The sequence below is a fragment of the Microtus oregoni genome, unplaced genomic scaffold (genome assembly GCF_018167655.1).
Source record: "Microtus oregoni isolate MIOR12 unplaced genomic scaffold, Mior012 000004F_ref0000308, whole genome shotgun sequence".
Taxonomy (NCBI): Eukaryota; Metazoa; Chordata; class Mammalia; order Rodentia; family Cricetidae; genus Microtus; species Microtus oregoni.
This window is the reverse complement of record NW_024543063.1, coordinates 18,160,088-18,304,266: the sequence shown is the minus strand read 5'-3', so window position 1 is coordinate 18,304,266 and position 144,179 is coordinate 18,160,088. Positions and strand designations below refer to the sequence as shown.

At 43.2% G+C, this 144,179-nt stretch overlaps 2 protein-coding genes, 1 long non-coding RNA gene and 3 pseudogenes across 4 annotated transcripts; 2 read left to right on the top strand and 4 right to left on the bottom strand.

Moving 5' to 3' along the window:
• Positions 1–23,077: 23,077 nt before the first annotated feature.
• Positions 23,078–24,078, top strand: LOC121447493 (annotated as a pseudogene).
• Positions 24,079–41,909: 17,831 nt separating this feature from the next.
• Positions 41,910–89,059, bottom strand: Acsl3 (acyl-CoA synthetase long chain family member 3). Of its 2 annotated transcripts, none has more exons than XM_041649759.1 (15): positions 88,927–89,059; positions 69,366–69,783; positions 62,863–63,040; positions 60,744–60,853; positions 58,527–58,665; positions 56,259–56,409; positions 54,978–55,101; positions 54,616–54,687; positions 53,895–54,034; positions 51,734–51,906; positions 50,526–50,600; positions 48,425–48,616; positions 48,021–48,135; positions 45,910–46,067; positions 41,910–42,624 (listed from the first exon to the last, which is right to left on the bottom strand). In XM_041649759.1, exons 2-15 carry the CDS (start codon positions 69,741–69,743, stop codon positions 42,467–42,469), a joined length of 2,163 nt encoding a protein of 720 aa, XP_041505693.1. In that variant the 5' UTR covers positions 69,744–69,783; positions 88,927–89,059; the 3' UTR covers positions 41,910–42,466. The 2 variants fall into 2 exon arrangements, with proteins under 2 accessions (XP_041505693.1, XP_041505694.1); XM_041649760.1 differs by lacking the exon at positions 88,927–89,059 and adding an exon at positions 83,748–83,884.
• LOC121446868 (U3 small nucleolar RNA-associated protein 14 homolog B-like) lies at positions 78,386–83,881 on the bottom strand. The gene is made up of 2 exons (XM_041649757.1): positions 83,748–83,881; positions 78,386–82,502 (listed from the first exon to the last, which is right to left on the bottom strand). The coding sequence occupies exon 2, from the start codon at positions 82,439–82,441 to the stop codon at positions 80,072–80,074; it is 2,370 nt and encodes a 789-aa protein (XP_041505691.1). The 5' UTR covers positions 82,442–82,502; positions 83,748–83,881; the 3' UTR covers positions 78,386–80,071.
• Positions 89,060–90,043: 984 nt separating the features above from the next.
• Positions 90,044–91,437, bottom strand: LOC121446793. Its single transcript, XR_005974131.1, has 3 exons — positions 91,392–91,437; positions 90,281–90,374; positions 90,044–90,194 (listed from the first exon to the last, which is right to left on the bottom strand). It is a non-coding gene; the product is annotated as an uncharacterized LOC121446793 (long non-coding RNA).
• Positions 91,438–123,341: 31,904 nt separating this feature from the next.
• Positions 123,342–124,062, bottom strand: LOC121447413 (annotated as a pseudogene).
• A 16,563-nt stretch (positions 124,063–140,625) lies between these two features.
• LOC121447715 lies at positions 140,626–140,726 on the top strand (annotated as a pseudogene).
• Positions 140,727–144,179: the final 3,453 nt, after the last annotated feature.

Genomic DNA, 144,179 nt, shown 5'->3' with positions numbered 1-144,179 from the left:
AAGATAAATATTCAAAAGGACAGAAATGTTCATAGCAGCTTCATTCGGGACAACCCAAAGTCTACTCTCTGGTGAGGGAATGCATGCACAGATTATAGAAGATCCACACAACAGACTACTACCCGGCTATAGAAAGGGATGAGGCACAGATACAGAATATCCTGGGTAAGTACCAGAAACATCAAGGGAGGCAAAAGAAGCTGGAGGGAGAAAGGCACAAATTGAATAATTTCATTTGTCTTGGTCACTGTTCCATTGCTGTGAAGAGACACCATGACTAAGGCAACTCTTATACAAGAAAGCATTTAATTGGGGGCTGGCTTACAGTTTCAGAAGTTAGTCCATTATCATCATGGCAGGGAGCATGCTGGCACTCTAACAGACATGGTGCTGGAGAAGTAGTAAAGACTCCTGCATCTGTAGGCGGAAAGACAGAGACTGCTAAGCCTGGTGTGGGCATTTGACACCTCAAAGCCCACCCGCAGTGACACAGTTTCTCCAACACGCTCTCACTTCCTCCCAGTCCTCCTCATCTTTCTCCCAGTAACTATGCATTCAAATATATGAGCCTCTGCGGGTCGTTCTTATTCAAACCACCACACCGTTTACATCAATTAGCAGTGCGAGAAAACCTAATCTGTAATAACAGAAAGATCCACCAGTGTGTGGAGTTGAACTCCAGCAAACTGTGGCATGGGAAGGAACGTGAGAGAATTGGGTGGGGTGGTGAAAGTCACCTTGTCATACATAGCCCGTGTGGTGGTTACATGAGCAGATATGTGTCAAAGATGTGTGTCAACTCCGCACCGAGGATGAAAGTGTTTTACTTCCTTAAAAATATGCTTTAATGAAGCTGATTCAAAATTCTCTAAGGGAACCAGTTTTTCCTCTCTGGTTTATAATATTATATTAAAACAGGAAGCTAGAAAGGGGAAGACTCGGCTTCACCTTCTCAGTGACATAAGGACTTTGCAGTTGACTTGTCAGCTGCCCCAAAAATCGCAAAGGATGAGAGCCTGCTCCTCTGTTCACTCACGCCTCAGTTCTCTTCTTGGTCCACAAAGACTGTGTCCAAATAGTAGAGGGGGAGATCTTTGGTTAGTTTGCTTCTTGCTCTAAGACCTGAAACGCAATATTTTGTCTCAGAACTCCAGCTGTAGATAAACATTGATCCAGCTGAGACTGTTGTAGACTCTCCCATGTACCATCACAGTGCTCAGTAGAGTGGGAACTTGTGTGAACCAAATTAACACTGCGTGGCCAGAAAGAGAGGTAAGACAGAAGAGGTTTCGCCAGAATCATAAGCCCAGAATTGGGGAGATTAATATCCCAGCCAAGGTGTGTGTGCTTGCCATCCTAAACCATCACCTCTCCCAAGACAAACGACACTCACAGTACTTTGAAATTGGAATTTAAAAAAAAAAAAGTGGATGGGGCTAGAGAGATGGGTGTGCAGCCAAGGATGCTGGCAGCTCTTCCAGAGGACAAGGATTCAATTTCCAGCTCAAATGGCAGCTCGCAGCTATCACTTACTCCAGTCCCAGGGAATCTGACACTCTCTTCTGGCCTCAGTGGGCACCAGCCATGCACATGGTACACAAGCATACGTGTAGAAAAACACTCATACACATAAATAAAAGATTAATTAAATTTGCTTGCTTATTTGTCTGAAAAGATGGAAGTCTCAGATTACGTACAAAAAGCTCCTGCCCTACAGATATATAAGAGGAAACAGCTGGGGCCAAGATCTTTTTTGTTCCTCCAAGGTCTTAGTGATATTTTTGCTTTTTATACAAGAAAACAAAGATAAGTGGGGGAGGGGTATTTTTTCCTTCCTGACCACTGTAATTCTTTGGGGAGAAAAATACACAAATAGACGTGTGTAAACTGTCTTCGTTAAATATTATTATATTAGTGACTGGGCTCTCATTCCTTAGTGGATATTTTATTTTATTCCTGTGATTATTTCTTTGCAGCCTGACATTGTGGAAGTTTCTAGCCTGCTTTCCCCAGGGCCTCCATGTCAGAGAATATATGGAAAAGGAAATCCAAAGCCCTATTTCACTAGCTGACAGTAAAGAGGACGGCGAAGGGAACACAGTCTAAAGCTGGCAACCAGCCCTCTTTCTCCCAGAGGAAAATTACCAGAACTCTCTGTGAAGTGACTAAGGCCTGCCTGGTATTCTCATCTCAGAGGAGACTGAGCAGACAGCTCTGTAAACATGACAGAGGGAAGGCGGGATTCTGCCCTGAGGCAGAGCAGGCTGCCTCTGGCCAGGTGGTCTGAGCACCTTACTTGTGAACATTAGACAGACAAACTGGGATGCTCATGGGCAAAGGCCCCGCAGATGCTTCCTGGCCACTGACAAGTTCCGCAGAACATCCCTAATGACGAGGGGAGACAGCGGCTTCTGCGTGCCGTGACTGTGGAAGCAGAAGCTCCCTGTAGCCTGTTGGCTTACGCAGGTGTCTGGAGGGCATGAGTCAACACTGGCGCGCATCCTTGACAGTGCCTTCCCTGCTGCCATTCAAGACAGCTACGTTCTCAAAATCCACAAGATGGCAAAACAAAACATGAAGGGAAATCAGAAGCCAGTTCCAACGTATTGTGCACCGCCTGTTACTGTATTGTCATGAGCCTGTGGAGGCAGACATCTTCTGACTTGGTGCTGTATTCCAGCTCCCGTTGAGGAGCCGGGATGCTGGAAACAATGAATGAGTGAGACGCTGTCTGACTTTCCTCAAGAGTCACTGTCATCATGAGAAAGTTCACGAATGTGCTGTAGGGTGTGCCTGTCTTTCGCTGTGTGTTGTGTGTCAATCTGTGTGTGTGTATGCATGTGTGTATGTATGTATGTATGTATGTATGTGTTGGCATATGTGTTGTCTTTGTGTTAGGGCCTGTTGTTTGTGTGCATATATGTGTGTGTTGTGTATGTGTGTGCGCGCACTGGTGCGTGTCTGTGTGTATGCATGCATTGATGTATTGGTGTGTTTGTGACATTTATGTATCTGTAGGTCTGTGTTTATGTGTGTGTACATATTGGTGTGTGTAGTTCTATCTGTCTGTATGTATGTGTTGGAGTGTATATTCTTGTGAGTTTTGGTGTGCATGTGAGATCATGTGTGTGTGTGTGCATTAACTAATCCCAGTTTCTGAAGTGTTGATGTCCAAGAAAGTGTGATTTCTTTTCTTCTATTTTCAGCAAACTAGACAATGAAAGTAAAGTATTATCTTCTCAGAAAGCCCCACTACTAAGAGACTTCCAACCCCATTAACTAACTATACATTTGATTATTCTAATAATTAAAGTGTATCTCCCCTTAGTGAGAAGGAACTTAAGCCATTTCTAGGAAAAGTAAATCAGCACGATTCCACTAAGATCAACACTAGAGTGAAGTAGAGGCCTGAGGTACCAGTGGCAGGGCAAGCCCAAGACACAGCCACTGCCTACGCATGCCCAAACACGTCTAAAAATCCCGGATCTGTGAGCACCTCTCCAGGTCTCCTCAGGATCTTGGGTCACTGTGGCTTCCCAGTCGCTCCTCATCTTAGAAATGCTTTGCCCTACAAGTGGCATTTCTTCCAATTTAAGCCCTTACTCCTCTGCCCAAACTTCATCCGGACCACGGAAAACCAGTTTGTTCCCATATTCACCGAAGGGGGGATGAGAGCCCTTCTTCAGCTCTGCCTTTTGGGATTACCTGCCTGAAAAGAGAGCCACTGTTCTAAATATTCCAGACCAGAGAAGGAAGAAGAGGTGCCGCTCAAAGCCTTCGGCCGCTCTACATACAGACTCTCCTGGGAGCAAAGCAGCATCTGCTTTTAGAGCTGAATATTGAAGCCCAGTTTCCTTGGGAGGTAACTGTGGATGATGAGACCAGCCAGGCTCCATCAGCTCCTGCCTCCACCATGACCTTTCCTTCTCAGGGCTAGGGCATGACCCAGTGTGCCTGAGGGTGGAAGGGCACCACGCTGACTCTGGTTCCTGCGCTTATCCCCATTTGGAAAGGTAAACAGCACTGTGGCCCATCTGGCCACACGAATGGACACTGTGGTGTCTCAAGGAAGCCGTACAACCGGTTAGCCGGCTTTCAATGGAAAATGATCTAGTGCTTGAATCGGGACCAACAGAAGGCTGAGTGGGCCCCTGGAGGCCCCTTGAGCCGGACAGGAAGGTTCACAAGTGCTGGAGGGAGAGAGAAAAAGGAAATAAACAGAATGTAGGGACAGTTGGAGTGTGAGCCCGAGCTCCCTCTGAACTTTGTACGTGGAAACCTCACATGTTCTCTCCCTCGGAAGCAGGGACAGACAGATCCTGCCTGGCCACGTGGCCCGAATGGAACCCCAGCTTGCTGCCGAAAACCCACGGGGATTCTTCTCCCCCGTTCTGACCCTGAACGGCTATTACAGAGAGTGATACCTTGTGTCTGTCCCCTTTTATCTCGGTTGTCCCTCTCCGCACTCCAAACTCTTCTGATTTCCCCCGAGCTCATCTCTCCTTTCCAAGCTGCTGTCAGCCTAAGTCATCGGAAAGTCAGTTCTCAGGAGGGAAGAACAAGAATGCTTTCTTCATCGCAGAAGGAAACCAGCGTTTGTGTTTACGGACTGGCTCCGGCAGGGTGTGTCCTCGCCATTAGGAACTCCAGAGCATCAGCTCCGCACCAGCCTATGCGAAAGGTATCTCCGTTCAACTTCTGGAGTTGCGATAATTTGGGTGTTTTAAACTTTTCAGACAGATTGAAGAAAGGTATTGTGAAATACGGGGTTTTATTTGTTTCTTTTTGTTTGTTTGCTTGTTTGTTCCGGTTTCTCTATAGCTTTTGGTGCCTGTCCTAGAATGCACTTGGTAGACCAGGCTGGTCTCAAACGCACAGAGATCCTCCTGCCTTTGCCTCCCGAGTGCTGGATTTCAAGGCCTGCACCACCACCGCCAGACGAAGTAAGTTTTTAATTCTTTCTAAAGTCATTAAGAAAGGCTTCTTGACAATGGTGTTATTTGTTGGCTCTTAAAGGATAAATAGTATTTTTTTTTGACAATGGAAATAAAAAGGACCTTAAGAGATTAAACGAAAATCATCTGAAAATGTGAGACAATGGGGGCTGGATACAGCTCACTAGAGTGCTTACCTAGCATTCTGGAAGCCCTGGGTTTAATCCACAGAACAGCATCAAGAAAATGAGTATGAAGGACCCACTTATCTGTAATACAAACCATTAAGAGGTGGAGGGAGGAGGATAAGGAGCCCCAGTCACGCTCAGCTACATAGCAAGTTCAAGGCCAGTCTTAACTACAAGAGACCCTGACTGAACGGCGGTCAGTAAAGAGCTGGAGAGAGATGATTCAGCAGTTAAGAGTGCTCCCTGCTCTTCCAGAGTCCCAGAGTTTTGTCCCCAGTACCCACGGTGGGCAGCTCACAACCACCTGTAAATCCGGACCCAGAAAATATGACATCCTATTCTGGCCTCATCAATCACATGCAGATATGTGGCATATACACACATAGATAAACACATAAATAAAAATATATCTTTTATAAAAACTGAGAAGATGAACAGGCATAATAGCACACATCTCTATTCCTAGGACTTGGAAGAGGCAGGCAGATCTCTAAATATTCAAGGCCAGCCTGGTCTACATAGCTAGTTACAGGCCAACCAGGACTCTACAGTGAGACTGTATCTAAATAAAAAAAAATAAATAAGAAAATAAAAATAACATAAGCATTTGGGCAGCTATCAAAAATTTAAACCAACTACCAGGTATGAAGCAGAGGCAAGAGAATCTCTAAGTTCAAAGCCAGCCTGGTCTACATAGTGAGCTCCAAGACATTCAGAACTAGGAAGAGAGAACCTGTCTCAAGAGAGAGAGAAAGAGAAGAGAAGAAGAAGGAGGAGGAGGAGGAGGAAGAGGAGGAGGAGGAGGAGGAAGAAGAGGAGGAGGAAGAGGAAGAGGAAGAGGAGGAAGAAAGAAGAAGAAGAAGGAAGAAAGAAGAAGAAGAAAAGAGAAAATTAAACTACTGTTTACTCAGGAAAAAGGCCATGGAGGCCTGTGCTGCTCTGGATTTAGTGATTTGGGCATTGCCACATGAAAACTAGGGGCATGTAAGTTACTTAAGTTAGACATTACCTTGGTCACATTTTCATAGTAAGAATACAGCTCTGGCTACTGTGTCAGGGTGGCAGGGTAAGACCAGAAGCATGGAAGTTAGCGAGGAGGCTCCTGCAGAGTGGGAACACAAGATGGTGGGGTCTGAACTGTCCATACAGCATAGGTTTGGAGGAGACAGCCTAGGCTATCACTCTATCTGCAGAGCAGATCTTCTCCCTCCTGCCACCATCTCGTGGAATCAAACAAGGAAATAATGCCTGCATGCCAAGGCAAGGACTGTATGCTTCCTTGGCTTGCACTAATTGATAATGATCTTTCCTTGAGTTGTAAATCAGCTCTTCTACACAGAGTGACCTGACAGGGATAATGATAAGGACAATGGCATGCCCACCTATTTAGAATGCGAGAGTGGACTCCAGACTACCAGGAAGCGAGAGTTGCTCTCTTCTGGATGTTGATGCCTCTCCTTTAAGGTTAGAAGGCGGCATTTGGGGGCGGTGGCTAAATCATGTTGGCTCAGCCTTCAGGAATGGGATTAGTCATGTCATAAAAGAAACAACCTTGACTAAGAGGAACCAGTGACTTCTGGACACAAAGGGACACTTGCACTTGTCAATTCATAGCAGCTGGGGCATCACAAACCAGAATGACCTGTGCAAGGCCAAATCAGACAGAGATCTCACAGGGAAGAGCTGAGGTAGACAGAAGTCCCACCCCCAGCCAAGGAACTATCCGCAATTGGCAGCTGTCCAGAGAGTGAAGAGTCAGTTTTCTTAAAGGTGTGACTCCTGGTAGGTAGGCCATGCTCCAGTGCAAGGACACACACCCAGGAGTATATGAGCAACAACAACTGTACTTGACAATATTTTTTTTAAAGAACACAAAGTTGGATGGGTGGGGAAGTGAGGGGGGTATCTGGGAGGAGTAAGGGTGATTATGATCAAAATACATTGCATAAAATTCTTAAAGACCTAATAAGAAAATGAGGGGGGGGGGGAAAGCTTGAGAAAGGCTGTGTACCCATGCACCAACACAAAACACATTGAAAATTCTGCCTCTAACACGCCTTAATTGGGCACCAAATTCAGTGGCAGATGATGTATTGACTCCCTAGTCTTCAGAACAGAAAGCAGTACTTTTCTATTATTTGTCAATTTTCCTATCAAAGATATTTCATTACAGTACCCCAAAACAAAGGCAAAGTTGAATATCAATTATTTCTTCAAAAGACTTGTATTTTCAGAAATAAATCTTTTTCATTAGTAACAGAAGGTCTGACAGAACATCCTAAAGGGTGGTCTAAATTGTTTTCTCATTGCAGGGATAAAATATCCCAACAAGAGCAACCTGAGGAAGAAAGGGTTTGTTTTAGCTCTCAGTTCCCGAGGTGGGGCTCCATAACCACAGGAAAAGGAAATACACAGCAACAGGCAGGGAAGGCAGGGTAGCATAAGCAAATGGCTGGCAGCTCCCATGGCACCCACACACAGGAAACAGAGAGTAAACAGGAAGCAGCATTAGATTCTAACAGCTCAACCCCACCCCCAGTGACACACTTGCTCCAGCCACGCTCTATCTCCCCAAAAGGTTCGTTCTACAACCTTACTATATAGTGCCACCGGCTAGGGACCAAGTGTTCAAACATGTGAAACTTAGGAAACATAGTTAAACCACATAAAAAGAAGACTTACTTAGGCTTACAGAGAGTCTGCAGCCCATCGTTGTCAACCACACGCTTGAGCCCAACATCCAAGCAGCAAGAGTGTGTCATGGAGAAGATTCTCACGCCATGGCTGACGGAAGGCAGACAGGAGCAGCAACATGAAGAGCCCAAGGCAAGCTCTAACCTTCAAGAACACCCCTCATAACTTATTTTTTCCAACCAGACCCCACTTTCCACAGTCAACCACTTCCCAATAGTCTTCAAATTTTTCTTCTACTGAGGGATTAGTCTGTTCCTTAGGTGGGAGCCCTGGCTATCTAATCTAATCTCTCTGGAGCGTGGGGTAGAAGAAGGGACACAGCCTTTCTAAACCTATTTTTTCTTTTCATTTAGAAAACAAGAAGTTTTCTGTGATTTTTTTAGTTCTCTTTTCTAAACTTTATTTGTTCACTGGGAATTCTGTGCAGTATATTTTGATCATATTCACTCCATCTCCCGACTCCTCCCCAACATCCCCTCCTCGCTTTCCTCACAGACACACGCCATCACTATTAGGGCTGGAACGATGGCTCAGCAGGTAAAGTGCTTGGTTCACTGGCATAGAGACCTGGGCTCAGATCCTCAGCTCAGACATGTAAAGTTAGGTATGGCAGCATGCATCTGGAACCCCAGCGCTGGAGGCAGAGACAAACATTCACTAGCGAGAGACCCTGCCTCAAAAATACAATGGAGAGCAGTTAAGGAAGATACCTAGTGTTGACCTCTGGTCTTCATATATACATTAACCTCAGACCACACATACACAAAGATACATACGTAGGTAGATAGGTAGGTAGGTAGTAGGTAGGCAGGTAGGAAGGTAGGAACGTGATAGGTAGATAAGTAAACAGGTAGATAATGAGAAGGTTAAAAGGTGGTTGGTAGGTAGGTACGTAGGTAGGTAGGTAGGTAGGTAGGTAGGTAGAAGCTGCATTTGATCACAAATGGGAAGCTTTTGGATAATGCTTTATGCTCAAATCAAATGACATAATCATTTCTTAGAGACATATTTGGCCTGAAATTACTTATGTGGGCCTATACTTGCAAAGCGCATGCTTGGATCTCTTTTTTAGAGTCTTGTTCTCTTAAAAGAGAGATTCAAATCTTTAAATTTAAGTAAAGGCAGAACTCAAAATAAAGTGGTCTTGGCCACTGACTTTCCATATTGTGAGGCCTTTTCAGGAACTTCAACAAGAATGTCTCACTGCGTTTCCCATCAAGGGCCTCGCGGAAGCATGCCTGAAACCCTTATGAGCATACGCAGATGAGCTCCTGGGGATCTTTTTCACAGGACTCACCTGAAAGAGGATCTCTTTTTAGGCCCTAGCTACTCAAAATGTGGTCCCCAGAAGAGAAACAGCAGCAACAAATGTGGAACCAGGAGCTGGCGAGATGGCTCTGGAGAAAAGGTACTTACTGCCAAGACTTAATAACCCAAGTTTGGTCCCCAGAACACATATGCTGAAGGGAAAGAAACAACCCCCTCAAGTTGTCCTTTGACTTCACATGCGTCCCATAACGCCTCCATGCCCACACATGTAAACACACATAATAAATAAAAAATAAATAAGTAGATAAAGTCAAAGAAATGTAGGACCAGGAGTAGTGGCTTTCTCTAGAATCTCAGAACTCAGAGAGTATGGCAGAAGGATCAAGAGTTTGAGGCCAGCCTGAGTTACATAGGGGTATCTTGTCAGAGATAGAGAAAAGAGAAAAGTAGGGAGAGAGATTATCCCAGCCCTACCCATCAGACATAACTGAAACTAATCAATGCTTTTCTTGGCTTTCCAAGTAGTTCCTGTGCTTGTTAGCACTGGAGTTTTGAATACACCATCGGTCCTGGAGGAGAATGAAGGGATGCCGGCATTGACATCTCTGCATCACAGAAGGGTGATTTTCCTCCACAATGTTATGTCATTGATCAAGCAAGCCAAAAGAGATTTTTTTTTATTCCTGTTATGAGGAAATGGTGATTGTCTGGTGCTAGAAAATCTTCATATTCTGAGCTGCTCATGAAATGAAGGGTCAACATACCTCACACTGAACCCCCTAAAGATGAACAACCATGATACACATATTAAAAATATTAATAAATTGTAAGATGGCCATCCAAAAGGCAAGGACCCAAGTTTAAGCTTACAGAATGTCTGAGGCACACGTCCACTTTGAAAGGAAGCGTGTGCATACTAGGGACGGGGTCCACACAGAAATTGCTCCAGAGATACGGTTCAGGGTGGCCAGGTTCTAACAGGAGGCCCTTTCACACTCCAAGCCTTTCGCAGAGGGAAGAACGAAGCTGCTAATTGCTTGGATGAAGCACAGGGCCACAAACCCAAAGACAAACACCTCATGACAAGTGTCCTCCATCACTTCTCCTAGCCTCTTAGGAGGAGACTGGACAGGGTCAGGCAGGTGGTAGGCGCTGGCTAGTCGGTACAGGGAGCCCAGGGAAGGTTTGCTGGGCTGTCACAGGGACGGCAGTCAGGAAAGCCTCCAGAGGAAGTGGTTTTCCTTCAGGCTTACTAAGAGCAACAAAGATTCTGGGAAAACAGGATGCCGTGGGAAGGTGGGTGACCCGGAACTTGTAATGTATGCTTCTTGGGCTCAGAAAGTGACTACTCACAGTGACATCTTTTAGACTGGAGCCCCAACCCGTAAACAAGGCTCCTGAGTCTTGCAGTGTTCCAGCCTAATCCCCTTGAAGGTCATGTTGCCATGGTTTCAGACTCCTTCCCCATCCTGGACTGCAAAGCACAGAGGTCAGGTTTTAATAATCTGTCTGCTGCAGAGAACAAAAGGAAAAGGCAGGAACCGAGAGATGGAAAATCACAGTTGGTCAGGTGCATACGTGACATGTGTCTGTGCATGTTTGCTTGACTTCAGGGCTTGTAGGTCATGGAGTGATTATCACTGAAGTGCCATCCTCTGACCAAGCAGGTGGCCTCTGGATTTTTCCTTTGCCCCAGCATCACTGGCAGAAATAAGCTTTCAAGGAGAATGTGTCTCACAGGTTGTTCCTCTTGGGTCCTTAGTTCGGAGATACCCACAATAGCACCCATGAGAGAAGAGAGACGGGCCTACAATGTTGCCTCCTTAACCTGTGCTTTAACTTTATGTGGGAAATTCTCCATCTCACAGCAAAGGCCTTCGAGTTTTCTTTATTTTTAATTTCTTAAATGACCGTCAGAACAGAACCAGAAATTCTGTGTTCAGGACTTAACCTGGTGCTATGCGTTTTATCTTTATTTCCCCAACCCTCCAGCTCTGTCTAGGCAATTTTGTTTGATAATCTGTTTGGTAAAGACTAAAGTGTTCCGGTTCTACAAATAAAGCTGAGAGTAGGTTTCTTTCCTCACATGCCCACACCTAGCAGGCACAAAGGGAAAGAGAAAGGGGCCCTCTGGCCCTTCTCCACTCCTGTAGTCACACAGGCAGAAGTAGAAGACCCTGGGACACAGAGGTCCCTCTCATACCAACCTGCCAGCCACGGTCCAGGACACCCTTCATGACAGGCAGAACAGCTGGAGCTGGCTTGGGAATCAGCACAGAGGGCTTTGAAAACTGCAGAGACCTGAGGACAGCAGTGTCTCATGACCATGAGCAGGGAGGGCTTCCACGGGGCAAGCAAAGCTTTGGGATCTGGGGAGCACTTCCGCTGGATTGGACTGAGACAGAACACAGATAGAGAACCAGTCAAGTGCTCCTGTACTTATTGTCCCCTAGCTTTATTGGAGTCTAACTGATAAATAAAATGGTGCCTGTTTCAAGTGTCCATGAGGTGATAATATATGTTTATACTGAGAAATGACTGCCATAATCAAGTTGGCCAGCACATCTTTCATCTGAACTTATCACTGTGTCTGTGTATTCCCAGAAGGAAGAAAGGCAGAGACTTACGGAAATAGCCACACTCGACTGTCATTTGCAGAATTATTCCCTCAATACAGAGCTCATCGAGGCATCTATGAGATAGGTCCAAATAAAATGTGATATAAATATGTGCATGCACACACATGTGATGATTTTTATTCAGCGATGTAAAGGAAGGAAAACTCGCCACCTGTGAGAACACAGATAATCCCAGAGAGCATTGTGCTAAGTGAAAGAGTTCAGAAGGACAAGGATAATATGATCACTCTTCTAAGGGCAATCTTAAAGGTCAAATTCAAAGAAGCAGAGTAGGCTGGTGGTTGTCAGAAGCTGGGTGTGGGGGATGGGGAGATATGGATTAAAGGTTGCTCCCTTGAATGCATGAACTAAATACAGAGAAGACTAGAACAGTTATGGGTTAAGTTATAGTTGCCACTCTAGACCTGGGAGAATGGAGCCGAGAAATGAGATGAACTAAAGTCTCATGCGGCAGCCAACTTTATTCAGCGCATCCGACAATTTATACTCTGCGGATTAAGAAGAATCATGTGAGTGAAGTGTGAGTTCACTAGGATAACCACACGTGGCAGAAACGTGTTTTTTTTTCATAGAGATGTACGAACCAATAGCAATCGTTATTTGTGTTGAGTAACCTGAGTAAACTCACTCCTATCCGCTACAACTGGGAGAAGCATGGAAACACAGTCCGTGTTTTGAAGAAACAGAGGTCACAAGACTCCTGTTTCCTAGGAGTTTTCAGAATCCTCCTCACGCAGTTCTGTTCTTGGACGGTGCTCCTACAGCCTCGGAACAAGTAGCCCTGTCTAAGCTCTCTCATATCAAATCTCTAAAGAACAACAGAGCTGTTGTGTTGACAGTCAAGCTTTGCTCTTAAATTCTCATTTCTGCTCTCTGCCAAAATGACATTAGGCATGTTTTCGGTTTGAGTACTTGATCCTTCAGCAGTTAATGGGAGGAATCATGTCTAAGAGAGAAAGTTTAATTGTAGAGACCTATAAGTGAAAGGGAAGAGGGCTTTGGGAGATTGTCCGTATGGGGCCCGAGGGGGAGGCACTGAGCCCCTGGCATTAGGAGACCCAGCTTCTAGTGCTGCCTCCCCATTCGCTGCAAAGAGACTTCGGTCTCAGTGATTAATCACCCAGAACCTCTTCTCTTCACATGTCTCATAACAGCAGTTATATAAGCACAGGCTGAGATACAAAATGCCGATCTGGTCTCCAGGTATTTCTGGAATAAAGGCTCATGTCTTACCAGCAGATTTCCCAAACCACCCTACATGAGAGGGGTTCTCTTTCTTTGGCTCTAGAAGCTGTTCAAATGGCAGAAAGCTCAGAGATTCTTCTAATCCATCATATTTACTAGATAGAAGAGAATTTCTGCAAATCCCCAAAGAAGCTGCAAATGTGTTTAAAGCACAGCACCTGTGCAGTCTGAATGACTGACGCATCTCGACCCACCACCTCGTCCCAGGGATGGAAACATCTGGGGAGCGCAAGCTCACAGTCCATTTAAGTGTGACTATTCAGGAAACACCACCATGTCAGACCCAATATGGCCATCATTCTCTCCAGGGAGAACCATATACCCCAATTTAAAGCACCACCTGACCCCAAAGTTTCCACCTGACTGAAAACAAATCTGGTTGTGTTTTGACCTTTAAAGACCTGTCATGGCCAGAGAGGCAGAGGACCCTGTATGTTTCCCAGTATCCGTGATGTAAACACAGCAGCTCACAACCATTTGCAACTCCAGTTCCAGGGGATCTGACATCTTCTGGCTTCTTAAACACTAGGCACATACATAGTACATATACATACATATATACATATAGGCAAACACCCATACATATAAAATAAAAATAGATCTTTTTCTTAAATAAACAAGCCACTGATATACCTAACAGGTGAATCTCATAGACATAAGGTCCAACAGAAGAATCCCAAGAGACTATACACTGTATGATTCCATTCATACAGAGGTCAGAAATTTAAAAAAGGCAAACGTATGCTGAAAGGGGTCAGAACAAAGGGTCTTGGCCCAGAGGGTCACGCTGAAGCTCTTCTGCAAGATTTACCTGACAGGTGTGTTAATACACACCTAAGTGTAAACTGTCACATGTTGAGTTAAGGGATGTGCACTTTTATGCAAAGAAAAAGACAGAGATGATTCATAGAAACAACAGAGAAGCAGAGGGCCTCATGAGTCAGGTCTGGTGACCTTCGCATTTGAGAATAGATGAGCTAGGTGACAGCAAAGGAGACTGAGCAAAGAACACAGGGATGAGGAAAGGATTGATACAGGGAGTCATATGAAGTCACTTGATGGACTGAGTGGTGACATGGAAGGGTAGGGAGGTTGATGGAGGGAAAATGCAGTCTTGCATGCAGAAATGACATACAAGTGTGCGTGTGTGTGTGTGTGTGCACGTGCGCGCACATGTGTGCGTGTGTATGTTTGTGTGTGTGCGTGTGTTAGTTTATATAAAAGTTTGGTGAGGGTTTTAGTTTCTTTTTTCATTGCTATGAAAAGACACCCTGACAAAAATAAACTAAAGAAGGAAGAACTGAGCCAGTTGGTGTCAGTGCACACCTTAAACCCTGCCCTGGGGAGGCAGAGGCAGGCGTATCTCTGTGAGTTCAAGACCAGTCTGGTCTACAGGAGCTAGTTCCAGGACAGGCTCCAAAGCTATAGGGAAACCTTGTCTCAAAAAACCAAAAGAAAAAAAAGGAATAAAGGAAGGAAGGAAGGAAGGAAGGTTGGTTGGTTTGACTTCAAGGAGCCATTGGCCACGGCAGGGCAGTGAAAATGGCAGGGACTTGAAGCAGGTGGTCCTGTAGATGTAGTCAGGCAGCAGGGGGAGAGAATGAGTAATGGTGCTCAGTGTTCTCAGAGGTACACGGTCCAGACCCCACTGCTCAAGGAACCGTCCTGCCCACCATGAAGACAGTTCCCCCCACAGTGATTAATCTAACCAAGTGCGTCCAGACTCTGCCAACATGACAACACTGCCCACCACAATGGGCACTGCCCACCACAGTGAGCCCACCCCTCCGTGTGTGTTCATTTTGTGTACTTCTCTTCTTCCGTGTTTGATAGCAAGTGCCCCACGCACAGAAATTCAGTCTCCTCCAATCGATCTTGCTAGAATTGTCTGTATCCCCTTCCCAGCAACTGCACACAGTTGGAGCTCACCAAAGGTGGAATGCAGAGTGTGTGTGTGTGTGTGTGTGTGTGTGTGTGTGCGCGCGCGTGTGCGTGTCCAGGGGCTCAGGCTGAGATCAACTCCCTCGGTGAGGAAAGACTTTTGATTCGAGGTTCACTTGTCCCAAAATGCATCGCCGGGAGTCTGAGGCACACGGCGTTTGTGAGGGTGGTAAAAAATAAATTGCTTAAAATTCAAGAAGACATTTCAGAGAAACAGAGAGTAGATGAAGACAGCCCTGGTGGCAGTAAACAGCGGACGGCAGAGGATCCAGACAGTTCTGAAGGAGGAAGACAAGGTTGCCTTGCCCTCGGGTCTCATTAGATGAAATAACATGGGGAGATGACATCTTTAAAGACATTTAGAAGTTTCCTGAGCGATCACGAATTTGCTGGTGGCAGTATTAGATTTTTCAAAATACACAGAGTGAGCTACCGAGCTGCTCGGCTGGCAATTAGGGCAGCACAGGGCCACAAGCGGCTTCTGCCTTCTCCAACAATGAGTCACACGCTGCTAATTAAGAAATCAGTGGCATGTCAAAGGCTTGATAGAATCTAATGGTCTGTAGCCCTTGGTGATGGTGACTAAGAATATTGGTCGGTTCAAGGTTTCATCTTTAACTTGATTTCCCGGGGTGATAAGAGGATAAACAGAAAGAGGGTTACTTGATTCTCTGGTGGATCCTATATGTGGGGACATTTGTGATGCAGCAAAGCAAGGGGGCTTAAGAATTCCAGCCCTCTGCATTCTTCCTCCACACCAACCACACCAACAGCCACACTTATGTCGGCAGGCTTCTCATGCAGATGGGATTCTTAGTAAGACGTGCTGGAATCCACACTGGTCAAACCCCATGTAGACCCTCACATTCTCCCTGTGCAATGATCCCGTCAAAGTCTCATAGAGAAGACTGAGGGGTGGTTCAGTTGATGAAATGCCTACCACAAAATCATAAGGACCTGAGTTCAGATCCACAGCACCACAAAAGCTAACTGTGCACTGGAACCCTAACACTGAAAGGTGGAGACAGGAGGGTCCCCGTAACAACTAGCCAATCAGCAAGTTCTGGTTCCAGTGGGTGTGGTGGTTTGAGTGAAGACTGCCTCTGTAGGCTTATGTGCTTGAATGCTTGGTCCCCAGTGGGCTGGGGCTGTTGAGAAGGATTAGGAGGGTGGCTTTGTTAGAGGAAGTGTCACTAACAGGCTTTGAGGTTTCAAAAGCCTATTCTACTCCTAGTTCTCTCTCTCTCTCTCTCTCTCTCTCTCTCTCTCTCTCTCTGTGTGTGTGTGTGTGTGTGTGTGTGTGTGTGCCTTATGTTTGTGGGTCAGAAGTAAGCTCTCAGCCTACTGCTCCAGCACCATGCCCGCCTTCCTGCTGGCAAGTTCAGCTCTCCTGCTATTCCACCACCATCCTTCACCGCCATCCCATAGAACATCAGCCTTCCAGAGAGTGGCAGCTCAGTACCAGATTAGAACCACTGAGGCATCCAACTTCATGTCTGAGCAGCTGGCTTCCAGGTTCTCAGCCTCTTCTGCATGTGGACAGCCATTAATAGACTGCCCAGCCCCTGTGGGTAAGCCAAGCTAACAAATGCCCCTTATAATAAATGTTCATTGTAGCCATCCATGCCTCTAGAGTAGCGGTTCTCAACTTTTGGGTCATAACCCCTTTAGGGGTTAGACAGGGTTCACATATTAAACATCCTATAATCAGATATTTTCATTATCATTTATTACAGTAGAAAAATTATAGCTATGAAGTAGCAATGGGAATAATTTTGTGGTTTGGGGTCCCCACAACATGAGGAACTGCATTAAAGAGTCGTTGCATTAGGAAGGTTGAGAACCACTGCTCAAGAGAATTCCAATAAAATGTCTTATAACCGAGCTGTATTTCGTGACGTAGTTGGAACCATTTGCTATCACTGTTCCATCCATGGAGAGTGGGTGTCCCTGTTAATGGAGAGAAGCCATAAATGAGTTGGTCGTGTCTTCATGTTTAAGGCTCTTTGAAGAAAGCCAGTTATGACCTGACAGGGAGCCATTAAGTTCCCACAGAGGACACATTCTCCAAATCTCACACTTCACTGTCAGATCATGATTCTAAAGCTAGTCAAGACCTCTGAAACGAGGCCCTCCATTAGTCTTCATTGCTCCAGTGCTAGCAGAGAAGGCGCCTTTGAAATGGTGTTGGGATGTTGCCATAAAAATCAGGACTGCTCACAGGACAGCCAGTCTCCCGTGCTCTCAATTTCCATGGCACTCAATGAGAAAGAGATGGATCAGCTGCCATCATTCATCCATTAAGAAAACTTTGGTTTTTCCAGCGCCTGGGAAAACCTTGCCTTGTTTATTAGTGACACCATGGTGGGTAATCTCAATTGTTCAACTTGGTGAGATCTAGAATCACCTTGGCGGTGGGCCTCTGAGCATGCCTGTGATGCATTATCTTGGCCAGGTGAGCTGAAGGGGGGAAGACTCGTCCACTGTGGATGGCACCATTCTGTGGATGCATAAGAAGGAGAGTTAGCTGTGGGCAAACGTTCATCCATCTCCGCGTCTTGGCTGTAGGTGCTGTCCGGTCAGCTCCTTCGAACGTAGGCCACTGTGACTGCCCCACTGTGCTGAACTATTGCCTCCAACTGTGAGCCAAAACAGAGCCCTTCTCATTTAAGTTGCTTCTGTCAGGGTATTGTTACCATAGCAACAGGAAAATAGATTAAAATAAATAGTCCTTGGCTGTAGGTGCCAGCCGGCTGGCTCTTTTGAGTCTCGGCCCCTGTCCAGCAAGGACAATGTAAAAGGTGGGCATTTTTATAAGGCTGACAGATGTCAGCAGAGACCAAGCATGAAGTCACTGTCATGACCACGTGAATGACAGATGCATGTCAATATGCACAAACTCCTTCCATCAACAAAGTCATACTTACTAGCTCTAGCCTGAGCACCAGAGTCGTTGACCAGGGCATGGTGGACCACAAAAATAGTGTTTGATGACAGCATTTATTGCATAAGCAAAGCAGAATAGTAAAACAAATAAGGAAAGGATCGCCATGTATACAAGGGAAGTCTCAAAATGCCAAAACTCCATGTTCTCCCTTCTGTATCTTCTTGGGTCTTAATATCTTCATTTACATAAAAACTCACCTCTAAAAGAAAACAAAAGCTAGGGAGACAGTTGGGTTGGTAAAGCACCTTTCTTGTATAAAGCAAAGTGCTTTCCTCTGTCCCATCCCCAGGATCCATGTTTAAAGTAGAGAGAGAAAAAGCAAAACATGATGGCGTGGCTAGAACTTGTCTCAGCACTGGGGACGCAGAGACGGGTGGGCACCTGGTCTCAGTAACCGGTTATCTTAGTTTACTTGAAGAGAGCCGACTAATGAGAAACTATCTCAAGGTATGAGGGGTACCTGAGGAACAACACCCAGAGTTGTTTTCTGACTTCCACATGTACACACACACATGCACACATACACGTACGTACATCCACACACATGTGCACACACACACACGTGTTCAAACACACAAAACAAACAAACAAAACTGAGCATGGTAGCTCACATCTATTATCCCTGCACTCAGGAGACTGAGGCAGGAGAATTGCCCTGAGTTTGAGGCCAGCAGCAGAGGAAGGTCCTGTCTCAGAAACACAAGCAGAGTCGTCCTGTTTTCAGCAGACGAAGCAGCAGACCTCTTCCTCAGCATAGTCCTGAAACACCTGAGTTTCTATTAAACTGTGTGAAATCATTTCTGACTGCCAATATGGTATGTGGAGCTCGTCAGAATTTCACCAGCAACTCGTGTATTGGGCTGATCAGATGCGACTGACCCAGAAGCCCAGGTGTGGGGGTCATCTCATCACACTAGCATCTCTGATGATGGTGATGGACAAGCAGCTTTGGAGACCTCAGGAACAAGCCCTTCCCATGCTCAGAGGCAAGGCTCTCCACCTGAAGCCCTCTGTGTTGTTGGATGTTTCTCCTTATAGCAGCTACCCGGAAGCAGATCTAGCAAGAGTCAAGCAGAGAAAGAAAAGTGGGTAGCTATCCCTTCTGCTTACCTAAGGGTTTCCCTTTTCTCCTGCCTCAAACATCCCTTAAAAGCCTTATATTTTCTACTTCAGCCAGACTCTGAAGCTTAGCCCTCCCAAGGCTGAATTCATCAGAGCTCCTCCTGCCATAAAGATACACACAGAGAGAGACAGAGACAGACAGAGAGACAAAGACAGAGAGATCCTTAACACAGCATGAGTTTGTCCTCTGGAAATAATTGGAAGGTATCCAGGAAAAGAATTACTGAAGATAAGCACTTCAGCAAATGCTCCATGAAACCTGATGCTGGGTCTGTGGAGTTTCTGTTTAAAACAACAGCAACAAAAATATCTCAATCAAGTGTGTGTGTGTGGTGTGTGGTGTGTGTGTGTGTGTGTGTGTGTGTGTGGTGTGTGTGTGTGTGTGGTGTGTGTGTGTGTGTGTGTGGTGTGTGTGTGTGTGTGGTGTGTGTGTGTGTGGTGTGTGTGTGGTGTGTGTGTGTGGTGTGTGGTGTGTGTGTGGTGTGTGGTGTGTGTGTGTGTGTGTGCATGGGAGTGTGTGTGTGGTGTGTGTGTGCATGGGTGTGTGTGTGTGGTGTGTGTGTGCATGGGTGTGTGTGTGTGGTGTGTGTGTGCATGGGTGTGTGTGTGTGTGTGCATGGGTGTGTGGGTGTGTGTGTGTAAAATCAAATTTAACTAAGGCAATAAATTAATTTTTATATTCCAATGGTAGAAAAATAATCTGACCCCTATCTGGAAGCTAGGAGAAATACAAGTTTCTCATTTCTCATTTTGGGATGATGCCAGGGGGCAGTAGATGGGAGAGGGGAGGAGGCTAAAAGAGCAGTTTTTCTTTTTACTCTTGTTTTTTTTTAAATTGTATAACACATATTGTCATGCTTAGACCTCCCTAAAAAAATAAAACAAATCACTTAGCCTCTGGCTCCAGGCCTCCATCTGCTGTAAGACAGATGTCATGGAAACTGCGCCTAGGCCAAAAGCAGGGGATCGGGGAGCTGAGAAAATGGTTTCCATGGCTCCAGAAAGGGACCTTGGTCTCTACACAGAGACATTTGTCAAATGTCAGCTTGTTTCCCTGGCTGAGGAGCCTTCCCACTCCATTTCAGCTAATGCCTATTAATATCGTGCCCAACCTTCAAAGCCCGGCTTAGCTGTGCCACTGGCACCTAGTGGATGGAAACTGAACAGGCAGGAGACCCTATGCCTTCTCCTGTGCCCCGGCAAGCAGGAGTCCCTATGCCTTCTCCTGTGCCCTGAACAGGCAGGAGACCCTATGCCTTCTCCTGTGCCCTGAACAGGCAGGAGACTCTATGTCTTCTCCTGTGCCCCAGCAAGCAGGAGTCCCTATGCCTTCTCCTGTGCCCTGAACAGGCAGGAGACCCTATGCCTTCTCCTGTTCCCCGGCAAGCAGGAGTCCCTATGCCTTCTCCTGTGCCCTGAACAGGCAGGAGACCCTATGCCTTCTCCTGTGCCCCGGCAAGCAGGAGACCCTATGCCTTCTCCTGTGCCCTGAACAGGCAGGAGACCCTATGCCTTCTCCTGTGCCCCGGCAAGCAGGAGACCCTATGCCTTCTCCTGTGCCCTGAACAGGCAGGAGACCCTATGTCTTCTCCTGTGCCCTGGCAAGCAGGAGACCCTATGCCTTCTCCTGTGCCCTGAGCAGGCAGGAGATCCTATGCCTTCTCCTGTGCCCTGAACAGCAAAGAGTCCCAAGCATGGGCTGAGCAAACTCTGAAGAAGCCTGGCTGGGTGCTGGCCTGGCCTGGGTGCTGTTTTGTTAGGATGCTGGCCTGGCCTGGGTGCTGTTTTGGTAGGACGCTGGCCTGGCCTGGGTGCTGTTTTGGTAGGTACAGGTCATTAGCCTCTCTCTTACAAGGTTTAGTTTCATCATTCCAATTCAAAATTCCCATTTTCTCAAAAAAATGCATTCCTCTGTGGTGCAGCCACTGTAATAAATACCTTTAAATAACAGGAATAAACTCGCGATGTCCAATGGATAAAAATAAGAAGTGTGAAAGCTGAAGGTAATAAGGGGCTAATTAAGAAGAGGAAAATGACTATTGGGAGTTGGAGGGGACAGATAAGGGCAATAAAAGGCAAATAATACTGAAATATGTATTTGCAGAGAAGGGTATGATGGAACTCATTATAATATATACTTAATACATGCTATTAAAAAGCCATTTTTAAAATCCCCCTCTTTACCCGAGTCTCCCTCTGACTAATATCCTGTTCTCCAGCCTGACTCTGCCCAGCATCCAGCCTGGCCTCCTCGGTCCTGTCTCAGGGCTGCTACGTTACTGTGTCCCCTGCCAGGAAGTCTGTCCCCTAAACTTTTCAGGGCTTGCTCATCAAGCCTTCAGGTCTCAATGAGATGTCGTCTTTCCCAGGAGGTCTTCTGTACCGTGGATTTAAAGCTACATGCCTCCCCTCCCACCCGATATCCCCACAGTGTTCGCTGCCATCTGACACACCGGTTGTTTTTCTTATCTAAGCTGTTGTCAGCCTCCCAGTAGGATGCAAGCTCTCCAAAAACAGGAGCTGTTTTTACTGTCGCCACCGCACACACCTAAATGTTATTCATCGTGATCGTCCGATGTGATGTCTAAAGTCCTAAGTCTAAACCACTAGACTTCAAGCTGCCTTTGAACAGTTTATACTGCCTAACCCTCAAGCACAAACCCCTTCCCCCAATTATCAATTCCCTATCTGACACTGATCTCTTGTATACATCCCTGGGAACTTCCCTACATATTTCATTTAGTTTTATAGGAACTCAGCTTTCCATTGAATATTCAAGTGAAATGCTTTTAATGTCAGGTTTCTTGTGAAGACCTGAAAGGCGTTCTCAAACCAAATCATCTTCCAGACTTGTGATGCTGCACTGGAAAGACAGAGTTCCTCCGCCATCTTGTGGGAAATTCAGGAACTACAACTACAAAGAGACCGACTACTTCCTGCTTCTACGCATGCGTATAAGAAATGCGCTCTCACTGAAGTCCCTTCCCTATCCCAAAAAAGCACCCCGCCTTATTCCCTGACCAGGCCTCTGTTTTCAAACATTCCTTGGCTAGAAGTGTTTTAAGTTAGTAATTCTCGCTGTCATGGAAAACAAATTTCCTCTTGGCCCAGCAAGCATACCGCCATCCCCCCATCCACCCCCAAATCAGAAAGCCCTGTGAGGAAAAGACATGATTCCAGGAGCAATGTGGAAGCTTGGGGCCCTCCCAAATCAAAGTCTGTGGAGCCTGCTTGAGGCGTCCTATATGTCTTTTCTTCCGATGTCAGACCCCATGTTCTAGGTATAAACGCTCCTAGGAGACGAGACCACCAAGCTAGAGGTAAAGTGACTCTGGCTATCACGGACCACCAGCTAACACGCAGGTCCTTGTTTAGAAGGCAGAGGTGGAAGGTTACAGTTTGCCACTAGAAGGCAAACGGTAGAGGCAGATGAACATGAAGAGGCAGGTCTGTGACACAGGCCAGGGAGCTCCAAACTCGCTTTACCTGAACTACCTTCTGCTCCTCCTAGCTGTGTGTGACACACCTAGACCACACCACGTTCTGGGATCGGGGAGCAAAGAGGGCGGGGAGCAGTTGTGTCGCCTCAGCTGAGCCTGTCTTGACAACAGCCACCTAACGGTGCTGGGAAAGGGCTGTGGACCGAGTGAGCCAGCTTGTTGTAATGAGATGAATCACTTGAAAAGACCCCATTTGTGAGTTATGATGAGGTTCCAGAATCACATTAGCCAAGAGTATAGACTTTTCTCTTTTGCATTATCCATAGAAGAAATGCAAAAGATTACAAATTCTTAAAATTTCAATCTCAAGCCTGTGCGTCTGAATTACCCTCTAGAGGGGAGGGATAAAAACCCACAGTCATAGAGAGCTGTGGCAAGCACAACCCGGGCACCTGAACTAAATAGCTCTCTTCAGCAGCCAGCTATGTGATTTGGGACTCTCCGGTTCCCGTGTCCTACCCTGCGAAGTGGTAAACCAAAGCTGCAAAAAGCAAGTTTGCCGATGCCTCAAAAAGTTCAACACAGGGCTCCCTGCTCCTCCTGGCTCCAGAGACTGTCGCATCTTTGCACCCAATGCCAGCTTTGTCCCTGAGACACGATGGTGCAGGTTGGAATGAATGGATTTGGCAGTATTGGGAGCCTGGTTAACAGGGCTTCCTTCGTGTCTGGCAAAGTGGATATTGCTGCCATGGGTGACCCCTTCATTGACCTTGGTTATGTGATATTCATGTTCCAGGATGACTCCAGTGGGACTCTACCCATGGCAAGTACAATTGCACAGTCAAAGCTGAGAACAGGAAGCTTGCTGCCAATGGGAAGACCGTTACCATCTTCCAGGAGCAAGATCCAGCCAACAGCAAATGGGGTGATGCTGAGTATGTAGTGAAGTCTGCTGGTGTCTTCGCCACCATGGAGAAGGGACTAGGGCCCACTTGAAGGTTGGGACCAAAAGATCCATCATATTTGCCCCTTCTGCTGATGCCCCCATGTTGATGATATGAATCATAAGAAGTATGACAGCCCACTAGAGATTGTCAGCAAGGCTCCCTGCATCACTAACCGCTCAGCCCCCTTGACCAATGTCATCCATGACAACTTGGGCATTGTGGAAGGACTCATGACCATCGTTCACACCGTCACTGCCACCCAAGAAGCCTGGGGATGCCCCCCCACCCCGGGAAGCTGTGGTGTGATGGCTGTGAGGCCACCTGGAACATCATCCCTGCATCCACTGATACTACCAAGGCTGTGGGCAAGGTCATCCGGTACTAGATGAGAAGTTCACTGACATGGCCTTCCATGTTCCTACCCCCAATGTGTCTGTCATGGATCTGACCTGAAGAAAGCTGCCAAGTGTGATGACATCAAGAAAGTGGTGACATAGGCATCAAGGGCCCTCTAAAGGGATTCCTGGGCTAGACTAAGGACCAGGTTGTCACCTGTGACTTTAACAGTGGCATCTACTCTTCCACTGGTGATGCTGGGGCTGGCATTGCTCTCACTGACATCTCTGGAAAGGTCATTTCCTGGCATGGCAAGGAATATGGCTACAGCAACAGAGTTGTGGACCTCATGGCCTACATGGCCTCCAAAGAGTAAGAAGCTCTGACCACCCACCCCAGAAAGGACACAAGAGCAAGAGAGAGGCCCTCAACTGCTGAGGAAAGTACCTGTCCCAACTCGACCCTGGATGCTGAGCATCTACCTCACAGTGCCCATACTATAGTATCTATTCATTTCATTCATTCATTTACGGCCTGGCAATGCTTAAGCATGCAGGGCAGTCCATTTATGGTGGTTCTCCGGTTGTTCCTATCCTGGGCAGTCCTAGATGCTTATGTTATTGTCATAACCAAGGTTCCACAGTCTCGCTTTATGCTGTCTATCCAGTGTTTTTTTTTTAAATAGTATCTATAGTGCAGTTTAAAAGTAGGTTCATCCACAGTGTTCAAAAATTGAGTTCATCAAGAAATTGGTCATCAAAAGAACAAATAATCCAATTAAAAAATGAAGTACAGACCTAATCAGAGAACTCTCAACAGAGGAATCTAAAATGACTGAAAGACACTTAAGGAAATGCTCAACAGCCTTAGTCATCAGAGAAATGAACATCAAAACAACTCTGAGATTCCATCTTACACCTGTAAAAATGGCCAAGATTAAAAACATTGATAACAACTTATGCTGGAGAGGTTGTGGGGTAAAGGAACACTCCTGCATTGCTGGTGGGAGTGCAAGTCAGTGTGGCAATTTCTCAGAAAATTAGGAAACAACCTTCCTCAAAACCCAGCAATACCACTTTTGGGTATATATCCAAAGGATGCTCAATCATGCCACGAGGTCATGTGCTCAACTATGTTCATAGCAGCATTGTTTGTCATAGCCAGAACCCGGCAACAACCTAAATGCCCCTCAAGCAAAGGATGGATAAAAAAAAAAAATGTGGTACATTTATACAATGGAGTACCACACAGCAGAAAAAAAATAATGACATCTTGAAATTTGCAAGCAAATAGATGGAGCTAAAAAACATCTTTTTGAGTGACGTAAGTCAGACACAGAAAGACAATTATCACATATATTCACTCATAAGTGGTTTTTAAACATAAAGCAAAGAAAACCAGCCTACAAATCACAATCCCAGAGAACAGAGACAACAATGGGACCCTAAGAGAGACATACATGGATCTAATCTACATGGGAAGTAGAAAAAGACAAGATCTCCTGAGTAAATTGGGAGCATGGGGACCTTGAGAGAGGTTGAAGGGAAGGGGAGAGGCAGAGGGAGCAGAGAAAAATGTAGAGCCCCATAAAAATCAATAAAAAATTAAATAAATAAAAGTTAAATGAAAAAATTGATTTCAATAGACTTTGTGAGCTAATTGGTGCAACTCTGTTGATTAATGGAGCACAGAAAGGAAAAGAATAATAATGAATTGACAAAGGAAGGAGACTCATAGCTTTCCTTCTAAATCACCTCCACCTCCATCCTGACCAGTTACTCTCAATGGCAGCTTCTTTCTCTGGAGTTAAGAAATATAGTCTCTAAAATATACCCCCCCCCCCACACACACACACACATACACTCTCTCTCTCTCTCTCAGTGTAAAAGAATGACTGCTTTTTCTTCCCATTTTAATCAATGTGGACCATTCCAAATGCTCCAAAGCCAGGAAAAGCCATGTATCCAATGAATGAAGAAGCTGAACACCATGGGAATGACAATTAACAGGACACAGCCATTTGCCAAAAATATGACCTATGAGGCAGAGGACCATGTCATGATGCTCCGCTTGTGGTTTTTATTTGGCTGTGCTGGAACTGGCCACGTAGTTTTCTTTGAAGAAAAACATCCAGCTACTCTGGGTATGAGTGAGGGAAAGCGAAGGGGAAGAAGGCGCTGCCCACAAGGGCAGGAAGCGGGGAATTCCTTCAACTCAGAAAACTGGAAATTCTGAGCGGAAGTAACCTACTTGCCCCCAGCAAACCAAAACAAACAAAAACAAGAGATAACAGATAGTAAGACTCCCAAGCTCTGATTTTTCTAGAAGAGAGTCAAGAGGATTGTAACTTTAAAGGAGTTGGACCATGGGTGTCTACACACAGAGCCCTTGCTTCTGCAGATGTGCACATCTAGATCCTGCAGATGTGCATGATCCAGGATGAAAACACTAGGGCTATAGAGTAGAGATCAAAATGCCTCTCCAGATTAAGTCCTTCCTGTGAGAAGATGCATCTGTGAGGCCTGGACAAGAAGCATAAGGCACAGCAGTGATGCTCAATGTACAAACCGTCTCCGTTGGTGAACGTGTTAGAGCGCCTTCACACACAAGTCAATAAAAACAGAATGGGGTGTTCTCCATTGCAGACCATAGGACAGTTGGGCATCTTAAAGAACTGAATCTCAAACAGGGAACTGACTTGAGTCACTAAGTCAATAAGTAATGTAGAAAGCGGGAGCAGAGAGCAGTGGATAGAATTCTCACCAAGTATACAAGAGACCCTGGGGTGGATTCCCAGCACCGCAGAAACCAGACATGACAGCACATTTCTATAATGCCAGAAGACAAAGGGGCAGGAGAATCAGACTTTCGAGCTCTCCTTGGCTACAAGGCAAGCCAAAGGCCAGCCTGGTAAATATGAGACATCTTTTATGTATATATTTGGTTTTTTCAAGACATGGTTTCTCTGGATAACAGCCCAGAATAGCTCTGTAGACCAGGCTGGCCTCAAACTCACAGAGATCTGCCTGCTTCCACTTCCCAAGTACTGGGATTAAAGGTGTGTGCCCGTAAATGGGATGTCTTTTTAAAAATAAATAAATAAATAAATAGCTCCAAACAGAAGATTGGCTATGTGTGTCTAATTCCTCTTTCACCTGAGTTTTCAGTAAAATGACAGGAAGAAATGTTAATAAAGATACAAACCCTCTAAAAGAAAATAAGGATGGAGAGGCTATCACTTGTGAATCTTCAAAAATAACTAGAAGACAAGGTAGGGAGAGGATTAAAGGAAAGCAGGAAGTGGAAGAGGGGGAGGAGAAAGAGGAGGAGAAGGAAGAGAAGTCTCCGAAGAGGACATTCTAGTCTGGTGTCTCCATGAAAGGGGATACATTTCAGGACCAGTCTGCCAGCTCTGCAGTGAGATTCAGCTCTCAGGAGCAAGGTGGGTAGTGATGGCAAAGAAATGGAGCCCTGGGCATTTCCTGTTCTCCACCTGAATCTCTTCAGAACACCCACGAGCACTCATCCTCCTGCCTCAGTCTCCTCTGTGAGTGTTCTCCTCAAATCACATAGAGCAATTGGAAGCATCTCCACTTTCTGTCCTTCAGGATTCCCACACACATACAAGGTCACATAGCCAACAGACCGCATCCCTACACATGACCTCATCACCTCACACTTCCCATGTGCAAGGGCACACAATCATTTCAGGATAGATGGAGTCATTTTTTAGTGGCTCAGGCCAGTGTAAAAAAAAAAAACAGTTTTTTTAAACCTCTAATAATTGTGTCCATAAAACAAAAACAAGATGTGATATCAAGGGAGCATACAAAGAGGAGCCCCTCTGACATTAAACAGCTATCAGAAATGTTCAAAGACTACAAAGGGAAAATCATTTAAATAATTAAATTAAAATAGAATCCAGATCATTCAAAACATAGATGGAGGGGAGAAAGCTAAGAGACAGAAAGGACAGAGAGCTAGAAAACCATTCTGTAGACTCAAGAGGAGGCTGAGAACTTAGAACAGGAAGGCAAAGACGTGATTAACAACATGACACAAGACAGTGAGAATTCTGAGGTGCCTCAGGACCCCGAGGACTCAGGTCATGGGGAAGTTGGCACAAAAGGGAAAGTTTCCACCCAGCCTTGAAGAATGCACAAGGTTCTGATCAAGGGGAAGAGGCAAGACTATCGAGGTGCACAGCACAGCATCAAGGAGCACAGCACAGCATCAAGTCAAAGAGCTGGACCAGGAGACAGCATTGTTTGTTCTGTGGGAATGGCGTGGCGTCAGATTTAAACACCAGCTTTTCCAGCCATTAACTAGTCTGAGCTCCATCATACTCGCCACCGCCTCACAGTTCCCCTTTATGGACCAGGACCCTGAGCCTGGAGGAGAGGACTTACTGCTGTGTCACACAACCAGCAGGCCTAGAACAGAATTCATGGTATCTTCAGACTCTCTGTGCCCACGTACTCATCTGACTGGAACTGATGGTCCTCAGGAGGAAAAAAGAGGACTCTGATTAGACAGGTCAAAACATGTAACACGGTTACATGTTCAAAAGCTTCAAATACAGGATTAGAGAGATGGCTCGGAAGTTAAGGGCCCTTGCTACCCTTGCAGAGGACCCAGGTTCAGTTCCCAACACTAGCAACCAACAGTGCTCACAACCATTTGTAGCCCCAGTCCCAGGGCACCCAACCTTCTCTTCTGGGCTCTGAGGGTGCTTCATGCATGTGGTACACAGACACTCACACATAAGATGAAATCTTTTCTTTAGAGCCTCGACTATCATGTAATGGAGTTTTAGGCATGCCACTAAGGCAATGGGACGCTATGGGAGGTTTGTGAGAAGTGAAAGGCTTCTGTGGAAGGTTGAGCTGGCAGCAGTTGGGCAGTCTGGGGAAGAATAAAAGGCCTCTTCACGCTTCTGCATGAAGTCAGGTCTCCATGTGGTTGTGAACCCAAGCATATCTCAGTAGGGACTTGGGGGACTCATTTCATCCATTTTTGCACTTTAGTAATAATATACACCCCAGAGGTAGTAACTGCACTGCCCATGCTCTCCCCCGGGATCCATTTTTACCACTGGTATATAGCTGGCTTTGTTTGTGGGGCTTTGATTCTAATGAGAGCACTTGAGGCTTTTCTTCAGAGGCTGGGCCTCCTGTTCCCTGGGGTGGGCTTATTTCTAAAAGCAAGGTAAGGAAATTGAGGTTCTTTGAACTCCAACCCCATGAGAGATGGGAATAACAGTCCCCTCCACAGCCTGGAGTCAGGCATCTCTGCATCAGGGTTTACACTCCAGAGCATTTGCAGGCTTGAGCAGAAGCGCCCTTTTGTGGGCACTACCTAGTGTATGCTGCCACCGCCGCTGCTGGCTCTGTTTCTCCATATATCCTTTGCACCCACATCTTCAGGTCAGCATTCTTGTTTGAGGACTTGAGTGAAGGAAGAGAGGGAAGAGGTGGTCAAAGCAGGGTGTGATGCAATGCAAAGCACCTTCAGGTCACAGTCCTTTACCAACCCATGGGTATGGCCGTCTTCTCAGGGGGACACCCCGGTATTGCTGGCAGATGTCTAGGCTGGTTCCACATCTTGGATGTTGTTCTCTATCTTGGCTGCAGTGAACATGGATGTGCAGGCACTTCTGAAAGCTGACTTAGAACCCTTCTAATATATACTCAAGAATGGTATAGTTGGAACATATAGCATTTTTTTTTTTTGGTTTTTGAAAAATACACGCTGATTTCCACAGTGGGTGATCCACTCTATACTTTTGCTCCCTCTTTCCCCACATTCTCGCCAGCATTTTTTTTGGGGGGGGGGGGGGCATTGTCGTTCTTAATGATATCCAATCTGACTGGGGTGTGGTCTTGCTTAGTTGGGTTTTCAAAGTTCATCAGTGCTGTGGCATGTGTAAGTGTCTAATTTTCTTATTGGCTAAGTGATATCTCTTTGTATGGATATACTGCATTTTGTTTACCTATCAAAAAATAAATAAAATAGTCTGGACACTTGCTAGGCATTTGAACTGTTTTTACTCTGGGGCTATTTTGAATAATGCTGATGCAAACATTAACGTCCATATTTTTGTGTGAGGTACATTTTCATCTCTCAGAAGAATGACTCTATCACCCCATCCCAACTCCAAAGGCTCATATGCTGAAGTCTTGGTCCCTAGTGCAGGGTTCAGAGGTTGTGTTTTCAAGAAGTCATTAGATCATGAAGGTGCTGACCAACCTAATCGATGGATTAATTAAGTAATGATTTTATAATTGATCACTACAGGTTTTGATGGGAAGTGTGGAAGGTGGAGCCTGAATGGAGGAAGTGGGTCACTGGGATGTACTGTTGAGGGGTACATGCTTTTCTTCTTAAAAGATTATCATCGACTCACGGGCACTTGCTAAGTAGGCCAGGCAGGCACTGAACCCACAGAGCTCCACCTGCCTTTGCCTCCTGAGTGCTGGCATTAAAGGTGTGCCCCCTATGTCCAGCCTATTTTGTTTTGTTTTTTGAGGGACAGTCTTTGTCGGGCTCACACAGATTCCGTTGGCTTTGAGGATCTTTGTGAACTTCCTTTGTTTCCCCTCCTGTTTCTGGAGTCTCATGAGTGGCGGCTTCTTCTGGTAGTGTATGTCCTGTCCTCGGCCTCTTCCTCTCTGTACATCTCTGCGTGAGGTAAGCAGCCTCCCCCACCACATCCTTGGGCCACCGTGACAGGACTTGCCTCAGGCCAAAAGCAATGGGGCCAGGGGGGGACGACGGCTGAAACCTCTGTCAACATGAGCCCAAGCAGACCTTCAATCCTCTGAAGTTGCTTCCCTTGAGTATTTTGTCACATTTGATAAAAACAGTGCCTTGCGGTTATTTCAGTTAGAAGATGTCACAAATATGAATAACAAAATGGCATGTCTTTCCCAAAGACCACACCAGCAGCTGAGTGGAATTTTGCCGGTGGGAGCTGATTTTTCAACAGTGTATGGACTCATGAGGCTTATGGGAAAGTAAACTCGCCAGCTGTAAGAATTCTCTTTCCCACAGAGCAGAGAACTCCAGGATCTGCCGCTTAACCGGATTGCTCTCGTCTGCAGAGCCCGGTGCTTCCCACACAGCATCAGCAGCACAAGGCTGCATTGATACACCTCCATAGACTTCCTGTCTGGTCCCTGCATCTGCCTCAGAGGGCTCTAACTTAATTAGATCAAAATGTAAGCTGAGCCTTTCCTTTCCTCCCTTCAACTGAAATGAGAATTGAAGAAGAAGAAGAAGAAGAAGAAGAAGAAGAAGAAGAAGAAGAAGAAGAAGAAGAAGAAGAAGAAAAAAAAAAAAAAGAAAAGAAAAAGAAAAAGAAGCACCATCCTGACCCAAGCATGTTTTGGGAAACTCGAAGGAGACAAATGTAGCTCGCTGGGAGCAATTTTCTTGTTCTGCCCTGAACTTTGAAGCATCCTTCTAGCTTCGCAAATCATGGCACAGTAAACCCCTTCAAGGTAGAGTGGTTCTGAGCAGTTTTGCTACCAGCTTAGAGAAGTCACCAGGGAAGAGTGATGGGAGAGGACTGTCCCCAGATCTCTTGGCATTTCAAGAGCCATGGCATTTCAAGAACATCCTTTCTCAGATCTCAGTAGAAGGTGTACATCCTGTGGAGGCTGCTATACCATTCTTGGATATCTACCTGAAGGGTTCTTAGTCAGCTTTCAGAAGTGCCTGCACATCCATGCTCACTGCAGCCATGATTTAGAACAACATCCAAGATGTGGAACCAGCCTAGACATCTGCCAACAATACCGGGGTGTCTCCTGATAAGATGGCAATACCCATGAGTTGGTAAAGGGTGAGGAGATGAACCACTCTGGATGGTTTCGGGGAACAGCTTCTGCTTTATTGCATGTAAACAACTATTTACCTAGTGGAAGCCTATTGACTGTGATTGATTACCTTGGACTGCACAGCGTGTGCTAACACCACCAGGGTCTCTATGTGGAATAATGTTCTGGCTTCTGGGAATACTCGGGAGCACAGCATGCCGTGCTTCTTATTTCAAAGCCCAGTGTGCTAGATAGGCTGGCCACCAGGTCGTGCCTGCTTTTTCTCCTACAGACATTCACCAACAGATAAATGTGTTTGTGTGTGTGTACGTGTGTGTGTATGGGGGGGAGGGAGGGAGGGAGGAAAAGAGGGAGGAAGAGAGGGAGGGAGGGAGGGAGGGAGAGATAAAAGAAAAAGACCATGGTGGGTAGAAAGAGGCCTACAGGGAGAGGCGAACAAGGGAGAGTAGTGGAATGTATATATCATTAAAGTGGAGATGGGCATAATCTGGAGAGAACCAACTAGAGAGCGATATAGAGAGGGAGGTAGTTTGGGCATGACTAGGAACAATGCATATTGGAAAGAAGGGGCTGAGTGGGAACGAGAATGAGCTGAGAGAGCAATGGGGGTAAATATGATGTAAATACATTATGTACATGTGTGAAAATGCCATAATGAAACACATTATTATGTGAAATTGATATATACTGATAATATATTTTAAGTATATAATGATATATACATATGTTAAAGTATGAAGATGAAACCTAATATTTGTGTGCTAACCAAAAAGGAAAAACTAAAAATAAAGTTTGAAGATAAAGTCTATTTTCTAAACAGAAAGAAACAAAGAAGACTTGCTGGGCAGGCAAGGTAGCTCAGGGAGTAAAGCCAGCCTCCACATGGTGGGAGGAGAGAAGCTACCCTCAGGAGCTGCCTTGGAGCCTCTATGTTGCCAGAATGTGAATCTACGTGCACATGCACAGACATACAATGTTTGAAAACTCCTTTCAAGGAGGAAGCCAATCATAAATGATAATATTACATATGTGTATTAAATATCCGGAATAAGTAAATCCAGAAAAAGTAAATCAGGAGTCTCTAGGGATGAGGAAAGGGAGCAGGAAACGGTTGCTAATGAGTACGGGAAAATGTTAAAATTAGATGTCAGACTGTTTGCACACATCTCCTAATGTTAGGCATGAACTTTAAGCTGTAAGTGGGTGAATTATATCTCAGTGAGATTATTTTTTATAAGGCATAATTCAATTTATGTTTTTGGAAAGGTCACCCTGGCAGTAGTGTGGGAAAAAGTCTGAGAAGTATTTTTTAAAAAAACGAACACAGAAGGGCCAGTGTGAAGGCTACCCTAAAGGTCAAGGTATCTGTTGACAGACAAGACCAGAGAGGTGTGGAAGGAGGAAACTGTCTGAGGAAGGCCAAGGTGTCACACCCCGGTCTTGGTGCCTGGTTGGCTCCTGAGTACCGACCAGTACATCATGAAACCAGCAAAGCTCCTGACTGGACATGAGGCTTCATTCCTTATACTGAAGCAGAAAGCAAGGAGACCAAGCTTGTTTTGATGAAAGGACAGCTTGAGACTGAGGCTGAGATTCCAAGTTTTGATGGATGACCAGAGGAGGACAAGCAGCATGGGAACTGGTGGAGAAAAGCCAAGCCATGTTCAGAAGAAAGCAAGGGAGACCTCCCAAAGAAAAGCCGTGCTCGGGAGCAGAGCTGACTCAAGGGCACAGAGGCCATCTTCAAACCTTGGATCTGCTGACATAGTGTCCCTGGGGTCCCATCTGAGAGCTGCCTCCTTAGAGTGATGGGGCCAGAAGCCACCCACACTCTCATGAAGAATAAAGTCAAGAAACAGAGGTGAGTCCTTTGAGTCAGATTCCACAAACACACACAGAACACTTACATCTGGGATCCACAAGACTGGATCAGCAAAGTAAGTGGGGACTGCAACCAAGGAAATGCCTCATTCTACGAAAGGCCCTAGAATCAACTTGGATGCCACTGCATGCAAGCAAAACCACATTTCCTTAGTTGGCTTAAGAACAGATAAATTTGGGGGCCACTCAGTTGAGTAAAATGTGATCAGCCTCCCACTAGCTTGCTGAAGGTAACACTTTTGATGGGAGTTACGATAAATGTTGCCTAGGTTACCTGACAGAAACTTGTAGGCCACTTTTGCTAAGAGTTCCTCTCTAAAGCCAACACATATCTGATGGATGACTGGAATAGGGTCCAAGGCACGGCCTGTTAGCTTCCTTTTTTAAATTTATTAATTAAGTTTTTTCATTTATTTTTACATCCCGACCACAGCTTTCCCTCCCCCCTCACATATCCTCCCCCACTTCCCCTCTGACCTAGCTTCCCAATCCACCCTTCCTCCACCTCTGTTCAGAAAGGGGCTGATCTCCCATGGGTTCCAACAATGTATAGCCTATCAAATTGAGGTAGGACTAAGCTCCTCCCTTGTATTAAGGCTGGGCAAGAAGACCCAGTATGAGGAATAGGTTCCCAAAAGCTAGCCAAAACATTAGGGACTAAACCTGCTCCCACGGCTAAGGGTTTCACAAGTAGACCAAGCCACACAACCGTTACACATGCAAGAGCCTAGGCCTGTCCCATGCAGGCTTCCAAGCTATCGGTTCATAGTCTGTGGGCTCCCAGAAGCAGACCAGTTGCTTCTGTGGGTTCCATTATGGATGACCTTGACCCTGCTGACTCAAACAATCCTTTCCCCCTCTCAACAGGATTAACCAGGTTTGGATCAATGCTTAGCTGTGTATTCCATCAGTCAATGTGTTTCCATCAGTCAATGGACAAAGGCTCTCCAATGACAACTGGGATAGTTACCAATTTGATTATAGAAAATGGCCAGTTCAGGCTACCTACCCACTATTGCTAGGAGTCTTAGCTGAGATCATCCTTGTAGATTCATGGGACATTCCTTTGCTACCTGACCCTGAAATCACCCCCCCCCCCATCAAGACATCTTTTTCATTACTCTCCCCTTCCATTCACTCCTCAAATGGGACCCTCATGTTGCCATCCCCTCCTGCCCCCGGTCTACCCAGGAGAACTATTTCCCCTTCCCAGGGAAATCCATACATCCCTTTTGGGCCGTCCTCATTACCTAGTCTCTCTGGGATTGTAACATGGTTATCCTTTATGTTACAGCTAATATCCACTCATGAATAAGTACATACCATGTTTGTCTTTCGGGGTCTTCATTACCTCACTCAGGATACTTTTTCTAGTTCCATTCATTTGACTGCAAATTCCATGATGTCATTGCTTTTAACAGCTGAGTAATATTCCAATGTATCCATTCTTCAATTGAGGGGCATCTAGGTTGTTTTCAGGTTCTGGCTATTACAAATAATGCTGCTATGAACATAGCTGAGAAGGTGTACTTGTAGTATGATTGAACATGCTGTGGGTATACGCCCAAGATTGGTATAGCTGGGTGAAGCACAATTAATAAAAGCTGAGGGTCAAAAATTAGTGTTCAATCTGAAGATCTGAAAAGCAAAACAGTCATTGACTCTTACCTCAATCTCTGACCAAAATGGTGATCCTGCCTCCCAGAATCTCAGAATGAGACCGTGTCTGAGAGCTGTCTCACCCCGTTTTACATAACTCTCTAGGGCAGGGATTAAAGGCATGCAACACCCAATTTCTATGGCAATTAGTGTGGCTACTGGGATTAAAGGTGTGTGCTACCATAACCTGGTCTGTAAGACTGACCAGTGGGACTGTTTTACTCTCAGATCTTCAGGAAGCCTTTATTTATTAAAATACAATTGAAATGCCACTACATCTTGGTCTTGAGGTAGATTGAGATTTGATTCCCAATTTTCTGAGAAACCACCATATTGATTTTTTTTTACATTTATTTATTTATTTATTATGTATACAATATTCTGTCTGTGTGTATGTCTGCAGGCCAGAAGAGGGCATCAGACCTCATTCCAGATGGTTGTGAGCCACCATGTGGTTGCCGGGAATTGAACTCAGGACCTTTGGAAGAGCAGGCAATGCTCTTAACCACTGAGCCATCTCTCCAGCCCCCCACCATATTGATTTTTAAAGAGGTTTGTACTCTTTAAAAATTCTGAGAAATCACCAGCAGTAAAGGAGTGTTCCGTTTGCTCCACATCTTCTCCAGCATGAGCTGTCATTAAGTGTTTTTGATCTTAGCCATTCTGACTAGGTGTAAGATGGAATCTCAGAGTCATTTTAATTTGCATTTCCCTGATGGCTAAAGATGTTGAACAATTCTTTAAGTGTATCTCAGCCATTTGAGATTCTCTGTTTAAATCTATACCCCATTTTTTGTTTGGTTTTTTGATATCAAGTTTCTTGAGTTCCTTATATATTTTGGAGATAAACCTCTGTCAGATGTAAAGTTGGTGAAGATCTTTTCCCATTCTGTAGGCTACTGTTTTGTCTTATTGACAATATCCTTTGCCTTACGGAAGTGTTTCAGATTCATGAGGTCTCATTTATTGTCTATCTCGGTGCCTGTGCTACAGCCTTCACAATAGCCACAAATAATAGAGAATATCTTGTGGTAACTCTGTTTCTTTCATGTCTGTTCCCTTCCTCTTCCTGCTAACTTGGCTCATATTTTACTCAGCTTAGTATGTAGATATAGTGACCATCTTTTAAATAGTATTTCATGTAAGAATGTAATACAATGAACTTGGCCTAGAGTCCTTTGAAGCTGCCATGCTTCTTCCTATAATTGTGTTCTTTCCACTGTCCCTCCCTTACTCAGCAAGGATCAATACAAGCAACAAAACCCTAAAACCAAAAAATGTCGGGGAAAAAAGTAGAGAAACCTATGCCCTGTAACACATCGTCTGTGAACGGCAAGTCCAAACTGGAAAAGATGGCCAGTGTGGGGAGATCTTCCCTTTAGCTTCCCCTTTGCTGGATAGAAAAGAATTCATAGGAAGAAAAAACTGTGAAGTACTGTGGAAAGCTGTAACTGTGGGTTGTCCCCTTCCTGCTCAGGAAACTCTCCAGAAAGAAAATCTGTTCCTACACATTTGCAACACCCACAGAGTCATATTAGAGAGGAAGTTTCTATGAAGGGCATCCCTGAGGAAGTCTGCAAGCTGGGATCTTTTTATTTGATAACAAAACCCACATGGGAAGAAAACCCTTTCTTCACAAGAAACTGAAGACTGATAGGAAAAGGAATCACCAATGGGAGCTACTGCCTCTGAATGAGTCCTAAAGTCAGTATGATTCCCAAGGTGTCACTAGGTAAAAACACTAGATGGAGAAAGGCTAGCTGAAAATCTCACACAACACTGAATGAAGAGACGTATGCACTATATATGAACTCACTCACCAGCTCCATACACTGTCTCTGGAGGCCACACATCATGTTAAGGCACAGGTTTTACTGAGGTAATTCTGAATGGACAGGCCCTTGGTTTACATGTGGAAGGAAATAGTGAAGGGGGGCTGTGTTAGGAGGGGTGGAGAAGAGTAGAGGGTGAACATAATAAAAATCCATTGCATGAAATTCCTAAAGAATTATAAATATTTTAGAAAGTAATCTGAAATAGGATGTTTTTGTGACATATCAGAACGAAAACATCACTAAAACTAAGATACAGATACACAGATAGAGATTTAATATGGTGTGTCTTCATGCATCACTGTTTGGGTCTCAGATGTCCCTCATAGGATCATACTCCAGTTGATGGTACTACAGGAAGGTGGCAGAACTCTTCAGGACCTGGGGCTTAGTGGGAGAATGCAAGGCCTGCATTTACCTGATGGTGTGGGAAACCCTTTCCATGTTCCCTTCCTCATCACCACAGGGTAATTTCATGTACCCCACCACATCACAGGTACAAAGCCAACTGATCATGAGCTTCTGAAACCATGAGCCAAATTAAACTTTGCTTCAACTTAACTTTCAGAGGTATTTTGTCAGAGCAATGGAATGGAAAGCTAACATAAAATCGTGGTACAATATTAACTTATGTTAAAATCATATTGGCTTGGTAACAATAGTTTTTTAAATTTTTTTTTGAGGGCTGGAGAGATGGCTCAGTGGTTAAGAGCACTGCCTGTTCATCTAAAGGTCCCGAGTTCAATTCCCAGCAACCACATGGTGGCTTACACCATCTGTAATGAGATCTGGTGCCCTCTTCTGGCCTGCATGCATGTATGCAGACTACTGTACACACAAGAAATAAATAAATCTTTTAAAAAAATAAATAGACTATTTATTGAGCAAAAGATATTAAAGAATCATTGTACAACAATACTACCTTATGTTAAAATCATATACGAATCTGATGTGGTAGTAATCATATTTTAAATTAATGTTTTAAGCAGAGCTATTGAAAATGAAACACTAGTGTTTTGTTGATGTAAGTAACAAGTAAAACATACTGAAGCTTCCAGATACATGAAAATACTTTACTTGGGTTACTACAGGATAACAAAAGATGCTTTTATAAGAAGTGTAAAGTTGGGGCTGGAGAGATGGTTCTACTGTTAAGAGAGCTGGCTGCTCTTCCAGAGGACCTGGGTTCAATTCTCAACATCTTTACAGTGGCTCACAATCATCTACTAACTCCAGTTCCAGCATATCCAACGCCCTATGACCTGTGAGCGAGCACCGGACTCACCATATGGTCCACATACATGCATGCAGAAAAAGCACCTACACACATAAAAATTAAAAAAAAAAGTTAAAAGCATAAGTTACTATCAAATTACATTTACCCCATCTTATCAGAAACAAACATTACTAGTTAAGGTGGAATTAGCTTCTGAGATATTTGGCTTGATACATTCTTTCTATGCTAAGCATGAGATTAAAAGCTGGAGAAAAAGATAGACGTTCTTTTTATTCAACAAATTTTAATGGTAAATTTACAGTCCTTATCAGTACTTTAACTGTGCAGTCAAACCCAGAAGGCATGAAGGAGGAACGAAGGGTGGACTAGGGAGAAGTTAAGAGCACAAGAATGCTAGGGCATATTAAGAACACAATTTTGCTAGGCCATGGAGAGAAATTCTTCAAACTCCATTTTCAACCAACACTTTAGAAATGCCAAAGTTTGACTTTTATAAGGTTCTTCCTTCTTTAGGCAAAACATCACAGTGTACCAGAGACTCTTACAATCTCGTTATTCTTCAAGCTTCATGACATCCCAGAGAACCTGTTTAGGAAGCATCCTTTCTTGAGCAGCAATAACCAAGAACACACTGGAAATCAGCTCACAATAGACAAGCAGCAGATCCAGGCAGGACGCATTGCTGCCATTCAGCCCGGTACAGCATGCAGTGTTTAACAGCGGCTCCTCTTTAGAGCATTGCACACAGACACACTCTTCCTACAAAGGGAACTCACACAGAAGATATTTTTCTAATGGTCTTAAAAAAGTTGTATTCCGTCTCTGTCTCCTTTCATCGCCTGATGAAGGTTAATATTCAGGGGGATGCCTATATGTTTGTCTTTGGATTCACCTTCTTATTTAGCTTCTCTAGGATCGCGAATTATAAGCTCAATGTCCTTTATTTATGGCTAGAAACCAAATATGAGTGAGTACATCCCATGTTCCTCTTTTTGGGTCTGGCTTACCTCACTCAGGATAGCGTTTTCTATTTCCATCCATTTGTACGCAAAATTCAAAAAGAATGGCAATGGGTTTTTGATCCTACTGCACGTACTGGCTTTGGGGGAGCCTAGGCAGTTTGGATGCTCACCTTACTAAACCTGGATGGAGGTGGGCAGTCCTTGGACTTCCCACAGGTCAGGGAACCCTGATTGCTCTTCGAGCTGATGAGGGAGAGGGACTTGATCGGGGGAGGGAAATGGGAGGCGGTAGCGGGGAGGAGGCAGATATCCTTAATAAATAAATAAATTTTTTTAAAAAAAGTTGTATTCCATGAAATGTGCTTTAAGGCTGTAAAACACTTAGCATTTTACCAGCATGCTCTTCTGGATTCATCTATGTTTAAGCAATCGCGAAAAATTACGAACTTTATGGAACATTGCAGACATGGATGAGAGCTCACAAGCTCTCGGTTTTAGGCCATCAGGTGCCACTTTCAGCTCTGCTGTAGAGTCAGCAAAACCTAAGTGAGGCTGCACCACCACATACACAAACAATAAAACCACTCAGGCAGGTTGAGTTCCTGAGCATGAAGCAGAGGGGGTCACCAGGACATGTGCTAGAGACAGTTATTGATGTTCAATTATTCCACACTTAGCTTATTTCTAGAAAACAGTAAAGAATGGCTCAAGGAACCACACTGCTTACACATGCATATAATCAGAGCTTTCGTTGAAATTCCTTAGTTTTTGTCCTAGCTAAACGATAATTAATAACCCATGGGTTTCATTTGGTTAGTTTGGGTTTGGGGGACAGGGTCTCATGTCTTTTTTAAAGAACTGAAAGATTTCTTCTTGAAACAAAAAAATATTGATGGATTTTTTTTTCAGGTCACCTTGATTGGCTAGAGAAATGGGTCGTAATATCATGTTCTACTGTGGCATTTGAGTCTTGCCCTCTGGTATCTTAGAACTAAACATGATCCTAAACTTAAGTCACGCAAGGAAGGGAATGGAACTTGATCGACTAGACCATCTTTTTCGCCCTTCAAAGAAATCAGCCATTACTCTGACCTGATGAGACACCTCTTAATCTGACACTTCAAGTCATAATTATCAGGTCTTTCCAAAAGCACTGAAGCTCACATATCTATATTTTAAAAAATTCCTTGCCGGGCGGTGGTTGTGCACCACCCAGCACTTGGGAGGCAGAGGCAAGTGGATCGTTCGAGGACAAGCTCCAAAGCTACAGAGAGACCGTGTCTCGAAAAAAAAAAAACAAAAGTAAAAAAATTCCTTTGAACATGGGCTGGAGAGATGGCTCAGCATTAAGAGCAGAGGGCTGGAGAGTGGTTCCAATCGCCCACATCAGGCAGCTCACAAGAGCCTGTAACTGCAGCTTCAGAGGGCTACACGTCCCCTACTGCCCTCTTCAGTAGACTGCACTCACGCACATACCCCTCCACACATATACATATAAAGGCAAATCGCTTTTTAAATCACTTTAACACAATTATTCTGAAGGCAAGACATCGGAAACAAACGCTCCTCACCCACCACAGGATAATTACCAGCTCCCAACACTAATATTGAGAAGTTCCATTTACTTCTTCCCATGTTTTGTCTTCTTTGGGAAGTTGGGTCATTTTCTCAAAACTTCAACAAAGAAAAGGCATCCAAAACACAATATACAAAAACACTCAATCAGTTTATGATGTGAAGGGAACTCCAGGCCCTGGCTCCTCTCACCGCTGCACCCTACCCTACTGCTGACACACGTAAACCTCACCTATAAAGATCTGCATTCCCGTGCTTTTTGTTCTCGATATCCTTTTTTTTTAACTTTTGATGCCTTAAGTAACTGAGATCAAGAAAAATGTCTGGCTGGGTATGGTGATGTATACTACTTTAACCCCAGCACTTCTGAAGCAGAGGCAAGATGATTCCTGAGTGCCAAACCATCCTGTTCTACATGGCAAGCCCCTCTCAAGAAGTGGGGAGGGGAAGGGCGAGATGAAGGCATGAAAGACAGTCTGACAAGTACACCACCCTAGGGTGAGTGTGTCCTAACTGAAGCAATGGGGACTCTTCGCTAGAAATGACACAGGCAAGCAGTGCGCATGGACAGACAACCGCTGTGTTCTAGTAGGAGATGCTATGGTGCTTAGGAAAGGTGATCGTCAACAAGCTCTCACCACTGAAATATCCGTCTGCCTCACTCTCTGGAGGATGTGCACTAGTATTGAAACAATTCTAATGTTTAAAATGAGAACTATATGATGGTAAGAAGTAGGCGAGTTTGAACAGAATGATTTTCTATGACTGAGGCAAAGAAGTGCAAACACAGCAAAATAAATAGCCAATTTCTATCCTTTATTCTGGTCACTGTGTGACTGTGGCTGACCTGGAACACTCAGTGTAGACCAGGTTCCCCTCAAACAGACTTGCCTGCATCTGCCTCTAAGTGCTGGACTAAAGGTGTGTGCAGCCAGCGCCAGCACTCACAGCTCTACCCTTCATTTGTAAGATTGCACTGTGGTTCCGAGTGTGCCCATTCTTCTGTGATCTGAGGAGTGCTGTGACAAGCTCTGGGCATGCAGATGGCAGCGACTGAAGGACCAGCAGCCGCTATGCGTGCTGGGCCAGCTCTGCCCCAAGCTCCATCACTTTCTTGCTGCTTCTTTCCATGCAGTGCCAACCCTGCTGTTTCCCCAGGAGAAAAAAATCAGTGTATAAAACCAACGGTGTCAGGTGTGTATCCACAAAGTCTCAATTTCTTAAAACGTAAGTCTGAGTATATTTATTTCTCTCAAATGCATACAAGACAATAATTACACAGCAACAAATCTTTTGTTCAACAGTGACTTGATTCATAAGCATTTAAAATTTACATAATTTCACATTGATACCCTTTTATTTTTAAATACAATAAGTAAAAAAGCCCCCCAAATAACCAATTTTTATATTTCCTATTTATCCTTCTATACATCCAAACTTTAAAAAGTTACAAACTGAACAATTGTACAGAACATATAAATCGTGTTTAAAAACTTGAGGTTTTAAAATCACTGCTTCCCCAGTAAGATTCAGAAAAATTCTCCTATTGACACAGTCATAGATGCCAAAGCAAACTGGAGGAGAGGGAAGAAACAGACAGACACAAGTTTGCTGTCTTAATAGTTTACTAATCCTGTCAGTTAAAAATGGTGATGTGGTGAGAAATAACAGCTGGGGTTTAATATGAGGAATGGAGTTTGCCTCAGCCTGAGACATACATTTCAAGTATTTTCCTATTTGATCTGAGCTCGCTTTAGCAAACTGGTGCCAAAACTAATTATTTCCTCCCATACATCCGCTCAATGTCTGCCTGGTAATGTGTCTTAAGTTCTTTGCGTTTCAACTTGAAGGCATCCGTCACCAGACCAGTTTCAGGAGTCCATGGGTCAGGGCTCAAACGAATTTTTACTGGAATTTCAAATTTTTCCAGACTTGCTGAGATGATGAAAACAAAAGGAAACACAACAATAAGAACCCACACATATTAAGAATGCTGCCAAAGTTCTCAGCAGAAAGTACAGTTCTTCAAGGAATACCCACCAAAAACCCAAAACAACCCATCAATGCCAGTCTTACTTCTCAACCTCAAAGATACAAGTTTCTGAGACATGAGAACTACAACAGCAAAAACCATTTAACAAATTAACTTACCTATAGGAGAATAATTTAAATAAATGATATAGGTCTAAAATGGAAGGCAGTTCTGTCATTAAAACAATTGCCTCTTTGTGGGTATATACCCCATTACTGAGCTAGAAAAGTGTAGCATGGAGCATTAACTAGACAGACAAGAGTACAAACAGATTCACTGGACAGGGATATACATAACACTAGCTCGTGCACCTCCAGGGCTGGGACCAAGGAGGAAGGAAAATGGGGAATTTCACTACAAAAAGAATGAAATTATGACATTTGCAGGTAAATGGATAGAACTAGAGATTGTCATGTCAAACAAAATATGCTAGACTCAGAAAGGCAAGCATTACATGTTGCCTTCACATACATAACCTAATTTAAATGTGTGTGTGTGTGTGTGTGTGTGTGTGTGTGTGTGTGTAGAACAAGCAAGTGAGAAGGCGTCTGTGAGGGGAGAGAAAAAAAGCCTGAAGTTGAGAAAAAAAAAAAGATACAGGATATGCATGACATTAAAACTGAGGGGAAATTACTCGGAAGAACTGAGATCAGAAAAAAACAAGAGAGGGAGCAATGTACAGTGGAATGTATGTACAAATGTGTCACAATGGAACATTAATCTGGATTCTAAGTAGTAATAAAACTACATCTTCTGGCTAAACTACTCCTGGGAAAATATATACCTACATGATTATAACTCAGCATAGCACAGAGACACACGTCAGGTTTTCTGCTGCACTATTACAACAGTCCAGACGTGGGACCTGGCAGGTGTAGTGTTATGCACCTCTAATCCAGAGAGAAAAATATGAAATTGGCCTAGATATCCATCAACAGATCGGCTTACAAACTGAGTTCAAGGTCAGCATGGGCTACACTCTATCTCAAAAAATGAGAAGCAAATGTCCATGATGAACACTCAGATGCGGTCTATATCCATCCACACAATAAAACACTGTTTGATAGGCTACAACACAGGTGGACTTTGAAAACATGCTAAAACATCATCTACAAATCATGTATTATGAGTCCACTTATGAAAACATTCCCAAACTGGCAAGTCTGAAAAGACAGAATGTCTATTAGTGGTTTCTGAGGACAGGAAACCTCAAGGTTAAGGGACAGTGGCTGTTAATGGGTAAGGATTTTTTTCTAGGGGTAGAGGTGGGTGATGTAAATTGACTATGGTAATGGCTGTGCTAAGCTCTTGAATATAAAACCCATGCAATTATACATACTAAAAGTGCCAGTTGTATGGTATGTTCATTGCACTGCAGTGAACTTGTTACATGTAAAAGTAAGTAAACGGTATATGGCTATTTTTTTTTATTGGTGTGTGTCTGTATGTGAGTGCATGTAAGTACAAGTGTCTACACCAGAAAAGCATGTCAGGTGCCCTAGAGCTGTGAACCGACCACCATCCAGAGAGAGCAGCAAGCACCAACTGCTGAACCATCTCTCCAGACCACTATACAAGTCTTAATGTTTCCATATTCTACCTTACTTAATAATGGCATATGTTTTAATGACTATTAATAATAGCATTAGTATTGGATATATATATATATATATATATATAAAATCAATTTAGAATTAATCCAAAGTTTTAAGTTACTAAAAAATGTTACAAACTAATTTCAAGCCCATAAATTCCCAAACATAATCAAATTGAAATAATGGACCAAAATGGTCCAATAATGGACCTCATTTGGAAAATGCAAATTTAATTTTTTTTAAAAAATCATATTTAACAGATCCAGGTAAAAGTAAAATGTAATGCTTGTATTATATTTAGTGCCTGGTTCACTTAGACACAGATGTTTATTACTGAACAAACAATATTAGTCTTTAACAGAAAGAAAAGCAGAGGCCTCCAGGCAGCTGTGAACACTTGCCAGGAGCAGGAGCCACTCTCGAGTGGTGTGGCCACCAGTGCGATGCCCCGCTCCTTCAACAGCCCCTTGTCCAAGGTCCTGTACGTCGCCCAAATGCAAAGAAAGTAGAAGTGGAACTAGCTGGGAAGAGGAAGGGACTGAAGGACAACATAACAGGGGATAGTCAAAATCCATCATATGCAGGTGTGAAAATGTCATGAGACCTGTTACTACATATCATTAACATAAACTAGTCAAATATTTAAAATGCAAAAAGAGGTTACAGGACATCCCAGTATAACATACTGGGACCTTTCACCAAGGACTACTGCGCCCTGGAAACATCAGTGCCCTGAGGAACAGCAGAGAAAAGGCAAAGACAGGACACAAAGGCTAAAAAGATGAGAACAGCCAAGGGACTGTAAATTCCAGTTTGGCACTTCATGGTTCAGTGCTTAATACTGTCAACTTAGTAAGACCTAGAGCCACCTGGAAAACGGGAGAATGCCTATGTGAGATTATCATGATTAGGTTAACTCAAGTGAGAAGATTTGCCCACTGTGAGAGGTGCCATTCCCTACGCAGCATGAAAAGGATGAAAGCTAGTTGAAGACCAGCACTCACCTCTCTGCTTCCTGACCCTGACGCAATGTGCCTGGTTCCCTGGAGCTTTCTGCCACCATAACCTCCCCACCACAGTGGACTGTACCCTCAACTGGGAGCCAAACTAGACTTCCCTTCAGCGGCTTTTACCAGGACATTTTATTATAGCAACAGAAAAAGCAACTAAGATGCTGATAAATTTCATACTACATAGCCATATACACATTTTTACAAGAAATTACAAATTTTTTAATTTATTTTTTAAAAAATCAGTTTAGAGCCAGGCAGTGATGGTGTTTGCCTTTAATCCCAGCTCGGGAGGCAGAGGTAGGCAGATCTCTGTAAGTTCAAAGCCAGCCTAAACTACAGAGTGAATTCCAGAACAGCAAGGGCTACAGAGAAACCCCATCTTGAAAAAACCAAAAAGAAAAAAAAAAACAAAAACAGTTTTGTACAGCAAAAATTGAATGCCCTGCAGAATAGCCTGAATAATGGTATAAGGTTTCCAGGAAGAAAAGACTGCATTCTTGCCCTGATAATGTACAGGTTAAATAAATGCATGTATTTTTCCACATCTCAGTTCTAGGAATCAGCTTACCAGAACACTCACCTGAAGTAGCAGCTTCAGAAAGCACTTTAAGAACCTCATTTTCCATTTCACTGCTGTTACACAGCTCTTCCCAAGTCCCTTTAAATCCTTTCGTTCTAGCTAGCTCCGTGAGTTCCTTTTGATTTGGCACAACAAATCCAATTACATAAGAGTGGTAACTGAAACACACAGAAAGGGTAACTTAGAAAGGAACAAAACAGCATGCACTGTGCTTACTAATGAAACCAATTACCATGGCACTTTATAGCAAACTCTTCACTATTAGAAAAACTATGAACATACATAAAAACCACCATCATACCTACCTTATACAATGCCTCTTACCACTTAGCATATTTGAGAGCTCTGGCAGAGTTCACTGCAAACAAACCTCATAAATTCTGTGTGCCTAACATTAGAAATGGTAATGTAATATACACATTTTTAAAGGGAATTTACATTTTTTCTCAATTCTTTGAAATGATCAGTAAATTCTTAGAAACGAGATAAGAAAAGTAAAACCTGTAAATTATATTTCTGAAGAACTGCAGCAGCAAGACAAAATCTTGTGATGTGCTAGGTGTGGAGGCACAAGCCTTTATCCTAACATCGGGAGGAAGAAGCAGGCAGTTCTCTGAGTTTGAGGCCAGCCAGGTCTATAGAGTGAGTTCAGGACACCAAGGGCTATACAGAGAAACCCTGTCTTGTCAAAAGAAGAAAGAGAGGGAGGAGAGGAGAGGGGAGGGGAGGGGAGGGGAGGGGAGGGAATGGAAGGGAAGGGAACGGAAGGAAAGAAAGTGGAGGGGAGGGGAGGAAGGAAGTCCTGCAATGATACTCATTTTCTTCTGATGAAGAATTTGATTACCAAAGAAACTTAGTATGCACAAAGACAGGTACCGTTTGAGGAATACAAAACGGTATAAGGCATTATGCCTGCTGGGCAGAGAGGCGGTAGACCCCACACTAGAGAGGCCAGCCCGAACCTGAAGAAATAACAGCATCATGAAGAAAGGAACATCTGGAGTCATCCTTTTGTTGTTGTTGTTGTTGTTTGGTTTTTGGTTTCTTTGTTTAACAGCTCTGGCTATCCTGGAACTCAGAGATCTACCTGCCTCTGTCTCTCTAGTGTGCCACCACCAGCAGGTTTGGAGAGATTCTTAAATAAGTGAAAACAGCTCTGGAAAAATGCTGAAGAAAGCAAACAGCTGATTAAAGGGCAGAGTCACTGATGAGCCATGTACAGGGTGCTAACTAGTCAAATCTAGACAAATATTTTTAAAATCCACCATTTTGGGATGGATGTGTGGTGCATGCCTTTAATTCCAGCAGCACTTAGGAGGCAGAGGCAGGGGGATTAATGGTGGCTTGGACTACACAGTGAGTTCCAAGACTGTCAGAACTTGTAGAGAGACCCTGCCTCAAAACAAGAATCCACATCTCCAAAATCTAGAACATTTCTTTTCCCAATTATTTCAGAAGACAACTATTCCACCAGAAGCTCATCCCTAAGTCTACCTCTAAGGTGATTTTCCCATGAAGCCATAATTATGTCAACTGCTACAACAGGCTTCTCAACTTACTCATATATAAGCGACCATGATCACTGGAGAAGAATTGTCACTTCATTATAATTTCTGCAACTTTGGTTACAGAAAATGTAGTCAGGTCTAATCTCCGATTCCATCACATTTCCCAATACAGCTCTAGGCTTCTAAACTTCCAGGGGCTGTGAGGCTGTGGCTACCAGGACCAGCAGTAAGCATGTTCAAACTGCAGGTCAGAAGGACAGGAAGAAGGCCAGTAAGAAGACACTGCTAATTCCCCTTGCCTCTGATTGGGTCTGCAAAATTTAGCTGTGCAGATACACAGGTAGCTAAGTGCTGAGGCAGGAGGAAGGAGAATTTATTTTCCTAAACTCTGTCACTCAGGACACTTAGAGAGACGTAAAGCAGCACACAACAGGAAGATGAAGGAGAACACTGCAGAGAAGTACCAGTTCACTAGCTGGAAAGAGGTGGTGGTGGCTATTAAGTCAGAATGGTTCGAGTGATCTCTCAACAGTCCATATGGGCTGTGACTACTCAGTGTACGCCCACCAACTCTGTACACTCTGCACAGACTCCACAGCTTACCTGTTTGCATATGCACAAATGTTATCTATCAGTGGGAGGTTCTTCAAAGCCGCCTCTACTTTCCCAAGAGAAACATACTCTCCTGCCTGTAGTTTCACCAGGTCCTTTTTACGATCTGCACAGAACAAAGACAGAAACAATGAGAATAACAGTTAACATCTTAAGCACATATTGATACTGTCACCAAGTTATTCAAAACTTTTCTCAATTAAGCATTGATGGATACCCTAAAGTTGAGATTATATAAGAAAATCAGACCCTAATTTTCTATAACTAAATAAATCCTTTAGAGGAAAATTTTACTCAAAAAAAAAAAAACCAAAAATGAAAGAAAGAAAGAAAGAAAGAAAGAAAGAAAGAAAGAAAGTCAGAAAGACAAAGAAACAAGGAACTCAATGGCTCACCGATAATCTTCAGACAACCATCAGGGTCAAACTCTCCAATATCTCCAGTGCAGAGCCACCGCTGCCCATTTTCATCTTCAAAGAAATCAGTCTGTGTTTTCGCTTCATTTTTGTAGTACCCCATTGTCACATTTTGGCCACCAATAAGAATTTCACCTCTGGGATGTGGTTTATCAGTATTAAAATAGCCACCTAAAAAGCACAAATAAACCATATAGATATTACATAAAACTTCAAAACTATTAGTTTCTAAATATAGATCTTATTTTAACCAATTAGAGTCCCAGGATAAATAAAGCAGATACTGTGGCTAAACATTATCAATAAGCTAGCACCAAACTTTCAATCATTCAATAATGAGCATCCACACTTTCTAAGCTACTATTTAAAAATAATGAATATTCTAAATTCCAGCATCCTTCACCTATTATGTAAAATAATTACAAAGTTTCTACTTGGTTCATATATCATGATAGAAAAATTATAAAAGAACTGCCAAATATTAAATAATAGAACAAATCCCTTCATAAAATCACACTAATATATACTTAGAAGCTTGTTCTTGCAGATAATTTTAGATTGACTGAGTTCAAATTTTATTGACTATTTCTAACATATGCAAAAAACAGATGACAAATGTTATCAGTCTTAGAATATTTAGAAAGGAGAGGTATGTCCCGATAGATCACAGATAATCCATCCATATGCTTTGATATGGCACAAATATCTCTACAGTGGTTTTTATTTTAAATAGAATAAACAATAAATTTTTATAGAATTAAAGTGCATTTTTTTTCCTTTAAAAAAAAACTTTGCTTGAAGCCCTCGGGGTAAAGGGAAATTATGATAATTCATATGGAATAAATGTGATTTTTTTTTCTTCTACTAAGTGAAATTATGACTACTCTTTTATTACATTTATTCTTCTCCCTTCCCATGTCACCCCTGGTGTATGTGTTGTGTGTATGTGTGTGTGCAAGCATGCATATGCATGTACACATAAACCACAGCATATATATGAAGGTCAGTTAATTCTGTTTTACAACCATGTGGGTTCTAGGGATTGACCTCAGGTCCTGAGGATCAGAGACAAGTGCCTTTACCTGATGAGACATCTTTCTGGCCCTCCTAACTTATAACACTATTCATGTAGCACGTTGCTCAAATTTCTGCTATCATTTTTACTTTAGGTAACTTATGTAATAAAATGATAACCAAGAGACTAGGGGAGACTACTCACTCAATAAAGAGTTTGCTGTGTAAGAAGACATAAGGTCAGCTGCCAAAAATCATATTAAAAAGCCATGCATGGTGCACAGGATTGTCATCTCAGCACTCAGGAGGCAGAGACAGAGTCCTAGGGCTCACTGGCCAGCCAGCCTAGCCTAACCCACAGTCTCAGTTTCAGAAAACAAGGTAGACATGGCCTCTGAGGAATGCCATCCAGCCTCCACACATACAGACACACACATATACACAGTAAGTAAAGAAAAAGAGAAAAAAAAAAGAAATTCTATTCTTCGGAATCAATTCTGTCAGATTAAAGTTAGAAGGCAACAACAATTCTACCCCCAGAAAGCCGACAAACTCATGGAAACTGAACAGTCAACTACTGAACCACACCTGGGTCAAGGAAGAAATTAAGAAAGAAATTAAAGGCTTCCTTGAATTTAATGAAAATAAAAAGACAACATACTCAAATCTATGGGACACGATGAAAGCAGTGCTAAGAGGAAAGTTCATAGCACTAAGTGCCCACTTAAATAAAATGGACAAAGCATACATTGGGGACTGCCCACCTGAAAGCTCTAGAAAAAAAAGAAGCAGACGCGCCCAGGAAGAGTAGAAGACTGGAAATAATCAAACTGAGGGCAGAAATCAACAAAACAAAAACACAGAAAATAGTCCAAAGAATCAATGAAACAATTCTGAAGCATGCAAATTAAGTACATCTGCTCAGGTCTATATAAACACAGGTAATATAATCAACAAAATGAATGCTTAAAATTTTACATTCTAAAATATGCAACAAAAGGAACTAGAGTACATTTCTATTTCAACCTTATAAAAGTTAATGTTCCGTTACTAAAATAAGTTTTACCTTCCTCCCAGTTCTTTAATTTGATTTCACAGCAAACTAATGGTGCTCCCACTCTGCCGGTATTGTAGTCCCACACTAAGAGGCAAAGGGAGAAAAAGTATTTGAGAACTGTGGTTAACCAACTGCTTCCTTTTCCTAAGTGATTTAAAATGATGATTTATCCTAAGCCTTGGAAAGCCAGCCTCATCCCCAAGAGAATCCTTACAAATACAATTGAGCCAAAGGACGCATGCTCTGCTCAGCACAGGGACACTTTTTAAAGACCTGAATTATTACTGAAACTGATTTTACTTGTTATGCAGAGTTTGGGGCTTATTAAGACTTTTCAAACAGATTTTAAGCAAAAGAGTTACAGAAAGAGAGGCCTTCAGGAAGTAAAACACACCCAGGTAAATGGGCATAGTCTTCTCTCAGTTTCAAATGGTTTGGAGTCTACATTAGTAACTGAAGAGTCCTATCGAATCAGGCACACCTGCTCTACATCCCTGGAATCTCTGCCTATCACACGTCCTCACACGTGTAAGTGGCTGCCCAGTTCCTAAGCTGGGCGTCCTATCTTACAGGACAGAGGAGCACAGCAGCTCACACCTATCTACTTCCTTGCTAGGTCTTACAGCATTGCAATGCTGACGGTCTCTCCCATCTTTCCCCGGATCACTATTTCAAGGCTGGCATCTCTCACATCATCTTCAACAATCATACCATACTTAAGATTCTACAGTTACAGCTGAAAGCCAGAAGAAAACTCCCAAGATCTTGTAGCACAACCCCAAAATGATGAATTATTAGTACACTGTGATTCTTCATCAAAGATCATTCAAATGTCAGAAATAAATCTGAACTTTGGTACCTAAACGACTAGTTTAAAAAAAACAAAAACAAAAACAAAAAAACACTAGTCTGTAATTGCTGGGATAAAAGTACAAAACAATGTTTCTTGCAAAACATCTTTCCCAGAATATTCAGTTTTTAAAATGACAATATATAATAACAAAAAGTTCTTGTAGATGAATTAACTACCACTTCATCCAATACATCTTAAAAGTATCTATCAACAATTACAGTACCCGAGTTAATCACAATTCTATTATTCAAAACCTTGATTACTCATGTATTTTTAAAAAATAATTCATAACAAATTGTAGGGGCTACACTATACCCCAGCCTCTGATAGGCACACAGGGGACATCTCAGATGACAGCACCTACCTTCTGTAATCGTTCCAGCCCCTGTTGATTCCGTGAGTCCATACCCCTGACCAACGGGACAGCAGAAACAGATATTCATGAATCGTTGTGTCGTTGCAGAAAGTGGAGCACCACCACACAACAAAAGGCGAATATTTCCACCCAGTAGCCTTCGAACATTCCGGAAAACAAAGCTAAAAGTACCAATAGAAAATTCCAAGACTTTTAAAGCAGAGTGGTAGTTTGAATAAAAATGGGCAACACAGGCTCATATACTTGAGTGTTTGGTTTCCAACTGTTTCAAATTAGGAAGGATTAGTAGTGTGCTCCTTTTGGAGAAGGGGTCACACAACGACTGGGCTTTAAGGTTACGAAAACCAGCACCATTCCTAGTTGGCTCCGTGGCTTAGGGTGCAAGCTCTCAGTTACTGATCTGGTGGCCAGCGGGGTGCCTGCCTGCCTGCTGCCATGCTCCCTACAATGATGGGCATGGAGTAAATCCTCTAAAACTCTAAGCAAGACCCCAATTAAATGCCTTCTTCTATAAACTGCCTTAGTCATGGTGACTCTTTGCCATCAACAGAAAAGTAACTAAGCCAGCAGAATTTAGTTTTCCAAATCTCTAACCTCTCTGTTAAATGGAGCTTTTGAGAATAAGTAACATAATCGAAGTGATACAGTCAGTTCAGATTAGCCTGAGTCACTCTGTCTTAAATATCAGAGGTACAATCAGCAAAGAAAATGTCATTTCCTCAGTTATTTTTCATGTAATAGACAAATATAAAATTGGTATATTTAATTATTTATAGTAATAGATTTCCTTTTTAATGAACAGAGAATTTGCTATCATAAATGCATATTATATGTCATATCTTCAAATAATTTATTAGAAGCAAATTAATTTTCTGCTTGTATCTATTCACTAGAAATTAAGGCAAGTTTTATGTACAGAAATCTCTTTTAAAAATCTGTCTAAAAAATCTACCTAATACAAACTTTGAGGTATTTATATTATAGCTTTAAAAATATGCAAATTATCTGGAAGCAATTTTAAAAAGAAAGGATTTCAAATATTTATTTAATATGCTTCTGAAAAACACTAGCAAAAAAGACTGCTTATAACTCAAGTAAAAAGCAAGGAGCGAGGCTGGGAGTGGATTAGTGGTGCTGCTTGCTTACCAAGACTCACACCCTAGCACAAAGCTATGGAAACTGAAGTTTGTTAAACATTTTGAAAAGGATGAAGACTACATGACAATCATTTTATTAGTTGTATTAAGGCTGAATGTGATGTCATACACCTTAAATCTTATGTTCTAAAACTGAGCTATCCAGTTTCTTAACCTAAGCCCTCAGAAAGGAGAGTCTATCATCAAAAAGAAAAAAATGTATTAGACTCTACATCTTCCTAAAATAGATAAAAAGTCTAAAAAAAACAATAATGTAAAGCATCTGAAAACTATGCTTATATTCTCATAAAAAAATTAAACATATAGCTGAACAGTGGTGGTGTATGCTTTTAATCCCAGCACTTGGGAGGCAGCAGCAGGCGAATCTCTTTGAGTTCAAGGCCAGTCTAGTCTACAATGCAAGTTCCAGGAGAGCCAAGGCTGTTATACAGTGAAACACTCAAAAGAAAAAAAAATCCTATTTTCACTTTATAATTTTCAAACTATTCGGTACTCTTTATTAACAGTACAAAAACAGAGATGAAGGATGGGGGACAATCTTTTAAAGCTTTAAAAATAAAAGTTGATAATTTTCACCAATATGCATATCCAAATAAATGTTAAAGTAGTGTTTTGAAATTTACATCGTTAAAAATCTAAGTAATTATTAAACACAGCAAAATGATTACTAAAAATTTTTCAGTTCTTATGCAGGAAGGATTGTTACAGTCCCTTTGACTTTTCAAATGAATTTCTTAGTACACAGCTCAAAATGGCCTAGAACTTGCTATGAAGCACAGGTTGGCCTTGGACTTTTTTAAGAGGCCAGAAGGCAGCGCTGGTGTCCAGCTCTCGCATGCTCCCACCACCCAACCTTACTGCAAAACACTGAATCATCTCGTCAGCCCCCAGCCACAGGTATTTCAGGCCTGAGCCACCGCAACCATGGTACATAGGCCTCAATTCCCTGCTGAACATAACGGGCATTAACACGAAGAACTGGCTTTACTCACCGGTCACACAGTGGAGTACTGCACCCTTTGGCAATCTGTTCCATCTTATAATTATAGGCCAAAATAAACAAGTTTCGTTGGAAACTACTCATTTCATTCACTTTATTCATGACGTTTTTGTAGATCCGATCCATGATTTCCTAGACATATAAATAAGTTCATTAATTATATGAGCAATCTTCATATTTACGTCATATCCATATCATCAATATTCCTAATTATCATGTATATTATGTAGGGTAGTTTTGGGGTGCATGTGCCATGGTGCATATGCAGGTGAGTCTCTCCTTCTGCCATCATCTGGGACATAGGAATTGAACTCAGGTCCTCAGACTGTGTAACAAGCACTTTACCCACCCTACTCAGCTACCTTACTACCAGGACACTAAGTCATTTTAAAGATAAATTTTTTTTTTTTTAGATTTATTTATTTATTATGTATACAGTGTTCTGTCTGTCTGTATACTTGCTGGCCAGAAGAGGGCACCAGATTTCATTACAGATGGCTGTGAGCCACCATGTGGTTGCTGAGAATTGAACTCAGGACCTCTGGAAGAGCAGTCGGTGCTCTTAACCTTTGAGCCATCTCTCCAGCCCACTAAAGATAAATTCTATCAGGACTAAAAAATATGAGTAGAATCACAATCAGTTTTATCACCCCATCACCTGCGGCTAACAGCGCGTCTTGAGTGCTTAATATGAAAGAACGGGCAGTTCTTACCGGAACAGCTGCCATCAGGGTTGGCTTCAACATGGATGTGTCTCCTTTGCTTCCTTTTTTTATTTTTGAAGACTACAAAACACAAAAAATAACCTATATATATAAAGATCTTGAACTTAAGCCAGACGGTGCTGATGCACACATTTAATCCCAGCACTGGAGCAGCAGAGGCAGATCTCTGTGAGTTCAAGGCCAGCCTGGTTTATAAGAGCTAGTTCTAGGGCAGGCTCCAAAACTACAGAGAAACCCCTGTCTTGTGGGGGGGGAAACAGCAATAATTTAACTGATTTCACTTGAAACTGACAGGGAAAGAAATGTTAAAAATACTTTTTAGTATATCAAGTCTCAGATACTTAATTTACCTGATCTGCTAAAGTCTGTGGTGAAGAGTAGCCAATTCGACATCCATGAGAAAGACATACAAGCTCAGCACTCAATTCTAGAACATGGGCCAGGGGCAAATAGCCAATGTACACATCTTCCTCTCTGAAAGAAATGACAGATAAAAGCAAGGGTCATGGGAGCTCTCTGCCAAAGTGACTACAGCAAGCGTCTAGATACATGGTGGAATAGCTATACATCCACTGAAGACAACACTCCCTGCTGATGGAGCACTGATAAGACAGACAGAAAGAAAAAAACTACAGTTCAATCCAAACTACCGTTCAATCCAAAAACAAAGAGAATGTGGTCTGTTACAGAAGGCTTGGGTTTGGGGGTCTTTTTAAATGACAGAAAGCCACTGTGTAAGAGATGACCTTTTAGAGTTAGTGGGTATCTACTGTGACTCTCTTAGAACGAATGCCTGTTCTAGGAGCTGGATCCAGAAATAAATTGTAAAGTATAACTTAATATGTAAGAAAATATGTATACTCATGTATTTTTCAAGAAACGGCCCTGCATCTATGAACATGAAGAACAACTAAGGAAGTCCAAGGAAAAGCACCATTCAGGTTTCCCAGCTCTGTTCCCACATCCCGTCCACAGCTAACTGCACGTGTCTCAATGCATGTGCGTCTGAGCAAAAAGGCAACAAAAATGGCAGTGCACCAGCTCCGTCATCAGAAGAATGATTTCATCTTAATTCCTCTCATCCCATCTGGTGTCTTCTGCCATGCTTTGCCTACTCCACTCCACTCTCCCCTGATGCCCCAAGAGCACAACCTCATAATCCAATCAGTTGACTATGACTACCTCTCTGCCCACCAAGACTGCACATAGCATACAGAAATGACTACGTACACATGGAAGCAAAGCCAACTGACTGAAATAATTTAAACTTAAGGTGCTTACAACCACAAAGTCAGCTGAACCCTGCATCTTTAAAATACTAAGCCACTGTACTACATTTTAAAATCACATGACGGTAGCTCAGCAGTTAACTCATGTATCTCAGTCTGGCTCTCAGCACATACGCTGTGCACTCACAGCTCCAGCTCCAGGGCACCTGATGCTCTGGCCTCTGCAGCTTCATTCATGAGCAGGGATAGGGAGACACATACACTATTTTTCAATTAATGTTCTCTAAAGTGTCTACTTTCATAGACACTTGGGAATAACTTAACCATCTACTAAAAAGGCCCAAATGCTCGTATTCTAACAGGTACAAATACAAAGTTACTTTGCATTTTACCATGACATACCCCAGACTTGGGATCCTTCTCGCCATCCCAGTTATCGAAGCAATGATGTTGCTGTGGGAGATCATGACTCCCTTTGGAATTCCTGTGGACCCACTTGTATACATGATTACTGCAATGTCTGAGGGCAACGGCCTGCTGTGAGCTTTGTTTTCTATATTGAAGAAAAGAAAAACACACACCTCTGAGGAACTCGGCTACATCACCAACTTTCTTCTCATTCATTTTTATAATTCAACCAAAATACTCAAACAACAGTCAACACATAAGGAGGCATAAACAATACAGGGACAAACCGGTTATGTCCATAATATGATAAGCGTTACAAAGAAAAATAACAACAAGGTGAGAAAATAAAAGATGCTGCTTAGACACAGCATTCTGGTAAAGTGTCTCTAAAGAGTAATTTTAGTAAAAACCTGAACGAGTGAGCAAAGTAGCCACAAAAGTCCTGGGACTGGGAAGCCAGTACTTCAAGAAGTAAAAACAAACAGTGGGCATGGTAGCGGATGTCTGCAATTCCAGCACTCAGGACACTAAAATGAGATCTTGAGGTCAAAGCCAGCCTAGGCCACAAGGTAAGCTCTGGACCATTTTAGAAACACCCTGTTCTGTTTCAAAAAACATAAAATAAAGTAGTACAAGTAGTAGTAGTAATGGTAGCTAGAATAGTAGTGGTAATGGTAGTTAGCAGCAATGGTAGTTAGAGTAGTAGTGATAATAACAGTAGTTAGCAATAGTAATGGCAGCTAGAGTAGTAGTTGTAGTAATGGTAGTTAGCCATAGTAATAAATAACCCAGTACAAAAAAGCCTTAAAGTAGGAATGTGCTTGGCATCTATTATAAGACGAGGGGCATGGTAGGAGTGGAATAAACCAGAAGTGACAATCAGTAACAGTGGAGCAGCAACCAGGACCACAGGCAGCCTAGGTGGGAACATTGAGAACTGCACTTGGTCACTCTGGGATCAAAAGAAAGAAAATTTTCAACAGCAGCAGGCCATCATCTGCGGCAAAAATGAAATAAAAGAACTGAGAATCCAAAACCTACTCTAGTAACTTAAGAGATAAAAGGGGCTTGAGCTAACACACCTACAAACTTACAAAAATGTTCTCTGCTTCATGAAATGACTGTTGGTTACTCTCAGTACCTTAGTGTTGCCTGTCTGTGGTCACAAGACTATAAGCCTAAGGATAGCAGCCAACACGCTACAGAAAAGGCACAGGACACAGATGAAAGACATCAGCGCCATCCACCTGCCTAGCTCATCCCAAAACATGTGGATTTCTAAGGAAAATGTTCACGTATTCCCTCCTATCTGTCCAGACAATTTCTTAATAACCACACACCACATATTTCTTTTTTCTCTAACTAGACATCACTGGTCAACAGTCTCTGAGTGTCCACCAACACCTAAAATTCAACATGCTCAAATATTGTCATGCCTGTTATACCAAGAATGTCAGCATGATCCTGTCCCTGAGCAGCATCACTACGTTTCCTACTACCGAGGAAACAGTAGGCAGCAGCCCAGCGTTCTACAGTAACAGTCTACACTTTCTGAAGCTCATTTCTCTGGCAGTTACGAATTCTATAGTCTCTATGCCTTGTGTGAATTCAAAGACAAAAACTCTGCAAAGGCAAGTAAGAGTCTGAGAAAGAAGCAAAAAGGAGGGGCTCAGGCTTAGCGGCTCTAGCTGTAGACACACTAACTAATTCTAATGGGTAAACTTAAAGGTGGTACTTTAAAAATCCACTTCAAAACTTACAGAAAATTGAATGATGTAGAAGTATTTTAATTAAAGCAAACACTACTATATTTTTGGTTATTGTTATCAATGCTGTTTTTAAGATAGGGTCTCAGTTAGCCTCAGTTTGGCCTTTTACAAGCTACGCAGTCAATGATGATCTTCAATTTTTGACTTTCTTCCTCCACCTCCCGGGTGCCGAGATGACAGGCATGTGCCCTCATGTCTAGGGTTATGCAATGCTGGGGATCAAATCCAGGACTTAGAGCAAGCTAGGCAAACATTCTGCCAATTGAGTTACATTCCCAGTCCACACTTAAAGAATAATAATAAATGCTGGCATTTTCCTTAAGTCTTTCTTTAAAGGCTAAATAAAGGCATTTGTAGAAAAACCCCATTTCTACATTTGAGAGTCTAGAAAACTCCTGTGTCTTGTGATCTAACTCCAGGATCACACCTCTGGTTAGTTCTAGAGAACACAGTGAGCAGAGTGCACATATGGAATGGTGACCACACAACATACCCATGTTGGCCTTCACTCCGAGAGCCTGCACTGCGGTCATGGTGTGTACAATGACTCCCTTGGGGAACTCAGACCAGGTTGGAGGCTTCCTATCAACAGTAATGATATGGCGCAGACGTGGGACCAAAGAGACTATATCCTGAAGAAACACAAACATTCACCATGATACGTTAACCAAGTTCACCACACTGAATGACCAATTGATTTCTTGCCCCCAAAAAGTTCAGTGATGGGGATGGGGAAGGAGGAAGGGAGGGAGGGAAGGAGGGAGGGAGGTGCAGGAGGCGGGGCTACATTCACTATTCCATAATATTATGCATACTCTGTTCTTTGATAAAATCCTTATCAAAATGGACATACCATCACAGAATACCTGAATTACATATAGGGAAGCCCAAAGTCCCTCAAAAACATAAGGGGAAGGGAGAAAATCCACTTTTAAATTTACTAAAAGAGAAAAACAAAAGCATGCCTGAGATGGTAAAGTTTTCAGGGGAAATTGCCTAAGAAACTACAAGAATCATTTTCCTATTATTTCATAAAATGTCTCCCATTTTAGTACTTAAAATCTTCAAGCAAATCATTACTCGGTGATTCCTAAATGAATTTAAAATACTCAGTGGTCTGGAGAGTGGTTAAGAGCACCCATATAGCAGCTTACAATTAACTCCAATTCCAGGGAACCCAACACTCTCTTCTAGCATTCTTGTATACTTCTTGGCACCCCTCCCTCCATCCTTCCTTCCCCTACTTCCGCTTTTCTCTCTTCTCCTTTCTCTCCTTTCTCTCTCCCTCATTACTTCCCTCCATCTTTCTTTTCCTTGCCTTCTTCCTTCCTTTCTTTCAGAAGATAAGATCTCAAGCCCCTTAGGTCCTACTTTCAACTCCCAATGCTGAGATTCTGTATGCACATGTAGGTGCCTATGCACAGTTTTGTGTGTGTTCTCCAAGCCTTCCCCCACAGGGTGCTCTGGCCTGGAACCCACCCACCTGTCTCACTCACACTGGAGCTGGGAGTGTGAGCAGATACCACCATACCTGACTTACAGAGTTCGGGGAATCAAACGAAGGTCCTTGTGCTTACAAAGACAAGCATTTCACTTGAACTACATGGTACATAGACATACATGCAGGCAAAATACCTATCCACATCCACATAAAATAAATATAAAATGTTGAGGGATCAGCAAGATAGCTCAGGAGGCAAGTGCCTGATGTTTCACCTGAATTCAGTGAAACCCACAAGGAATCTCATGGTAAACAGAAGGAGAATTGATTCCTATGGGTTGCCTGTAGAGGGCAAAAAAGCCTTGTGCACACAGGTAGGCCCTGGAGAAGTCAGGAAAGTTAAACACACAGCTTACCTCTTCAATGGAATGATGTGCATAGCTGCTCTTCCTGGAACACTAGGAATGATGCTGTAGCTCTCACAATTTATGCTCTCGCTTACCTAGGCCACTTTTCCCTAAATCCTGGGCATTGTTTTTAGACCATAAACCCCACTCTCATGAGTGAGCCAAAGTGACTTCTGTTATCTTAGGGCCAGGTCAGTCCTGACTCCCATAGACACTATGTTTACCTCAGTCAAGCTTCCGAGACCCTAAATCTTGGGCACTGTCTCTGAGTCAACAGTACTCATACTTGTGAAAGAAGTCAGACGTACTTTGGAAGGAATTTCAATATAAAGATGTTTTAAATAGTTGTGCACTTGAGACTGAGTTACCTGAATACATATTCAAAGAATGTGCTGTGCTTAAATGTGACTGAAGTAAAATGATCTAGGCCAGACTCTAGAAGTCCTGGTCCAGCACCAGTTATAGTAAAGTCCAGCTGAGCTGAATTTCATTCTTGTCTCTTCATGGATCATTTTTTCCTTACCTGCTGTAAAGCCTACAGAGGAATCAGCACAGCTGTCCTCATTTTAACAGGTACGTCACGTCACATGTGACCGCACGTATGCATGCACATGTGCACAGAAACACAAATTAAAAAAAATAATTTACTTTAAATACACTATGAAACAAGCACAATAAAGCTGTCATCCTTTCAACAGACACTAGCATAGTAGTAATTTTTAACAATTTTTTAATTCTGGTCTAATATATATGAAATCTGCTTTTACGTTCTAAAAATAAAGAACAAAATCTCACAAAGATAACTCAGGATCAGTATGATTCGTCAAAGCATTACACACTGAGAGTTAACTGCAGTCCTCACCTTCAGCTTGGTCTGCAAAAGTTCTTTGCTAGTGATGATGTTGGTCACCTCTGTCTCATTTAGTCCATGAACAATGGCTGGACCTCCCAGGGTAGCATACAGTGTAACAACTACGAGGAAGAGGACACGGGTCACACGTGGAAGAAAGGCACAGTTGTTACACAGCAGCGCTCCTTTTACTCTCCTCCCTCTGCCTGCTTTAAGTGAACATTCTCAGCACGTGTGCTGCACCTGCACATTGTTCTAAGACTAATGTCACACAAAGGAATTATACCTGATCCTAGAATGTCAAAACCTTCCTTGTTGGCTGCTAGAACTAGAATGTGAAAAGAGACAAGTCCAGAGGTTCTCAATCGTCCTAAATCTGTGACCCTTTAGTACAGTTCCTCATGATGTAGTGACCTCAACCATAAAATCATTTTCAGTGCTACTTCATAATTTTGCTGTTATGAACTACAATGCAAATACATATGTAAAGTCTTATGCAACCCCGGTGAAAGGGCCCTCCCTCCCTTCCACACACACCCCAAATGGGATAAGGCCCACAGGTTGAGAACCACTGGACAAGCTGGCACAACAGCACATTGAATGTCAGATCTTAAGTATCACAAGTCAACAAAATAACACATGCCAGGAGTAGTGATGAGACCTATAATCCTAACACTTGGGGAGCAGAGACTGGAAGTCACCCTTTATTACACAGTGAGTTTGATCACTAAATGAGACCCTGACTCAAAAGATAAAAAATAAGGAAAAATAGTGTCCATACGTAGTGGTACAGCTTATTCTAGAATCGAAAAATCAAGTATTTTAGGAACACTGAAATCACATAATATATACAACATGGATTTCTTTTATGTTTACTTCCCATATAACTGGAAATAGAAATAGAATGATTTTAAAAACAATAATTCTTTCAAAACATTCTTAAAAGAAATGTAAACTCAAACCTTGGAAACAAAAAGGCAGTCCCTATTTTACAAAGTAGAAGAAGCAGGCTGGGTGCAGCAGTACATGTATTTAATCCCAAGCAGGATTCAGAGCCAGTGGGGTCTCCAGACCAGCCAGGGACAAACGGTGAAACCCTTGATACCTGTCTCACCTAAAGAAAGAAGAAAATGGGCCAGGCAGTGTTGGCGCATGCCTTTAATCCCAGCACTTGGGAGGCAGAGGCAGGCAGATCTCTGTGAGTTTGAGGCCAGCCTGGTCTACAAGAGTTAGTTCCAGGACAGGCTCCAAAGCTACAGAGAAATCCTGTCTCAAAAAAGCAAAAAAGGAAAGAAATGGGACTGCTGGAGAAATGGCTCAGAGGTTAAGAGTCCTTGCTCTTCTCGCAGAAAACCCAAGTTCACTTCCCAGCACCTACACAGTGGCTAACAACCACAGGAATCTAGAATTTCCTTCTGGCCTCCACGAGCAATGCATGCACCATCACATAAAATAAAAATAACTTAAAAAAAGAAGTCTGCTGGAGGCATCATTTTTATTTCATGTTCATTTACCATGACATTTGGCACCAAGGCCTCCCTCCCAACCGACCCTCCAGGACTGCTTTGCAGGGTTACCCACCATGCTCACCACTCAAATAACTTCAGCAAATACTAAGATTCTTTATCATATAACCTAGTGCTTAGAAATTAACCCAGGTATGATAGGGATGTATTCTAGAAGTTAACTGTAGCTACTAGCAGAAGTGGATTAGCAAAACAGCAGCAGGGTTCAGAAAGGTCCCTGAGAGATGATAGCCAAGCAGTGACCCTGTAAGCTAGGCCTAGTTTTCCAGATGCAGAAAGACCCCTTAATATTTGACCAGTAGGGTTTCTTCCCAAACTGATTCTTTTTCCAAAACAGACAAATGAATGAACAAATATCTGAAACATAATGAACACCCCTCCACTAAATTAGATAAAGGAAAAAACTAGTATCAGAGTATCAACCTCTTGCTTAAATACTATTTTAGGGTCAAGTGTGGTGCAAACAACTCTACTACTAGCACTCGGCAGGTGGAAAGAGGTGGGGACCTCACAGTTCCAGGACAGGAAGGGCTTCATAGAGACCTGTCTCAAAAACAAAAGGACAAAAAAGAAACATTATTTTAAAAAGCATGGTCCATACGTACGCTGGAAGTTATACATAAAACACGCCTGCGCAGCAATCATCCACTCAGCCCTGGTCTCACAGAAGATGGCGATGTTGGTCTTTGGTTTCTGGCCCAACATCTGCAATCCATTTCCAAAGTCAAGGGCTCGAGTGAAGACATCTTCATAGGAAAGCCAATTATAGTGCCCCAGAATAACCTGACAAAGCAAAGTATAAAAAGCACAAATGTCTTTCAACATGACCAAAATGTTAATTTATAGAATGACATCAGAGCAAATTTCAAACTTCAAGTTATGTGAACATAAAAGAAATTCACTAATAATGCATTTTAAAACTTAGCTTTGTGACATTGTCTATGACAACCCAAATCCCATGCTAAGCTTTTAACTATGACAGAGGGGGGAGTTAACTTTATTTTTGGTTTTTGAAATTATTCAGAATTGAGCTGAAACATCAGGATCTATACAGTTCAAAACCAGCAGAGTTATACAGTGAGGTCCTATTTTTAATAAACCAAAAAGGGAAGCTGGCATGGTGACACACTTGAAATCTCAGCATTCAACTACTGAGTGTGAGGTTACATCAGAAGGGGACAGGGGAGAAACCTGGATATGACTGAAGGAATCATAAAGGTCAGTTTCCTAGACAAATGGCCCTATACTAATAATTCATTTAGAGCAAAACTATTCTCTGTTTGAAAATTCTGGATTTCAGAAACAGATGGTATGTGATCTATAGCTAGAAAGTGACCCTACTACTACCGAAGTTCACAAAAATATTTATAAGAATTGAATCTGAACAACACACCCATCATGATAAGCAAAGTACAAAGTCTCTCTACAAGCAAGTGGAGACTGAGTTATATTATTCAAAGACCTCTGATACTTAGCGAACCTGTAATATTTTATTTGGATTTGTCAGGAGTGTAGGTAACAAGTTTACATTAATAATAAGCTCCTTTAAAAGCTGGTTAACATATTGCTGTCCTTAGGGATTTCAACTTAAACACAATCAGGAATTCTCCATTATATGTAAACCTGAACAAAAACTACAAATACAGCTGGTTTCCAAGCATGGCTGTGTTAATTTATGTTTCAAGCATCTTAAACACCATCTCAACAGGGATTAGAGAAATAGAGCAGAGCCTGCTTTTCCAGAGGACCCTGTTTTCCCAGGCCACAGGTCCAGAGGAGCCAACATTCTCTTCTAGCCTCCAAAGGCCCTGGCACAAAGGTAGTGCACAGACATGCAGGCAAACATTCATACAAATAAAAATCATCTGACCATATTTATTTCTAAAATGCAGCATTCAAGAGAGTTCTCTAAGAGGTTAGATGAAGAAGACGAAGGATGAATGCTGCCCTCTGGTGTCCTGTTGAATACAGATGTAAAATTATACTTCTTTAACTGTGGTAGTCCCAAACTCTCACCTTGCTCTGCACCCCCAGGAAAGGTTCAGCATGGGAGCTCCAATGACTTCAAAAGGAGCTCTGTGTGGGTGAGAAGAAAGATGAGAATTTGGCCCAAATGTGTGGGAATCGGATTATAGTTACTAAGAACTATAAACTCCAAAGATAAAAATGGGGCACCTGCCTAGATTCTAAATCTAAACGACCAGTACTGTCCAACAATGTGAAAAAAAAAACACCTAATATACAACCCAAATACATAAACTCATGTGACGATGCCAGCATCTCATAAAGAAATTAAATTCTAAAATTTAATTCAAGTGTCCATGTCTATAATCCCAGTCAGTACTCAGCTGACTGAGAGAAAGGATTGCTTTGAGTCTTAGGCCAGCCCAGGCTACAAGAGAATTCAGGCCAGTCTAGGCTACAGTGTGAAACCCTGTCTTAACAACGAAGGAAGGAAGGAAGAAAGGAGGGAAGGAGGGAGGGAGGGAGGGAGGGAGGGAGGGAGGGAGGGAGGGAGGGAAAAAGAACTAGCCAGGCCTAGTGGCACAAACTTTTAATCCTAGCACTCAGGAAGCAGAGGCAGGCAGCTCTCTCTAGGTTCAAGTTCAAGGCTATCCTAATCTACATTGAGATTCCAGAGCAGTCAAGGCTATACAGTGAGACCCTGTCTCCAAAAAAAAAATTAAAAAAAAGGACAAAATAAAAAGGAAACCTGAATCTGTGTTTCATTATTTAAATCACTAAGTACTGAGTGTTCTAGTTAATTATCTTTCCTATAAGATAACATTTGTGGACATCCTGAAGTTTCTAATCCTGACTGTATGGCTAACTCAAAGCTAAGCTATTTTAACCTATGCTGTTAAACACTGCTGCAGAAAGAACGAACCTCACTGAATGCAGTACTACAGATTTCATCAGCCCACAGTCTAAGACTCCCCCCCCCCCCCAGTTACTAATTTTCTCATTCTCTAGTAACTCTAAATACTTCTTCTTTTTAAATATCCTTTCTCTCTACTTGGAGATGATCATTGTCGCTTACCTCACTAAGTCATTAGAAATTAAACAGAAATTCCTCAGCCTTCAACTACCAAACTTAAGAGCCTATATACACTGGTGCTCACATCCTGCGGTCCACATGGCAGAATGTCCCAGACAAAAGCCAGACTCTCAACGACTGCTTCAAAAGCTCCTCAAACTTCCACCTCCACTACAGCCTTCTGTTTTTACTTGCTCAGCAGGATACCAAACAGGTATAGCAAACTTAGCAAGCCCGGAGCCAACCGCTCTCCCGCTTCCTCTCTTTATCCATCATTCCTATGGAAGAGGACAATGCACCATCCGCCCAAGTGCTCCTCACAACTCAAGTTACTCACCTTTGCATTTCATCCTCAGGCTCACTGCTAAATCTATCCAGAGTCTACCACCTCATCTACAAAGTATGGCCTGAACCCAGCCACCTCTTTTATCTCCATTACTGTCATGCCAGGCCATCTTCTCCACAACTCATACCACTCTTAGCCTCCTACACACACATCAACAGGTCTCTTACTGCCCTTACTTCAGATGCAGCCTCTGCCCTTCCAGCTGCACTAAGGCCCAGAGGGACTGGAAGTTTTCTAAGCCTCTGTGTAATGTGCAAACCCCCTTTCCAAACTCAACTTCCTAAAGCACAACCCCCATCCTTTCTGTTCTTCGGAAATGCTAGAATAGGGGAAGGAGGACCTTACGTGATTCACCCCATGAACCTCGCTCAGATAAGCTCATTCTTGTCTGGGACCCACTACTCTGTCTTCCTGCCCAGAGGTTCTTTACCCCACTTTGCTAGATCTTGGTCAGGTCTCACCTTAAACGCAACCTATTCAGGCAGGCAGTCCTTAATCACCAATCTGCTTTCACACTGTTGATGGCCTTCTCCCTCTTGTGCCAAAAATCTAAGACCCATGAAAAATTACCCAGTGTGTCTTATTAGTGTTAAGACACTCAGTGATGATTCCCTTAACGTGTGGAACAGCTGGAGCCATAACCTTCGCTCTCATCACCATTCAGTCACACAGGGTTTGCTAGAGATGCAGACAGGTTCAGCAATCCTGGCAGCACAGTTCTCAACAAGTCTCAGGCCTCCTCATTTTAACATTCTTAAGCATTCGGCCAGTGAGCTATACATCCCCAGTCCTCGTAGGAACCTTGGGGTCACCTTGTTCGTTCATACTTGACTATTTTTTTTATTCTGTCAAAGGAGTGACACACAGTATCACTGTGCATGTCATAACATCAATTATCATTCAGAGCCAGGCGGTAGTAGCACAAGCCTTTAATCCCAGCACTCGGGAGGCAGAGGAAGGCCAATCTTTGTGAGTTCGAGGTCAACCTGGTCTACAAAAGCTAGTCCCAGGAGAAGCTCCAAAGCTACAGAGAAACCCTGTCTCAAGAAAAAAAAATTATCATTCACAGCATCCTGTTTAAAAGAGTACAACTACCTGGAAAAAGAGCATTAGTATTTTAAAGTTTTTTTAGGAACATAAAAAATGCAATGATTTGATGACAGTGTCTTGCACTCAAAAGACAAATAATAAAATAGTGATAGCATACAGAAGTTATTAAAATAAAAGCACACCAATATTTAACCACTTAGACCTCTGGTCTAGTAGAAATCAAGATTTCAGGTAGTTTTAAGTATGAGGTTCTTGGTTTCTATCCTCATTTACTATCTAAAACTATTTCAGAATTACACATTTCCTGTCTTTTTCAACAAAGTATGCCTGGCTTTCTTTAGCCTACACTTGTGTGGTTTGGGACAAGCAGTTAAGAAACAGGAAGTGGGGACAGCAAGCATGGAAACGAAAGCCACAGGAGAGTGAAGAAAAAACAAAGCACAGATCCCAGGCCACAGAACTATTACTTTTCATATGATTTAGGATGTAAATGTCCCCACAAGTCAGAAAATGCAGGAGGGGCATGTTTAAACAGGGTTATACTATGTAGTGCTGGCTGGCCTAGAACTTGTTTCTATCCTCTTGCCTCTGTCTCCTTCCTGAATGTTCGACCACAGGCTTACAGGGAGTGTGAACCCAGTCAAAAGGGGAAGGATGTTCTCTAATATTTTTGTTTGTATTTATTTGGGGATGGGGAACTACCTGAGGATTGAACCTAGAGTCTTGAGTGTAACAGGCAACTGATCTACCACGAAGCTGTAATTTGGGCAATTTTTCTTTCCCTTTTTGGTGCTTTGAGACAGGATCTTGATAGCCCAGGCTAGTCTTGGACTCCTATCACACCGCCACCACGCCACTTCCCAAAAGTGATAAAAATGTGACTCTGAAGAAAGACACAATACAAAAGCCAGCATTGAGAAATAACAAAGAAGGAAACTATGTTAGCTGACCAAGTCCGCTCGCTGACTTTCACGGTAACTCAGAAGTCAGTGAAGTCTTCCATAACCACTGGCAGCTACATAATCCCTCATTCTTTACCCATATGCTTCTGCTCCCCAAAGTAAGGACACTTTGAAATACTAATGCACACAAGCTTCTCAAACTGAAGGTTATCTTCAAATGTGGTAACTATTTCTAATGAAAACAAGTCACCAAAAACAGGTCTTCTGTCTACTGTAGTAGCACAAACCAATGCAATCAGGGAAGTAGGAGGATCAAGAGTTTAATACCAGCCTGGCTGCATGAGACCTTAAAAATAAATGAACAAATAAAAGCCTTCTGACCGTCCTCTGCTGTTTGGGCAGTAGGGAAAACCAAGCTGTGCCACCCAGTCCCCGCCATGACACAGGACAGGGGGTGTGAGTGGGCGTGGGGCTGGCTCTTTAACTCACTCTCTAGCCTGCAGTCCATTCCCACAGCTGCCATAGCCCAACAGAAACATGGGTCTCAGCTATACTCTGATACAGACAACAGACAGTAGATTTCATTTGTTATACATACAAAACCTAAAAATTAACTCTAGGTCCCCAAAAGAGCTAATTCTAGACAAGAAAAACAGAATGTTTTGTCAATCTCTGTATATAGATTCTGAACAAACTGATAAACTACAAATGCAAATTTCACAAGTACTAATAATAGGCATATCTTCTGACATAAAGAATTAAAGGTACATGCCTTTAATCCCAGCATTCTGTGGAGGCAGAAGGTGGGTGGACCTCTGAGTTTGAGAGCAGCCTGGTCTACATAGAGTTCCAAGACAGCTAGGACTACACAGAGAGAGACCACAATTTATAAACAATTAATAGATAGACAGACAGATGGGTAAATAAATAGGAAAATGATACAAATAATTGTTTTTTCTTTCTCCTCTCCTATAATCCGTAGTTAGCTACAGAGTATGAGCTTTGGAGATCAAAGGCCTGCGTTCAAGCCTCAGCTTTGCCACTCAGCAGCCTTAGGGTCCTGAGGTAAGTTAGTTACCTAACTCATCTGTGTGCCAACGCTCTGGTCTTCGATAGAGATGGCATCATCTAATCCATAAGGTTACTTCCAGGTTGAAAAGAACTTGGTACTAATTAAAACAGCTTGGCTCATAAATACTAATGCCACAGTCATTAAATAACTTTTCTAAAGCCACAAGACTAGTAAGTGGCGAAACCAAAATTCAAACTTGCGGTCTGGGTCTAAAGCCCATGCTCTTAACCACAATATTTCTGTCTGTAAAGACAGCTCATCTCTTTTTCAAGCCAAGATTCTCTACAGTAGTAAAAACAAAAATTTAAACCATGCAACTGCCATAACCAAAGTACCAAGATATTAACACCCACTGTGAATCCCAGGAAAACCAAAACAAGCCACATGGTGCCAAGCACTCTAGAATAGGGCTCCCCACTCTAAACTACCTAGATATTTTATCGTACGCCATGGAGATGTCAGGTTCAAGAGCCCCACACCAAGGCACATTCTCCATGTCTTCCTGAAAAAATAAGTCAAATCGGTGGCAGTGAGGACAGAGGGACAAAAGAGTCTAGGGCCCTAGAGGGAGACTTTCTCCTGCAACACCAGCAGAACCCAGCTGCAGGAGACTACACTTCCCATGATTTTAAGTGTGTACAAGGAGAAAAGACTTGTGGGTACAAGTATGAAGGGACTCAAGGCAGCAGACATCATCTCACCTTTTTAAAAACTTTTCCATTTGGTTGAATTTCATCTTCCTCATTCAAAATTTCACGCGTTCCCAATAGTCTCCTGTCCTTAAATTTATTTTTTGCATACAGAAAGACTTTATCAAGTGTGTTGCAGCCAGGGCACAAAACTGAAGCCAAACCGTCCAAGCTGTCAACAGATCTGTATGCAGAATCCGGTTCTGAATTGACAGACTTTGCTTTAATTTGCTTTGATTTTTCTTGTCTTGACTCACATAAAAAGTAAAATGGAATGTATGTTAAAATAGTATAGACGTATATTACAAAACGTATGAAATATAAAAGTATAGGGTTGATGGTCTGTTTTAGCTTCATGGTAGATGGTTTTGAAGATGCGTGGTTATTCATAAGTGTTCAAAAATTAGAATTAACAGATTTCAACAAGAACCTAGAAGAAGAAAAAAGAAATAGATTAGCTCAAAATCACTTTAATAGACAAGGAACTTAACTGGCAAACATGCACACTAGATTTTATTTTCCATAGTAGTTCTGAATATTGGTCAGTTTTTGCAGACCAAATTATGAAGCAAGACAACAAAGCATGACCACTGTGTCTTTCTTTTAAGGTTTATTCATTATATACAGTGTTCCGCCTGCATGTATGCCTGCATGCGAGAAGAAGGCACCAGACCTCATTACAGATGGTTGTGAGCCAACATGTAGCCACTGGGAATTGAACTCAGGACCTCTGGAAAAGCTCTTAACCTCTGAGCCATCTCTGCAGTCCCTATTTATTTATTTATTTTTCTTAACATATAAATTGTGTGTCTTTAGCATTACCAATTCCCTGGTTGTCACTAGTAAAGTCATTATGGAAATCAGTGTGGAGAATTCTCACAAAGTTAAAAATCCACCCTATGACCCCAAAGGACTCAGCATCCCACCCACAGATACTTGCTCAGCATTTCCACTGCCAGTCTATTCACCATAATCAGGAAATGAGAACAATCTAACTTCACCCAGAATGAATAATATGTGATACATATTCACAACGCAATCCAACTAATATGTAAAAGACAATAAAATCATAAAATTTTCAGGTAATTGGGTGGGACCAGAAAATACACTGAAGAGGTAAGCCAGATCCAGAGAGACAAGTATCACATGTTCTATTTATGGATTCTAACTCTGAATCTTTAGATATGAGTATATAACCTGGAGTAACCACAGAAATCAGAAATTAGAAGAGACCATGAGGAAGGGCATTTCTATGGTGGGGGACGTAGAAGGGCACAGGGGCTATAAAGGGAAAGATGGGGAAAACTGGGAGGGGAGATAGTTTACCTGGAAATATGAAGGGAGAGAGAAAGGATAGGTTAAAAAATAGCATAATGCTTGAAAGCCATAGGGAAACATTTTGCTAACAAATACATTTACAATATATGTATGTGGACACATACATACATACATACATACATACATACTTTGAAGCTATGCCACTTGAGATGATAATGCTCTCCCTAAGAGCCATATACTACCTAACCAAAACCCTATACTACCTAACAAAAACCCCAGTGTCAGGCAAGGGAAACCTTCAAGTTGGTCAGGAGAGTTGAAAAGACTCCCAGTAATAAAAGCTATTGTCGCTGGTTTGGTAGTCTTCCAGAACAGAGAGGCAAGATGCTATTGCTAAAGACACCAAATACTTGAGACACAGGACTCAGAAGAATCCAGCTGGAACTGACCTGGAAGCCACCTGGCTGAGGACTAGCTCTCACAGCATCTGAGGGTGCTACGCAAGCAGCCAAGAGAAAAGAGTCATCAGCGGTCCCGCTCAGCTGTGATGCCGATGAACCACAAGGACCAGCATGGCAATACCCTCAAGGGTAAAACCGTGATACAAACTTGGAGCAACCACAGCTGTCTAACTGAACTTTAAGGCAGCTCAGTAGGAAGGAACTCATGCCTGGCTGTAACCCTAGCCAACTACCTGTGGCTTCAAGTTATGGAGCCTGAAGGAGAACATAAACATACTACTGTTGCTTTCCTAACCCAGCATATTTTCTAACTGCATTCTAAACACCTATCCTTGTACCCACGGATAAATGTAGCTTTTGCCCTTCATCAAAGAAGCTTCTTTTGCTGCAGATGGACATGGCTACAGAAACCACAACTGGTTAAAATGCAGACAACTGACTCTGCAGGACACAATCCCAATTGATATCTATAACACAAGCCATACACCTAAGGCTCAGGGGACACACAGGAAGACTAGGAGCCTCTGGACATCATCTGTGAGATGCCTTCTAGATATGACAGGAAAGCTGTCTTAAAAATACTGCAGCTTAAACGGAACCTGTACAATCTGAACAGCAACTGACATGCCAGTGTGAACTGTGAAAATCTCACAAGGCCCTACCCCTAGATGAAGACCTGCAGACAATTAACAGCTGCTGAGAAGACCAAATCAGTCTTCTCCAGGGAGGAGGTCCTTGATAGATTATCCAATCCCAAGTGCCCAGTCCTAAACAACTGTATGTGTATGTGTGTGCACGCTCTCACACACACAATACTATAAATGGACTCAGCAGGAGCTCTCCCCCCTCTCTTGTAAATCATAGATTTGAGTAGGGGAACACGGTAGGTATTTTAGAGAAGGAAGGGTGGAAATAATGTAAATACAATACTTACATATAAATTTTCAAAGCATTTATAATAAGGGAGAGAGGTAGTCATTCAACCTAACTTACAGAATAAAAAAGACAGTTTAGCTAAACCGGGTGGTGGTATAAGCCTTTAATCCCAGCACTTGGGAGGCAGAGACAGGCAAATCTCTGGGAGTTTGAGGCCAGCCTGATCTACAGAGTGAGTTCCAGGAAGGCTCCAAATCTACAGAGAAACCTGTCTCAAACAACAACAAAGATACCCAAACCTGCTACATTCCACTAGTGGGAAGCCAGAACTCTCTACTGCACTGGATTCTTCACCGGGACTCCTCACCAGGCTTCCCACTAGTAGTACGTAGCACTAGTTCCAGGCTGATATTTGTTCTGTTTTCAACAATCATTGCATAGAATTATGAAAACCAGTCCAGAGAATATGGATTTTTGTCCTACAGTGGGTGGGTATCGTCTGGCTATCAAAGCTTCTATACAGGTAAATGGAGTAGCAAGAAAATAAAATTGCCTTGGTAGTCCTAGAACATCACAATAGCAAAGAACAAATATATCCTAATAACTCCAAAAAACAGAATTATCTAGTGTGGTGGCTGGAGTAAGAATACCCATAGGCTCGTGTGTTTGAAAGCTCAGTCACCAGGGACGAGATGGGTTAGAAAAGATTAGAAAGATAAGGAGGTGTGGCCTTGTTGGAGGAAGTGTGTCACTAGGGGTCAGCCTTTATTTAGGTTTCAAAAGCCCATACCAAGCCCAGTATCTCTCTCTCTTCCTCTCTCCTGGCCTGTGGGTCAGGAGGTAGCTCTCAGCTGCTGCCCTAGTGCCATGAGTGTTGCCATGTTCCTGCCAGGCTCCCACTATGATGAAAATGGACTAAACCTCTGAAAATAAGCTAGCCCCAGTTCAGCTCCCTTGGTCATGTGTCTCTTCTTTCATAGCAATAGAACACTGACTGAGACAGCTAGCTACTCCCTTTTAAACTTAATTTTACATATATTTAATGAAAAAGCTGGGTCCTTCACTACTTCTGAGGTTTTCTTCAGTCATCTGCATTTTATAGACACTGAAGAATGACCCAAAACAAGAAAGTGGATGCCTGTATACCACATTGCAAACTTACTCCCATCCCCAATCCAGCATAAAGTGTTAAAACTAATAAGGATGACAACTACCCTGATTTGCTAGCCCACATAGAATTTCTCAGGATGTAGAACCCTCACTACTGAAAGGGAGGAAAAGTCCCACGCAAGCAGTGATGAGCAGGTTGGTTTATCCACAGTTAATTATTTCCTGGAGTCAGCAAATTAATGGTGATCTGAGCTCTACCACTAATTAGGTTTGGTCTTTCATCAAGAAATAACTTTCTGTACCTGATTTCACTCATCTGTCTCCATTTATCTAATGCACAAAATTAAATAAGGGTAAATGTGAAAAGCAGTAGGCACAAGCAGGGCTCTGTGAAAACACAAAGGCATCATGAAAAGTGGCCAACACAGAGCTAAATTAGAGTTCAGTTTCATGCATAGTTAACACAACATATAGGGGAAAAAAAATACAGAAACTTGTTTTTATTTAGATGTCACATTGCTGTGAGACAAAGGTCTTTTATCCTGTCACTTGTATTATTTTAATAAAATGCTGACTGGCCAGTAACCAGGCAGGAAGTAGAGGCAGAGGTTAATTCTGGGAAGAGGAAATGTCAGTCTGCAGTTGTCACCCAGCCACAGAAGAAGCAAGACGAGAATCCCTCGCTGACAAAGGTACCAAGCCATGTGGATAACACAGACAAGAACTATGAGCTAATATAAGTTATCAGAGTTAATAAGTAGCCTGAGCTAATAGGTCAATCAGTTTATAATTAATGTAGGCCTCTGTATGTTTATTTGGGACTAAACAGCTGTGGGACCTGGTGGACAGAAACCTCAGCAACATCACATGACTGACTGACTGAGTACTATTGCTGACAGAACTATTTTGATAACAAGTTTACAAAACCTCCAAAAGACTTGTTCCTTTTAGAGCAATGGTAACAAGTACTTGGTTTAACACTGATTCCCATTTACTCATTATGGAAATATGGTATGTCGCTAACATCCTAAAGCTTCAGGTTCAAGTCTAAAGCTAAACAGACAACACCAATAAAGAAACAAGAAAACATAAGGGACAATCCCTACACATTCTGCAAAATACAATACATCTGCTAGCAAGACTTGATTTTCACCTATAAAACTACCATTCCCATAGTCTAACTTTACCTTAAGTACTTGTCACACGTCGCTCATCCTGAAACACTGAAGTCTGTTTAACTTCATGGTTAAGCACTTAGGCTATGAAGCCAAATTCCAGGCTTGACTCTCAACAACTTACTAAATGCCACCTAAATTGTTTCTACTTCTCGTTTACAGGAGTGAAGAATCCTTGTATCATGACGTCACTATGAGGATTAAGGCATCAGCATATTTCAAGTCTGCTGCGCACATCAAGGTGATCTCAGCCGGGCTTTCATCAATTTGCTTGCCACCCTTAAGCTTCTAGGTTCATACAAGAGACTGAAGTCCTATCTACCCATGAAGTACCTTATGAAATGAAACAGTCATCAGAAGAAGTCACTCACTCAAGGGAGAGCCAGTGACAGCATCCTCAGCTGCAGCAACACTTTCCATACAACTGAGGTAAGGGTCCCAGCCAAGCACCACACACTAGGAAAGCCAGATAGCCCAGAGCCTTAGTGCCCAAACAAAGGTGCCCTTCGCCAGCCATTCTCAGCAACAAATCAGGCTTGGTTTTACAAAGTAAATAAAGTAAATAAAAAGGGGCTAATTCATTTAATATATACTCACACAATAGTAACCTTTCCTAAGTCTAGTTCATAGTACTAGATTTTATAGCACACAACTATGAAAACAAGTGTTGAAAGTTACTTTCTAGACCTCACAGCAATTCTGTAAGTAGAAAATGCATTTAGAAATAATTCAACACAAATTTTGACCAGTTCTACTTATACAACCTCCTAAACAATGGTCCTTTAAGAACCCCCTTAAGTGCTGTGGTCCACTCCACTGTCTTGGCTGTTTCACTGACTCATAACTCTCATACACACAAACACACACACACACACACACACACACACACACACTTGCTCACCCCAGGAAAATCTATTCCTACTGTTCTAATTTACTTTTCCAATCCACAATCTAATCTTCATACTATATCCAAAGGAAGTGGTCTAAAGTTTTCTCCATTCAAAGATGCAATTTTATGAGGATTTGATTAAAGGGAAGGGAATGAGGAGGAATGGCACAAGTCCAACTATCTTTGTATTATCAAATGTAAAAGCAGAGTGAGTGGAGCTGGGTACCCACATCCCATTGACAATGATTGTGTTGATCAGTAATGTACCAACCAGCCAACGACTGAATGTCTTGTGTAGTAACACAATAATGACTAGAACGATGTACTTTGCATACTATTTGCTTGTACTCAATCATTTTCTGCAAATGAGAGCCAGACATATAACATGTATACATTCATACACACATATATACATACATTCCCCACCCCCAGATCATTTGCTGCTAGATTACATGACAATCCAACCATTTGTGTCTTAACAATTCCAGATTCAGAAATAATACATTCAGCATTCCATGAACCCAGTCCATTAAAGTAAACTGCCTAGTTTTTAGGTAAAGGGTGTTTTAAGTAAATAAATAACCTCACTTTTGAACTTTCTTTCCTAGAAAAATAACAAGAGCCTGGAGGTGGTGGCACTCGCCTTTAATTCCAGCACTTGAAAGACAGAGGCAAATGAATCTCTGAGAGTGCAAGGCCAGCCTGGTCTACAAAGTGAGTTCCAGGACAGCCAGGACTTTTGTTACACAGAGAAACTCCATCTCGAAAAATAAAAAATAAAGAGAATGACGTAGAACCGGCCAGTTTGCAGATTTAAGCCACACTGCAGCCTCGGATTTCAAGCTCCTCCGTATCCACCACTCCAATTTCGTCCTACTTAGACTACTCTGTTCCACCTCCCAGACCGCATCTCAGCCCCGGCAGTCATTCCCTCCCCCATACTGGTTTTTTTTTTTTCTCTCATGCCCAGAAAATATACAAACTAAACATCTTTATTACGTAAGAGAAGTCTCTAATAGCTTCAAACATCAATGCTCATGTCAGGTCTAGCTCGAATTCTACAAGCCTAATAACCAGGCGGTGGTGGCACACGCCATTAATCCCGGCACTTGGGAGACAGAGGCAGAGCAGAGGCAGATGGATCTCTGTGAGTTCTAATCCAGCCTGCTCTAACAAAGTGAATTCCAGGACAGCCAGGGCTACACAGACAAAGCCTTTTTAGGAAAAAAAAAATTGTTCAGGCCAGAGACAGATTAGTGGGTAAAAATACTTGTCACCAACACTTGTCAAGCTCTACCTTGGGAACTTTCAGGACGGAGGGAGCTGTCCTGTGAATTCCACAAGAGGGCAACAGCATGCACCAGTATGCGCACGCACACACACAAAGAACAAGTCTTTATGTTTCTGTTACTACTTTCTAGGTACAGAAGAAATGATTTTTATTTAATATGGAATTGCTTAAACGCAGATTTTCAAAACCATACTTTCTTCATAAGCAGTCCAGTTCTAGCAATCCTATCCCACCCTTCTCTGACCATCAACGCCTCCATTTTCTTTGACATCTCATGGACTTTCTGGCCTGACTCCAGTTCATCTCTGCAGCCCACGTGCTCCCTTCTCCCTACATATGATCCTTCCACCATCATGGTACACCCGTGCCTCTCTAGTCTGTACTAGCCCTTCTTCTACCCCAAGGCCTTCCCCAGTCTCTGTCACCCACATTCTGGAAGGTAAACCCCATGACTTAACATCACTACTTTAGACTAGGCCATCCTTTATTCACTCCATCCCTTCAAACAGCTATCTTCTCTACCCATTTGGTGTTGATTTGAAAGTAAAGAGAGTATCTTAAAGCCATAAAGTCATCATCAGCTAATGCTCAAGCACCTGTTACTGATGGACATGTGCCCAGTGATGGAGTGCACACCCTAGCCCTTGTGAGGTCCAGCAATGGGGAGGACTGCTGAAGGATTTCACACACCATTGGACAGGGCCATCATAGCTACTGAGGATTTACAAATCTCTCTATTTTTCACCTCCCCGACTTGAATCCCAGTGCTTTTTAGACAGCTCCAACTGTCCCAACTCTGATGTCACCTCTATGAAACCTAGCAACTGCTTGTAGTCTTTCCCTCTAAGAACCCAATACTTTGAATAGACCTCTACAGATTTTGCTTGTTTCCAACTACACTTCAAGGAAGTGGGGATATTAATGAGTCAGCTCTGAAATACTTAGACCAAGAAAACCGGAAAACATTATATACCATGTATTCAATAAATGTTTATAGTTTACTTTGTTTTGTTGTTTTATGAACTTATTTCAAACAGTAAAACAAGAAACATCACAGAAAATAATAAGGAATTTTGTGTCTTCATTTCTGAAAAATAGGCTGGAAATCTCAAAGAAAGTAAGGGGTTTTTTCCTTTTTTTTAAATATTTATTTATTTATTTATTATGTATACAATATTCTGTCTGTGTGTATGTCTGCAGGCCAGAAGAGGGCACCAGACCTCATTACAGAGCCACCATGTGGTTGCCGGGAATTGAACTCAGGCAATGCTCTTAACCACTGAGCCATCTCTCCAGCCCCCGTAAGGGGTTTTTTCTATAAACTCACTCAACAGTCAGGCAATCACTGAAAGGTTATCACCTACATTGTCCTGTCTTCAGATCTTTCAGTAGAATATAGGATATTGCTAAGTATGGTGGCTACTGGAATCAGAACATCACTGAGTCTGGTTTAACCAAAACACTCAAGAGGCTAAGTAGTTTGGGGAGAATCACTTTGTGAAATTATATGTCACACTAAGGATAACAGATGGATCTCTATGAGTTCAAGATCAGCCTGGTTGGTGAACATAAGTTCCAGGGCAACCAGTGTTACATAACCTTGTCTCAAAAGGGGGGGGGGGGGGCTTTCTTCTTGGCTACATAAATGCAATCACCAATAAAATGTAAGTCACCGAGCTTCCGGCCTGAGCTCGCTTTCTTTTCCATCTTCCTCTCGGAGAGGCAGCTTTGCTTCTGCCTCTCTCCCCACTTCTCTCTTCCCCCCTTCTCTCTCTCTCTCTCTCTCTCTCTCTCTCTCTCTCTGCCTCTCCCTCTCCCTCTCTCTCTGTCCCCCCCCTTCAACCTTCCTCCTCCATAACCCCCTGAATAAACATTCAACCTCACCCTGCAAAAAAAAAAAAAAAAATGTAAGTCACCCTCATGGTAAGGACACAAGAATGAAGGACCACCACTTAGAAAGCAAGTTGTGATTTTTATTAAGAGCACTGAACTTTTTCATATCCTTTACCCAGTATTTTCACTTCTAGGAATCTTTAATAAAAAAAAAAATTTCAAGTTTTCCATAGCCATTTGTAACAGGCATTCAAAAAGAAATAAGCAAATACACAATAACTGTGAAATGTCAAACACACTGTGACACATACATTCACTACATTATTATATAGCCACTAAAAATATTTCAAACATCTATTAACATGGTAATTGCTTGTGACATAATGACAAGGAAAAGTAGGCTGATTATTAAAGATACACAATATAGTTTCACTTGTTAACAAACAATAACACCAAAGTATCAGCAGTGGCCACATTGGGGATGAAGAATTAGTACTGATTTTTAATTTTTCATCTTATGTTTTTACACATTTTTTTCATATAGAACATATATTGTTATAATAAAGAAATATGTATATAATGATTTCTACACAGACAGGAACAAATTTTATATACTAAAAAATCACAAATCATTGAGCTAGTATATGACCTTTTCAAACAAGAAACAGAACCTGGCAAACCCAAACACTAACTTGAAATGTGGTTCCTGATGATCTCAGCATTTAAGAAGCAGAGGCAGATGGATCTATGCAAGCTCCAGGCCAGCCTGGGTACACAGAGAGACCTTATTATAAGTAGATAGGTTGGGGGGGAGGGGGGCTAAAACAGAGGAATAGCTACAAATTTAAATCCAGAGTTTTAGTACAACCAGAGTCCAAAACACTGCTCAAAACTTAAAAGCACGCAGTAAAATCCTCATTCTCCTTTATTCTTCACATCTCTTGCCAAGTGACTGTTTTACTTCCTATCATCCATCCCTCCTGCCCATGTTCACTCTGACTTCTACAAGCTGAGGTCTTTAACTCTCACCCCATCAATACATATCAATACATCCAGCAAGCACACTGCCAGCTTGGCACCCACACTCCTTTAACATAGACATCAGCACACCTAACCCCTATACAAGTCTTATTTCCTCTACATTGCCTAAAAGAAGAAATAAAACATAATTTCAAATGTCTATGCAAAGCATTTAAGGCCCTCCACAACTGACTTCTCAATACTCCCAATTCCCTGTCACACTTTATTCTTAAATAAATTCTAGTCACTTCCATCTATTCTCACTGTGTTCGCCAATCTCTAAACTTGTTCACTTTGCCTGTTAACTCTTCCTAGAATACTTTCAAGATTGTTTGGTTTTTTAAGCCAAGTTCTCACTCTCTAGCCTCAAGTAAACGATCCTTTTGCCTAGGCCTCTCAGAATGCTGGATTACATATAGGTGCCACTACATCAGGAGCTATTAATTTAATATCTAAACTAATTGAGCAGTCTTTGCTGCCCATGATTCTTCTGCCCTATCGCAGCCTGAACTTCTGTCCACTCACTGATCCCTCTTTAATACTAGGACAGGACCTACATAGGTACTCTAGCTTATGGTAGTCATTTTTCCCATTGCTGACTTTATCACATATCTCAAAATGGAATGGAAACTCTTTACTAGATAAAAATGTCTTATTTCTACAATGTGGCTGAACTACTCAGTGTTCTGCCAATTAAGTAAATGTCCCCGAAGCACTATGAAGCAACCAAAAGAAACACTCAAGGATCCTTGTGCCAGGAACCAAAATGCTAGTCCCCTAGCAGATCAATCGACAGAGCTTGCCTTCAGTTGTTTTTGCTGCTTTTTGGAGAGACACTTCCGATTGCTCTGTAGGACAGAGAGGTCGGACCTTGAAGCAGAATGGTAGCCCACATTTTCTGCTTTTAGGGGCTTAATGATATGGCCTAGTTTGGTGCCAACCTTGGGAACTGTCAGCTTTTGGAAGGCCCTCTGGGTGTTCCATGTGTACCCAATAGGGTTCTGGATAGTCCTTTCAAACTGCTGGTGGTGGGTGAATGGGTGTGGAAGAGTGTGCACCTGATGAGCTGCTGCAAGGATGTTGCGCTTCTCATTGAGAATCACATTTGGCAAGTTCTTGTCTTTTCTTGGAGAACTTTCAGGAGCTTTAATAAGAAAACGGCGTCTCTTCTTGGCACTAGGCTTCAGGCCCATACCAACCCACTCACCCCATCCAGGCAATGTCAGATCCAAGTCCTTTGGCTTATTTGCCTCTACAGCTTCCCTTTTCTCTTTTAAGAACTCTTTGATGACATCATCCCCAGCAAAAGCTTCCTTTATTATCTGCTTGTGGTCTGTCTCCACTTCATCTTCCAACTCCACTACTGTGGGTACTGCCAAGGACTTCACAGGAGATCTAGTAGTTAGGAGTTTCTGTAGATCAATCATCTGATCCTTCTTCTTCTTCTCTTTTCTAGAGACATCAACTACACTGTGTGGGTTCTTCTCCTTCCATTCTCCTTTTAACATAAGTCTGGGACGCCCCCTTTTCTGACAATGTCCCTCTTTGCCCAACTCTCCTTGTTCTTCCAGAACATGTGTTCTCTCTAGCCTCTGAGGCACCAGGCTCTCCTCCTGAGCAAGCTCCTCTCTCTGGATCTGGAGAACAGTTCCCACTGAACTCACTTTTTGCTGCTCAGACTGATCATTTTCCTTGTGGAGTTTCTGAAGCAATTCCCTCGATTCAGATACTTCCTCCTGGCAATCTGAAGAGACTTCTGCTTCTTGGCCGCCCATTGGCTTAGTACTGTTGGGTTCAACTCTTTCTTGAAAGGATCTTTCTTTCAACAGAAGTTCTTCTGCCAATGGTCTTTCATCTTCCTCACCTACAGAAGACCCACTGGCCACCTGTTCGGGCAGCTGTTCAGTGTCAGTCTTGAGCTCACCCCTTTCTGCACTGCTATTGCAACTCCTGAGCATCCAAGGATTTAGACCTGCTGCATTCATCTGTAGGTCGTTCATCCCATCAGAGGCAGAGATTATTCCCTCGTCTGTGCATTCCTCCTCCTCCTCCTCACTCTCTGAAACTACTTGGAGTTTCTGTGTCAGTTCTCTCTTCTTAGCCAATTGTTCCTGCATAGCTTTGCGAGTCTCCAGGTCGTATCTGGCCATAATTGCCTTTGACTTTGCCCACTTCCCACTGCCCTGGTGCTTAAGGCTCATCCGCTCCAGCACTCTGGCCTTTTCCATTTTTCCCAGTTCTTGCAATGCAGTACTTGGGTCATCCTTCCACAGTTGCTCAAACTCTTTGAAGGCTTTCTTGGCCTTTCCTTTCTTCATAAACTTGTGATACTTTTTACTTTTGATTTTCTTTTCTCTTCGAGCTCTGGCCTCATAGTAGGACTGCAGAGCTCGCGTCTTCTGAAGCTCTGCTCGGTGTATCTTGGCTTCTTCCAGGCTCATGGCTTTGAGGGAGGCTTTTTCCACAGGAGTCAATAAAGGGTCTGTTACTGGCTGCTTGTTCTTATGGAGAAGGTTAAAAACTTCCTGCTCCAGGGGGGTTCTTGTTTTCCAGCCAGTGAATGCATGCTCAATGGGAGCAACAGCTGGCAGCTCCCTCTCCATGGGAAAAACCAGCTGTTCTGCTTGCCGGTTCTTCAGAACAACAGGATCCCATTTGGAGAGCACTTGTGAGGTTTTGCTGAATGCTGCTTTCCTGAGGATCTGGTCGGCCTCTCTTTTGTCAAGGGGTACTGCCAGAGTCTTTGGCTTGACTCTAAGCAGCTGTTTCTTCACAGCAGCCAATGAAGATAATGCTGTAGCAGGCTCAAGCAAATCTGAAAGAACCAGCTTTTCACCTGACCCGTCACAAGTAACATTGAACTCTGACACCCTCAGAGTAGCCTCAGATCTCTCTGACAATTTCCACCTACTCTTTCCACCAAGGGAACTGACTGCTTCCAGAAGCTTTTGACATTTTCTTTCTCCATCACTGTCCCCCTCATCTTCACTTGTACTCAATGGGGAGTGGTTTGGCAAATCCATTAGTTCTTCCTGTTGGCTCAAAGCCAGAAGATCTGCCACATTCCTGGTCATGTTCACGGTAGCAGCCTGCTTTCTCTCACCGAAAGCATGTAAGCTCTTGAAGAAGCGTCTGGTGTCACTCTTTGGCTCCATCTACGTACTGCCCACTGTCTCTGACAGAGATGTTTTCTGAGAATCTTAGTTATTGAGACGTCTAAAGAAGAAAAGACCCATATAAATACCCCAGTAATTTCTAAGGAGTCAACACATATAATTTACAAGCCAGTCAGGATGGTAACATACAAGGACAGCTTAGGCTACATAAAGTCTTACTCTGTGTCTGTCTGTCTCTCTCATAAGTGTGTGTATATACGTATGTGCATGTGTGTATGGCATATAAATTATGGCACAAGTAACAAAAATCTCAACCCAAGGAAAAGGAAAGGGGAAGTGAAAATGAAGAACTATGATGGGAAAGAAGATTTTATGGCAAGAGAAAAATCAGACAGGAAACTAAGTCCAATGGGAAGGCCAAATGGTTGTGGACAATGCCCCATCACCAGTCCCAGCAGCATCATGGCAACCAACTCAAGAGTGTCTCAACATAGTTCCTGTATGTAACAAGTGAAAAGCTCCTGCTGCCTTCTTCACTTGCTATATTCCAGTTGATTCACTGAATGAAATTCATGCAGGGTCTTAACTGGATCTATCTCTCAAGCCCCTGTTCCATGCCTCCCCTACCCTCCTTATTCCTCAACAGCTGACCCTCAATGTTGGCTGAAGACGTACTTCCAACACTGCCCCTCAACATCCACTGTGAACACCTTCCTTAAACTCCTGTTTTCCTCAAATCCACCTCAAGGTTCACTTCATTTATTTAACTGACCCTTCCCTGACTACTCTGACCAAACAGGAGCTCCCCACCCCTTGGCCTTTACTACACTTTTAGTACCTTCACGGAGCTTGATAGAAAGTAAGGAATACTTTTAATCAGTCCCTTTAAAATGTAAACTATAGTTTGTTAACCTACCAGATTCAGAATGTTTGCTACTATGTAACACAAAAATAAGGAGACAGGAGAAGAAGAAAAGAAAGAAAAAAATAGGAAAAAGCAAATTACAACAGAAGAGAAAGGCAAAGGGGTAAGGAAAGCAGCAAGCACTTAGCTGTTTCCCCTAAACTACTGTTTTCTTCCTCGGCCAGAAAAACTCTGTGTGGTAAGAATTTACACTGTCATATTACAAAGACTGAAATGGAAAGCTAACAAACAGGCATAGTGTTGCATGTTTGTAACCCCAGCACCTGCGAGACTGAGACAGGAGATTTTAAGGTCAAGGCTAGTAGTATAGTTACATAAAAAAATAAAAAAGAAAGACCTGCCCCCAACCCCACCAAAAGAAAAACCTTTTTTAGAAAGAATAAAGTCTGAGAAATAAGTGACTAGCTCCAATTTACATACCAAGTTTTATATACACGGATGGCAATGGTGCCTCCTCCACTCAGCAACTCAAAGTTGATTCAGGAGGCTGAGGCAGAAGGATCTCACCTTCAAGGCCAACCTGAGCCTCACTGCAAGTTCAAGGCCACTTTGAAGTAAATAGTGAGACCCTGTTTCAAAATAAAAAGAAAGAAATGCCACCTGAATTATTATGTCATATGGCATAAACCTTTTAAAGAATAAAAGGCATCTGCCTGTTATCTGGATGAAAATGCCACAATGTCAGCCTGCTTACAATGTGTTACACATAGAAATTTAGTTTTCCCAAGAAAATTAAATCACAAATTCAAAATAACTAATGCTAAATAAAACAGAACAAAACCAGGGGTCAGTGAGATGGCTCAACCAATGATGGCTTGCTACCTAAGCCTGGCGAACTGAGCTCAACCCCTAGAGCCCACATAAAAGCAAGAGAAAACCAACTCCAAAGCTGTCCTCTGACCTTTACATATGTACTGTGACATGCACACAGGCACACATAATCATGTATACATGCTATTAACTTTTAAAATAATAGAACAAAAGCTAGTCAATGTTCTTCAATTTATTGGTTTCGATTTACATACAGTATCTCTAACACCACTAAAAAGAGGTTCTAACACATATGGCACGACTGTACACAAAAAAGTTAATGCTACTTCAAGAGAAGCTAGGTGGTGGTTACGCACACCTTTGATCCCAGCACTTGGAGGAAGAGGCAGGCAGATTCCTGTGAGTTCGAGGCTAGCTTGATCTACAGAGTTCCAAGACAGCCAAGACTACACAGAGAAACTCTGTCTCAAAAAAAAGGGGGGGGGGCAATAAACTTTGGATTATCTGAAAACAAATAAAATTAGCTCCTGTCTATTGACAACAATACTGCAGACACATCAATTCTCACTCTCGACAGTCAGCTAAGGCTCAAGCCCCATGAATTCAGTACATACACCAAGGCCCAGAAAAGCTAACTACGCTGTCAGAGGACGTTGTCCACCAAGTGAGAGGATTCAAATCCTAGCACCCAGCCTCCTGTTTCTGTCCACCGAACCACAGTGGGGGACAATGGTGTGCTACACTTACAGGAAAATTCTTGCAGGAAGCAAGTACTAATGCACAGAATTGGCAAAATGACTAGTACTTACAAAAAACACTCAAGGAAACAGTGTTTCTTTGTAAATTTTCCCTACAGCCTTTTATGAAATAAAGTAAAGTGATTAAGAAATGCACAAATGGAAAATGTAAAAAATATTTTGAAAACCAGAAACAAAGAAAGTAAAACTAGGCTGATTAAAATTTTAAAATTACCAAAAAAAAGAGCTTTAAAGGAAAGTATCTATGGAGTTTTATACGCCTGATTATGAATGCAAAAGTACCAATTCCTCTCATGCCCCAGCATGAGTAACAATCCACCAAATCAAATAGATCAAAATAAATAGATCAAAACCTCTATTAACAGGCTGAGCAGTAGTGGTACGTTTCTTTAATCCCTGCACTTGGAAGGTAGAGACAGACAGATTTCCAGTCTCAGGGCCAGCCTGATCTACATAGTGAGCTCCAGAATAGCCAGGGTTATACAGAGAAACCCTGTCTCAAGGAAAAACAAAAAAATAAAAACAAAAACAAAAAACTCTTGTTAGTAGTGAGACATGATGGCACAAGCTTTTAATCCCAGCTCTCCAGAGGCAGAGGCAGTAGGATCTCTGAGTTGGAGCAAGACCAGCCTGGAAAACAGCCAGGACCACATAGAGAGACCCACTCTCAAAACGAACGAACAAAAAACCTCTGGGAAATACTTCCGATTGTCTCATTTCCTCACCTCTGGTTTGACCCATCCGACCACACTGACAGGGGTCACCAAGAACTCATAGGAGCACTCTATAGTCCTGACTGCCTCCCCTGCAATGACTACCTCTGGCTCTCTTCTCACTGTCCTGAAATGGTTACTTCCAACTGTCAACTTGACTGGATTAATAAATACCTAGGAGATTAGTAAAGCATACCTCTGGTTAGGGGAGAGGGTCTGTGAAGGCATTTCTAGAGACAATTAGATCACAGAGTTTCAGCCATCGACAGACTAACCCCTTGCTGGATTCATAGCACAGCATAACTAGGAGGTGGTCTTTGAAGGAGTGTACCACTAGGGGGAATCTTTGGGGTCTTATCTTGCCCTAGGACCTTCCTATATTCCCCTTTCTCTACTCCCTGGCCACCTTGATATGAAATGCTCTCAACAAGCCCTCCCCCTAAAACAGAACTACGTCTTAGAAACTATAAACCAAGCGGGGGGGGGGGGGGGGGGGCGCATGGCACACACCTTTAATCCCAGCACTCAGGAGACAGAGGCAGATAGATCTCTGTGGGTTAAAGGTCAGTCTGGTCTACAGAGTGAGTTCCAGGACAGTCAAGACTGTCCCACAGAGAAACCCCGTGTGTGTGTGTGTGTGTGTGTGTGTGTGTGTGTGTGTGTGTGTGAGAGAGAGAGAGAGAGAGAGAGAGAAAACAACAAACAAACTATGAGCCAAAAGAAATCTTTCCTGCCTTCTCTGAGCAGATTGTTTTTGCCACAATAACTAATACACCACTCTTTTCTCTCTTGCAAACTACCTCTTCTACTCAGTACTAATGCAGGCTTCTTTCTGCTCTACTGTGACCCTCTATAGTCAGCCTGACATGCTCATGGTTTCAGATACTATCGATACCCTCTCCAACAGAAGGTCCCCAAATGGCTTAAGTCCACTCTCCTTCTGAACACTAAACCAGTACGCTAGAGAGAAGGCAACTCCAACCAGACACTGCTAAACCTAGGAACTGTTCTATCACATCCAAAACCTACTTCTTCCCAATAAGTTTCAACAGTACCTTCTCTCAGCTAATGGATTTATCACCATGCCATGAAACTTTATGTCGAAAATCTCCACTTTCTGGAAATCCCTGCTCATCATATTAACCTCTTTAAAGGCTCAATTAATCAACAGATGACAGTTTTAAAAGCTTGACTAAAATATTTATAGAGTTAGCACTTTATACTTCCCAATTCATGCCTGGTTCTTCTTGAATCCTAAGAACCAGAATTTATTTGGCTGGTTGGTTTTTGGGTTTTTTTTTGAGACAGGGTCCCACTATGTGATTCTGACTGTCCTGGAACTATGCAAACCAGGATCGCCTCAAACTCAGAGATCCACCTGCCTCTGCCTCCCAAATTCTGGGATAAAAGGTATGTTACTCAGTAGGATATAAACTACAAAGAACTTTTGAATGATTCTGCTTAACGAGAATTAGAAAAGCCTGTCACTTTGTGCCAACTTAGGGATTAGGGGGATTGTCTAAACCATACCTTCAAATCCAAAGCTCATATAATAGATTCTTGCTTCTGAACCATCCATCGGGAGAAAACTAAAGCACTACAAGAATAGTTAAATTTTAAGCACCCTAAAGGCAGGTAGAATAAATGCTTGGAAACATTCCCTATCTCATTCAGAGATCTTGCAATGTGAGCTGTAATGACAATCTGGTGGGAAAGAGATACTGAAATAAAAAAATAATAGTTGCTAAAAAAAGTTCTTAAGCTACTGTTCTATGTGTAATTACAGCCTCAGAACACGAGACTGAAATCTAGGAAAATCTCCCGCTATCATTTTTTTAAGAAAGAGAGCTCCCTAGATTTCCAACTAAATCGAAAAGCTTATTATAATCTCCACCTCACCTTTATTATATAATAGCTTGCAATCACCCATTTATCTACAAGATCATTGGCTTGGAGTCTAATTCCTGCCTAAGGGCACAGGGTCACATCAATTCTGTCCCTGTTGTATTTCCCCACATCTGACAAGGTGTCTAACACGGTAGAAATGAGAAGGCTCTCAGTGAGCAATTAAGTGAATCAGGACTGAGCCTGTGATGTTTCCCCCTAATGTCCTTCACTTTGCCCTTCTTCTTGCCTTGCCTTCTTCAAAGGAGGACATCTTGGAGTCACAGAATACTTGTGGCTTTAGTAAGTCACTCAGTCCAAATGTCCTACAAATTCAGTAACTGAGCTCCAAAGACATCTGATGACACTCTCCTATGGCCAAAAACACGGTCATCAAGGCACTCTGTGACAAAAGACTTAGAGAACAACTTAAGAAAATACAATTGGCCTCCATCTCTGCATAGGACGATACCAGAACACAAAAGTCTGGGCGACTGACTCAGACGTCCCAACACGTTCTCGTAGTCCAGCGGCACTCCTCAACCCCTCTCAGAACCAACGTGGACATACAAAACTGGCTACCACAGACAGAAGAACACCGAAGCCCTGCAGAACCCCCAGACCCAAAGCCACGGTGCTAACTATTCATTCAGGCAGCACAGAGCTGCAATGCTACTAAAGCCGTCCGACAGGCCCTCTTGGGGTTCCAGTTTCTCCTACTAGTCAAATCTGGGCTAAGTTAAAGTGTCCACTCTAAAATGGGAATTTGCAGCCGTCCTGGGGAACTAAAAATGTGAACATAGCTGTGCATAAAGTACTCGAGGAGGCTCAATAGATGTCAGCTCTAGCATTCTGATCGGTTATCACCACTTTCACAAAGCCGGCCCCCACTCCAGTTTCTATGTAATTCCCAAGAACTGTCCTGCCCTTTCTATCGGAGGGACTCTTTGATCGGAGTACCTGTTCTAGAGCCAGAACGGGCATTGAAGTTAGATCTTATTCACACCTTGACCCCCGGGGCTGCTGCTATGTGCAGCGCATGACTGACCCGTGCGAGACTAAAACACACCTAAAGGTTAAACCAGAGAGGTCCCCACGCCAGCCCCACCGTCCAGCACACGCAGTTTCTGCCCCACGCCCGCAGCAAGCCCCGGCCTGGCTTTCGGGGGAACCGCTGAGCGCGGATTCCTCCCACGGACACCGCGCGGTCGTGTGGAGCAGGACGACCCCACCCCCGCACCCGCAGCGAAGGCCGCGGTGCATCCTTCCTCCCGCGCTCCCGACTCCACAGCGGCGGTTTCCACGACCCCGCGCGGACGCCCCACTCCTCACCCTCCACCAACCTCTTTCCCCGACCCCGCCGACGGCCGGGCGTCCCCTCGGGCACCGGCGGGCTGCGTGCACGCCGAGGGGAGGCCTCGCCGCCATCCCGCGACCCTCGGTCTCCTCACAACGGGCGCTGCGCACACTCACCGTGGGCTCCGACCCACGCAGGCCTGGTTGTTCCCAGGAGCGGTTCCCGCCCAGCGCCACCTCCTCAGGACCCTGACGGAGCCGCCGGGGCCGCCCTGCGAGAGAGAAAGAGAGACGACCGCCCGCCGCCCGCTCAGCCGCGCCGCCTCTCCGTCCCAGCCCGCGGCCGCGGCCACAACCGCAGCGACACTCCCCCCGGCGCCGGCCGAGCAGCGTCTGTTGAGCCGCAGTCCTGGACGCGCAGCCCCAGCCGGCGCTCGTTGCATATGCAAGGAGGCCGCCGCCCATTGGCCCGCGGGCGGTGGCGCGTGCGGGGCTGGGCCAATCAAGGGCCGGCCGGGGGAGCGCGGCGCCCGCGGCCGGGGCGGGGACGAGGTTACTATAGGTCATTCCGCAGAGCGGCCGCGGCCGGCCGGACCGGGCTGGGGCCCGCGTGGGGCGGGGATGGGAGCCTCCGGGAGGGGAGCGGCGGGACGGCCGGGTGCTGCCGAGGGGAGCGAGGGCGAGGGGGAGTAGACGAGAGGCAACGACGAGGTGGTCCCCTTAGAGAACCGCAAAACCCGCTTTCACTGCCGCGATGCATAAATCTCAACGTAGGGAAAAAAATAGCATGTTTATTGTTTTTTTCATTCTTCTCTGGAATGGATTCGTTATCCTAGAAGCACGAATTTCTAGCCAATCTTGCAGGGGGGGGGGGGGGGGGGGGAAATGACGTTTGGGAATGCCTGTGGAGGGAAAAGGCTCGAAAGCTTGAAGCACGCCCAGTGTTACTTCTCTTGCATGGGCTTCGTTTAACGCAGCGTATAACCCGTTTACCCCCCCCCCCCCATCTTCGCGTACCCCAGGTTTCGTGTTTGTTTTCAAAGGATGAAAGTTTACTCCAAATTATTGTTTAGGAACGGGAAATGTGTGTTTATTTAGTTTGCCGTTGTACATCACTTTGGACACGGCACCAGGGAAAGGCATTTTTTTTCTAAGGCTGCCTCTCCCCCCCCCCCCACCCCCCCAGTTCAAACAAAACACAGAGCAAAACACAAAGGACTAAAACAACCACTCCGGTGTAATATTAGAAGGAAGAGTGTTCATGCCCGGGGTTTTATTTTTGGTCACGCCAGGGTTTTTTTTTTTTTTTTTTTTTTTTTTTGGTTTGTCTTCCCCTTAACCCAACGTATTATTTCGCTGGTCTGTGAACTTTTCTTTAAGTAGGTGAAAGGTTGAATTGCTGAGGTAGCCTCAAGCAAAGGCAGAGGCTCACTTCCCAGGACGAGCTAAAAAAAAAAAAAAAAAAGTCAGGAAGTCAGAAAGCTGCCAGAACTTGAACGAGGTGGAGCACACACTAAGAGAGCTCACTCACCTTGGGCCCCTGGCCAGTCTAACTGCCTAGAAGGTAGTGTTTGACTCAAGCAACCTCTTCCTACCAGGAAAGCCACGTATCTGTCGCTCTTGATCTGTCCAACAAATGGAATGCAGAATTTCTGCTCTGTAGAGGACCTTAGAAGTCTTAATCCCGGAACCACAAGGAAACTCTAGGAAAACTAAGCAACTTCGAGACAGGAAAATGAATACTCAACCTTCCTCCCCCCATTAGTAAGCATAAAGCACATGGGTAGAATTCCAGGATGTCTTTTCTTCGTTCTCTCTATGTTAGACAAGATTTTATGGGCATCTATTTACATTTAACAGAAAATACTCTTGAAATTCAAAGGCTAAATTCGAATACTAAGGCTAAACAGAAATTAGTCGCTTTTCTTTTCACTAGGCTTCTTTGTATGGTTGTTTGTTACTTGAGGGAGAACAGGAGCCAAGACCTCCCTGTGTAGTTCAGACAGGCCTGGATTTTTCCTATGCAGACCAGGGTGGCCTAGAATTTATGGTGATCTAGATGATTCTAGGATTTTAGGTGGATCCACCATGGTAGGCTTTGTTTATGTCAGGTATCAGAGCTTGACACTGTGCCCAAAGCCTGAACCCTACCAGGCAAACTTCCTGCCTCACCTAGGTTTATTTAGTTGTTGCTTTAAAAACAATGCTAGTTCCAGGACAGGCTCCAAAGCCACAGAGAAACCCTGTCTCGAAAAAAAAAAAAAATAGAGCGCTAGGCAGCGGTGGTTCATGCCTTTAATACCCAGGAGAGGGGGCAGACCTTTGTGAGTTCGAGGTCATCCTGGTCTACAGAGCAAGTTCCAGAAAACCAGGACAGTCAGGACTGTGTATATATAAATATGTGTGTGTATTCATGTATATGTAGAGAGAGAAAATATGTATTGTGTGTAGTAATAAGGGTGGCGGCGGGGCTGCGTCCCCAACACCCCAGCCGCCTGCTCTGCTAGCTTATGGCCGAAATAACAACACACAAACTGTATTCATTTAAACACTGCTTGGCCCATTCTCTTCTAGGCTAATTCTCACATATTAATTTAGCCCATTTCTAATCATCTGTGTGTAGCACCCCAAGGTGCGCTTACCGGGAAGATTCTAGCCTATGTCCATCCTGGGTCGGAGCTTCATCCCGGGAGCGGGGCATGGCGTCTCTCTCAGGCGTCTGCTCCCAAGAGGAGAGCTGTGGAGTCTGACCTCACTTCCTCTTCCTCCCAGCATTTTGTTCTGTTTACTCCACCCACAGGGCCAAGCAGTTTCTTTATTGCTTAACCAATGAAATCAACAGATTGATATATGACACTCCCACATCACTTGTGTGTATACATATATATGTAGAAAGAAAGAATATATATATTAACATAGACATAGATATTTAGAAAGAAATCTTGCCTCAGAAAACTAAAACATAAAACCCCGCAGGGTGTGTTGGCACACATCTTTAATCTCAGTACTGGAAGGCAGAGACAGGTAGATCTCTGAATTTGAGACCTGCTTAAAAAAATAAAAAATAGCGAGGCAGTGGTGATGCACACCTTTAATCCCAGCACTCGGGAGGCAGAGGCAGGTGAACCTCTCTGAGTTCAAGGCCAGCCTGGACTACAAGAACTGGTTCCAGGACAACTAGGGCTATTACACAGAGAAACCCTGACTCAAAGAACCTAAATAAATAAATAATACAAACAACGGCTGGGAAGGAGGCTCTTGGAGTAAAGGTGCTTATTGCCAGGCTTGGTGACCTGAATTTGATCCCTGGACACGTACTGTGGAAGAAGAGAACTGACTCTCAAAAGTGTCCTTTGACCTCCCCTGGAGCATCCTGGGATGCATGTGCACACATACAAAATAAAAACCCATGATAAAGAAAAGAGGAGAACAGAGTCACAACTGGGTGTAGCGACTCACGTGTGCAATCTCAGCCCTAGAGATGCTGAGGCAGGCAGGAGGGCTGTCGTGACAGTGAAACCAGCCTGGGCTGAAGTGAATTTCTGGCCAGCTTATACTCCAGAGTGAAGCGTTGCCTCAGAATAACAGACAAAAAAAAAAAAAAATGCAGGTTTGCTTTTCTATTAGAAAGGTTTTCAGTATGTGTTCATGCTTTGCGGGGTATCGAGTGTTGATTACATTTCTCTTCTTTTTATAACACTTCAAGTTAGAAACCACTCTGCATGGTCCACCAAATGAAGTCATGAATATGAGCAAGGCAGTTCCTTCTGCATTGTCGATATTTGGCATAAACGTGGACTGGTCTGTTTCCTGAGAAAAGTCACAGAAAGATGGTCTGTGACTGTATCACAAGAACTTCATTTTCCATTCTGATACAACAGCAGGACGAGCTGATATTTGATTTTTCAACAGGAATGTTTTGGTTGTCTCTCTTCCAGCGGATGGGTGGGGAGAATACAGCACATGACACTGTTCCGATTCAGCAGGCTTATTCCAAGGAGCAGAACAATCAACAAAAGCAACTTTGAAATGTTCATTACCACCTGGCAGGATGGCATGAGCCTTTAATCCCACAGGTAGGAGGCAGAGGCAGGTGGATGTCTTTGAGTTTGCGAACAACCAGGCCTATGGGTAGAGAGACCCTATCTCAAAAAAATAAATAAAAATAAATAAAGTAAACCAGTTATTGTCTCACATAAATGAACTCAAAAGGCAGGGCAGGTATAGGCAAACAATTCCAGCGCGTCAGAGGCAGACGCAGGAGGATCTGCTGCAAGTTCAAGCCAGCTTGTTCCACAAACAAGCCCACCCTGGGTGATTTTCACTGTCAGGTTGACCAACCTGGAGAATTTCACAACCCAGCACCATCTGAGAGGAGAATCTCAACTGAGAAAGTGCCTCCATCTGTGGACGTGGCTGAAGGGGATTATTTTGGTTGTGGGCGGAGTTTTGGTTGTTAACTGATGTAGCAGGGCTAAACCCACTGTGGGCAGCACCAACCCCTAGGCAGGCGATTCTGACCTGTATAAGAAAGCTAGGTTACCATGGGCCAGCACACGAGGCAGCTGGCCAACAGCATCCTCCATGAGTCCTGCTGTACTTCTCGGCTGTGCCATGGATTCCTTGGTTGGAGGTAATGCTGTGTACACTAGCACCTTTAGTCCTAACGCTTGGGAGGCAGAGGTAGGCAGTTCTCTGTGAGTTCGAGGCCAACCTGGTCAACAGAGTGAGTTCCAGGACACCAGGACAGCCAGAACTACACAGAGAAACCCTATCTGGAGAAAAAAAAAAAAAAAAAAAGAAGCAAACAAACAAAAGGATAAGTAAATAAGGGCTGAGGCGGTGAGTGTAGAGTGTTTGCCGTCCTTGTTTACACAAAATTTTGGGTCCAGTCCCCAGCACAGTATCACACCTGTAATCCCAGCATTCAGGAGATGCAGGGAAAAAAAGATCAAAACCAAGGATTCAAGTGAGTTTGAGACCAACCTGGGATACAGGAAGCCTTGTCACAAAATATATGAAAACAGTAAAGAAGATAATAAATAATCTGGATGTGGTGGCTCACACCTGTATCCCAGCACTCCAGAGGCTGTGAGGCCAAACAACCACCTTAAGGCTATCATGTGAGACCTGTCACAAAACAAGACCATTAAAGATAATGACAGTGGTCACTGAAATATTAATAAGATAACTGGGGAGAGGGCTAAGAACAATTTAGATGGACAGGTCAAGAAAGACAAGTCTCAGAGGTAATGTTAATGCCTAATGAGAACCTGACTGGTATTAAAGGCAGGAAAAAAAAATGTCCCTGCACTTTAGAGAACATTGCCAAAGCTAGGATTTAGTTTTCTTCTAACTTTAATCCCACAACTCAGGAAGGCAAGACCTACTAATCTCTGTGAGTTCGAGCCCAGTCTACATAGTAAGTTCAAGGCCAGCCACAGGTACAAGAGTAAGACCCTGATTCAAGAAACAAAACAACATAGTTATGTGAGATTTGAGCATTTAAGGCAATGAACTTGAACCTTGAACATGCCAAGAGAAACCTTTATACAAAAAAAAAATTCTCCAATGCTGTTGTTCATGTTGTTGATTTATGGTTAGGCCTCTTTAGGCTAAAGGGAAGAGAAATGCAAATTACACTCACTACAACAAATGGAATGTATTAGCTTATAAAATTAAAGGCCCCAGGAGTATATCCACCCTCAGAGTCACATCTTGATAAAGATATCAAAAACCAGGTGTGGGGCTGGAGAGATGGCTCAGAGGTTAAGACCATTGCCTGCTCTTCCAAAGGTCCTGAGTTCAATTCCCAGCAACCACATGGTGGTTCACAATCATCTGTAATGGGCGATGCTTGGGAAGCCCATATTGAACGGGTTACCTCATGAGGCCTCTAGCCCCTCAAGGAGTGTTCTGTGGCGCAGCCATATCAACCCAGCCTGGGAGTAAGAAAATGCAGAATTGTGGGTCATCCAGACCTACTCAGATGAGATCTGAAAATGTCCATATGATAGATTGATCAATCAGTCGATAGATAACCAATTTTCTAGACTAGCACCATTCACTAGAGATACGAGAGAGTCCGAACATGGAGTCTCAGATTTTCTGATCGCACCAAACACAAAAAGAAAAGTAAATCAAGTTCATTTCAAACCATTTATTTTTCACAACCTAATGAATCCAAAATATTCTAACATTTTGAAAACAATTTTAAAAATTATTAATGCTGGGTGGGTGTGGTAATGCATACCCCTTGTGACCTACTTCTGCCGGACAGACCCCTAAAGTTGTCATAGCCTCCCCAAGCATCGCCACTTGCCAAGAGCAAGGCACCAAACACAAGAGGACATTTCGGATTCAAAGCATATGCCTGTTATTTTGTTTGTTGTTGTTTTGTTTTGAGTTTTTTCCTGTATTTATTTATTTGTGTGTGTGTGTGTGTGTGTGTGTGTGTATGTTCCCTTTTGTAAAACAGCCTTCCTCATTCTGACTGTTTCTGGGAGAATTTTTAAGACACTAATCTTGTTGACCACAGTGACTGTAGAAGGAAATACAGACCCCCAATGACAATGAAATCATTCCTTTCCAACTTTTGCCAAGAGTATCATTTCAAAGAGTGGCTCTGTCATCCGGGGAGGACCAACTGGAGTCCATCCCTGGTGTGGTCTTCTGTATCTTGACAAGGACAGGCTTGAAAGCATATGGGTTTGAAGTTGAGAGTCCATAGCAAAGTCTCCCAGAAGTCAACCATCAGGCCAACACACACCGATGAGAATGGGGATCCCTACATATAGAATTGGGGTCAAAACCTACCCCTATTCTCCCATAAAATAAGTCAATATAGTTAAGTAAGAATGTTTGCTTAAGCTACTTCTGGCTACTTCACAACTCGAGCTTCCTCACACACAAACAGGAAGGTGAAAAAAGGATTTTAAATTGAAATTCACTGCAGCTTAAGAAGGTAGCTGTTGCTATGGTGAAATAGAAGCTCAGCTTACTAAACAAACATTTAGCCAGGGCCTGTGCTGGTCCCTGAATGGGCTATATTCTGTCATCCCATCTCTGCACGCAGGAATCATATTTCAAGGGTTTCTTTCTTCCTTCTCTAGGACACGCAAGATAAGGTTTCTAATCTAATACTACAGGGAAGATGAAAGTGGGAAGCAGGCGGTTCTTTTCATGAAATCCAGCTCTCTTTCTGTCCTGGTTGACTCAGGGGAAGTTAGAAAATTTCCATCAATTATTTTCAAAAATCAAAGGTTAAGATGAGAAAATGGAACGCATTTATTAAATCAATGTCACTTGAATGCCATTTTTGTGTGTGAATGTGTGTGGCTTCTTGAGACAGGGTTTCTCTGTAGCTTTGGAGCCTGTCCTGGAACTCACTTTGTAGATGAGGCTGGCTTCAAATTCCCAGAGATCCGCCTATCTCTGCCTCCCAAATGCTGGGATTAAAGACATGTGCCACCACTGCCCAGATACATAAATGGCATTTTTTTTTTTAATTAGCCATCTTCGTGAAGCATTTCCCTGGTTTAGAGGAAACATTGAACCTTTGCTGGGTTACTATTTTTCTTGCCTCGGAAGGGTCTCCTGTAGGTTCAGATGGGAAGGTAACCTTAAACTTCTGATCCTCCTGCCTCTCCCCAAAAGAGTTGAAATTACAGGTATTCTCCTCTTCACCCAGTTTTCTATGATTCTGGGAACCCAGCTGAGGGCTCTGCGCAGGTCGGGCAAACACTCTATGAACTAAGCGATATCCCCAGCTTACTACTGAGCAGCATCTTGAGATCCTACACGTAGTGGGTGGTAGAACCTGGACACGACTCCAGGCCTTTTGATTGCCTGAAGCAGGTCCCTGTTTTCTGAGTTCTGTGTGTCCAGAGGACAGGTTAGTATTGTCTGCCATCCTAGCGCCTCACTTGCCGCATCCAAACCCACGTGCTCAAAATCTTCAGAATGGAGCCAACTATCCTTAAGTCTCGGTGTCAAGTATCATACTAATAAGTAATTGGATTGAGCTGGAATTAAGTGAAAAATCCAAAAACGAAAAGAAAATTGTGAAAATGCACTTCCTGTTTTCCCCTTCCCCCAAAAATTGACTACAGAGAGAGAGAGAGAGAGAGAGAGAGAGAGAGAGAGATGAGGAAAGATGAACGGAAGAAAAGTGAGCAGAATGAGGAAGAAGAAATTTCTGGCAGGTAAAAAAGACCTCAAAACAAGCATCATTCTTCAATGACTCCGCATCTCAAATTACAAATGAGAGGGTCAAACAAGATGGACCAGCGGGTAAAGACACTTGCTACTCAATGGTGCAAACCTAGTGACTGGAATTCGATACCCAGAACCCACAGACCAGAGGACAGAGAGAATCAAATTATGAATGAGAAATGGAAAATAAATATAGTTAAATTATTTGAGCAGAAAGTCAACTGTGATAAAAATGTTAAATTTAAATAGGAATTAGGAATATAATATTAGCATCTCATTATTACCACTTATAAAATATCCTAGTAGACTTGGGGTCCGAAAAATATGGCTAACAAAATTGGGAGCTCAGAGAGGTTTGCATTTGACAATGCTTCAGGGTGCTACACCCATGCAGATTTAACTCCACCCAGGACCTTGTGGACAAAACTTTCCTGGCCCTTCTCCACCCTTCAAAACTTGCCCATCCTGTATCTTGTAACCCACAGGCAGATCTTCTGCACTGTAGAACACTGTCTTCATTCGGTTGTTTTGAGACAAGGTCTTACTACATGGTTCAATCAGCCTTCAGACAGCTGTGATTACGGGTGTGTACCACCATACTTGACTCTTAACCTCTTAGTCATATAATACCAACGTGGAAAAGTCATTAAAATAGATTGCTGTGATGTCTGTAAACAGGCACGGCAAAAGAACCAGACCAATGCACTATCTAATGAGGAGAAGCAAGAACGGTAAAGTGAGACCCGGAAATGAGGCCGGATTTTCACCTTTTGTTCCGTGCAAATCTGTATTTTTAAATCTGTTGTTACGTCAAGCACATGTTCATATTGCTTATGTAATTTTTAAATGAACAAGGAAAGTGAAGGAAATATGTTTGCTCCCCAGGAAAGAATTTTAGAGAGGGTTTTCAAATATCCAAAAAGGATATAAGAGTCAGGTCAGACTGTCCTTTAAGGCATCAAGTTTGAGCCCAGCCAGAGCTGACAATCATGTGCTGCCATGCTGGGTGGCTGGGACTTTTCTTTCAGTGTGGATGTGGCAGAACCTACACAGTCTCAGTCACTGGTCCTCAAAGAGCCACAGCTCAAAACAGCTTCGATATTCTTCTGTGTACATATATTGATATTTAATGACTTATAGGGTGCTGATTGAATACAGGATGGCTCTCGGGAAGGAAAAGTTGAAAGGAAGGGGTGTGGGTGGGTGTTTTGTAGAATATCCCTTTACACAGTGTGAAGAGATAGCACTAGGATTGGTTTAATGAAAAGCTAAATGGCCAATAGCTACCCAGGATTTTCAGGCCAGAGAAACAGCTGGAAAGAGAAAGAAGGTGAAGTGTCTAACCAGATGGAGAGGAAACAGCATGGACATGAACAGTTACCTTACTCTGGTAAGGAAACTGAGCCACATAAAAAAACGTAGATTAAAAGATATGGGTTAATTTAAGTTATTTGAACTAGTTAGGAACAAGCCTAAGATATTAGTCTAGCTTTCATAATCAATAGTAAGTCTCCATCTCATAATTTGTGAGCTGGCAGCCCAAAGAAAAGTCTGCCTACAGAAATGGTGCCCACATGGGGCACATTTTTACACATAGACCTGAAAAGGCTTTAAAAATGGTTCCAAACACTCAAAAACGAAGCCAAACATGGCTTCCTAGTTCTGCAGTCTCTTATTTGGACCACAGTACAGAGACCCATCCCCCACCTGCTGCTTATAGTCTTGAAGCACACCATGAGGTAAGCTGCCCAGCAGTTTAAGATTTGGCTGCACAGACAGCAAAGGTTACAGATACGCAGTAAAACAGGTTCAGGTAGGAAAAAAAGCCTCTAAATAGCTTACAATGTATTTTAAAATGTGTGCAGGCTTAAGAAAGAAAAGTAAAAGTATAGATAGTTATAGAAAAAATAGTTTAAAAATAGTAGTCTTTAAAGAAATAGTAAAGTAATATAAAGGGAAAAAGCCATGTAAAGATGGAAAATACACAGGGAGTCTGGATCCGGTATGTTGCTGTGTTGGCGTTGAACTTTTCAATTGCTGCTGAACAAGCAGTAACTGCTGAGTGACATTGGATTATGGAAACTGCTAAATTAAACCAACCTATACATTTTCAAATGTCTTAACTTCAAAACTAAAGTAAAAAATATATTGCATTGGATGAGAGGCTATTCTTTTGTTTCCACAGAAAACAGAAGGCTGTGGATTCCTTCAAGGTTAGAGAGGATCAGGTTTGATCAGGGAAGAACCCATGAAAATTCTTGCTACAGACATAAAGAAATAAACCTAAAAAAACTATAGGACAGGGGATGTGTAAGCTGATCCCTTGAGATGGGAACAGCTTTGAGATGAGAAGACACTTAAGTCTTGCTGGCTACAGAGTCCCCATGACTTACTCATGTCACCCTTTCATATGGCATGGGTAAAGATTTACATTACAGTTTGATTATACAGTCCAAACAGACTTATAAAGTTGACAGATGCCTTTTACCTGCTCAAACATAAAAAGAAAAAAATCATCTTTAACTGACTTGGGCGCAGCATACATCCCATAGTTGTGTTAGTGCAGATGTGTATGCTACCTTTGAAAGGCTATGTATTTTCAGAGCAAGGGGACCAGACACCAAGTGAAACAGGTGGCCCAGGTGATCCATCCATTTGGACTGTCTCTGTTGCAGTTTCCTCAAGAATTCTATATTCAAAACAACTTTAAAGCTACTGATTGAGATGGTCCAGCCTCACAGATTATTCAAGACAAGACTTGATCATTATCCTAATTTTCTCAGGGTCTCCCAAAGATGCCAATGGCCTCAGACAACAACAGAACACAATGCCCACATTTCCAAGAGATGGAATGCGTGGTTTTTGGTCATTCGGTGGGTTATGGATGTTTGCCATTATGTAGGGGTGTTGGTTACAAATTGTTATTGGTCATGGTCAGGAAAAAATTGAACAAAGGAGATTAGATTCAGGGATCTCTTTTATTTATTTATTTATTTATTTATTTATTTATTTATTATGTATACAACATTCTGTCTGCATGTATGCCCACATGGCAGAAGAGGGAACCAGAGCTCATTACAGATGGTTGTGAGCCACCATATGGTTTCTGGGAATTGAACTCAGGACCTCTGGAAGAGCAATCTGTGCTCTTAACTACTGAGCCATCTCTCCAGCCTCAGGGATCTCTTTCTAAAGAGAAAAAGGTAGTCTATAATATAAAAATGATGGATAAAACGGTGGATTGTTAGGTCTACTTTTGAACAATCACTAGCTTCATATTTTTTACATTGGTATGGATTTTTGTATATTGATATAAATTTAATGTTATTTTTGTTAGAACATATCGTACATATGTTTCTACTATTGTTTAAGGTATTGATTGTACCTATGTAACTCATTTAACAATGTAACATAAATTCCTAGTCTTTGAAAGTTATTGTTACAAACTATTTATAATAATAAAGAAATCCAGTTTAGTAGTTAATCACCTATAGCAAATCAAATTTATCGAACTTGAGGTCATGTTAGGTATGTTGGTTCTTTCTTTCTTTCTTTCTTTCTTTTTTTTTTTTTTTTTTTTTGGATTTTCGAGACAGGGTTTCTCTGTAGCTTTGGAGCCTGTTCTGGAACACAAAGATCCACCTGCCTCTGCCTCCCAAGTACTAGGATTAAAGGTGTGCGCTACCAGTTCCCAGCTTGTTGGTATGTTTTCAAGGTCAAACAAAGATATATTTTAGGTAGATAGATGGTCTTCAAGCACTTCAAAGACCTACAGAATATGTCAATTGAAGCATTTTGTTAACGTAGGGCTTTTAATGACAATGAGACATGTCTGTTCCTGGCAGCACCAATTTACTAAAGAGAAGATGATAGACATCAAAGAAGCTCTATATGGAGTTTGCATTCAATTGGCAAAACTAGCTATTTGGGCAAAAACTGTTCATGCTTTGACTGCTGATTGTATAATGTATAAACTGGACAAGCATGACACAAAGGAAAAGGTCTGTTGAATTTTGCCAAGATAAGGTGGACAGTCCTTCAAAATTCCTGCTTCTGTCAGATATTCTAGGCCCTTTGTGCCGAAAACAGATACCCCAATGCTACAGAGGAACCTGGGTGACTATGCAGATAGCCATCTGTTTCTGTCATTTCCATAGTTTTGGAAGTTAATTTCTCTGTACTTTCTATTTACTCAGGTAATATTATATCCCTCTCAGGTCTCTGATAGAGTTGAAGACTAGATAATTACATAGTTTTCCTTGTTACCAAATTCAGAAAAGAAACTCACAAAAGAAGTGTAAAATGTATAAAGTTGAGAGACATAAAAGCTTAAATTATTTATCTAAGAAAATGTTTTCAGGTCTAAAAAGTCTTGGGTTGGTAGTAAATGTTAGGGTAGAAAATAAATTAGGCACAAAACTTTGGATTTATGAAGATAGGATAGATAATGAAGTAGTCTCTAAGAATTTGCCAAATGCTAATGGACTCAACATTGTAAATGTAATTCTTACCTGATAATTGTTATTATTGTTTATAATTTTTTTTAAATATTTATTTATTTATTTATTATGTATACAATATTCTGTCTGTATGCCTGAAGGCCAGAAGAGGGCACCAGACCTCTTTACAGATGGTTGTGAGCCACCATGTGGTTGCTGGGAATTGAACTCAGGACCTTTGGAAGAGCAGGCAATGCTCTTAACCACTGAGCCATCTCTCCAGCCCCTTATTGTTTATAATTTTATGTTAGAGTTAAAACCTTTCCTTTTAATTTAGACAAAAAGGGGGAAATGTTGTGGAATGTTCCTTTACATTGTATGAAGATATGTCACTGGAATTGGTTTAATAAAAAGTTAAATGGCCAATATCTACACAGAATTTTCATGGCAGAGAGAATACTGGGAAGAAGAAGAAGGTGGAATCACCAGCCAGATGGAGAGGAAGTTGTGTGGGGGATACAGAGTAAAGGTAACCCAGGCACATAAAAAAATAGAGATAAAAAAGATACACGTTAATTTAAGTTGTAAGAACTAGTTAGAAACAAGCCTAAGCTATAGGCTGAGCTTTCAAAATTGATAAGTCTCCATGTCATTATTTGTGAGCTGGTGGCCCAAAGTAAAGCCTGCCTATCTGTATGCATGTAAAACGCAGGTGCAAGGGCATATGCATGCCACAGTTTACAAGAACACACATGGGAGGTCAATCAGAGGACAGGATTAGGGAGTCAGTTCTTTCCTACCTAGTAGGGGTAGGGTCTCTTGTTTCTGCTGCTCTGCTACATGCTCCAGGCTAGCTGACCAAAAAGTGTCCACTCAATTCTCGTGCCTCTGCCTCTCAGCTCTTCATAGACATGCTAGGATTACAGATGTGTGCCACTGTTTCTGGCTTGTTTTTGTTTTTATCAGATAGGGTTTCTCTGTGTTACCCTGGCTATCCTGGAACTCACTCTGTAGACCAGGCTGGTCTTGAATTTACAGAGGTTTGCCTGCCTCTGCCTCCTGAGTACTGGGATTAAAGATGTGTGCCACCACCAGCTCAGCTTTTTTTTTAACATGTAGGTTCCAATGATAAAATTTGGGTCACCAGGCTTATGTAGATAGCATTTTTATGCACTGAGCCATCTCTTTAGTCTGTAGAGTATATATATTCTGAGGGATGCATTATTTATTTGTTTGTAAAGAGAATGGTAAGTAGGTATACTTCTTGGTTCAAGCAAGTTGAGACCTCACCCCTCCTTTACCCCCACCAGGAACTCTTTTCTGTCCTATATGCTCAGAGGGTCACTGGGAAAAATGATTTTGATAGAAGCATTCCTTACTCACAGAGCCACTAACCTCTGGACTCGCACTGTGTTTCTATAGTCCTTGGCTTCCCTGATCTGAATATTAATGAATGAAGACTCATTCATTTGCAAGTGATAGGCGTACATACTAAATGTATTTATTCTAAGCAAATAATTAACTTTACAGTGTAACTGGAAAATCAAAACACAGCCAGGCTGACATTGTGCAGTGTTGAACTGGGTGCCCAGATGTTCTTACCAACAGTTTTTCTGCTTCTCAGTTGTCCCCACTTACATGAGCTTCATTCCCACAGGTTCCATAAGGGGAAAAGTTGGCCACTGCAACCCTGGAGTACAGGAGTCCCTGGTGCTTCACTGTCATTATTTGGAGGGTTTGTCTAGTGGCCTTTACAACTGCAATTGTTAAGTAATGACATGCAAGATGTCATACACATTTTAAAGAATTATGTTTATATATTTGTGTATATGTACCTCTTGGGTGTGCATGGGCTCACTTGTGTCATGACATGTATGTAAGAGTCAGAGTACAACTTGTGGGAGCCAGGTCTTTCCTTCTACCATTTGGGGATAAGTGGTCAAACATATTTACCCACAGAGCCGTCTCTATAGCCCTGTTTTTTGTTATTGTTGGTGGAGGGGGGTTGTTTGTTTGTTTTGAGAGGGGGTACTGGGTGGTTTTCTGTGTCAACATGACACAAGCTATAGAGTCATCAGAGGAAGGAATCTCTGCTGAGAAAATACCTTCTTGAAATCCAGCCATGAAGCATTTTCTCATATAGCGATCAATGGGGGAGGGCCCAGTCCATGATGGGTGGTTAACATCCCTGGGCTGCTGGTCCTGTATAGTGGTATATTATTTGTGTTTTAATAAATAAAGCTTGCCTGAGGGTCAATGCAAAACAACCACACCAGTCAGCCATACAAGCCCCGCAATGGTGGCTCACACCTTTAATCCCAGCAGCCACACTAGTTAACCACAGAGGCTAGGCGGTGATGGTGGGTGCCTTTAATCCCAGCACTAGAGAGAAATATAAAATCGGAGGAGACAGGTCTGAGGCTCAATCTGAGTATCCGTAGAGACAGGATTGCTTTTTTCCTTTGTCTGATCCTTGGTTGAGGTAAAATCTCTCTAGTGGCTTGGCTGCTTTGTTTTTCTGATCTTCAGCTTGAACCCCAATGTCTGCCTCTGGGTTTTTATTGTTTGTGCTACAGTCCTGGGTTCTATTAGGTGGGCTGAGCAAGCCTTGGAAAGGAATTCAGTAAGCAGCTTCCCTCTATGGCCTCTGTATTAGCTCCTGCCTCGTTTCCACCCCTGTTTAATTAAGTTCCTGTCCTGACTTCCTTCAGTGGTGAACAGCAATGCTGAAGTGTAAGCCAAATAAACCCTTTCCTCCCCAACTTTCTTTTTAGTCATGTTATTTCATCAAAACAATAGGAACCATATTAAGACAGAGGGGCTCTCCTGTAGCTCAGACTAGCCCTAAATTTGATATGTAATCAAGGATAACCTTGAATTCATGAACATCCTAGCCACACTTCCCAAGTGACAGAATTGTAGGTATTCACAACCATGCCCAATCCCTTCTATGTCTCAGACATACGTTTGATACAATTCCCTTTTGTTCTAGTACGCTTTTTATCCATGTGGTAAACACCATGACTTCAAGCATCTTGGGATGGAGGAAGGGCATGTTTGACTTATTTGATCAGTCCTAATCACAGCGTACACTGTGAAGTCAGGGCAAGGACTCAAGCAGGACCCCAGAGTCAGAACCTGAAGCAGAGGCTGCGGAGGAATGCTCTTTACTGACTTGCTCCCTTGCTCAGGCCAGTATCATTTCCCCAGCGGTGGCACCGTCAAAGTGGGCTGGGCCCAGCATCAATGATTAATCAAGAAAATGCCCTCACAGGATGTCTACAGTCCAACCTGATGGCAGCATTTTCTCAATTGAAGTTCCCTCTTTCCAGATGACTCTAGCTTATTGTCGTCAAGTTGACGACAAAGAAGCCAGCACACCTCTATAATATTTAACCTAGAAAGGGTATTGCACAGGAAAACCAGTTGATAAGATAGAGTAAGAAAAGTAGGGTAGAGTTCAACACAGGCCGAAAAAAGAGGACTACAAAGGGGAAGAGTTGGGATCAATCCTCTTCTAAGAAATGATATTTGAGCCAAGTCCCTAAGGGTATGCAGGAGTGGAAGACAAGGAAGTGAACAGATGTTCTGGTTGAGCCCACAGTAAGGACCAAGGCACAGAAGCCAGGATGCATGTCTGAAATGTCAAGTAAGTCAATATAACTATAGCTCAGGCTGTGGAAGAAAATGGCCTCGGGACATGTGGGAAGGAACATGCATGGACTTGCTTGCAAGGCAGTCTGACTGGAATGTTTGAAATGTAGCTTGCAAGCAAGCGTTAGCCACTAAATGCTTTTAAGTACGAGAAAAACAGAAAAACACAACCAGATGTGGTTTTGTTTGTTGGTTTAATCACACTGGGAGAGGAGGTAGCAAGAGACTCGGCCTGGAAACATGGAGTCTGCTCAGGTTCTGGAGGGAGGAATTAGGAGTTGCACTCAACTGGAAGTGAGTTAGCAATGTAGAGGATGGGAGACGGGTGTGCCTGCAAAAGCAAGGAGGAAGGTTGCAAAGGGAGAAGGAGGAAGGGTGGAGATGATTACCAGGTTACTGGTTTGAGTGACTGGCATGTTGCTGTCAATCAAATGGAAATCCAAGTGTCAGAAGAAGAGGGTGAATACACTTGGGGGTCTCCATTTGGAGATATGTAATGGACAGCGTGCTCTGAGTTCAGAACTAGAGCCATAGTCATCATCAGTGAAGAGGGTAGCTACCAGATTAGGGGCCAGGCATTAGCATCAGCGTTGTGCTTTTCTACAGGGAAGTGGTTCTCAGGCTGTGGCTCTCTTCCCCTTTGGGTGTGTCTGCAGACCAATCTATGGAGGCATTTTCTCAGTAGAGACTCCCTCCTCTCAGATGACTGTAGCTTGTGTCCAGTTGATGTGAAACTATTGAGCACAGCTAGAGAGATGGCTTAGCTCTTAAGAGCCCCTGCTCTTACAGTGGACCCGGGTTTGATGCCCAGAACCAGCATTGTAAGAGGACGAAATTGACTCTGCAGTTGGTCCTCTGATGTCTACACACCTGCTGTGTCCCTCCCTTTCCCCCCCAAAATAGATAAGTAAATTAAAAAACAAACCAAAACAAACAAACAAAAAAGACAGGTGCTTGGAACTCAGGAGATGACTCTGTGGTTCTGAAAAGCTTTCTGCTCTTGCAGGGAACCTGTGGCACCTGTGTCAGGTATCAGATGGCTACCAACTGCCTGTAACTCCAGCTTCAAGGGATCCAATGCCTCTGCTCTCCACAGAACATACATTCATGTGCATGTACCTACATGCATACATACACGATTAAAAATGACATGAAGGAAATATATTTTAAGAGTTCAAAACGTATAAATGTCTGTGTGGCCGCAGCAAGCTTGTTTGTAGTTTTCAGGGATTCAAAATCAGGGCATCAGGTTTGCATGGTAAATGTGCAGTGAGATTTTGTTTGTAATCTAACAAATAAAGCTTGCTTGAAGATCAGAACGCAGAACTAAAACCATTAGTTAGCCATAGAGGCCAGAAGGTGGTGGCTCACACCTTTAATCCCAGAACTAGGGAGGCAGAGACAGGAAAGGATATGGCTGGGTGGAGAGAGGAATATAAGGCACGAGGAGCCAGGAGCTCAAGGAATTCAGTCTGAGGACTTGTAGAGACAGGATACCACATTCGGGTCTGAAGACTTTACAGAGGTAAGAACTAGTGGCTAGCTTTCACCCCCTAATATTCTACTCCAGAGTCTTATTATTAAGACCAACTAGAATTTGCCCTACAGCCTGAGTGCTTCTACCGCTGAGCCATCTCTGAAGCCTCAAAAATGTTTTTGAAAATAGTAGGGAAGTTACATAATTTACATGTAATTGATGATAATCAAATATCTACTTTTCAAAGACCAATTTTAGAGCCGGGATGGTAGAGGGCTTGCCTAGCATCCCCAAAGCCTGGAGCGCCACCTCCATCACAGCATAAACCGGGTGTGGAAGTGTGCATTAGTCATCTCGGAGGCAGGGGGGAGGACTGCTTTAAGTTTGAGTCCAGTCTGGTCTACACAGAGAGTTCAGTGCTAGCCAGGGTTATATAGAGAAATCTCGGTTTGGTTTGCTTTGCTTTGCATTGTTTAAGAAACAACAAAAAGGACATTGAGTTTTCCCAGGAAGTTCATCTGAATATTTACGAAGATCAGATTCTTGGAACCAACGTATATAATGTGTATATAACGATATCCAATATCCGGAAGACAGTCAAGTATGCAAAAATGAGCCCAAAGCCCCTGGTAACAATGCATAGGGGAGGATAGAAAGGTAAATTACATCAGTGGACCATAGCTGGGGAGAGGAATCGGGATCTCGTTACAAAGAAAAAAATTCTTACCTTCTTGGTAAGATGGACTTCTCACTGAATGCTTTTAGGTCTGGCCCTGGGCTGGTTAGTTTTATGTCAACTTGACACAACCTAGAGTCATCTGAGAGGAGACCTCAATTGAGGAAAATGTCCCATATGATCCAGCTGTAGGGCATTCTCTTAATTAGTCGTTGATGAGGATGGCCCAGCCCGTTGTGCACGGGGCCACCCCTGGGATGGTGGTCCTGCGTTCTATAAGAAAACAGGCCAAACAAACCAGGGGAGCAAGCCAGTAAGCAGCACCCCTCCATGGTCTCTTCATTGGTTCCTGCCTCCAGGCTCCTGCCCTGCTTGAGTTTCTACACTGACTTCAGTGATGGGCTACCATCGGGAAGTCAAGGTGAAGTAAGCCCTTTTCTCTCCAGCGTGCTTTTGGTGACGGTGTTTCTTTGCAGCAATGATAATTATGACTAGAACACCAGCCCTAGATGCTGATTTGTTTGTATGTTTGTTTGTTTTCTTGGTTTTTCGAGGTAGTTTCTTTATGTAGCTCTGGCTGTCCTGGAACTCACTCTGTAGACCAGGCTAGCCTCAAACTCACAGAGATCCGCCTGCCTCTGTCTTCCTGAAAACTGGGATTAATGGCCAGCGCCACCAACTGCCCGGCTACTAGATGCTGTTGTATAAATGAAATCAGTCATGCATCTGCTTTTCACATAGCGTGATGCTGGGTGGAACCTGCATCAGAACCTCCTCCCTTTCTATGGCCAAATCTGAAGCCGGTGCAGCTATGGTGCGGCTACTTCATTTGGCTCCTTCGTCTGCTGGTGGCCACCTGCCTTGCTCTTACCCTGACCCACTGTGAATGGAGCTACAGGAAGTACTGATCTGCTTAAGCCTCTGCCTTAGTCCTTGGTTCAGTTCCTTTAGGAGCACACCTGGGTTGCACCGTAATTCTTTACTTAATCCTTTTGAGGAATCACTCGGACTGTGTTCCTGGGTCCTGCACCACTTAAATTTTCACCAGCAAATTCAAGGCTTTGACTTTCTCCACATTCCAAGTGTCTTTGCCCCAATGTTTTAATTTAATCCATCCTATGGGAGAGGTAATGCCTCATTGTGACTTAAGTGGCTTCTGATTTCTCCATCAAAAAAGATTGATTACTCCGATCATCTAAAGTCCACCTATGTCCAGTTTTGTAATGCTTGGGTATTATTTGAAAGTTTCTATGCCATATAGACCAAGGGTGATTAAATGGCCTAAAATATCCACTTAAAATATTAATATCCAGGCAGGCATTAGAGAGATGGTTAGGCAGTTAAGAGCACTTGCTGCCTTGGCAAAGGAGCTGGGTTCAGTTCCCAGATACCACAAAATGCCACACAGTGGCTCGAAACCATCTGTCATCTGTAACTCCAGATCTGGGTATCTGACATCTTTTTCACACATCAGGCATGCATGTGGTGCCAATACATACATGTTGTACCAATATATACATGCAGACAAACACTCATACATATAAATGACAATAAATAAATCTCTTACAAATAATAGTAATATCTTACCCAAAAGAGGCTGATACCCCACTGTATGACTCTAAACCTGATCCACATGGCTAACTAAACCTCCGAAGGTTTCACAGTGGCTTGTCTTACAAACAAAGCTCTATACTTTCTCCAAGATTAGATTTCCGGCTTCTGACTTCCTCAATACATAAGATAATTAATAGCTTTGTTTCAGGAGATGTAACTGTCTTTGTCACTGAGAGCTGAGCAGAAGTGACAATAACATTAATAATTGGTATCGACGGCTTACTACACCGGAGAGTCTGCTGGAGTGTGGCCAACGGGCCTCAGGCGATACTCATGAATTTAAAACTGGAAAGGAAGAATTAAGGTATTAGGTCCTGTCTCACTCTTAAAAGGCCTCTTTGGTAGATATTGCTAAGCTTCCTATTTTACCCAGGAGAAAACAGACCGGAGAAGTGAAGTAAGCTCACTAAGGACGGCTTCACAGTCCAGCCGCCTGCACAGCTGGGTGAGGCACAGCTTCTGCCCAACAGAAGCGCTATCAGCACAGTGATCGTCCTTTCCAGTGCCTGCGTTAGCAGAGTATTACCAAGCAGGTGACTTGAGCAACAGGAAGTAAAAATGCGAGTTCAGAATAAAGGTGAAGGTGCAATTGGCTCCTTTGAAGAAGCCAATTTGTTTTGTGTCCTTTCTCCTCCTCTCCATGTTTTTTGGGTTAGGGACAAAACTCTCCCAGTGTCCCTTACAATGCTGTCTCTCTAAAGCTATCTTTGCGTCAAAATTTACTTTTTATTTTACTTAATTAATTTTTTATAAAAGCTTGAGTTTTTAATTTATGTATGTTGTTTTAATTTTTTTTTTAAATATTTTATTTATTTATTTATTTATTAATTATGTATACAGTGTTCTGTCTGTGTGTATGCCTGCAGACCAGAAGAGGGCACCAGACCCCATTACGGAAGGTTGTGAGCCACCATGTGGTTGCTGGGAACTGAACTCAGGACCTTTGGAAGAGCAGGCAATGCTCTTAACCACTGAGCCATCTCTCCAGCCCCGTTTTAATTTTTTTTATTCTGTGTGTATGGATGTTTTGCCTACATGTTATGCCTGGTGCTTGCAGAGACTAGAAGAAGGTATTGGAGCCTCAGACTGAAGTTATAGTTTATAGTTGGTTATGAGCTACCACGTGGGTGCTGGGAATCAAACCCAGGTCCTCTGAAAGAGCAGCAAGTGCTCTGAACACTGAGCCATCTCCCCAGCTGCTAATTAATTAGTTTTGAGAGTGTTTCTTACCATGTAGCTCTGGCTGACCTCAAACTGGCAATCCTCCTGCCTCAGCAGCCTAAGTGCTAGATTTTAGGGATGAGGCTCTATTATAGACTCAAAAGTTTCCCTTTTAAAGGACATCAATCATACTTTCGAACTTGATTACCTTCTGTAAAGACTATCTGGGGCTGACAAGATAGTTCAGGGGTTACAACAAACGTGACTATCTTAGCTTGATTCCAGGACCCCCATGGTAGAAGGAAAGAACAGACTCTCACAGTCATCATCTGACCTCTACTCATGTGTGTGTGTGTGCACTGACAAACATGGTCTTACAAACGTGCATGTTTGAGCACACATAGATAGACAGACAGGCAGACAGACAGACACACAAATAAATAATAAGAAAAAACTATCTTACTTAAAGATTGAGCATGTAGCTCAGTGGTAGAATTCTTATCTAGCATACACAAAGCTCTGGGTTCAACTCTGGGAAACATACACGCACGCGTGCACACGCACACACCTCACATGCCTTAAAGAGAGTCTGATGATTGAGCTCAGTGGGTTAGAGGGCTAAACTGGCATACATAAAGTCCTGGGTTTGATCCCTAGCACTGTATAAACCCAAGAGTGGTGATGCATACCTGTAATCCCACCATTCAGGAGGTGGGGGCAGGATGGTCAGAAGTTCAAAGTCATCTGAAGCTGCCTAGGGTCTCAAGGCCAACCTGGGTTACACGTGACCCTTTTATTTTCTTTTTCTGATGGAGGTGGGTCTTGTATTTATCTATTGCTTTCATTGGTTAATTAATAAAGAAAATTGCTTGGCCCTGATAGGACAGAAAATTGGGTAGGCAGAGTAGACAGAACAGAATGCTGGGAGAAAGAAGCCGAGTCAGGCAGTCGCCATGATTCTCCCACCTGACACAGCTGCAGGTTAAGATCTTCCCTGGTAAGCCACCTCGTGGGCTACACAGATTATTAGAAATGGGTTAGATCAATATGTAAGAGCTAGCCAATAAGAGGCTGGAACTAATGGGCCAAGCAGTGTTTAAAAGAATACAGTTTCCGTGTAATTATTTCGGGTATAAAGCTAGCCTTGTGGGTGGCTGGGTGCCAGGGACGTAGCCCACCGCTCCTATTTCAACAGAGAAAAAAAAAGGGGGGCGAGACCACACCCCAATGGGCTGGTATCTCAGTGGCTATTGGCTGAAGGAGCAGAAGGAGCTCCCGCAACATTTTTCTTTTTTTAAAATAAATCCTTTTAAAAGACCCATGTTCAAATAAAAGATGCATTCTGTAATAAAGGCAGGTACTACTCCAATATGTATATTTTTTCTGCCCTTTTCTGGGGAGGAGACTGGGGGATAGAACACAACTCTGTCTGTAATAGTGACTTAATATGTGTTGTCCCTCCACATGGGCTGGCCATGTTGTCATAGAGTCTGAAGGATCTTAGAACACACTTAGAGTTCAGAAACACTAATATCTGAGTTTCTAGCTTGAAGCCTGACGAGGATGCTCTCAGCTACTTAACAACCCTGTCACCCAGAGGACATCTGTCATTCCAATCTTCTGCTTCTTAAGAAGTCTTGAGTCCTTTCTTTCACAGTGCCTCTGGGCCCCCTTGACTTTCTGTATTGGGTCAAAAGGAAAGTCCTCTTTATTTTCAGTTTGCTTCAGGGGTTATTTCTGAAATAGTTTCCATTTCTTATAAACTTACCAAGTTTAGGTATTTAGAAAAGAAGGCTTTAAGTTTCCAAAGTGTACTTGGGAGCACGCAAATGTCTATTCTTTACAAAAGAAGGGGGGAAAAATACCTCAATGACTTTTGTTTGCGGCGGAGCCTTACTAAGTTGCTAAAGAGGACCTAAACCTCAATCATCCTGCCTCAGATAACCAAGTTTTACCCCACCAAGCCTCACTCTGTTTTCTCAAAACAAAAATTTATAAAAAGAAAATTATTTTTAAAAACTAAAGAAAAAACCCAAAACATCATAAAAAAAAAAGACCATCTTATACTATGGTTTTTATGTTTTCCCATTTGTTTTTGTTGTTTTAAGGATGCTGTTAGGTGTTTGGTTTTTATCTCAACGCTCTCTAGACAGTTCCCTTAGCAGAAGGATGTGAGAGAATGAGTGTTCGGAGACAAAGGAGTGGAAAAGAGGAGACAGGTGGATGACATGCTTCTCAGACTCCCTGCCTGCCTCTCCTGCAGGCTGCAGGGTTTATCTCCTCAGCTGCTGCAATGACTCAGCTGACAGCTCCCAGCTGTGCACCCTCTGTGGCCCTTCACAGGAATTTCTGAACTGACTCGAATCCCCAGCCCATGGCCGGCCACTCACTATCTCTTCGAGCAGCCTACAAGGGGATCGCCAAGGGTGAGCTTTTGGCCCTGCCACAGAACAACTGTGTTGAGCCCTGCCAGCTTTGGGCAGCCTGTGGAACAAGCTTTTTACTGCATCCGAGTGTGTCTGTTTTGTCCCTCTGCCCAGCCCTGCTTCTGTTCTCCTACCTCCACCCAGAATTTCTGAAGAAGAATCTCTGCGTAGACTTGCAGAGAACCCAACTTGTGACAGGACTCCAAACAAGGAAATACCAAGAAAAAGAGGCAGAGGTATGAGGATAAAATGGGTTCATACCAAAAGATGATGGGAAACCACTGGATGGGACATGGTTTCTAAGACTGTTATTTTCCCCTGCATCCAAGGAGCCTGATCTTCCACAAACACATAAACCTAACAAAATATAAGGAAAAGAGTGAACTTGGGAAAAACTTAAGTTCAGGATTGTTTAAGAAAAAGCCTCCTGTCTAGAATGGGGATAGTTTTAACTGTGAGTAAATACTGTTTGCCAGGCAATAGTGGCACTTGCCTTCAAAAGAATCCCAGCACTCGGGAGGCAGAGGCAGGTGGATCTCTGTGAGTCTGAGGCCAGCCTCGTCTACAAGAGCTAGTTCCAGGACAGGCTCCAAAACTACAGAGAAACCTTGTCTCAAAAAACAAAATGAAAAAGAAAGGAAGGAAGGAAGGAAGGAAAGAAGGTAGGAAGGAAGGAAATACTGTTTAATGACTTGAAGCTGGGGTAAGGCAAAGGGGACACTGGAACTCTGTCACCATTATGGTTGCTGGCTTGATGGCAAGAGAGATTAGGAGGAAGACTCTAGGGGCCAGCCACTCAGCGACACAGCCAGACACAGCCAGACACAGCGTAAGACGTAATAAAAGGAATATAGGACAAAGTTAAAAGCTCAGAGGCAAAAGGTAAACTGGATAATTTAAGTTAAGAAAAGCTGGGCTAGAAATAAGTCAAGCTAAGGCCCGGTGTTCACAAGAAAAAAATAAGACTCCACGAGTTAAGTGTATTTGGGAGCTGGGTGTTGGGCCCCACAGAACCAAAAGAGTAAAGAGTAAAAAACACCCAACTACAAAACCCGTTCAAAAACCCAGAAATAAATAAAAAGTAAATAAGTAGTTAGGGTGTGCCAACCGGGGATATTGGGGTAGCCAGAAGATGAGAAATATGAAAGAAAGAAAACCCCAGTTAAAAGGCCTTCCTGAGAAGGGTTCAGAATGTCTCCAGGAGCCAGCCACCCCCAAGACAGAAACCTGAAGCACTGACTTTGGGCTCCAACTGGACTCTTGCCCTAAGGCTGTCCTGGAAGGCTCAGCTCCTCCAAGGCTCAGCTTCTCACGGTTCCGGGCAATCTGCAGGGAGCCTGAGCCAGGTTGAGCACCTTCCCAGGCGGAGAGGGGGAGGGGCAGGACGCAGGGTGAGCAGACTTCTGCAAGAGGAGGGTTATGTGGCCTTTCCCTTAAATTGCCATGGGCTTCAGACAGGAAGGAGAGCTATGATTGCAGTCCTAAGACCTCTCCTGAAGCCACAAAGGGTCATAGGCTCTGGGAACAGCAGTCATATGTTTTAAAAAGGTACATCTTGGTTGATGGTGGTGGCCCATGAAAAGTTTTTACATCCCGATAAATCTCTCTGCCAAGGCAATAATCCAAATCAGACCAAATCAAACCAAATTAGAAAAAGCCCAGATTTAATGGATGCCAGTGCTCCTGAGTGGCCTTCTTGGACCCCAGGGATGGAGACAGGAAGACTGAAAACCACAGGGGGGGGGGGCAGTTTAAATAGCCTGTGGGAGTGGTCTTGACCCTCTCTGGGGAAGGGTAACTGGTGGGCTTTCTCGGAGGTGGAGTCTGGACTGAGGCAACTCCCAGGGGAGGGGGCTTGGAATGGAACATTTCAGACTCTTTGGGTATAGGGGTGCCAAAGAGGTGGGGTGAAGCCTGGACCCCCAAATTCCAGACTCATAATGATGTTAGGGACTGAGGTGATGCTTTTAACCAAACATCCCAGACTCTTTGGGTATAGGGGCCCCGACTCACGTCTGGCTACTTCCTGTGGGCATGAGGTGAAGTGGGTGAGGGGAGAGTTGGGAGTTGGTGGGCTCATGCTCAGCGAAAGGTGTGGCTAGAGAGGAATCTGGTTTACTGCCATCCTGGAGACCTCAGGCATCTATTTCTTGAGGGAGATGAGAAGGCAGGTGACTAGGAGAAAAAAACTAGATTATTATTATTGGCCCTGTGGGTGGGGCTAGCCTTGGGAAGGGTCATTAACTGCCAGAAAGAATGGGACAAAGAAGTTCCCTGGTTGTACAGGAGAGGCTAGGGTGAATAGGTGAGAGTTGAGAGAGCCCTTTAAAACTAGATTTTAGTTGGTAGGTATCCATTTGAGCCAGGAAAGGTACTACCAACGGTGGACGAAGATTTAGTAGCTGGTGTAGGTGTTGGCATTGTCTAGGAGGCCCTCTGTAAGTTGGTCTTGGTCCAGAGAGCAGGAGTGACCTGTAAAATATTCTTGAAAATGGGTGGGGCTAAAATAGGCTCTGGAGACTGTTAGTTTTTATGAGACCAGATTTCTTGATAAAGCAGCAGAACTTTTTCAGGAACCTGCAGGCATCTGTAAGTCAACTGGAACAGGAACATTTTAGAAGACAATCAAAGGGAATTGGGAACTCTGCATCTTTGAAGATACATCAGAAACCTGTTAATCCTGGTCTATGAAGCCTGTGAAAGAGACACTTCTGTCTGTATTTTCAGCAGGAAACTTAACAAATGAAGCAATCAGTTACCAGTATCCTAAGTCATTAAATGCCATTAGACAGATCTGAGAGGGATACATGAGCAGAAATGAGACAGCTTTTTTGCTATGCAGGAAATCCCAAATCTCTCTGTAGTCTTTGGCAAACACCAGTACTTGCCTTTAGCTCATGTTGAGCCCAGGAGTCCTGAAGATTTTTCTCTGCGTGTATGTGGGGGTGGGGGAGGAATTTAGTCTACCTGTCTTGGCGGGATGAGACGACTGATCCCCTGTATAATGTCCAGGAAGCTGATGAGGTGGAAGGCTGCTTTTTGCTGTGTGGGTGGCTTTGCCATACCCAAAGGCAAGCCTCCAGGTGGAAGGTCTTCTATAACCATGTGTCTTCTTGGAGGAGCTGTAGGATGCTGCAGGAGCTGGCATATCTCTGTGTCAGAGGCTCTTTTGTTAAATTTAGACATTTAATTTGCCCAATCAGTTACAGCTTACCAATGCTAGTAGAGGCAAGAAGATTAGCAGGAATATTTTATAATTTTGGTTGTGAGCTATCCCTCCAGGACTAGCGGGAATATTTTAGTAAGTCAAAGACTATCATAGGCAGAATTGTTTAGTCAAAAGCATCACCCCAGCTCCCTAACTCCCCTTTATACAAAGAGTATGGAATATTACAGTTGGGGGCCTCATCCCAGCCCCTGGCACCCATCTTTGCAATATTGGACAGGAAACTCCTTTACAAGCCCCCATAGGAGTTGCTTTAGTCCAAACTCCACCTCTAAGAAAGCACACCAAAATGTGACCCCTCTCCAAGGAAGGTCAAGACCACTCCCACAGGCTATTTAAACTGTCCCCCAGAGAATGAACACGTGGTCTCCAGGTTTTGCCTGGTCTCTCCTTTTCTCTCTCTTCCCCTTGCCATGCTTTCCCAGTGCCACCCGGGAGCATTGCATTAAACATGGGCATCTTCTATTACGGTCTGATTTGGTCTGATTGGGATTATTTGCATGGTGGAGAGGTTTATTTTAAGAAAAATACTTAACAGACAGAACACCTATGCCATTTATTTTAGAGTTGAAGGACGGGGGAAATGGATCTGTTGTAGAGAGCAAACAGTGAGAGAAATGGGAAGGGGATTGGGAAGGGGGATCAGGACTATAGTATCCAGAAACCAGGCACATATGGGGGCTTGTTTGTTTCACACTAGGCGTTAAGGGATGTATGGCATCAGATAGCCCCAATTTAAAAGGATTTTTGTAAAAAGAGGCCCAAGGGCATTTGAAAATCCCTTTGACTTGCAGGTCTCTATCTTACAAATCTATGCCGAGACTCAGGACTCAATGCCTAGCACAATGTGTCCACCGTGATAAGACTCCTGGTCAAAAACAGGGGTGTGGGAAATTCCTTGGAAGGTTGTTTCCTACCCAAAGTAGCCCCACAGGGGCAAGGGCCTTCCTGGCACAGGCCCGTGACTTCAACAGATGAGCCAGCAAAGGTATGAGGCCCTGGGCCTTAGGGGCAATGACTTGGAAATGGGGAACTTACCCAGACAAAGCTGATCTTAGCCTGGGGGAGAGCGGGTGGTTGTGAGAAGGGTGTTTTCCAACATGTTGCCCTGGAACAATGGGGAAAAAAACCCAGCCCCCTTGGTGGATCTCCAGATGAAAAGTTTTTATGGCCCAATAAGCCTCTCTGCTAATGCGATAATCCAAATCGGACCAAATCAAACCGAATTAGAAAAAGCACAGGTTTAATGGATGCCAGCGCTCCCAGGTGGCCTTCCAGGCCCCCATGGATGGAGACAGGAAGGAAGACCGAAAAACCACGGAGAGGAGAAAGGAGAACCAGGAAGACCATGTGTTCATTCTCTGGATGGCAGTTTAAATAGCCTGTGGGAGTGGTCTTTACCCTCTCTGGGGAGGGCTCACCATTTGGCAGGCTTTCTCCAAGGTGGAGTCTGGACTGAGGCAACTCCCAGGGGAGGGGACTTGGAATGGAACTTTCCACCAAACATTTCAGACTCTTTGGATACAGGGGTGCTGAGGGGCTGGGGTAAAACCTGGACTCAAAAATTCCAGACTCTTTGGGTATAAGGATGTTAGGGGCTGAGGTGATGCTTTTAACCAAACAGCCCAGACCTTTAATCCCAGCACTCAGGAGGGAGGGGCAGGGAGAGACAGATCTCTGAGTTTGAAGCCAGCCTGGTCCCAAGTTAGATCTAGGACAGCCAAGGCTACAACAGAGAAACCCTGTCTCAAAAAAACCAAAAAGACAGAGACAGAGAGAGAGATCTTAGATTGGAGATGTAGCTCAGTTGATAGTGAGCTTGCTTCCCTTGCAGGCACAAAATCACAGATTTGATCCCTACCACTGAAGAAACTGGGTATGGTAACTCAAATGCCAGCACTAGGGAGGTAGAGGCCGAAGGAACAGAAGGTCACCATTGTTATTCCCCAGAAGGCCCCTGAGCATAGCTCGCCTGGGGAACTACATTTCCCAGGAGCCCCTAGCGTTCCACGCAAAGGCTCCGCAGGCACGTGCGTGGGGGACCCTTTAAAAAGCTGGAACGCTGTCTGTTCGCTCTCTTTTCCCCTTCTTTCCCGCACGCTTCAATAAAGCTCGCGCTCCACGTGGGTTTTGTTGCGTCCTCCTTTCAGGAACAAGAAGAGCAAGCAAGAAGCAGACAGAACAGAAGAACAACTATCATCTTACCAACACAGAGACTCTGAAGCCAGCCTGGGACACACATGACCCTTACTAATTGAACTACACCCTAGCCCTAGGCTTTCCGTTGGTGGTGGTAAAACTCTTAATTCCTACTTTGGAGGTTTGTTGTGAAGAATTAGCAACAGTGTAAGTCAAGTGAATAAGGGTTCGCCTACGAGGCGTTCACTAAATGGCTGTGATTACCTTTGTTAGTGAAGAAGAGCACTTTAAAATATCATTATAAGATACCTGGTTTGAAAATAGGAGCCACTTAAAACAGATCCTTGAATAGATAATTAACAACCTTGAAAATCCCTAGACATTTCTAGGCAAAGTGGGTGTAGGTAGATACAGTTCTCTAAAGAAAAGCCCTCAGCAGGCCTGCCTATTAGCACAGAAAATTCTTCCTGGAACATCTTTTCTGCACCCATCCCCTCTCAGTATATTGGTTCTTCCTGGGTCCAGCCGAGGCAGCACGTTTAACCCTAAGAGAAGATGGGAAGCAAAACACAACACGAGGAGGCACAGAGATACATATTGAATGTTCACACGAAATAATATAAATCATAGTTGAATGACTCAGAGGAACAGAAGGATACTGTCTTAGTTACTGTTTCATTGCTGTGAAGAGACACAATGAGTAAGGTAACTTATAAAATAAAGCATTTAATTAGTAGCTTGCCTACAGATTCAGAAGGTTAGTTCATGATCATCATTGTGACATGGAGTGTGACAGCAGGTTGGTTGTCAAGGCTCTGGAGCAGTAGCCGAGAGCTCACAGACAGGAGGCAGAGATAGTGACTGGGCTTTTGGAACTCCCAAGCTCATGCCCAGTGACACACCTCCTCCAACAAGGACACAGCTCCTTAACCTTCCTGAACAGTCTACCAGCAGTGGATCAAGATCAAATACTGAGCCTATGGGGGCCATTTTCATTCAAACCAGCACAGTTACTCATCTTGTCTTACTTTATGGAAACTGAGACAACATGCTTCATACTCTAAAGGCACAGATCTAGGAGAACTCCCAGAGATTCTCCTGCTTCAACCTTCTGAGTGCTGGCACACGGGCATGATCTACTATACCCTGCCAGGGTAGCTATTTTCTACATCCGCAAGCCTCCAGAGGAAGGCAACAGAGAAGAAAATATGAAGGGAAGATGTGAAATATTATTTTAAGGTGTGTTACGTTTGTTTATGCTGTGCAACATTTGTTTTAATGATGCAAAGATGTGTTGCGTTCTTTTATGTTGCATTTGTTTAACTCCGTGAAGTTGTGTTACTTTGTCTGTCTAAAACACCTGGTTGGTCTAATAAAGAGCTGAACGGCCAACAGTGAGGCAGGAGCAAGGATAGGCAGGGCTGGCAGGCAGAGAGAATAAATAGAAGGAGAACCCTGGGAGGAGAAGAAAGAGCAAGAGGATTAGCGGCCAGTCACCCAGCTACACTGTCCGCCTTGAAGAAAGTGAAAGTGAGATTTACAGAAGTAAAAGAAAGGTAAAGTCCAAAGCAAAAGGTAGATGGGATAACTTAAAGTGAAGAAACGCTGGCAAGAAACAAGTCAAGTTAAAGCCGAGCATTTGTAAGTAATAATAAGCGTCTGTGTTTATCATTTATTTGGGAACTGGGTGGCAGCACCCCCCCCCCAAAAAAAAAGATGAAAGAGTAGAGAGCTGAAGAGTAAAAAACAACAACAGGAAGAGAAAGGAGATCATATGCCTTCCTTCTCCATCCTGTGGCATTAGGTGAGGGTGGGGATTGTAGCTCTCCCAAGGGATAGTCCTCTCTCTGGGAAGGGGGATAAAGTAGCTACTCTAAGATTATGTGCCCATTCCTGCAAAGAATGCTTCAGGAAGGATGTTACTGAAATGGTTAGGGTCAGAACCTCAGTAGTGAAAGTTGTAGCAAGCTAGGCTTGGGCACCTGTCTCAGGTAGGCTAATTAAACAAACAAGTCATGGTGGAAAGCAAAGGAAGGTGACCATGTTAAGATGAATAAGAAGTGCCAATGGTCACAAGCCCATCTTCATGACTCTGGCATGAGGTCTAGGTTTGGAGACAAAGCAGGAGCTGTGTGTAACTGAGCGGTCCTGGTGGAGCTGTAGCCCCGCCCATCATTGTCTCAGCTCTAGACTCACCTGGTCCTCAGGTAAGCGGTCAGAACTCCCTTTCCACTAGGCAGATTCCTCCTCTGGCTGATACCAGGTTCAGCCTTTGCTTTCCCTACCATGAGATTCATGGGCAAATGCCAATTCCGTGGGTCCATTGTTTCAATGTTTTGATAGCCAAAGAGAGGGACACCCTGCCATGATGGTTTCAGGGATGGGAAAATTACACTTTTGATTTTATTTACTTTGTTTTCTTTTTTGTTTGTTTTGTTTTTGTTTTTTCTATGTATCCCTGGCTGTCCTAGAACTCTCTTTGTAGACCAGGCTGGCCTCAAACTCAAGAGATCCATCTGCCTTTGCCTCCCTGGTACTAGGATTAAAGATGTGCATCACCACTGCCTGGCTTACTTATTGTGTGTGTGTGTGTGTGTGTATATATATATATATATATATATATATATATATATATAGAGAGAGAGAGAGAGAGAGAGAGAGAGAGAGAGAGATAGGGTCTTCCACTGTGGCCCAAACTAGTCTTAAATAAGAGCTATCTTTCTGCCCCCAACTACTGAGAGTTGATGTTACAGGTATGAGCCACTACACTCTGCTTGATTATCTGATTTTCATAAGAGAGGATAAAGTCTGAGGCTTGGGAAGGAGCTAGATACCCGGGAAGTATGGTGTGAAGGCAGGAGGTCCAAGAAGCCTGCAGCTGTTTTGCTACCTGGAGACACTAAGAGACATGGAGGGTGGTGAGGTTCCCAGCAGAAACAAGAGCCAGAAGAGAACAGACTTTCTCTAGGATCTGTGAGCTCAGACTTTATCTAGAGGGTATATATTTGTGGACTTTTAATTATGTAAGCCAACAAATCCCCTTCACTATCTAAATTAGAGTTGTTCGTCATTGCAAAAGTCCTAATTAATACAACGAATGTTATTTCTTTCTTGCCTACAATCCTACTTTGGCCCCCCAAGTGCTGGGATTACAGGTAAGAGCCACCGTCCTGGCAAAAATAGGGTATTTTCGTTATGTCTGTCTATGTGGGTTTGTTTGTGGGCATATGCATGTGAGTGAAGTTGCTCATGGGGGCTAGAGGTGCCCACTCTCTGGAGCTTGAGTTACAGGTGGGTATGAGCTGCCTGATAGGGGTGCTGTGACCAACTCTGCCTGGAAGAACAGTAAATACTGTAACCACTGAGTCATCTCTCTAGGCCCTTAATTAAACAAACACAAACAAAAAACCATTTATCTATTCTCTCTGTGTGTGTGTGTATGAGGAGGCTCTTGAGTACCAATCATGGCATGAAGGTAGAGGTCGGAGAAGGCCAATTTGTGGGGTCAGTTATCTCCTTCCATTATCTGGGTCCCAAGGACAGAACTGAGATTTGTCTGGCTTGGCAGTTGATGCCTTTCCTTGAGGAGCCACGTTGCCAGCCTTCTACAATGTTTTCAAAGACTTACCTGGAATAGACATAGATGCCATGGCAGAAAGAGTTCTGAATGATTTTCTACAGAACCATACAGAAGGTTTTTGATTTTGAATGGCTCCTTGCTTAATAAATTCTGCTTACCAGACTGCTGGAAACTGTATACAAACTACTCAGAGCTATGAACATGGAGTTTCACGGTCTTTCACACTGCACTGAAATCAGAAGACATTCAATTTGACAGAGAAAATGTTTTAAATAGAAAAATGATAAATGCCCACTAGTGTTTAATTCTTGGAATCCAAAAGAACAGAAAGTCCCTGTTCCCATGAATAATATTTTAAGTTAAAAGGTACAGAAGAATTAGCTTGGACCCCTGGGGGTTGGGGAGTACAGGCACAAGAATTGAAGAGAAGAATAAAAACCAGGCCCTCTTTATGAGCACATATTTTAAAACATTTCTGTGAAGATGTAGAATCTAAAAACATTATCTATAAAATTTGGTGGAAAGATCGCTAAATGGGTTCTTTGGTTAGTTTCATTCTTCTTGGTTCATGTTTTTAGTCTATCTGAACAAGTCAAACTTAAGACTCACCAGGCATGAAGGACAGAAATCTAACTGTAGACCATTTGCAACAAGATCCTACTACTTCCCATTGTATTTTAGTCATAATACAGATTTTATTCATAATTGTGCTCCAAGAAGAAAGCCTAAAAAGTGAAGTGGATATTTAAAATGTATAGAAGGTTGGGTTGGAAAGATAAAATGCTTGGGACCTTTGCAGAGTATCCAAGCCAGTTCCCAGATGCCACATCAGGCAGCTCACGACCATCTGTGACCCCAGTTCCAGTGGATCTGACACCATCTTTTGGCCTCTGAAGGTACCTGTATACACCTGGCATGCATTCACACAGACACATTTATGTGTACACATAAATGAAAAATGTTTTAAATAATTTTTTTAAAATGTCCAGAAAGGTAAATAAAAAATAAAAAAATTAGGAGTTATCTTGGCTGTTGCATACACTTAAAGTATTTTGAAATCCATATGTTATATATAGGAGTGTTTTATCTGCATGTATGTTTGCATTGTTCTTTTGGCATGAAATATATATATATATATATATATATATATATATTCTTTTATTGATTTTTATTATTGAGCTCTACATTTTTCTCTGCTCCCCTCCCTGCCGCCACCCCCACCTGCCTTCAACCCTCTCCCAAGGTACCCATGCTCCCAATTTACTCAGGAGATCTTGGGTTTTTTTTATACTTCCTATGTATGTCTCCTTTAGAGTCCTCCTCTAGGTTCTCTGGGATTGTGGTTTGTAGGATGGCTTTCTTTGCTTTATGTTTAAAAACCACTTATGAGTGAGTACATATGATAATTGTCTTTCTGGGTCTGAGTTACCTCACTCAAAATGATGTTTTCTAGCTCCATCCATTTACCTGCAAATTTTAAGATGTCGTTTTTTTCTGCTGTGTAGTACTCCATTTGTAAACATACCACATTTTCCTAATCCATTCTTCAGTCAAGGGGTATTAGGTTGTTTCCAGGTTCTGGCAATGACAAACAATGCTGCTATAAACATAGTTGAGCACATGTCCTTGTGGCACGATTGAGCATCCTTTGGATATATACCCAAAAGTGGTATTGCTGGGTCTTGAAGAAGGTTGTCTCCTAATTTTCTGAGAAATTGCCACACTGATATCCAAAGCAGCTGTATCAGCTTGCATTCTCACCAGCAATGCAGGAGTGTTCCTTTTACCCCACAACCTCTTCAGCATAAGCTGTCATCAGTGTTTTTGATCTTGGCCATTCTTTTTTTTTTTTTTTTTTTTGCTGCTTCAAAAGGCTTTATTTTTACTTGGTCCAAAACTTGAGAGGGGCTCCAGGGCGTTACAAAGCTGCCTAGTGGCTTCTTGAGAGGTTCGGGTGAAGGTCCTGAGGCGGGCTGGTACAGAGCAGAGGTGGGGGCCCCTCGGAAGGAGAGGCCTCCTAGTCATGCTTGAGAGTGAACCGCTCAAAGAGGTACTGGCCCAGAGATGCCTGGGGCCCAGTAGCCAACCTGCGGAGGTTGGTCAGGTGGTTGCCCATCTTCTTGATGACCTTCACCTTCTTATCCAGGAAGTGGTTTTCAAGGAAGTCACAGAGATGAGGATCTGTGCTGGCAGAGCCCAGGGAATGAAGATCCAAGAGGGCCTGGTTCAAGTTCTTCTCCAAGGCCAGGGCAGCTTCCATGGCCTCCCGGGTTTTACCCCACTCATCTTGAGATGGCTTCTGCACATCCTGAAAGAGTGCACGGCCTCCGCGATCGTTCTGCAACTTGAGGAGACGCTCGGCTCCCTCGTGCTTCTCCTAGGCCAATTCACTGAAAGAGTGGCCTACACCCTCCAGAGCCACGTCATCCCGGTCAAAATAGCACGCCTTTAATCCCAGCACTCGGGAGGCAGAGGCAGGAGGGTCTCTGTGAGTTCGAGGCCAGCCTGGTCTACAAGAGCTAGTTCCAGGACAGGCTCCAAAACCACAGAGAAACCCTGTCTCGAAAAAACTAAAAAAAAAAAAAAAAAAAAAAAAAAAAAAGCCCAGCGAGAGGTAGGTGTAGGAGACCCGCAGGTGCAGGTTGACCAGGCAGTTCACGGCAGCCTCCACTTCAGTGGAATAATTCTGACGAATCTGGGAGGTCATGGTTGAGACGCAGTCTGGAGCTACCCGCAAAGAGACGGTGCTAGCTGGTCCTGGGAGCTAAAGGCGGCGAGGTGATGGTTCCGGAGGCTGCAGCTGCAGATGAGGAGCGGTGGAAGCTAACAAAGGGAGGCCCCGGGTCTGTTCTGTCCAAACACTGTTGAACACAGATCCACGGGATCTCCGAAGGCTGCTCGATTTTGGCCATTATTATTTTTTTTAAATATTTATTTTTTTGTTATGTATACAATATTCTGTCTGTGTGTATGTCTGCAGGCAGAAGCGGGCACCAGATCTCATTATAGATGGTTGTGAGCCACCATGTGGTTGCTGGGAATTGAACTCAGGACCTTTGGAAGAGCAGGCAATGCTCTTAACTACTGAGCCATCTCTCCAGCCCCAATCTTGGCCATTCTTAAAGGTGTAAGATGGAATCTCAGAGTTGTTTTTTTCTGATGTCTAAGGATGTTAAGCATTTCCTTAAGTGTCTTTCAGGAATTTTAGATTCCTCTATTGAGAGTTCTCTGTTTAAGTCTGAACTCCATTTTTTATTGGATTATTTGTTCTTTTGATGATCAGTTTCTTGAGTTCTTTGTATATTTTGGAGATCAGACCTCTGTTTGATGTGGGGTTGATGAAGATCTTTTCACATTCTGTAGGCTGTCGTTTTGTCTTGTTGACCATGTCCTTTGCTTTACAGGAGCTTTTCAGTTTCAGGAGGTCCTATTTATTAATTGTTTCTCTCAGTGTTGGTACTACTTGGGTTATATTTAGAAAGAGCTCTCCTGTGCCAATGTGTTCAAGTATACTTCCCACTTTTTCTTCTATGATGTTCAGTGTGGCTGGCTTTATGTTAAGGTCTTTGATCCATTTGGGTTTGAGTTTTGTGCTTGGTGATAGATATGAATCTATTTTCTTTCTTCTACATGTTGATATCCAGTTTGCCAGCACCATTTGTTACATATGCTTTTTTTTCCATTTGATATTTTTTGCTTCTTTGTCAAAAATCAGGTGTTCGAAAGTATGGGTTAATATCTGGGCCTTTGATTCAATTCCGTTAGTCCTCCTGTCTGTTTTTATGCTAATATCAGGCTGTTTTCAGTACTGTAGCTCTGTAGTAGAGTTTGAAGTCAGGGATTGTGATGCCTCCAGAAATTCTTTTATTTTACAGGATTGTTTTGGCTATCATGGGTTTTTGCTTTTCCATATGAAGTTGAGTACCATTCTTTTGAGGTAAAGAATTTTCCTGAGATTTTGATGGGCATTGCATTGAATCTATAGATTGCTTTTGGTAAGATTGCCATTTTTACTATGCTAATTCTGCCTACCCAGGAAAATGGGAGATCTTTCCACTTTCTGGTGTCTTCTTCAATCTCTTTCTTCAAAGATTTAAAGTTCTTGTCATACAAGTCTTCCACTTGTTTTGTTAGATGATGGAGGAAGGTCATTGGCTAATAAAGAAACTGCCTTGGCCCATTTTATTGGTTAGAACATAGGTGGGTGGAGTAAACAGAACAGAATGCTGGGAGGAAAAGGAAGTGAGCTCAGACTCGACAGCTCTGCTCTCTGGAGCAGAGACGCCATGCTCCCCTCTCCCGGGCACATGCGATGAAGCTCCGACCCAGGATGGACGTAGGCTAGAATCTTCCCAGTAAGACCGGTGCTACACAGTTTATTAGAAATGGGTTGATTGGGATATCAGAATTAGCCAGTAAGGGCTAGGGATAATGGGCCAAGCAGTGTTTAAATGAATACAATTTGTGTGTTGTTATTTTGGGGCATAAGCTAGTGAGGCGGCCTGGGTGCTGGGGATGCAGCCCCGCCGCTCCTATTACTAGAGTTAGAGTTACTCCAAGATATTTTATGCTATTTGCAGCTATTGTGAAGGGTGTTGATTCTCTGATTTTTTTCCCAGCCCTTTAATCATCTGTGTACAGGAGGACTATTGATTTTTTTGAGTTAATCTTGTATCGTGCTACATTACTGAAAGTGTTTATGAGTTAGTTGTAGATGTCCTTGGTAGAATTTTTGGGGTCGCTTATGTAAGCTATTATATCATCAGCAAATAGTGAGAGCTTGACTTCTTTTCTGATTTGTATCTCCTTGATCTTCTTTTGTTGTCTTATTGCTCTAGCTAGGACTTCAAGAACTATATTAAATAGATATGGATTCAAGGCTCAGATGGTTGTTCTTCATGGTAAAGTCAGTGCCACGGTTCCAGTTACCCGGTTGGTCAGTTCGTGCTCCTGAAGGTCACTCAGTGCTCCCAGGGTTTGCTCCACTCCTGTGGAGTTTGCTGTCTCAGGCCAGCTCTGGTCTAGGTTGCCAGCTCAGACCTGTTCCTGTAAATGTCCCTGGTCTGGATCTGCTCCTGTGGAGGTCCCTGTCTTGAGGTTGGTCCTGCAGAGGTCTCTGGCTCTGATCTTCTCCCTCAGAGATCCCAGACTTGGTTGTGCCTGGACCCACGGAGGACCTGGCTCAGACCTTCTCCTTCAGAGGTCCCAGACTCATGCCTGGACCCACAGAGGTTTCTGGTTCCTGCCTACTCCCTTAGATGTCCCAGACCAATGACTGGACTCGCAGATGTCCTGGCTCAGGCTTATTCCCTCAGAGGTCCCAGACTCACATCTAGACCTTCAGGGGTCCTAGCTCAGGTCTACTCCTTCGAAGGTCCTAGATTCATGCCTGGACCCACAGTGGTCCCTGGCTCTGGCCCACTTGCTCCACAGTTGCTCCCCTGCACCTATTCCTATGGAGTTCACTGTCTCAGGTCTGCTCTGGCCCAGGTCACTGGTTCAGTCCTGCATCTGCAAAGGTCCCTGTCTGGATCAATTCCCACTCCCACTCCTGTGGAGCTTGCCTTCTCAGGATTGCTCTGGCTTAGGTCAGTGGCTCAGTCCTGCTCTCATAGAGTTTGCCATCTTAGGCCTGTTCTGGCCTAGGTCGCTGGCCAGTCCTGCTTCCACAAATGTCGCTGTCTGGATAGGCTACTGTTCCTGTGGAGTTCACCTTCCCAGAACTGCTCCAGCCAAGGTGGCTGGCCTGGAGTTATTTTAATTAACATGACTTGCTATATTGTGGTCAAGGTTCTGATGAATACTGCTTCCCCATACCTACCTACCTACCTACACACACACACACACACACACACACACACACACACACACACAAACACACACACGAACTAAAATGCCTGTCTTTGAGAGGTTAAATTCTCTTTATGGGACTAAAATAGTCTTCAGGAAAATCTGGCTAGGAAGAAAGGAGCAGACTGGCCCAGACTCTCCTAGGTCTGGTATCAGGATCTAGACTTTTAAGAACTGGTCCTGAAGAACCAGCCTGCCTCAATGTTAGGCTTATAGTAAAGACAACTAGGTTCATTCCTGTTTATGATTAAACCTCTGTTTGCCAAGGATTGGGCTATTTCCCCCCTTAACCTGAACTACAATTGGTACTGTACTGCCTGTGTTTCAATAAGCTGTTTATAACCATCTTGCTACCTACCTTTGTTTTGAAAGGTTATATAATCCCCTAGGATTACCTTGTCTTGACCACATGTTTATGTTCTGCTCCTGTAACCCTACCTATTTTTATCTATTTGAAAATTTACTACCCTTGAGCTATACAAGCCTTGTCTTCCCACATCCAATGCTGATCTCTCGAGCCCTGCCTTAGTAGGAGGCAGCCCGTGTACACATATAAAAAAGCTTGCTTTAATTAATTGTTTGCTCTAATTATTTTAGCCACGCTGACTTGGGTCGATGGTCTTTTTCCTCCTGTCTTTGGGATTAACACTTCTAATTGTGCTTTTCAGGATGATGGTTGAACTGTGACAAACAGCCACATTTGAGAAGCTGCAACCTCAGAAAATGTGATGCTGAGGACGAATCTGATTCCCCAGACTCTTTCACAGGTGTTTGGAAGCAGCTCTAAACTGGGCTGGACTGTGGGGCCCCTTGGTAGTAAAAGAAGAACGCTGAAGAGAGAAAGGAGACTTCTTATATACATGAGCCAGCAGAATCCCAATGATTAACCATTAATGGGAAATGTGGCCTCACCTGAACCTTGACCATGATAGAGTAGGTCATGCTAATTAAAATAATTCCATGACATGATCTCGGCAGGTGCTAGATACTCTACACCTGTCATTAAGTTAAATCTATAAGCAGCCAGATGGGCATGTTTGCTTCAATACCACAGTCGCCTGTAGATTCATTGGAGTTACACTGGTATATGTGTACCTTTTAACTACTCTTAGTTTAAGTTAATATATAAATATTAATGGTATACTGGTATTATCAGCTTATTAAATATTAGCATATTATATCAATATTAAATATACCAGTATTTAATATTCCAGTTTAATATAACATATACTTTTTCTTTTTGAAATTCTGAAGATGGCATGATATACATCTTTTTTCAGATAGGGTGTCTATAGACCAGGATGGTCTTGAACTCCAGGTCTTTCTTTGTCTCTTCCAAGTGCTAGGATTATAAGCATGCAACATCATACCTCACTTAAACACAGTGTCTTTATATTATTACTTATACTTTTATATGTAAACAATTCTCACCATATATGTAGCTGAGGCTGGTAATACTGTTACATTTTTTTTAAATAGTCTTATTGAGAGATCTTTCTTTCCTTCTTTCTCTTCTTTCCCTTTTTTTCACTGTTAAACAAAATGTCAAAAAGTTTAGGCTCTCTTGGAACATTGTAGCCCAGGCTGGTCTTGAACTTTGGGAGATCCTTCTACTTGGCCTCCAGAATGCCAGGGAAATAGCAGTGAGCCGATACACTCAGTTGGCTGAATGATCACATTTATTTAGTACTTCAAGTAACATTACCTCACACAGTTTCCCTTCAATTTTAAACATTTTGTAAAGATGATATATCACTTGAGTCTCATAAATGCCCTGGGGACAAATTCTGTTTGGGATGCTATTTGGGCTTTTCTGTTGTAATTTAGGACTTTTCCTTTTATTTTTACTTTTATTGATAGTAATTGAGAAGTAAAAATATGCCCCGGTAGTGGGTAACTCCACCGATGCAATAAGCCAATCAATCCAAATGAACGTCCAGGTTTTAGACTGGGCAAAGCATTCTCAGGTGATCTCAGGAAAGAGGGGATACCATAAGGGTTTTTTCAAAGAGGGGACTTTAAATACCCTCTGGAGGAGATGCTGTTTGGCAGGCTTTCTTAGAGGCAGGGTCTGAAGAGAGATATGGGTCTGAAGTGGGTTTTCCACATAAACAGTAATCAAAATACTACTTTTTAAATATTTATTTATTATGTATACAATTCTGTATGTGTGTATGCCTGGAGACCAGACCTCATTACAGATAGTTGTGAGCCACTGTGTAGTTGTTGGGAATTGAACTCAGGAGCTTTGGAAAAGCAGGCAATGCTCTTAATCCCTGAGCCATCTCTCCAGCCTCTCAAAATACTATTTTTCTTGAGAAGATGAAGTGATAACTATGATTATGGAAAGGTGATGCCGTGCAGTGACAGTTATACTATAGACATCACTTGATATTGGTGATATTCATATCTAATTTATAAAATTTATAGCCAGTTATCCAAGGGGCTTGATAACCAAGCTCCTGCTGGATCTCATGGAAAATAATGTTTGTCTGGGATGATAATGAGACAGTGAAAGGATCCAAGTCCTTCAGCAAAGTGTAAAAGGCAAACAATTCATCCTAACCCAAGTCTGAAGTCTGTATGGTGAGAGGAAAATACAACTGAGTGGGGCGTGGTGGTGCCTGCCTGTCATTCCAGCACTCTCGAAGGACAGGCAGGGCAATCAGACATTTAAGGTGGACCTTGGCTACAAAGTGAACTCAAGCTCGGCCTGGACTATGTATGGGACCCCATTTCAAAAAGGGGATGCTGGAGAAATGGCTCAGTAGTTAAGAGTACTTGTAGAGTACCCCCAGTTCTTAGCAACCATGTTGGGAGGCTCATAAAGGCCCGTGACTCTACCTCCAGGGGATCTGATCCTTCTTTCTTATAATTTAGGTTTAACTTTATGTATATGAATGCTTTGCCTGCATGTATGTATACCACATGAATGCCTAGTGCCCACAGAAGAAGAGGGCATTGGATCCCCTAGAACCAGAGTTACAGATAGCTCTGAGTCGCCCTGTGGGTACTAGGAATTGAACTAGGGTCCTTTTCAAGGGTAAAAAATGTTCTTAACCTCTGAGGCATCTCTCCAGCCCCATGAAATCTTCTTTTAAAGGTACCTGCATTCACATGTTCAAAATCGCCACCTATATACATAAAAATAATGTTTATGCATATGTGTATGTATGTATTTTTAAAGCCAACCAATAACTGTAATAGAGGCAAATTTTCAAAAGGTATTTTTGCTGATTGCCCAAAATCCAATCAGAACCTCAGTTTCCATGACGTTAAAGGAGATATAATTCACTCACTCAGACCCATTTATTGAAATTTCACTATGAACTAGGCACCGTGTGATTTCTTAGCAATGCCCATTGTGAGCAAAGCAAACCTATTATCTTGTAAGCTTCAGACACAGATGGGAACAAAGGACTACACAAAGAAGAATAAGGACAGAAAGCTAGGAACAACTTCAGATTCAGCTTCCTTGCCAGCCTTCCATCTTCTTCATTATTGTTTAGACCGTGCTTATAGGTCCACTTCCTCTGTCTCCCTGGCTCCCCGTAGCTCGATGAAATACACGAAATGAGTCACAGCTTTTTACTGGAAGGGAATGGGGCTAAGAACCAATATGAACCCCATTTAGCTCCCAAAAGTAATTCTGTTATATAAGGCAGGAACAAAAGCAGGACCTGATTATCTCCCCACACTGTAACAAATGAAGGCAGAGCCCAATGAGCGTCATTGGTGACATCCATCCATCTCCTGTGGTTTCTTCATGGCATCTCTGGTCTTGTTTTCCCCTAGTTTTTGAAGTCAGGCCTATAGGCACTCACTTTTTAGGGACTATCATCAGAAAAGAGGTCCCAGTCTCTCTGCTTCCCTGCTATTTTTTAGTTTTACTGAGGCAACTCTCACAGGGCTCTGTCTGGCTTTGAACTCACTATGTAGCCAAGGCTGATGTTTAACTCTTCACCTCCCAGCCTCTACTTCCCAAATGCTGGGATCATAGGCATGCACCACCACACCCACTGCTTTCTTGTCTCAAGATGTGACTTCTTCCCTCTACTGTGGCTGCCTGCCAGAGAGGATGGAGCCGAATGGGGCCCTTGCAAGAATCTGCATCATGCTGTTGACTCTTTCAACCTCCCAAACTGTGAAATTATTATTAGTAACTCTCTTGTCTTTATAAAGTTAGCCTCCCTCAGGTATTTCATTATGTTATCAAAAAAAAAAAAAAAGAAAAGAAAAGAAACTAGTATAGCCCTTGCATTTGTTTCTGGTGTGTGAAATAACAGTAATTACAACAGTCATGTTTTTATAGACTGTCTTTTATCTCAGGGGTACATTAGCATCGTCATTTCATTAGTCACGGGAACACTTGTTCAAGTCGCCTTTGGTGGGTAATTTTATTATCCTTTCTAAGGACTGAGAAGCTGTGATTAAAGTGTAGTCGGTCCCAATGCTATAAAACAATTTTGATTTTTCTTTTAGATTAACATTTCTAAGTCTTTCAATCTTGAAGGCATCTATCCTATGAGTTAACATTTGGGACACTCAGATCTGGAATATCATGTACTAGTTAGCATTTACATATCTTAGGAAAGCTTTTCTCATAGGAAACTAAGCTTGTTGAGATTCATATTAAATTGTAAAACATTGTTGGGCCTGGCTTGCACACTTTTTAGTACTCAGGAGTCAGAGACAGATGGATCTCAATGTGTTTGAGGCTAGCCTGGTCTACAAAGTAAGTTCTAATTCAGCCAAGGCTACAGAATGAGATAATGTCTTAAACAAATAAATAAAAACAAACAACCCCAAAACCATAAAAAGCCAACTTCTTCAATATGAGTCAGTCAGGAGCCATTTCTGACTTTCTTCTATGATTCCTCCTTTCAGGGATCCTGATTTTGATGGGTTGGTTTAGTTCTTTTTTAAATTAGTTAATTAATTAATTGCATGTGTACAGGTTTTGTCTGTGTGCATTTCTTGCATTATGTGTATGCCTAACACCCTCAGAGGCCAGAAGAGAGTGTTGGATCCGTGTAACTGAACTTACAGACAGCTATAAGCTGCCGTGTGGGTGCTGGGAACTAAACCCAGGTCTTCTGGAAGAGCATCCAGTGTTCTTAACCACTGAGCTGCTCTAGCCCCAGCTGATTGGTTCTTAATACATATCTTCCTTTTTAAAAAAAACACATTTTCTTTTCAGAGCTGCTCTAGATTCACAGCAGCGTGGAGAGGAAGGTCCAGATTCTTCCTATGCTTCTCCACCCACACCACACACAGCATCCTCCACTGTCAACAGCCCCACAAGAGGAGGACCTACATTGTACCAGATGATTTACGCTGACACATGGTATGACCAACCCTTACATCACAGTTCATGCTTGTGCTACATATTCTGTTGAGTTTACATAGACGTGTAATGACACAGACCACCCCCAGGACAGTATGATACAGGATATTTTCACTGTCCCCCAGATCTGTGCTCTGCCTGTTTGTCTGTCCCTTCTAATCATTGGCATCCCTTGATCTTTGCACAATATCAATGACTTTGCATTTTTAGAATGTTATTGACTTGTGCAGTCATTCTGTCTTTTCAGGCGACGTCTTTTTTGTTTGTTTATTTTGTTTTTCTATGTAGCCCTGGCTGTTCTAGAACTCACTCTGTAGACCATGCTGGCCTCGGACTCAGAGATTCATCTGCCTCTACCCCAGCACCCTCTGCCCCAAGCGTGCACCACCACTGTCTGCCAGACGACTTCTTACACACAGCAAAATGCATTTCAGTTTCCTCTCTGTCGCAGCTCTTTTCATTTTCCCATTAAATGATATTCCATTATTTGGGCACACCATGGGTAATTCACTCAGCTCCATTTCATTTTCGATTGGGCACAGGCTCTCGTAGATAACTGGGGGCCGTACAGGAAATGAAGAGGCTGAAGTTGAAGAAAACTTGAGATCTGCTCTCAGAAAAGAAAAGAACATTTTCTTTTAAGGTGGTTTTGTTGAGGCTTGGAAAGAAATGACTTGCCCTTCCCTTCTTCTCCTTTCTTCCTTTCTTCTTTCTTTCTCTTTCTCTCTTTCTTTCTCTCTCTCTCTCTGTCTTTCTTTCTTTCTTTCTCTCATATGAAGCAGCTCTTTGTTTATTTGTTTTTGGTTTTTTGAAACAGGGTTTCTCTGTGGCTTTGGAGCCTATCCTGGAACTAGCTCTTGTAAACCCGGCTGGCCTCGAACTCTGAAGCAGCTTTTCTGATTGTCCTCATGTCAGTGTTTCCTGTAAAGAGGAGATATAGTCAGGGGGTGGGGTGGGCTCAAATTTTCAAGGTCACAAGTTTCTCTGGATGCAATGAGAAACAGCAGCCGAGAAGATTTGCGTGAAAGGGATGATTTGCTTGAGCTCTGTCAGTACAGGATTTTGGCTTCGGTTTTCTCCTCCTTTTATATCTGCTTCTAGTGGAGACTAAGGCACAGTTCCCATGTACAGCAAAACTGCCTTGAGTCTGAGTGTGCCACAGGAGTCAAACCTTCATCCTGTTGTCCATGACTTATGGCTTATTTCCGGCTATTTATGCTTCTTGTTTTTTGTTTGGTTGGTTTTGTTTGTTTGAGACAGGGTCTCATACATCCCAGGCTGGACTTGAACTCACTATGTAGTAAAGGCTGACCTTGAACTCACAGTCTGGCTCTACCTCCCAAGTACTAGGATGCACCACCAAGTCTGTGGTGCCTGGACAGAACCTCTGAAACTGGAAAGAGGCCATCCCAATTAAATGTTTTCCTTTGCAAGAGTTGCTGTGGTCATGGTGTCTCTTCACAGCAATAGGAACCCTCAGACACACGTGCAGACACACTAAATAAATAAATAGAGCAATAAACAAAATAATTTTAAAAAAAGTAAGGAAGCAAGCTGAGCGCTTCTGCACCGGCGTTCATCTTCTGCCTTCTGACTGTGGACATAACATAACCAGCCACTTTCTGCTCTCTGCCATCACCCCTTCTCTGCCTTGGTGGATTGTAGTCCCTGGAACTTCAATCAAAAAATAGGAATTAATAAATTAATTAATAAAAGGCAAAAAAAATAACCTTCCTTCCTTAAGTAGCCTCTTGTCAGTTGTTGGGTCACAACAATGAGGAAAACTTAACCAATACAGCGGGGGCTTGCATGGAACCACATCTGGAACTCATAATCCTCCTGCCTCTGCCTTCCAAGTACTGGCATTCTCACCTTTGTCCTGCTTGTGGGACACCTTGAGAGTCCAACAAACTTCCAGATTCTTCCTAGATACCCAAAATGCCCCTTGATTGTACTAGATACTTCTAAAGAGAGCTTTGCCTGTGAACTGCCAGGGAGGTCAAAGTAGACTGGTTTTAACCAGTCTTCCCTATTATACCGTGTTTCAATCTCGGTTTCCCTCCAAGGTATTCATACAATTGCAATTCCAAAGCCACCTCCCTTTTGAATTGGGATGAATTGTCTCATTCATGTGAATACTTTTTAGAATAAATCTCTCATAGCAGTGGAATGATGTGGGGTTTGTTTGTTTGTTTGTTTTCCAAAAGGGAATTAGATAAAGCAGTATCTTGATAATTAATCTATACTACAAACTATGAAGGGCTTAACCCAAATTGTTAACAACAACATCTATGTTGTTCCTGGGGCAAGTCTTGTGTATATTGCTCCCAGTAATTTTTATGGGCTGCAAAGACATACTGTAACTGTCAGTTACCTCAAGATCTGCCCATCAGTCTTACTAAGACAAGCTCTAAAGGATGGGAAGAAGGTGAATGCTCAGGTAAGGCACTTGCAGTGCACTATGAACCCACATATACGGCAGATGTGCGTAGAGGCCTGCCTAGATCCTAGCTGGGAAGACAGGCAAATTGATCAGTTAGGCTAACCAAAACAGGGAGCTCCAGGCACACTGGATTCAGCAAGAGACCCTGTGTGGTGAACGAATGAAAAGGCTCTCATAAGTTCATATGTTTGAATGCTTGGTCTTCTGGTAAGAACTGTTTGGGAAAAATTAGATGTGACCTTGTTGGAGGAGGTGTGTCCCTGGGATGGTTTTGAGGTTTCAAAAGCCCTAACCATTCACAGTTAGCTCTGCTGACTGTCTGTCTCCTTCTTGTGGATCAATGTGAGCTGTGAGCTACTGCCCCAGAGCCATGGCTGCCTTCCAGTTGCCATGCTTCCTGCCGTGATGGCCAAGGGCTCTAACCATCTGGAACTGTGAGTTTTTATTGATTGGTTGATTGATTTTTGTTTCTCAAGACAGGGTTTCTCTGTGTAGTCCTGGCTGTCCTGGAACTCACTCCATAGATCAGACTGGTCTCGAACTCAGAGATCTGCCTGCTTCTGCCTTCTGAGTGCTGGGATTAGAAGTGAGTGCCACCACCTACTGGCTTCATTCATTTATTTTGATAAGTTGCTTTGGTCGTGGTATTTTGTCACAGCAGTGGAAGAGCAACTAGGATGCCCTGAATTACTAAAATTCCTTCTCTGAGGAAGAAGAGAATAATGTCAACCCACCCTTGACAAGGTTCTGATAATAAACCAAAGTACCACTCTCCCAGAGATTACCCTGGTGAAACCAGTGAGCTTACTGGGTCTAGAGGGTTACCACCAGGACACCAGGAAGTCTTCACCCAGCGTGGATGAAAATGGCTTCCCCTATAGCCATCTAAATAGGGTCCCAGCTTGCCCTTGTCCCTCCCAGAAATATGTGAAATTATGAATGAACTGCATACAAATGGCTGGGAGGAGCGGCCAAATGTGCAGGTGAAGGTCCAATGGCGCCACATCCTTCCCCCTTCTATGAGGGAAAGCCAGCAGTCTACAGGTGAGATCCCGATGCATGCTTGAAGACAGGCACGGATGGTGTGATAAAGATGGCTGTCTGGCTCAGGAGGTGGCACTGAACAATGCCCTTCCTCAATATGTAACATAGAAACCAACTGAGCAAAACCCCAGATGTCAGTCAATGTTAGGCCTCTCATTACAACAAACACACACACACACACACCCCTTTATTTATTTTGTGTGTATCCGTGTGTGCATGTTTATGCGTGTACAGCTGCATGTGGAGGTCAGAGGACAACCTTGGGTGGCACATGGCCATCTTCTATCTTTGAGGCAGGTCTTTCATCACCGGTGTCTTAGTCAGGGTTTCTATTGCTGAAACAAAACACCATGACCAAAAGGCACATTGGGAGGAAAGGGTTTATTTGGCTCACACTTCAGCATTGCTGTTCATCACTGAAGGAAGTCAGGACAGGAACTCAAACAGGGCAGGATCCTGGAGGCAGGAGCTATGCAGAGGCCATGCGGGGGTGCTACTTACTGGCTTGCTTTGGCTTGCTCAACCCCCCTTCTTAGAGAACCCAGGGCCAGCAGCCCAGGGATGGCACCACCCACTATGGGTTGGGCTCTCCCCCATTGGTCACAACTGAGAAAATGCCTTACAGCTGGATCTCACTGAGACATTTCTTCGAGTGATACTCCTTCCTCTGATGACTCTAACTTGTGTCAGTTTGACACACAAAACCAGCCAGTACAACTGGCATAGAGCTCACCAAGTAGGCTAAATGGGTAGCCAGCAAGCCTAAGACTCTGTCTGTCTCCCCAGCCTCGGTGCTGGGTTATAAGCATGTGTCACTAAATTTGGCATTCGCCCCCCCCCCCCCCAAGACAAGGATTCTCTGTGTAGCCCTGTCTTGGAACTCACGCTGTAGACCAGGCTGCTCTCAAACTCACAGAGGTCCTCTTGCCTTCTGAGTGCTGGGATTAAAAGCATGAGCCGCTGCCACCACCACCACCCGGCAAAATCAGCATTTTTATGTGGGTTCTGAAGGCTAAACTCGCTTCACACTTACAAGGCAATCTCTCTGGTGACTGAACTGCCACCCCCAAACCCCACCCCCTGGCCACAGACATCCTTTTTTAGAACAGTTTTGGGTTCATAACAACGCTGAGTCAGCCCCTGACAGCTGCTGTGTCACCTGTCCCCTCTTAGTAATCTGAGCTGGTTTAATTGGATTTCTTTGTAAGTAACAGCAGTCTAAAGGGTGCAATGACATATATCACTGGGCCTTTGAACAGTGTCGTCATGATGATAATGGCTATCACACATGTTCGTGACCACTCCAAGCTCAGAAAGCCTTTTAAACTTGCATTCTACCACACCACAGTGACTGTTTTCAGTAATAGCATTTACTTCCAACTTGCCAACTGTCAGCCCTTTACCTCGGGGATCTCTGAAGTAATGGACCCTGAGGTGCCACAAAGGGGCTCTCATTTCCCCCAGCAGCCCACGGGGGTCCTTAATTCCTGCTGTTTCTCTGCTCCCTTCCCAGCTCAGGTAGCATTTCTAGGTTCCTTTGAAGTGACCTTTTGCAAGATGTGCTATAAAATTCACGCAGAGCAGGGATAGCTAACTTTGCAAATGCTGTGCTTCCAGTCTGCTTGCTGTATGCTGGAATTAATGTTAAAACAATTTCCACTCTGAACACACGGCCTTACGTTTTTATTAGGTATTACATATTTATTAGTAAAATGATAACCGTATAGGTAGCTCCTTATTAATTCTGCAGAGATTTTTTTTTCCTGACACACATAAAAATGACTTAAAATCGTTACCCAGTGATGCTTTTGATGACTTTTGCAAGGGACCTGATTGCTTTAAAAACAATCATGAAAGTATATTAACCAGGTTCCAAAGGGCTTTGTGCTTTCCTTTTTAATCTATTTTAGGACCGTATTACTTAATGAGAAGAACCAAACGTCCCTATCATCAAGCATTCCAGCTGTTGAATGACCCTGAGCCACACTGTGGGACGGTGTGCTTTAGGAAGTGAAAAGGGATCCCGTGTCCAATTGAACCAACGAGGAGAAAAGGGACCGCAAGTCCGACAGCAGAAGGCAGCGGGTTCCTCTCGAATCAGATAAGTCCGGCCTTTGTCCAAATGTGTCCAGGAAACTAGCTTCAGAAACAGTGAGTTGATTTAGTTTCTGGAACTAGAGAGTAGGAGCCCAAGTCCTTAGAAAAATCACAGAATTCCAAAAACAGTCTTCTTGTTGTTGAGCTGCCTCGTCCACACAGACTCCTCCCCACGGAGGCTGCGGTACGGTACACGCTGCTGCCGGGGGTGGGGGCGGAGGTGGGGACGGAGTGGGGACGGAGGTGGGGGTAGGGCGGGGCGGGAGGCCGCCTTAGCTTTCCTCTCCCATTTTCCTTTCAAGGCAAAAGAAATCCAGACAGAGGCTGCCAGGTGCGGAGCTTATCACGTGACGACAAGGCAGGCTGTAGGGAAAGCTGGGGAAGCGCTTCAATAAGATCAGCTGCACAAGTCAAATGGAACCTATCCTTCCCTTCATGACAGGGAACGTCAGAATTTCATCTCGGTTTACTTCAGTTTATCTTGGGAATGGGACACTTTTTCATCTTTACACTTTCTTTCTTAAAGCAGCTCCACACAGACGTGTGTTGTTGGGGGAAGGGGTGCCTTGTTCTTGGTTTGATTGAAATAGGGTCTTGTAGCTCATGCTGTCCTGGAACTCGTTCTGTATAGATCGGCCTGGTCTTGAACACGGGGTGAATAACCGGTCTTTGTCTCCCAAGTGCTGAGGTTGCATGCATACGTCAGGATATCTGGCTGGTTTTCCTTTTCAAGACTTTGGGGGAGGCGGTGCGATGGCGCACACCCCTGATCTCTGCACTGGGGGAGAAGGGTGAAGATTGCGGTGAACTTGAGGGCAGCCTGGGCTATCAATGTTTCAGGCCAGCTTGGGCTAGAATGAAAGCTGGTCTGGAGAAACTAAGTAAATGAGTAAATAAGCAGACAAAAGCAAAGTGTTATCTAACAGTGGAGAAGCTGCTGCTAGAGAAACTTCTGCAGGAGGGTCTGTCTGATCATACTTCTGTCATCGGTGCTGGTCAACTTGCTTAGGCATTTCCTGGCCACCACCCTAGCTTGAGCACAACCCAAAACCGCAGCACCTGAAGAGCGCTTCCGGCTCACTTCCGGCTCACTTCCAGCGCGGCAATGAATCACTGGGTCTGACGGCTGGCACCTGTTATCTGCCACCTTAGTCACAGGACCTTTTCTCCTGGAGAGCATCAGACCATCTACTAGGCAGGGCAGGCTGCTGTTTGAGGAGTCCGACCGCCAGCCCTGCTGTCTCCATTGTGCCTTTGATGAGGTGGAGATAACACAGCAGAGAGGTTTTTGTCCTGCCTTGATACCCCATTCTGCAGCAGTCGCCATCAGGAAGCTGAAGGAAGCTGCTTCAGGGGAAGAGCTTGAACCCTGTGCAGAAGTCTCCGGCTTTTTGTTCAGTGAACTTAAGTATACCAGAGCATATATAAATCCACTTACTTGTTTTTTTTTTTCTAAGAAAGGTTTAGTTATTTTTATTTTATATGTATGAGTGTTTTGCCTGTATGTATTTAAGTGTGCCACATGCATTCAGTGGCCACAGAAGCCAGTAGAGGGTACCAGATCCCTAGAACGTGATGAAACTAGAAATATAGACAGCTATAAATTGCCATGTGGGTACTGGTGTCTGAATCCACGTCCTCTGCAAGAGTAGCCAGTGTACTTAACCACTGAGTCACTCCTGCGAGGCCCCCACTTACTTCTTTAAAAAAAAAAAAATCTTAGTTCCAAAATGATAAGGTCACTTGATAAAATACCAAGTGGAAAGGCCAGGTTTAGGCGACACGCATAATCCTCTTAGGAGTTAGGAGTTCAGGGTCATCCTCTGCTGCAAAGTGAGTTTGAGGCTACATGATACCAAAACATGAAGCGCACACACACACACACGCACACACACACTGACTCACTCACACACACACACACACACACACAAGAGTATTCAAAGTATTGCTTTCTATTCTGTTTGGGTTTTTTTTTGTTGTTGTTTTGTTTTGTTTTGTTTACTTGGCATTGGTAGTACTCTTCCAGAAAATCCTAGGGCTTATTATTTCTAAGAAACCCAAGTGCAATTGGTGGCAGGCATCTAACATATAATGAAGCTGTTCAGTTGGCTATAAAGAGATGTGTTCTTTTATTTAATATGAATTGCAGTTTTATAAGAACAGAGATGTTGCCAACCAAAGTAATCATCACAGCGAAGGACAATTCCTCTTTCAGTTGATCCATGGAAATCATTTGAGAATAAACAAATCATATCCCTCTTACTATGTATATTACGAAGGTAATTATCACTACTTAAAAAAATTATACCCTTTTGTATATCAATGCCAAAGTGCAAAATATCAAAGATGTGAAAATCTAGCATTGGAAAACCAAAACATAACAGTTGGCAGACTCTCATTATCACTCTATGAAATCAGGGAACTGTAGTTCCAACAAGGGGCTCACACAGCTGTCAAGTGAATATAGACATGAATCTCAACCATAAAAAAGATTATTCAAAGACAAGCTCACTTGGGACGATACAAAGAAAGTCAGCATGGCCCCTGAACAAGGATTACACACAAATTTGGGGAAAAGAAAGCAACAATTAAATAAAGCCATACAGAGAGGACAGAGATGTTTGTTTGTATCTTTGTTTGTTTTGAGATGGAGGATCCTCTAACCCAAGCTAATCTTGAACTTGCTATGAAACCCAGGTTGGCTTCGAACTCCTGATGCCTCCACCTCTATCTTTTAAGTCCTGGGATGACAGGTTTGCACTACCACTACAGTGTCTGGTTCATATTCTCTCTCTCTCTCTCTCTCTCTCTCTCTCCCTCTCCCTCTCCCTCTCCCTCTCCCTCTCCCTCTCCCCCTCCCCCTCCCTCCCTCCCTCCCTCCCTTTCTCCTTACCCCATAGATTAGCAGAAACGAATGACTTTGGCAATGTGCAACATGGAAAGACCAGAGAAAATGGGTTTCTCATACCTGGCTGTTGGGAGTGCAATGTAGTAATTTTGTGATCCAGACAAAGCATAGTTGCGTTTTTTATCTTCTCTAGAAACGTCAGTTCTTGGAATGTGCTGTACATAAGTTCCAGCACACACAGGAAATGACATATGTCCAGAGTTACCCACTAAAACCCACTCAAAAGAACAAGGACTGGAATCAACCCATGGGTCTGATGTGGGGTTGGATGACTTAACAAACTATAGTATCTCTGCAAAGAAAATACAATGCCAGTTGGATGTAATCCCACTGTTCAGGAGGCTGAGGTCACAGGATTTCAAGTTCAAGGCCAGTTTGGAATATATAGTGAGACCCTGACTCAAAACAAATGAGTGAACACACATACACACACACACACACACACACACAACTCACAGAACCAACCAAGCCAACAATAACAAAAAAACTATGCGGCTAACTATGAAGGGAACAAGTGGTAATCACAAGTAAGCCTGAAAACATTATGTTACATACATAAAAGGAGCCTGTCACAAAAGACCATGGACTGTATAATTCCATTTGTTTGAAATGTTCAGAAAAGCAATCAATAGAGATTAAAAAATAAATTAGAGGTTGCTGTGCACAAAGACGCGCGAGCACGGTGGGAGGCTGGGAAATGATGGCTCAGAGGTTCGAGGTTTCTTTTAAAGGTAATGAGGATGTAGTAAAATCAGTTATTGCATTTGGATGCACCACCCTATGAATGCGGCAAAAGTCATCAAAGCAATCTTTTAAGTAGAAGAGAGGAAAAGTAAACATTTTGGTGCTCCTAAACAGATCCTGGGAGGAGAAGGCACACAACGCTAATTAAGGTGCTCCCTGAGCAGGGAGAGTGTAAACAGAACTCAAGTGCCAGGCTATGGAGATTAATTTCCTATGCCTGGTTTAGGCAAGGTACACATTTAACACTGTATTTCAATCTTGGCTGATGTTTTACCTATCCAGACACATAATAATAAAACACAGTAAGTAATTCTTCCAGGCAGATAGATTGATCAGGTTGCCCTGATTGTGTACCATTTGTACAGTTGTAATCGGTAAATCGATGCGCTCCTCTTAACTCTTTGTGGCTGAGGGGTCTGATGGACAGATGGAGGCAGCCATGAAACAAGGAGCATGCATCCCTGGGCTTCGTTCTGAAGACCCAGCCTGTGTGCGGAAACCCTTCCCAAGCACCACAATAAGATCCCGAGCGCCCACGGATTGCCACTCACAGGCCTGCCAAGGGGATCAGGAGAGACGAAAGCGAGAGAAGCAGAGAACACATTCACTACAGACACTGCCTGAGAGACAGAGTAGCAGCCATCGAGTGCAGCTTCCTCCCTGTGCACACCTAAGGGAAAGTTATAATTCACAGATTTCAAAATATTGATACAATCTCATTTTTCTAACCAGTTCCAACCTATCACCACACAGGAGGCAGATTAGAACCTGGCACGGCACCCTGTCATGTGTCATAGCTGGTGGGAGGTGCCATGCTGTCTCGCAGGCCTGCTAGGGAGAGCAGTCTCAGCCAACGCACTGCGGCTGTCCTTGGCCTCTCTTCTGGGACTTCATTTTCAGAGTGTTTCCTAGACTTTCTGTTGGCGTCTCTGCCTTCAAAAACAGCGCCCTCAGGACCATAGCTGGCCATTCCTCGTAGGAACGTTGTTCCGGCTTACATCAATAGAGTAAGATGATTACAAGGCACGTCCCATCCACTGAAATCTGTGATGCTTGCATTGGAGCATATTAAGATGCCTACTACTTTTTCCAATTTACTACTTTTCCCTTGCTGAATGCCATACTACCTGAGAGTATGGCAGACCATTAAAGAAGAACAAAGAGACAGATTTCATGTTTCCTCCCTTCCCATGTTCACAATTCTGCATGAACCAGGCATGCTTACGTGCTGGTCCAGCCAAAAATTAACACTGACTGGGGGGTGACTCTGACTCTTAGATCAAAAAGTAGTCAACTTTGATCTGTTTTTGCATGGAGACCTCTAAGTTGATTCTCTGTGTCCATTTCACCATTAACACTTTTATCATGAATCCTACCAAGTCTGTCTAATGGCAATCCCCAAGCTATGGCACATTCTAATTCTTCTTAACCCATACCTCGACATGCAAGTCCTTGGCTTGTGTATTTGTCAGGGTTCTCGAGAGGAACAGAAGTGATAGAATTGGCACATGTGGGATTTATTAGAGTAAGTTTATAAGCTGTGGTACTGCTTGTGCAAAAATGGCTGTCTACCAACACAAGTTCACGAATCCTGTCATTGTTCACTTTACAAGGTTGGTTATCTCAGCTGGTCTTCAGTATACACTGGAGTCCTGAAGAAGTAGACTCTAATGCCAGTGAAGGAATGGACTTGCCAGCCAGAATCAGGGCAAATAGGCAAACAGAAAATAAACTTCCTTCTTCTGTGTGTTTTATATACATTGCCATCAGAAGGCGTGGTCCAAATTCAAGCTGGATCTATCCCTCCTCAAAAGATCCAGATTAAAATGGGTCTTACTACTTCAAATCATTTCGTTGAGAGAAAGATCCTCACAGGTGTACCTAGGCACGTGGGCTTTTGGGTCATTTCGGATGTAGTCAAATTGATAACCAAGAACAGCGGTGCTTGTATGTTTATGTACCACATGCATAACCATTATTTTCAGAGCTCAGAAAATGGCATCAGATCATTTGGAATTAGTTACAAAATGCTGTGAACCACAAAGTAGGTGATTGGAAAAGAGTTCTCTCTGAAAGAGCAACAAGTGCTCTTTGTTTGTTTGTTTATTTTTTATTTTATGAGATAGGATTTCTCTGTAGCTTTGGAATCTGTCTTGTAACTCACTCCATAGCCCAGGCATCCACCTGCCTCTGTCTTACCACCTACTAAGCCATCTCTCCAGCCACTACACAAGACTTTAGAGGGACTATATATGTATATAAACACAACCATGTTCCTAACTCTGTTCTTCTTCTTTTCCCCCTCTTTCTTTTCTGTCTTCATAGATCATAACTAATGACATCTACAAGTAACAATTATGTCATACACTGTCTTCTGATGACTTTCCACTT

Excerpts from the sequence above, each read along its gene's own strand:
- Acsl3 (XM_041649759.1), bottom strand. The coding sequence starts at position 69,743 with ATGAATAACCACGCATCTTCAAAACCATCTACCATGAAGCTAAAACAG. Across the intron at positions 54,688-54,977 it reads CACAGACTTTAGCAGATCAG|TCTTCAAAAATAAAAAAAGG; the intron begins GTAAATTAAGTA and ends TGTGTTTTGTAG. Across the intron at positions 48,136-48,424 it reads TGGTTGTCTGAAGATTATCG|ATCGTAAAAAGGACCTGGTG; the intron begins GTGAGCCATTGA and ends TGTTCTGTGCAG.
- LOC121446868 (XM_041649757.1), bottom strand. The coding sequence starts at position 82,441 with ATGGAGCCAAAGAGTGACACCAGACGCTTCTTCAAGAGCTTACATGCT.